The 124,824-nt window shown below is 53.9% G+C and overlaps 3 protein-coding genes and 1 long non-coding RNA gene across 9 annotated transcripts; 3 read left to right on the forward strand and 1 right to left on the reverse strand.

Annotated features, from left to right (window-relative positions):
• Nucleotides 1-5,095: 5,095 nt before the first annotated feature.
• SCUBE3 (signal peptide, CUB domain and EGF like domain containing 3) lies at nucleotides 5,096-41,678 on the forward strand. Of its 3 annotated transcripts, XM_075555510.1 has the most exons (23): nucleotides 5,096-5,646; nucleotides 20,211-20,333; nucleotides 21,085-21,210; nucleotides 23,305-23,439; nucleotides 24,247-24,372; nucleotides 24,465-24,581; nucleotides 25,918-25,965; nucleotides 27,958-28,074; nucleotides 29,555-29,677; nucleotides 29,978-30,094; nucleotides 30,342-30,467; nucleotides 30,945-31,061; nucleotides 31,169-31,273; nucleotides 31,548-31,664; nucleotides 31,899-32,060; nucleotides 32,191-32,412; nucleotides 32,746-32,907; nucleotides 33,110-33,277; nucleotides 35,081-35,242; nucleotides 35,623-35,820; nucleotides 36,198-36,350; nucleotides 36,472-36,551; nucleotides 37,825-41,678. In XM_075555510.1, the coding sequence occupies exons 1-23, from the start codon at nucleotides 5,562-5,564 to the stop codon at nucleotides 37,972-37,974; spliced, it is 3,039 nt and encodes a 1,012-aa protein (XP_075411625.1). In that variant the 5' UTR covers nucleotides 5,096-5,561; the 3' UTR covers nucleotides 37,975-41,678. The 3 variants fall into 3 exon arrangements, with proteins under 3 accessions (XP_075411625.1, XP_075411627.1, XP_075411626.1); XM_075555512.1 differs by lacking the exon at nucleotides 32,746-32,907; XM_075555511.1 differs by lacking the exon at nucleotides 25,918-25,965.
• LOC142453828 (uncharacterized) lies at nucleotides 33,407-48,850 on the reverse strand. The gene is made up of 2 exons (XR_012785418.1): nucleotides 48,517-48,850; nucleotides 33,407-34,488 (listed from the first exon to the last, which is right to left on the reverse strand). It is a non-coding gene; the product is annotated as an uncharacterized LOC142453828 (long non-coding RNA).
• An 81-nt stretch (nucleotides 48,851-48,931) lies between these two features.
• ZNF76 (zinc finger protein 76) lies at nucleotides 48,932-76,326 on the forward strand. 3 transcript variants are annotated; one of them, XM_075555513.1, is made up of 14 exons: nucleotides 48,932-49,081; nucleotides 63,658-63,824; nucleotides 68,257-68,337; nucleotides 68,425-68,502; nucleotides 69,195-69,391; nucleotides 71,236-71,352; nucleotides 71,620-71,695; nucleotides 71,993-72,118; nucleotides 72,201-72,380; nucleotides 73,043-73,276; nucleotides 73,374-73,537; nucleotides 74,171-74,335; nucleotides 74,706-74,819; nucleotides 75,487-76,326. In XM_075555513.1, exons 2-14 carry the CDS (start codon nucleotides 63,752-63,754, stop codon nucleotides 75,589-75,591), a joined length of 1,710 nt encoding a protein of 569 aa, XP_075411628.1. In that variant the 5' UTR covers nucleotides 48,932-49,081; nucleotides 63,658-63,751; the 3' UTR covers nucleotides 75,592-76,326. The 3 variants fall into 3 exon arrangements, with proteins under 3 accessions (XP_075411628.1, XP_075411629.1, XP_075411630.1); XM_075555514.1 differs by having other exon boundaries at nucleotides 73,043-73,240; XM_075555515.1 differs by lacking the exon at nucleotides 74,171-74,335.
• A 987-nt stretch (nucleotides 76,327-77,313) lies between these two features.
• Nucleotides 77,314-106,951, forward strand: DEF6 (DEF6 guanine nucleotide exchange factor). Of its 2 annotated transcripts, XM_075555516.1 has the most exons (12): nucleotides 77,314-78,106; nucleotides 89,944-90,039; nucleotides 95,781-95,921; nucleotides 96,779-96,964; nucleotides 98,530-98,766; nucleotides 98,856-99,002; nucleotides 101,160-101,268; nucleotides 101,390-101,688; nucleotides 103,646-103,812; nucleotides 103,916-104,114; nucleotides 106,428-106,518; nucleotides 106,721-106,951. In XM_075555516.1, the coding sequence occupies exons 1-12, from the start codon at nucleotides 78,011-78,013 to the stop codon at nucleotides 106,942-106,944; spliced, it is 1,992 nt and encodes a 663-aa protein (XP_075411631.1). In that variant the 5' UTR covers nucleotides 77,314-78,010; the 3' UTR covers nucleotides 106,945-106,951. The 2 variants fall into 2 exon arrangements, with proteins under 2 accessions (XP_075411631.1, XP_075411632.1); XM_075555517.1 differs by lacking the exon at nucleotides 89,944-90,039 and having other exon boundaries at nucleotides 77,317-78,106.
• Nucleotides 106,952-124,824: the final 17,873 nt, after the last annotated feature.

The following is a 124,824-nucleotide window of genomic DNA, read 5'->3' on the forward strand; positions in this document are numbered from 1 at the left end:
GCAGGTGGGCAGAAGGCAGGTGGCAAAGTGACTCAGGTGTGGGGTGGCAGGGAGGAGGGGTGGGAACACAAGGGGGCTAATAGGAGGTAGCCAAAGTGGTCAGAGGGGAGGCTGGAGCAGGTGTGGACAGCTCAGACCAGGCCACCGCTGCTCCTTGCCTAGGCAGTGGGTCTCTCTGTACAGGCCAGACTGCCGGCCTCCCAGCCTCCGAGGCTGGCGCAGACTTTGAGAGCACCTTCGCTCCCATCCCCTGCTGGGTGGGCAGGGTCAAGGCCCCAGCAGGGTCATCCTCTCCACCAGCCTTTATGATCGCCCTTGTCCTGAACTGACCTTCACCTCTGGTTCTATCTTATCCATCTCCTTGCTCTGTGGAAGAGTCACCCAGAGTCGGCTCGGATTCTCTTCATCCATGACCCCTTCTTGGTTTCTGCTGACTTTTGGAAGCTGTCTGTCTGGGTGCTTCCGTGTCACCTTCAGTTCATCTGTCTTGCAAACCTTGCCTGAAGCTACAACTCCTGAGTAGAAATTATGTTTCTGTTTCTCCTCTATGCCCTGGAAGGCCTAAAAAAATCAAGCTCACTGCCATCGAGGCACTGACACAACCCTCTAGGATAGAGTAGAATTGCCCCCGTGGGTCTCCAACATTTTGACTCTTTTTACGGGAGTGGAAAGCCTCATCTGTCTCCCGTGGAGCAGCTGGTGGTTTTGAGCTGCTGACCTTGCAGTGTTAGCCATCCAAGCACTCTCCCACCAGGTGAGTTGGAGAGGAAGAGTGAGCACAGAGAGGGCAGGGGCAGCTCTGGGCACGCAGTCAGGAGCACTGACCCAGGTCTCTGAAGTCAGAAAGAACATGGCTTCTGGTTCCAGCTCTGCCTCTTAAATGTGTCGCATGGCCTTGGGCAAGTCGCAGCTCCTCTCAGGGAGCAGACAAATGCGATGGCTCACGTCTTCTAAGGCACACTGGTATACTTCTCAGCCTGCACGTGGGTGACGCAGGTTCGATTCCCAGCCAGTGCAGCCACCAGCCGCCTGTCAGTGGAGGCCGGCTTGCTGCTCTGAGGCTGAACAGGTTTCAGCAGAGCTTCTAGCTGGAGACAGACCTGGTGATCTACTTCCCACAGGTAGCCCAGGAACGCCGGATGGATCACGCTGGTCCAAGCCGCAGCCAATCCCGGGATGCCTTAGGACCAGAAGGTGGCTCATTCCACTGTGCACGGTGTGGCCATGAGGCAGTGACCGGTGTGTTGGCATCGATTGCTATCAACAACAAAGTGTCGCCTGCAGTTTGGCTGCTGCGTGGGCTTCCTTGAGCTAGGGTGCTGTCCCACCACCTGTGTGAAGGGGCTGGTCTGCGACCTTCTGCCCGCTCCAAGGTTACCCTGCAGCAATCGCAAGGACTTGCTGGGTCACGGTGGGTCCCAAGGAGGCAGTAAAGAGGGAAGAGGATATATTAGCTTCAGGGTCAGGTCTGGGCCTGACTCATCTTTTCTCAATCTATCATCCTCGCTAAGTGACTTAATCTATTTTCCGTGTTCAGATTCATGAAATAGCCTGGAAGCTGCTGTGTCTTTGTACGGCCTCGTGGGAGGTGGGAGGCCATAGATATTCCAGAGCTACACTACCTGACAAGTAAGCTTCCCCCAGCTCTCTACTACCCGTGGGAATATGGCTGACAGGGCAGGGCAGTGGCAGGAATGTGCGGAATTTTCTTCTCAGGAGGAATTCCTGACAGACAGGGACCTGTTGGAGGGGTAAGATGGAGCCCAGTTGGCTGCACTGGCACCAGCAACATCAAAATCTGGCCCGGAGCAAGACTGCTTCTTGTAGGAAGACCTTGGCTACCCAGCACGGGGCTGAGGAGTCCTGGGAGGATTAAGGACAGTTCTCCCTCACTGCCCCCAAGTTGATGCCAGTTCCAATCACCCCTAGGGGACAGAGTAGAACTGCCCCTACGGGTTTCCGAGTCTCTATGGGAGTAGAAAGCCTCATCTTTTCCCCAAGATGGTTTTGAACTGCTGTCCTTGTGATTAGCAACTCAATTTGCTACCCACAATGCCACCGGGGAGCCTTCATAACAACAGCAGCCTCCACCTTTTAAATGCCTGCTGTGTACCATGTGCTTTCTATACCTCTTCTCATTTCATCAGCCCCAGAACTTCAGGGGGCAGGTGTCCCTTTGTCAGAGAAAACAGAGGTTGCCTGAGCTTGAGCAGCCTGCTGAAGTCACTTGCCTAGGAAGTAAGAGAGCTGGGATTCGAACTGGAGGCTTATTGGAGAGTCTGTCCCATTAGACTCTGATGTCGTTATGGGAAGGAAAGTGGGGCTCAGAGACATGAAATAGGCCCCTCCAGCCCCACCCCCCAAATAGGTACATGACTGGGCAATGGCAGGGTCTGGCACTGGCCTTGGACAGGGGACGCATGCATGCTTCCCACTAGCCTTTCCTACCTATAAGGGAAGGAGGTCCGGTAGATGGGGAGGCTGAGATGCAGGGAGTCATAGCAAAGGCTGGCAGAAGGTGTGCTTGTGGGGACGGCAGGGGAAGGTGTGATCCTGTGGGTGTGGGTGGGACCCCACCCGAGGGATCACTAAGGAGGATGGGAACGGAGGTACCTCCGCCCTGGGCCTCCAACCCAGGCACTTCCCGGTGAAGCCAGAATGAAATGGATGTCAGAAGCATCTCTCAAGGAAAGTGAAAGACAGGAGCTAACTGCAGCCCGAGAGGTGAAATCGGAGGCCTAGGGAACACTGGTCATTTTGCCCCTGCTGGTGCGGGTGTGATCACAATGGTGCCTGGCACTGCTTCTGCACTTGTGAGTCCTGCAGAAGCAGACAGGGCAGAGGGCAATGTGACCTATTCATAGTGCCCCAGCGATAGATGCCCTGCCTCTGCCCCTATGGGCAGCCTTCCAAAGGGCTGGGGTGGGCCGGAGCACAGATATGGAAGGAGGGCTCTCCGGGCCCCAGAGGAGCAGAGGAAACAGACATGGGAGAAGCTGACAGGATGAGGAAGGAGACACCCACCAAGCTCCCAAACATAGAGCAGCTCAGGTAGGGCACCTGCCCAAGTCCCTCTGCCCCTAACCCAGGGCTATGTACACACTTAGAGGAGCAGGAAATCACACGGAACTGGAGCGAAGGCCCCAGATAACCCCTGAACCTAGCCCCACAGAATCCTCCACGTCCACCTCTGCTCAGGGGTAAAGGGCAGGCTGGGGCCACCTTTAGGGACCCAGAAGAACCAATACTAGTACAAGCCCCCTTCACTGTCTTGTGGGGCTTCCTGGCACGTTCCCTCTGCCTCCATATGGATCAGGCCCAGTCTAGCAGCCTCTACATCTTTCTCTCACCCTCTTGTTTGGGATCTGAAGGGTGCAAGTTTGCACTTGTCCCCCAGCAAGACGCATAATTGGTGGCAGCAGGCAAGGCTGCTCCAAGGGGGAGGGGCATGCCAGTGGAATGAAGGGGGGAGGGAAGGAGTCCTCTAGGGACAAGCTGGAAGGGGCCTGGAGACTACCTGGCTCCCACACCATTGGCTCATCCCAGTGGCTACCTCTCCTGCCCTGCACGGGCAAGGGCTCTCAAGGCCACCTCTCCCAGACTTCCCAGGTTTCCACCATGGAGCAAAGCCAACCGGCCTGATTTTCAATTACGGAAACTGAGGCCCCTTGAGAAGGGACTGGTGTGCAAGGTGAATCTCTGTCCCAAGATAGAGTTGGGGCAAGAAGCCCAGATGCCTCAGTGCTTATCCTCCTCATGCCTAGAGAGGGGAGGGCTCCTCTGGGGGTGCCCGGCCTGTACCCCAGCTGACATTAACTGCAGCATCAACTACACTCTGCACTGAGCTCACCTCCGGGAAAGCCTGTGGGTCCCTGGGCGGGCGCTCCGGGAGCTCTCGCTGAGAGGGCAGGCTGGACTCCAGCAGCCTATTTCTGTAGACAACTGGCTCTGACAGCAAGAGAACTGCCTTGGGGTGGGCAGGGTCTCGGGCTGATGGCAGCACAAGCTCCCAGAGAGCTCCTCACCTCCTCCACCTTGCCAGGACCCCCCTCCCCCCAATAGTCTCTGTGGTGGGAGGAGAGAAGGTGCACAGTGGGTGAGTGGGTCAGGGCACTGACCAACCTTGATGGCTTGGGGACACTGCTCCTTCAACGCATGTTAACCCCATTCTAAACACGCCTTTTCTCTATGTGAAGTTGGAGGCATGGAGGGTCAGAACCACGTTTTTTGAACCTATGAGGGCCGGTTTGGAGAGGCAACCTGTGTGTGTGTGTGTGTGTGTGTGTGTCCACAGTCACAGTTCTGTGGGCTAGCTTTGGTCCTGTGCTGAGAGCAAGTGAGAGGATCATTGGCCACCTGGGTAGGGTGGCTCAGCGGGCAGCCTCTCAGGTCTCCACTGCAGGAAGGCTACTTTCTTTTGGGTCCTGAGCTAAGTGGCCTTGGCCTGAAGAATGGAGGGGGGGTGGGGTGGGAGGTTAAGGTTTGGGGGGGCCGCTGGAGCTGTGTCCCGCGTGTTGGCGGGCACGCCTGAGTGTCCTTGAGTCCACGTCGGCCTCGGACTCCTGAAAGATCACGTCCCCTTTGTCTCCTCGTAGGGGGAGCGTGTAGGGGGGGGGGCGTGTGCGTGCAAAGCAGCGCCGCCCGGCCCTCTTCGTCTGCGATTTCGGGGGCCGCACCCTCGCTCCCCCACTCTTTCGGCGGGGAGCGAAGGCGAGCCTCGGCCGGGTGCTGTTTGGTCTGGAGCCAAGCGGGTTTGCATTGATCCATTGATTGTGCGCGGTCTGCGCCTGACCTCCTTGCTCCCGGGGAAGCCGTCTCCATGGAGACCGGGCCCGCTCCCCCAGCTCCGGATTGTAAATTCCTGCAGGCAGCGGCCCGGCAGCCTGGGGAGGGGGCCGCTGCGCCCGGGCGCGCAGGGGGAGCGGCCGCCGCGCCGAGGCCCCATTTGAAAGAAAAAGGGTACGGAAAAGGAGGTGGAGGAGGAGGAGGGGGAGGAGGAAGAAAATCGAAAAGGAGCGAGAAGAGGAGGAGAAAGGAGGAGGAGGAGGAGGAGGAGGAGGAGAAAGGCGAAGAAAAAGAGCCGGAGCCCGAGCGCCCGAGCCAGAGCGCCGGGGGAAGAAAGAGAGGCAGAAAGGGCGTGTTCGTGGCGTCGCGATTCCCCTCCCCTTTCCCTGGTCCCTCGCGCGGGCGCTGCGCGCTCTCCGGGCTGCCGCTCTCTCCGGCGGAGCGCGGTCCCGGGTGGCATTCCACGAGCCGCGCCGCCGCCGTTCGCCGAGCCCGGCGTGGAGAGAGCGGGGTGCCCCTCCGGCCGCCGCGCCCAGCGCCCCTCGCCTCGGCGCGCTCCCCGCCTCGCTCGCGCCGGCGTCCGGCCGGAGGAGCCCGCAGCATCGGGAGCTCGCCGCCCAGGACGCCGCGGCCAGCACCTCGCGCCCGCAGCCCCCAGCCGGGCCCCGGCGGCGCACCCCTTGCCCTTCCCCTTCCCCCCGCCGGCGCGCGGCGTCCCGGCCGGCTTCCGCCCACCGCGGGCTGTGAGACCTGCCCCGAGGCGCAAAGCTCCGGCCATGGGCTCGGGGCGCGTGCCCGGGCTCTGCCTGCTGGTCCTGCTGGTCCACGCCCGAGCCGCCCAGCACAGCAAAGCCGCGCAAGGTAAGGAAGCAGGGGCGCGGGGCTGGGGAGCCCGAGGCCGGGGCGCCATTCCCAAGGGGCAGGGCAGGTGCTGGGATGAGTGCTGCTGTCAGGACTCGGCCCGGGGCGCCCGGACTCCCCAGCGGCGGACCTGGGCTCGGGTAGGGGTGGGGGTGAGGGGTGCGCCCAGAGATAACGGCCGGAGGAGCCAGAAGTTGGGGGCGCGATGTAACCGGTGCCCTCGCTGCCACCCTAAGCCTCCGCCCGAGTGTGAGGGCCGCCTCCCTACATACACACTGTCGGAAACTTAACGTGGTGGCCCGGAGGGACAGCGTGGACGCTTTTCAGCCACGCGCCAAGTATCCCTTGCTCGCACCGCAGCCTTTTATGCAAAGTTAGCCCGCAAAGTTTAAAGTTGCTGTCCTATCGGTGGGCGCATGCTAGGGAGAAGAGGATCCTGGGCGGAAAAACCCAACTGCTCGCCTCTCACTGCATGTTAGGGGGCTGCGGAGGGGAAGAGAATTTTCTGTGACTGGCTCACAGCAAGAATGTTGTGTTTCTGCCTCTTTGGGGGGAAATCGCTTTCGTCTTGCCCGGCTTTCATTTCTTATCATAATATTTATTTATCAAGACCTCGGGTTTCCAGTTCCATTTAAATCCAGGTCAAAATTGCATTAAAATAACAAAGTAAAATTCCAGGCTCCCGAGCTCTGACAGATCCCTCTAGGAATTAAGGAGAGAGAGAGAGAGCCCGGAGGCCCTCCCGCCCCCACCGCAGACCCACCCCGGGCTCCTTGACTCTGCAGCTCCCAAAGCCCAGCACTTTCCAACTCGCCGGCTGTGCTGGCCGAAATCGTTCCGGAGTGAAGACAGTCGTCTTGGGGCCAGCTTCCCCTCCCCCTTGACCTTTTTGCCTCCCCCTCCCCCATTGCACCCTTACCAATGAAGAGATTTATGTGGCCCCAAAAGAAAATTCCTCCTCAGGCGCCAAGGCTTGGCCCAGGAGCTACTGTTTCTGCCTCTTGCGCCAGGGGCACCCGAAGCCAAGCTGGGGTGAGGAAGTGGCCAGAAGGGAAAGTTGAACTTGGGAGTTAGGGAAGCCCGAGTGTCTGGCTGTGAGGTCACTGTGTCCTGGCTTCAGTTTGAGCAGTGGGCTCTTTGGCTGCTCTGGGCACAGATGGGCTCCTGCTCAGTTGAAAGGAAGACCCGCCCACCCCCCCTCATAGAGACCCTCCTCTCCCACAGCTCTGGGTTTTCCCGGAAACTCTCTCCCTCTGCACCCTGCCCACTACAGGACTGGAGCCCCAGAACCCCTCCCTCACCTGTCAGAGACTGTATCCTTCCCACTCCAACTGCCCCCCCCCCCGCTCCCCCCCCTCCCTGGTTTCAGCCAGCCCACCACCCTGTCCATCCGCAGCTGGGGGCAGCCCCTCTCCCTACCGTGGGGTTGCCCGTGTCCTTGTAAACAAAGCTGGCTTTTGTCCTGTGCTCTGACTTAATCAAAAGGTGGAATTGGCCAGGGAGTTTGGTCGGAAAGCAGGAGCAGATTCTGGACAGCCATCTAGACACAAGATAAGGGCCTCTTTCAAGTTGGAGCCAGTGTCCCTGGGGGCCTAGTGAGGTGGGGGGCTGGAGAGCAAGCAGTCTATATGAGGGGGTCCCAGGGACAGATGAAGACCCCCAGAAGGGACAGGTGCTAGGAAGCCATGGCCCTTAAGCCTGGGAGGTGGCCCCCACCTTCAGGGACAGAAGGACTGAGAATTCCTCCCAGATGCTCCAGGACTCCCTCATTCACTGGACACCTTGCTGGTGCTGTGGGGAGTGCAGGGAGGGTGGAGACCCCTGAGCATCTTTGCACACACTCTCCCACCAGCGCTTGCTCCCAGGAGCTTGGTGTAGAATGGTAGCCCCTCCTTTCAGCCACTTTTGACCCTGCTCTTCAGGAAATCTATAACCCGGACTGCTCTGTCCAGGGCAGTCTCTGGACCCAGATCTGTAGGCAGAGGCTGTAGGACAGACAAGGTCTGATCCCGCAGAGCAGCCTGACAACCTTACCCAGGGACTGAGAAGGCTACTCTTGCCCCCATGTAGACCCCGCAAACATCACCAGTGCTGGGAATTAGCCCTTTAGTGAGACAGGCTTGGAAATGAAGCTCTGGCAGGTCTTTAAAATGCAAGCACCCTTTTGCCAGCATCTTGCTTGGAGTTAGTGGGTCTTCTGGTATGTGGGTCCCTGTCCTTTTTCTGTGGTGGGTCCACAGTGGAGAAAAGCCAGGCCCGGAGCCCTATGTGTAAAAGGGCACGCGCTTGCACAAGAAAGAGAGAGAGAGAGAGAACTGCCTCCCCAGGGAACATTGTATGGCGCTCGTGTGTGTGTGTGTGTGTGTGTGTGTGTGTGTGTGTGTATGCAGGCATGCACAGCCTCCCCAGGGAATGTGGCTGGTGCTGGGTGTGAACTGGCTGTGTGAGTGCCCTCCAGGCTGATGGGTGGAGGAGTGGTGGGGAGCTCGTGTGACTGAGCGAGCAAGCAGGAGTGTACATGGTTTTGAGTTTTGTTCAGTGCCCGTCTGTGTATTTTAAAGTAGACAGACTGGATAACCAAGATGATTGTTAACTTAAAAGCATTAATTTGCTTTGCTTTTTTGGAGGAGGGGGGAGAGGGGGCAGCAGTGGTTTAAAAGACCTCATACTTGCAAGGGCTCAGGTTTCAGCAGAATGAAAAGGTCTGGGGTGGGGGTGGGGGGAGGGTGGGGTGAGGGGCCCCCCGTGGGCAGGGAAACCATCCCTGTCCCCTGAGCCAAGGCTCCTGGTGAGCTAGCCTGGTCATTCCTTTCACCTGGTTGTTTGCCTCCTCCTGCACAGAGTTTTGATAAAGTCGTGTATTTAGAGTTTCCAAGTAACGCCGCCATCCCGGGCACAGAGAGCTTTCATCTGGTGGGAACAGGGTCTCTCTGTCTCCACGTGTCTCTCTGGGTCTCTGTCTGAGGGTATGTGTGTCTCCCTCTTTCTCCCCAGCCCCCACCCCCACCCCTCTCGTCTCCTTTCATGTGGCTGTGTTCTCCTGGGCTCCTGTGGCTGGCCCTTACAGTGAGGGGACTGTTCCTCCCAGGCCCTCCCTCCACAATATGCGATGCAAACCGTAACCGTGAGGGTGGCCCCGCGGACAGCGACTCCTGCCTATACTCTGTCCAGGCTGCCCTGGAGAGACAGCCGGACAGAGAAACCGAGAGACTGACCCACTCTCCCTCCCTCTCTCCAGGCTGATCTTCAGTCTGTTCCCTCTCCCAGCCCCTCTGAAGGGGTGAGGAAGGAGGAGGGGTTGAGTTCTTAGAAATTCCTCCTGATTCCCTTTGACCTCTCTTCTCTCAATGACATCTTCTCCCTCCGGGCTTGGGGTGGGGGTGGGGGGGAAGCCTGCAAATGTGTGTGTGTGACATTTTTTTTGTCTGCCCTCTGCTTCCCACCCTTCATCTCCGGGGACTGTAGGCTGGAACGAGAGAGGGGCTGAGAGACCCTAAGCAGAGAAAGCTCCAGCAGCAGCCCCCAACCCCATGGGATTGAGATTGTTTTGTACTGCCTTTAGGAATCTGAGCACCCAGGAGAACCGGTGGGAGGTGTTGTAAAAGGAGCCTGGCCGGGTGTGAGTTTGGGAGTGGGAGTGTGTGCCGGAGGGGGGCGGGTGGGGGGGCTGCAGGAAGAGGAAGGAGGAAGTGAAGCAACTTGCAGTTTTGTTTCCCTTGGAAAAGGAAAGAAATGGAATGGCTTGGTCCAGTGCCTGGGTGGGAGCAGGGAGCAGAGGACCTAGACTCTGTGGAGAAGAAGTGGGTGGAAGGAAGAGCTGGCTGCCCCGAAGCCCCTCCACCCCCGCCTCCAGCTTAGGCCCTGCGTGTCAGGGTGTGGACCTCCTGTGACAGCCTGTGCCCCAGCACATGAAAGAGTCCCTGTCAGGCCTGGAAACTCCAACGCTGTGCTGAGGCTGGCAGTGCCCGCAGAGGCCCAGACCTGGGGGCTGCTGCTCTCAGCTGTGCAATGAGGAGGCAGAAGTGTGGAGACCCAGGGCCTGGGGGAACCACAACCAGGGGGTGTCTGGGGCAGAGGAGGGAGTTGCCTGGACAAAGGTGACAAAGACCTGTTTCCCTCCCTCAGTGACCCCTCCATTCCCAGGCTGGTCACTCTCCTCTTCCCAGACGCATACGGGGCCAACCTCAAAGGGCATGGTGGGGGTGGGGGTGGGGGGTTTGAGGCTCCCAAAAGGAAATCATGGGAATCCCCTTCCTCACTTGTACAATGGACAAGCGTGTCTGTAGGACCCATTTTCCACCTCTGAGAGCCTGCGCCTCTCATGGAAAGATGGGACACCTCCTTGCTGAGGGCCAGCCTCAGCCCTGGAGAGAGAGACACACACATACACTCCCCCTACATGGTTATTCCTTTCTTCAAGTTTCCAGGGCCTCCAATTCCTGTTAGTTCTTCCTGTGTCCTTAAGTGAGGCCTTTGCCTTGGGAAACAGCCCTGGAACCAGCAGCAGGAGGGCCCGTGTGCGGGCAGCCAGTGAAGTTGGGCAATGGGACTGAAATGTCGGGAACTAACTAGAGATCCCCATTTCCTTGGCCCCACACCATCTTCTCAGCCCCCAGATTAGTCCTCTGTATTCGGCCCATCTCCTGGATAGCACCCCTCTGCAGACTAAGGCCTTGTTTTGTTCTCTCTGAATTTAAAAGGTTAAATTGGTTCTGCTCCCTGGCGAAGGACCCTGCACCCGCAGGGTTTTCAGTGGCTGTTTTCTCTGAAGATCACCAGGCCTTTCTTCCAAGGCACCTCTGAGTAGACGAGACCTTTCAGCCGCTAGGCTGGCCTCTGAGTGCGCTGATTGAGTGCACAGCCCACTGTGAGGATGGGTGTTGCCATTTAACTGCACGGGGAGGTGAGGGGGGCGGACGGTGATGATCCCTACAGAGGATGCTGTGGCCCTCCCTCTTAGCTCTGGTTTCCCTGGGCTTCAGCCACAGCCATAGAGGGATGTGGGGTTTGGATCTCAGAGCTAGGCTAGAGGCTCCCCAGGTCTCGTCACTGATGGTGATGGGTATGGGAAGACATGCACAGGAGCCGCTGGGCCAGAGGGAAGGACCGGGATAAGGAAACAGGTCTGAGGAATCCTGGGGTGAGGGTGGAGTGTCAGGTGTGTGGGGGTGGGGCGCTGCTGGGCAAAGGTTGCCTAAAGACTGGACCCTGGGGAGCAGGTTTACAGAGAGGACGTTTTTACAAGTTTCTAATTATATTTATTTGGAGTTTTCCTCTGGCGGTTTGAAGCTGTTAGCGGCAGGAACCTGTATCCCTGGTGTTTGTTTTTGTTTCTAACCACCTGCTTGGCCCCAGCATAGTGGATCTGAGGCAGACGACACCTGCCCACTGCTGGGGGTCCTGCCCTTCCCTTCCCACTGCAACCCGTCTGCACCTACCGTGCCATACCGCCCTCCTGCCCTCCTCTCTTGCTGCCCCCATGTCTGAAGCTTCAGTCCTGCTATGGATTCTTCCTTCCTAGGAGCGTCCCAAATTTCAGTCCCCATTCTGTTCCTTGGGTTTTACTGGATGCCCATGAATGTGGACAGAAAGCAGTGTGCAGGGGACTGGGCGTCAGCAGCCCCGGGTGCTTGCTCTGCATGAGCTGGTGGCCCCTGCCTGGGATACCCACTCTGTATATCGACAAGCAGGTCTATTTGAAGTCCAAATGAAATAACTTTATACTCTTGTTCCCAACCCAACCCACTGTCACCGTTAATCCCAACTCATAGCGTCCCTCTACAGGGTTCCAAACTGTTCATCTTCATGGGAGCAGACAGCCTCACCATCGATTTGGGAAGAGAAGAATGCCCCCTCAGGCAGCCCCCCAATCTGGAAATCCAGACCTGTTTCTACCTCCGACCTGCCTCTGTGCCCCTCACTTTCCAGTGCCTACCTGGCCTCCCTCCCCGTGCTCAATCCCTGCCCCACACATCCTCTGAAGGCCTGAGGCAGGGATGTTGGCCTTGTCCACCGGGAAAGAAAGGCAGTGCCCGCCCGCCTATTTGGCATTCAGATGAGCAAAGAATACCAGTGGCTCTTCCTGGCTGCTCAGCTGGGTAGGCTAAGCATCTGTGAGAGGCAAAGGAATGTTCTCAAGAGAAGAATGGAGCTCTCCTTGGGGGTCAAAGAACAGCCATCTGACAGGTTCACGAGAGTTTCTCTCTAGGCCCCTCGCCCCTGCCCAGGTCTCTTCCAGGCTGAGTAGGGGCCCAGACCCCCGCCAAGGTGACGTCACAGTGCCCCACCAGTTCAAACGAGGAAGACACCTGAGAAGCTGGAGCTAGGGGTCAGACAACAAGCATCGATATGCTGCGAGTCTCAGTTGGCCACCAGTAGTCTGCCTACCAGGGGAGTTCTCGTTCAGGCTGGGAACCTCTCTCTGATGGATGGATGGACAGGGTGCTCTAGACGGAAAGCCTGTAGCTTTTCCAGATGACTGCTGAGGGCTCTGCTGCCCTGTGATGGACTGATCTCAAGTTTTTGTCTGGCCCGAGCATTCACCAAGTGGGTGCTTTTAGCGGGCATCTCGCCTTTTCTGAGTTTCCTGACCTTTGCTCTAGGACTCAGCCTCCTAGGACCTCCTTCCATCTGGAGAAGCTGTGAGGTCACAGGAGAGAGAAGAGGAGCCCTTTCTCTCTGGGGTAGCACGGAGGAGAGAGGATGCCCCCGACATGGCCCGCCCACCCACCCACCTGTCCATCCACCCTTGGTTCATCAGTATTCGCCGATGGCAGTGTCTTGTCAGGGCTGAGTACCCAGCACCTAGCACAGTGCTTGGCATGACACAGGTAACTCAGGTAACATCTTGGCTGGACGGTCGAATGCACGTGCTCAGCTCTTAGTCTAGGCACAGCATGGCAACTAGAGTGCTCATCCACCTTTAAAGATTCATAAGCCTTGGCCTCATGGAGAGTCCGTAGGGAGGTGATTCACATATACTAAACGCTAAATCATGGTGTTGGGAAGGAAAACTCTCGAATGTAGTGTGGATTTCCAGAAAAGAACGCTGCAAATCTGTCTTGGAAGAATGCAGCCAGTGTGCTCCTCAGCAGTGAGGATGGCCAGACTTCATCTCGTGTGCTCTGGGCATGTTATCCGGTCCCTGAAAGAGGATGGCTTACTTGGTAGAGGGGCAGGAAAAAAGACCCCCCCCCCCTCAGCAAGATGGGTCAACAAAGTGGCTGCCAGGCGGGCTCAAATGATGCCGAAGATGGCGCAGGACCGGGCACCGTTTCATTCTGTTATGCACAGTCACCTGAGTTGGAGCCAACACAACAGCACCTAACAAAGACGGAGGTGACATGATTGTGCAAGGCAGGAAGGGCAGGGGGCCGGGGGACCTGACAGACAAAGGCACGAGGACGAAAGAGTACATCGGAGAAGACAGAGCTGTCAGGCAGCTTCCCAGACGTGGCGCCTGAGCTGGGTCCTTAGCACTAGGGGAGATTTGGAGACATTTAAAGAGGGGGACATAGGGGAGTGAGAAACACCCCCCCAAAAAACATCCTGAGCAGACCTGGCGGGGACAGCAAGTATGGTACAGACGTGTGGGCAGGTGCTTTGGGTCTTCTCGTGGGCCACCCAATTTGCTCGCAGTCCCTCCCGCCCGTTTCTGCCGTGGATGGCAAGGGCCGGTTGGCGTGACCTATGGCTGTCAGCCTTCCCTGCGCCTGCCTTCCTGTTCACATCCACTTGGTATTCCCCGAGCCGGCCTGATGGCGAGGGAGAGGAGGGATCCGCCCTGCGGGTCCTCATGTTTCCCGTTTAGCATGCACGTTCCCGTCCCCCAGAAGGGACGATTCGGACCACCTCCCATCCTGGTTGGTGACTGTGACGTCTCAGGTGAGTGACAGAGAAGAAGACCCTGAAGATGGATTGGCACCGTGGTTACCGCAGGGTCACATGCAACGCAGCATGTTATCATAGGGGTTCCTGGGTGGTGCCAACAGTTAAGTGGCTACTGCCTGAAAGGTTGGCAGGGCCTCAGAAGAGGTCTGGTGAGTCACTTCTGACCCCCTTTATGGGGCCCCTGTTCATTCTCCCCCAAAACACACAACAGGGCGCTGTGGGTTAGAATCACTCAAACAGAAACCAGTTCCCTGTGATAGTAATTGACCCTTTCTGGTCTTCTGTCTGGTCCCCCTGCCGCCTCCCCATCTCCCCCACCCCGCCTGTCCCCTCCCCCCCAGCAAAGTGCATGGTGCTCTCTGCTGGACACCGGAGCAAATCCAGTGGGATTTCCCAATGGTGCTGGGAGGGCTGCCACAGGCTGGAACCTGTGCCTTCGTGCCAGGCCTGGGTGAGGCAGGGGACGCTCAGATCCCCTGGCATCTTGGCAGCCGCCATTCTCCCTGGCCTTGCCCTCCACTCAGGCTCAGTGGGTGCCCTGGGGTGTGAGCTCTCCACGGTCTTCCCAGCTGGCGCCGCCCCCTCCTTGGGCGGGTCCCAGCCCAGGAGCATCGACAGTGGTAGGGGCACCCCAAGGATGTGTCCTCTGGAAATTCTCAGCAGCCTTTCCTTACAACTGGGCTCCAAGGAGAGGGTGTGAAGGGGGAGGGGCTGAGGAAGGCTGCTGGGGAGGGGCTTAGGAGGGGCATAATAACAGTTTACCTTTACTGAGCTCTCACTGGTTGCCCCCCTTAGTACTAAGTGCTTGGTGGGGATTAGCTCACCGGATGCTCTGGAAGCGGGGGTGGGGGGGGTGGGGGTGGGGGGGGTGGGGGGGTGTATTATCATTCTCATTGTAGAGATGGGCAGGTGAGCTGAGAGGCTGGCCCAGGACCACCCGGCCACTGGGAACTCAATCTGAGCTGCCAGGGCCACTCAAGAACTCCTCATAGCCACTCGGGCCAACTGCTGGCCCTGGCCCTCGGTGCCGGTTTGGGACAGTGGTTCAGGCCCATCGTGGCCTGTGTTGGGGAAGGGAGGCAGGCAGTCACCCAGCCTCACCCAGAGACCCACATGGAGCTGGTTCAGTTCCCCAGGGAATTCCAGGGGGTGGCCAGGGTTGAGAACCAGTGGTCTACACTAGCCCGCGTCGTACCGAATCTGCCCGTCTGTATGTGAGGCTAGCTGGTAACCACCCGAGGATGGGCTGAGATGACACTGTGCCACATATGTTTAAAGAGCCTCTGCCAGCTCAGTGCTGGGTGGGGGTTTCGGGCGTGGTGGGAGTGGTGAGAGGAGGAGAGGATGCTGGGTATAACGGGAGTCCCTGGTGGTGTTATGGCTTCGAGTTGGGCCGCTGACCTCAAGATCAGTGGTTGGAAACCCCCAGCCGCTCCCTGGGAGAAAGATGAGGCTTTCTACTCCTGGGAACAGTGAACAGTCTCACTAACCCAGGGGCAGTTCCGCCTTGTCCGTTGGGGTTGCGTTAGAATCAACTCGATGCCAATGGACTTGGGTTTGGGTTTGACAGCTCAGCACAGCCTTAGGCCAGATCTACTTCAACCCTCCCCACCCCCGCCCCCACCCCCCACCCCCCACATGCACATGGGTGATGAGTCTCTCCGGGTCTCCATCGAGTGTGCAGCCCAGTCGCTTTGAAGTATCAACAATAGCTGCAAATGAGCAAGGCCAATGGCCCCAGGGCCAGGAAGAGCTCTGGGAAGACAATGTGGAGCCAGACTTATTAGTTGGCCACTGTGGCTGGAGGAGAGAGCCCATCTCCAGGGTGCGGAATGGGAGGTGGCTGAGGCTGGCAGAGGGAATCGGGAGAGAGAATGCGTCCCAAAGCAGAGACTTGGTGGGGGGGGGGGGGAACGCTAAGTGATCTGAGCAAGGAGACTGAGGGAGAGACGCAAGATGGCCGGGGAAGTGGACTGCTGGGGTGCGGGGTGGGAGCCGCGGCCATTGGGAGCTTGGGTGAAGCACAGGCTGGTTCCCACCGCCTCCTGAGCCTGGGACAGCCCCAGGGGAGGAGCTTCCCCACACACATCCAAGCTGCCCTGCAGGGGCAGAGATGGCCAGAGACAAGGATGAGAAGCAGGCTCAGAGGAAGATGAGCAGGGTGCATGTAAGACGTCAGCGTGTCTGAGGCCGGGAAGAGAAAGACGGACGGGTTCTGCCTGTGCCTCGAAGACTCGCAAGGTTATCCCAGGTGGTCAGCCCCATCGTGTCTCTACAGAAGAGGGGCGCCGATGGCAGGCGCTGGCATTGCACCCCGCCCAAACACCCGAAGCCCGTCTTTGGGAGAAGTTTACCATCATGGGGCTTGGACAACGCAAGTTGTGCTCGGTCATTTACAATTTACCTTACGACAAGGGACAATACAAGTGCGCCGCCTGCCTCCCTTGCACCCACGAAAGGTGGCTTGTGATGCACCCCAAGGGCTCCCCAACCCCAGAGACTTCTCTTCCCTGGAGCACGCAGTCTGCCTGGGCTCGTGGAGGCGCGGAGATAGGAAAGCGTCCGTTGTTAACTCACCGCTGGCTCTCTCACGGCTGGCGGCGGAAACGGCTGTGGTGAACATAAAGTGCTTGGTAGCGCCCAGGGCATGTGCCATCCTTCCACTGTGATCCACACCTCCAGATCAGCCTGCCCCTGCTTCTCCTCCGGGACCCGAACAGGAACAAACGCTGATGGCCTGGAGCTCTTTGAGGATTGCAGTTAGCCATGAAAAAAATAGATTTTCCCCTCCTGGCGTGTGTACGTGAGATGTGGGGATAGAGGGCAAGAGATTGAACTTCCAGGAACCTGTCTGTTCACACGTTTAGCTGCACTTGAACGTGACTTTGCTTCCGACTGTCAAAGTCTGATCCAACTTCCAAAATGCCGATCCTCAACCCCGTCCCACCCCCCAACCCAGACAGGGCTGTGCTGTTTTAATTAATGTTTTCTATTTTGCTTCTCTGGGTTCTAGTATCCATTACAATGGCTGCACAGAACTCACAGACAAAAGTCATGATTAAAGGATTTATTAAGGAAGTTCACAAGCCATCATGCCGGTGAGAAATGCCTGGGATGACTGCTCATCAGGACAAGTTACAAAGTTCTTGCAGGTCTGCTAATAAATGCCCAAAGGGGCCTACCACGCCACTAGAAGCCTCAACCCAAAGGGGATAGCAAACCCAGTTCCCTGAATTACTACGTGCCAGAGGTTCCCTGCGCCAGTTAAGCGCAGCCCCAAGGCTCTCAGCTCCACTTCTGTGGGTGGGCTTCCTGAATTAAGGGCCCCGAGCACCCCCTCTGGAAGCCAGCTTCCTGCATGCAAAGCACCCGGTTTCAGTTTCATGTGCTCTGGGGATGTCCATCACTCCATTCCACACTCTGGCTCCTGGTCCTGCTGCTGCCCCTCCGATGTCATAGCTGTCTTCTGGATCCAGGAGGTTCACGGTGCAGAGGACACGCTCCACGCTGGCTCTTGCTGGCCATGAGCTCCCTCTTCCCGCTGCTCTGGGGGCTCACTTTTATGCGCAGCAGCAGCAGGATGGCACCACTCCAAGGAATCCTGCCGGTGTCTCCCCACACTTTCCTACCAGACACATGCACGAGAAGGTTGTTTGGTGGGCGGGCATTAGAGACTGGGCTAAGAGGCACTGCTGTCTGCAAGGGGCCTCCCTTATTCAGAATGCCCCCAGACCAGAGCTGCCCCATGGAACTTTCTGGAATGATGGAAGTTCACGGCCACTCGCCACTCCAGGCTGCTAACCACTTGACATGCAGCTTGTGAAGCCAGTGATGTAATACTTCTCCGAAGCTTCTAGATAATTCTATCTACCATGCCTGCTGTGTGCCGGACACGGCATTAGGCTTTTCCCACAGTGATCTCGACAGCCACGGGCCCTCAGGAGCAGGCACTGGCCCCCCCGTTTCAAAGACTAGGACCCAGAGAATCAGAGAAGCCTCTCAAGAGGGGCAGAGCTTCCATTGTTCCTGGAATGTGTGGTCTTTTGACCCTAGCTCATTTCCTAAAACAGTGAAACCTGTGGGGGCCAGAACTTGATGGGACAGGCTTGTTTTCCAGGGTCTTGTGAGTTTTCTGCACCTGGGGTGGGGGTGGGGGGGCCAACGATGGGTGGGCTCACCACTTTTCTGTTGTTCACTTTAGTGGAAAACACTTGTGTTTTCTTTCCCTGGCTTGTTTCTGCCTTACTGAGGAACCTCCATAAGTCCTCTACAAATTTACTGGTAGCTCCCCATCGCATGAACTGCCTCCTCACTCTGCCCCTACCGATCCACAGGTGGTAAGGTGCCTCCTGTCTTCCCTAGAGGCAAGACCTTGCTCGCTCATTGCAATGGTTTCCCGGGCGATCCCAGGACTGCGGGGCCTGAGTGAGGTGGGAGGGCAGACGCTTAGATTCCGCTTAGATTCCGCTGCAGAATAGTAGGGGTGGGGGGCGTGGAGCTCGAGCTGAATAGAAGCAGCCCAGAGGACTTGAGGCCAGATGTTTGGGGACCCCTTCCCAAATGTCACTTTTCTTCTTAACTCCAGGAAGCGTCAGCCTGGCCCCTAGGCGTTCCTTGTAACACAGACGCAGGGGACTGGTAACAGTTTCAAACTGGGACTCACAGGTGTCTCAACATTAGGGAGCTGACTGGTCTACTCCATTCATTCATTCAGTTAAAAAATATAGATCTATGAAGCGCCTCAGGGATTTTCCATTCAGTTGGATGTGGTAAGACCCGACCACCACCTGCTTTTTCACAAAGCCCAGGTATGGTCCACAGACCGCGCTCGGAAGTCAGACTGTTGGTTTCTGAGCCCACCGCACGCATGCGCGCCACTTCTGTATTGTCTCGGATTTCCTGCTCACCGCTAGAAATAATCCCTTCCTCTCTGATCTTCCCTAAACGCCCACACTCTCCCTGCCTGCACATGAAGCCAGAAGACCAAAGCCACTGCCATCGAATCCATTCCACCTCGCAGTGCCCCGACCGGGCAGGGTGGAACTGCCCCTGTGGGCTTCCAAGCTGTCACTCTTTATGGAGACAGAAAACCTCACCGCTCTCCCACGGAGCGCTGCTGACCTTGAGGTTAACCACTCACCACGTAGCCAGAGCTCATTAGAATGGCCTGGAACACGCCACCCTGACTGTTATTCTGACGCAGGGCAGAACTGCCCCCACAGGACTGCCTCTCGGAAGCAGGCCGCCACATCCTTCTCCCTTGGAGCAGTTGGCTAGTGGGTTCAAACCACTGACCTTTCGGTTAACAGCTGTCAGCTTGGCCGCTGCACAACCAGGGGTCCTCAGAATCCCCGAAGGAGGTTTTTTAAAAATGCTGTGACCAGAATCGGGGAGGGGAGGGCAGAAGGGGTGAGTGGAGTCAACTGTGCAGCCCTGATGAGCTGCGTCCTCCTACCCACCCCCTTTCCTCCTCGGCTTCCGTGGTTCTAAAGCACATGTTGTTTCTTCTTTGTCTCTCCTTGTGGCTGGACAGGAGTTTACCTTTGTGCCTACACCACCTCCAACACAGCAGTTTTCACAAACGCCTTCAGCGAAGGGCTTTCAGCTGAACCCAAAACCCAGCTGCCCCCCTTCAGTGCAGCGCTGTGGGCACCAGGCATTATCTCAGGCATAAGCGTTTCGCCCCCAAAGACCCAGACAGTTCTCTCTGTCCTTCCTTGAACGACCTCTCTTCCATTGTCATTTGAGCGCTTGGCTCTTGGGTGGCCTTGGGACACTGTATCCAGTGCTCACAGTACAGCGAGGGCCAACGAGATGACCACCTGGGCTTACAGTGGGTGGTTAGTGGATGGGCTGGGCTTGTCGGGCATCAGGATACTGGTGCCAGCCCCTGCCGGCTGCGGGAGCACCTCTGTTGCCAGCGCGGGAGCCTACGGAAATCTCCCGGATGGAACATCTCTCCTAAAGCTTCCTGGCGCCGAGGTGGGCAAGTGGGAGCAGGCTTGGTCTCAAGTGAATCGTAAGGCAGCTCCTCAGGTTTCCAAATCTTCCTTTCTGCCTCTCGTCCTTACAGCGGCCCTGGGCCTCACTGTTGCCCCTCCTTGGCCTTCTCTCTTGCCCCTCCTCCCTAAGCCTGCTCCTCAGGAAGGGGAACACGTTCGCCCTGTTGAATATGTCCGATCAAGCGTGCGAGGCACCTTGGTGGCCAGGGGTTAGCGTGCTTGGCTGCGAGCCGCATGGTTGGTGGGTCTTCCCAGCAGCGGTTACAGGGGAGAAAGCTGTGGCCGCCTGCTGAGGTGCAGCCCGGGGAGCAGTTTCTGTCCGGTGGGCTCACTCGTTGGGTAGAGCCTCTTGGTGGCACTGGGTTGGGGTTCTGGCTAGTGAGAGTGTGCTTCACGGTGTAAGGGTAGCTTGTTTGGTGGCTTCGTGACCAAAGGGCAAACCCTTATGCAGAGGAGCGATTCACGATTCATGTTAAGGCGTCTCCGCTGTCTGTGTGGGCCAGGTACGTCCGAGGGCAGTAGGGCTCTTTCTCTGCAGTGACCAGCGTTGCTCCGCTTGCTCTGAAACCCCAGGAGGTGGCAGTAAGGAGCATCTGCTTAGAGAAGAGGGCATTCTACCCTTGGGGAATCTGTCCTCCAGAGAGGGTCTCATGCGCCCCCTCCCCCTGCCAGATGTGGACGAGTGTGTGGAGGGGACCGATCACTGCCACATTGACGCCATCTGCCAGAACACCCCGAGGTCCTACAAGTGCACCTGCAAGTCGGGCTACACGGGGGACGGGAAGCACTGCAAAGGTGAGGCTGGGCCTGCGGAGGGGGCACCTGCACAGCCCCGCTGGGGCACCCAGGGCTCAGCCTCGTGCCCCCCCGGGCATGCTCCCCCTCCAAAGAATGGGAACAAATGACCACCCCCCTGGAGGGAGTTCACTCTCTGCGGGTACACAAACACATCTCTCTGCCCCCCTCCCCATAATTAAAGCAGCCTCGAGCTGTTAGTTTAACTTTATGACCCTCGGAGTTGTGAAGCCTTCAGAAGAGGGGCTCACTCATTAATTCCTGGCAGGAAGAATCCAGAAAGGGATCCTGTAATACCTAGTAGGGATTCTTAAAAGTGATTTACACCCTTGACCCAGGAATCCACTCTTCGGGGTTTACTCAAAAGGAAAGGCAGAGAAATCAAACACCACGTGGCTGAAGCGGCCCTCGGGTGCATTGTCCACAGTCAACTAAGTGGGACACAGCTGCAGTGTCCTCACAGTGGGCAGAGGGCTGGTGAATGATGATGCAGCGGCCCCGTGGGATATGCTGTGACTTGTCCTGACGATGCTCATTGGAGAGGTGGGGTGGAGACATGAGAAGCGGTTTATGACGAGTCGGGTGGAAGAGCAAAGGGAAAATGTCTTATAGGCTATGAGTCACTGCACACGCACGCACACGCATGTCCAGGGTTCTGTATGTGAAAACCCGCACGGCCGCTTCCAGGAGTGGACGGGGGGCCAGGCAGGAGCATTCAGCGGGGCCCTGCCCCTGTGTGTGTGCCCCGCAGACGTGGATGAGTGTGAGCGGGAGGACAACGCGGGCTGCGTGCACGACTGCGTCAACATCCCCGGCAATTACCGGTGCACCTGCTACGACGGATTCCACTTGGCGCACGATGGGCACAACTGCCTGGGTGAGCACGTCTGGGTTCCCAGGCAGGAAGGGGAAGAAAGGGAGGAGAAAAGAGCCCCCTCAGTGGCCCTTTGAGAGCGGCCAGGCAGGGTGGACCCTGCCCAGCCTGTGGATGGGCGACATCAGAGGTCAGAGGAGATGCTGCTGGGGTGCCTCCCGGGGTGAGGGTCGGGGGCTGGGGATGAATGTGTCCGGCCACAGTGGGGTGTGGTAGGAGGGACGCTGCTCCCGGAACTTCAGCTCCGGATCAAAAGGTTGGAGCTTCCGATCCACCAGGGGCACTTTTGAAGAAAGGCCTGGAGACCTTGAGAAAAGTCTGTCAGTTTTCCTCTGATGTACGAGTGCTGGAGTCCACTCCACGGCGACTGGCTGCTGCTGTGTCCAGAAAGGGCTGCCGGATGGGTCACCTGAGAACTCGTGGGACAGGCCGGGGAGAGTCCTTAGCAGATGGTACATCCTTGGTCAGTGGAGGGAATGGCGATGTGGCTGGTGCTTTTCCAGGGGCTGATGGCTGGCCTGTGCAGGCTGACTCTCCCCATCCTGGGGCCTCAAGCAGTCTTGAACCCCTTCGTCGCAAGAGCAGGTACAGGCAAAAGAGACACTCCAGTGAACTGAACTAAACTGTGGTCTGTCAAACCCACGGCCATGGGGTTGATTCTGACTCATAGGGACCCTCTACAGGGTTTCTGAGACTGTAAGCCTTTACAGGAGCAGACGGCCTCACTGGTCTCCCTTGGAATAGCTGGTGGGTTTGAACTGCTGACCTTGCGGTTAGCAGCCCATTGCTTACTCCACAGCCTCTGCGGATGTGAAAGATGTCTGCCCCCAAAGGGTCAGAACTGCAGAATTGTCAGTAGGAAAGGGGTTACAGGGAGGAGATATCAGCGCCCTGGTGGTTACGCGTTGGGCTGCGATCCGCATGGTCGGCGGTTCAGAACCACCAACGCCTCCTCGGGAGAAAGACTGGCCTTTCTCCTCCCGTCAAGTTACAGCTTCAGAAACCCACAGGGGGTCGCTGTGAGTCAGCACTGACTCGATGGCAGTGTGTTTGGAGTCTGGGCTCTCCAGAGTTCAGGCTCAAAATCTCAACTCTGCCCTTGACTCTCTAGGACCCCTGAGAACGCAGTCCATGTTTGCCTTAGTTTCCTCCCGGAGAACTGATGGAAAGAGCTTGCCTAGGGTGGCCAGCCCATCAGGCTGGAGTAGCTCAGCCAGCAGCAGACAGAATGCAGGCTTGGCCATGAGCAGGAGATGGCAGTGCGGAGAGGGCAGGGGTGCGGTGAGCGATGTTGGGGGCTAGGAATAGTGTTTCCAACAGGTGCATCGGACCGGCAGGAGCCCGCCCGGGCTGAGCCCCGCTGCCCTTGGCCAGGATGGAGTTAGACCCTCAGGAGATGGGAAGCGGGGCAGATGAGGCCCTAAGGAACCCAGATTTTAAGCCTTCATTTGAAGCCCTGGGGGCGTCCTAGACCAGGGCCAGCTGAGGCGGGCTGTGGACTTGGGAGAGCCCCAGTGATGTCATGGAGCCCCAGGGTCAGCTTGGCTCTCGGGTCTGGGGTGGTGGTTTGGGGGTGAGCCCACTGCTCCCCATCACCCTTTAGGGTGTGGCCTGGCAGCTCACCCCCATCCCTTTCGGCCAAGCTGCCAGATTTTTGTTTTGTTAAACCAAAATAGGAGAAAAGCTAAGGGAGATGGCTGTGAGCCCAGGCCTGGGGGGAGGGGGAGAGGACCGGGCTATGGCCTGTCCTCAAAATGGTCCCTGCCCTACGAGAAGGCCAGGCTCTCCTGCCCCTTCCCCCTGCCCTCCAATCTCAGCACCATGGCACGGCCGTCTCTCAGGGCCTCTGGGTCTCTGACTGCACTACCACCAATTGGCAGCCTGTTGCCACTCCCAGGCCCTGTCTCCATCTTTGTCTTCATTGCGCCCCAAGGCCCAATTTCAGCCGGTGAGGGCAGGGAGGCAAGTCCCCATCTAGAGGAGCCAGGCTCAGGTGCCCTCCCCAGGCCCAGTGGGACTCAGCTGGTGCGGGCTGGGCACTGCCTGGCTTGGTCTGATGCTGGCTGTGGGGACCCCCCACCCCCATCTCCTGCACAGACGTGGACGAGTGCTCCGAGGGCAACGGGGGCTGTCAGCAGAGCTGCGTCAACATGATGGGCAGCTATGAGTGCCATTGCCGCGAAGGCTTCTTCCTCAGCGACAACCAGCACACCTGCATCCAGCGCCCAGAAGGTCAGCCCCGCCGACTGCCCCCTTCCTGCCCCCAGGTTCACCCTCACTTGGCCCTTAACCCGGTCGCGCCCGAAGGCCTCTGTGAACACTGCGTATAGGAACAAATTCACTTGGGGTTGGAATCGGGGTGGGGGGTGGCCTGTCCAGCCCCGGGCATCTGACAGCCCAAACGGGATGCCTGAGCAGAAACTACAATACCTTATCCCTGGGGTTAGGTTGGGGGGTCAGGCAGGACAGTGGGGTACATCTCTTTCTCTGTCTGCCTGCCCCGCTAGGCTGTGACCACCCTGAGGCCAGGGGCGGTGTGTATTCACGTTGTGTCCCCAGCATTCAGTGCCTGCCTGAAGTGGGAGTGTAGTAATGCTACTAAATCAAACCCCATGGGGCACAGCACTTGGAGAGAATGCCCTCGCCTTCAGTCCCTGCCCGCAGTACAGAGCCAGTCACTCATCTTCCTCCTGACTCGACTGGAAGCTCTTTGCGGGAAGGGACCTTGTCTTATTCCTCGATGCCCTCCTAAACGCAGCCGGTACACCTGACTGGCAGCTGCGCAGACGTTTGGGGGTTGTTGGAAGGATGGGGTGGTCGTGAGGGTTTCCCTAGCAACAGCTGCTGATTTATGCTTCTCCCGACCCAGCTCTGAAAGCAGAACCGGCCGCCAGTGAGGCGGGGAGAGCCGGGCCCCTCCCGTGAAGTAACGGGAATTCTGGGCACTCTCCCCGTTTTCCAGGCTCCCAGTAGCCCCTGCAGCTCCTTGCTCCTGCAGGAGCTCCGGACGCTGAACTTTCACCCCTTCTCCCCCTTTAGAAGGAATGAACTGCATGAACAAGAACCACGGCTGTGCCCACATTTGCCGGGAGACCCCCAAGGGGGGCATTGCTTGTGAATGCCGCCCCGGCTTCGAGCTCACCAAGAACCAGCGGGACTGTAAATGTGAGTGTGGTGGGCTGAGGCAGGTGGGGCCGGGAGGGGACCGTGGTGCCCAGGGCACGGAGGCTGACAGGCTCTGCCCCCTCTGTGCACAGTGACCTGCAACTATGGCAACGGCGGCTGCCAGCACACGTGCGATGACACTGAGCAGGGCCCCCGGTGTGGCTGCCACGTCAAGTTTGTGCTCCACACCGACGGGAAGACATGCATCGGTGGGTGAGGCCAGGGGAGAGTCCATTCCACCCGGGAAGGGGGGGCAGTACCGTGGACACCAGGGTCGGGGTGCGGAGCAGTGGTGAGGGGGTCGAACACCCACATAATGCTAGGCCTACCAAAGGCAGCTCAACGAGGGTCTGAAGGGCGAGCCAGGCTCCCTCCATGCCCCAGGCCCCTGTCACCCCTGGACCTATGGCCAGTCTGCTGCCCCAGGCTGTGGTGGGGACTGGGGACCTGTGGCAGCTTGGTCTGACTGGGTTCTTGCTGGCCAGCCTGGTCCGCCAGCTGCTGCCACAGCCCACTCACACCAGTCTGGGACTGGGGTGGGCGGATGCTCTTTTCCTGGGGCCACCAGCCCTGCCCTGACAGGTGAGGTTTCTTGGCTCCAAGTATTTTCCTCTGTACCCTTCTTCTCCCTCACCTTTATCTCCCCTCTCCAGCCCCCCACTGCCATCTCTCCAGTCCCCATTCCAGTGGTACTCCTTGGCGTCCACCTGTTCACCAGCCCCAGCTGCCACCCCTCACCCCAGGCTGGAGCCCTCTTAACGCCTCTTCCTGAATCGCTAGGCTCTCCCTTACCCACTTCAGGTGGCACGCACAAGTGTAAACCGCACCATTCCTGAAGCTTCATGCCTTGTGTCTTCAGAGCAGGCCTCTGACTTTGGGCTTGCAGAGTGTGGAGGAAGGTGGCAGGGCAAGGTGGTGTCCCTGTGGAGGAGGGAGATTGGCAGGGAAGGGTTTGGAGGCATGCTTGCTCTCTGGACATGGTGGGGGTGGGGGGCACGCAGAGTATGGTTAGCCCTTCCTCTGGTGGCCTACGCCGTGCTGGGGACGGGAAGGTGTAGAAACCATCATTGTGTAAAACCATGCACATCAGGCGCAGGGTACCCCTGGCACCCATCTATGCTGCCTGCTTCCGACTTTCCCCAGACACAAGACAGGGCAGTGGGGGTGGGGGTGGGGGGGAGGCGCACAGGGACCTGCCCCAGGAGCATGCACCACACCCCGTTCGGAAGTTCTCCTTGACCTTCGTGCCCAACCCTGGTGGGAGGAAATGATGCTGTCTGGGGCCATCGGCACATTCCAATTGGGGAGTTTGTGAGACTGCGTCCCCCTTTGCTGACAGCAGCGTGCTGGGCGAGGGAGGGTCTCCCAGGTCAAGGTCTGACCTCTTGGCAGGAGTCATGCTTCTTCGAGGACCCGGGCAGGATAAGGCTTGGGCTCGGGCTGCTCTTGGGGGCCCCCAGGGCTCCTGGTCCTACAGGGTGGAGACGGGTGTGGGGAGGGGGCTCCTGCCCGGTGTCTAAACAGCTCTTTTACGATGTCAAACAGGGGAAAGGAAGCTAGAGCAGCTCGGCCCCCCTCAGGCCATTTCTAATGGTAAATATGTCCTCCCACCGCTTGCGCTCACCAGCTTGCTAGGGGAAGGGCTAACTCGCTGGGGGCTCCCACTAACCGCATGCCCACGGGCCCCAGCCTGCCAGCAGGGCTCCCTCCCGGGCAGGCAGCCCAGGTGCTGGAAGCCTGCACCCTCCAGCAATGGCCTTGTCTTTGTCCTTCATGTTCTTCTGGCCTTCCTCTCTGCTCCCCCTTCCCACCCTCTTAACACCGCAGGCATCCAACCCTCTCTGCCTTTCCACACAGCCTCAGTCCCAGCCAGCTGCACTGTGCCCACCATGCCACCTGGGGGAGGAGCAGGAGAGCGTTAGAAACCACCCCACAGTGGCCCACAGCCCTGGCTAACTCACCTGCTAATCACTGAGAGCATGGCCTTAGGTTCAGGCCCCGAGATTGAATCCTGGCTCTGCCCCTTCTAACCGGCTGACCCCAGGCAAGCTGCTCTCCTCCCCGGCCCTCCGTTGACGATGCTGTGAGGCATGGAGCACAGTCCCCTGGGGAAGAGATAGTGCGTAGAGCCTCCTGTGAACCCCTGGTTGAGAACACCGGAGCCAGGAGGGAAAAGGGCATGGGCCTACTGCTGACCCCACGCTGCCTGGGAGAGGGCTGTCCTTAGGAGTGGGTGGTCCTACCCAACTTCTGGGCCCAGCCCGGGGAGCCACGGTGTGCCAGCTCTGCTGCTGTCCATCCTGGACAGCTCAGAAGCCACCCAGACTCAGGCCAGGCTCCTCCCCAGGACTTGGGGGTTGTCTTTGTGTGCTCAGGCACTCAGAGTATTGACCGAGCCAGGAGCACAAAATCGAGGTTCCTTCCACAGTTTGGGGGAACCTCCGGGTAAGCTACGGCAGGAATGGAACAGGAGATCCCACCATGACGGCTCCCCGCCAGGCCCTGGCCCACAGGCAGAATTGGGGTGTCTGAGGGGCGATGGGCTCCAGGAGACACTAGCACTGATTCTGAGAACCACTTCCTCTCTCCCTCGCTGAGGTCTCTGGCTTATGTCTCTCTGTGGTGGGAGGATTCTGGGCTTTCCCAGAGAGTGATCAGTCTGTGGGTGCCTCACCCACCCCCACCCCCATCCACCCGTGAGGGCCATGCATACTGTGAGCTTAGGGTCTTCCTTGGGACTCAGCCCTCCCTCTCTCTCTGTCTCAGCCTGTTTTTCTCCCTGCTTGGAATTCAGAAAGTAGGGGGAGTGAGTGGCCCACCACACACACCCACACCAACCCCTCCATCTTGAGGGGCAGCGGGAGGAGGGCATTGAAGGAAGGTGTTTGGTTTATGGTGCTCCCTGTGCCGTAACCCTTCCAGCACATTCCTCAGAGCCTCCTCTCCCCTTGGACTCTGTCCCCTGGGCCCCTCTCCTCCTGCCCCAGATAATACCTGCCACCCCAGGAGAAAGGAACCCAGCCACAAAGCTACCAGCCACCTCCACTGGGAATAACAAAAGGGCTTGAGGGCATGGGAGGCAGAGGGGAAGGGGCCCGGCTGCGGCTGTCCGCTGCCCCTGGGGAGCCACCCAGCTTTGGCCTGGGCTCCTTTGCAGGCCAGCTGGGCAGCGGCTCTGCAGGAGCAGATGGACTGACAGCCCAGAGTGGTTCGACCCGACCCACCTAGAGTGAGATGACCCCACCACAGAGGTGGTGGGTGGAAGGAGAAGGGAGACTCTCGTTCTCTGGCCGCCAGGAGCACCCTTGCTTAGCCCCCCCCCCTCTCTGCCTCCTGGCCCCCAGCACATTCCTGCCTGACAGCTCTGGCTTGTACCTGCCTCACTGCGGCCCACCTTGTTTCAATCAAGGAGGGGGCAGGGAAGCCGACTGCTTGCTGCACTGTGAGGGGCTGGGGATTGGGAGCCTCTGCTCAAGCTCCCTCGAAAGGGCCTGAGGCCTGCCCTCTGGGTCTCGGGTCTCCTGGGCCCTGTAGGTTTAGGGGCTCCCCTGGTGGATAACCTCGTTCCCTGCCCCTGCCTCTCAGAGACCTGTGCCGTCAACAACGGGGGCTGCGACAGTAAGTGCCACGACGCAGCCACCGGTGTGCAGTGCAGCTGCCCCGTGGGCTTCATGCTACAGCCCGACAGGAAGACTTGCAAAGGTAAGGGCTGGGCGTAGAGACCAAAGGCGGTGGGGTTGAGCTTGGACCTGAAACGGAGGGCTTCCGAAGTGACTCTCCCCCTTGGGCCCTGACCACCTGACCCCCGGAGGCCATCCTAACTCTCCTCAAGGGTCAAAAAGGGTAGCTAGTTTCCAGGGCCTCCTGCCCCGACCCAGCCTGGTCCCCCCAGTTTTCATTCTATAGGCTAACGATCCTGCCTTTCACAGCTGCCCCCGGGTTTGGGGGATATTTGAGTCCTGATTCCGGCGGAGTGAGGTCACAGGTGTGGGAGTAACCTTAGCCCCCATTCCTCAGCCTTTCCCCTGTGCTCTGGGCCAATCTCAGCAACCCCCAGGGAGAGCGGGGAGCCTGGCTGCCGGTGTTCAAATCTGACCCTACCTCTCACTCGCTGAGAGACCACAGGCGCCTGACTCGGTTGCTCGGTGTCCCCACAGTCACCGTGCGGCCTGGGGTTTGTGGCGAGGGTGGAGTGAACTCCCATCATTGAGGGGCTTCAGAAACCACGTGGGACACCATTGCTCGCTTCGTCACCAACTCCCTGAAGGCCCCTCAACTAAAGGGCTTAGAGCCCTTCCTTTTTCCGGCTATTACCATGGCGTAGGGGCTGTGCCCACCGTGTGCATGGCATCATGTCCCACGCTGTCCACTCCACTGTCTTTCTTCGAGCATAGCCCGTCAGGCCTGGGCGTAAGAACTGAGGGGGGGCTGGGCTCCTTTGTGTCTCCTGGCTCTCCAGCTGCTGATGGGGGAGTGAGGGGGCAGCAGGTCAGCCCTCCCTGCCCCAGAGTAGGGAGGTTTCCTGCTGGGAAAGGCTGTTGACAGGTATGTTCAGAGCCTAGTGGAAGGCTGACCTCCGGCCCCCTGCCCTGAGTAGGGGTGAGTAGCCTGAGTCCTGTCTGCCACCAGCTTGGGGAACTTGACCTCAGGAAGGAAGCCCCTTATGGCCCCCCTTCCTTTGTGAGTGCTGAAAGCTGTCGCGCTGGACTGAGTCTCTCCAGGCCTCTCCGCTCAGCCCTCTGCCCTCCCCTGCCGGCCCCTCCTGGCAGCCCTCCTGCCCAGCCCCTCTCCAGGATCCTCCTCTTTGAGGAGCCAGGCTGCCCACCTTTCCTCCTCGGGGCTCTGGCAGGGTTGGGGAGGCAGACAAGGCCCTTCCTTTCAGGAATGGCTCGGGGAACAGCAGCCACTGGGCTGGGCACCAACAAGCCCTGTCAGTCAGATTCCCCACTGTACCCTTCTCAGAGGTCCTGGTGTGGCTAATGGCCACAGATCCCTGAGGAAGGGAGACAGGAGGGGAAAGAGGGACAGAAAGAAGGGACAGGCCCAGGCCTCTCTCTGTGGTCTGGCCGGGGCTGGGCGGGGGTGGGGGGGGGGTGGGGAAAGTGGGCTCCTGCCGCCTGGTTCCTTCCCAGCCTTACTCCCTTTCATCCTCTTCCTCCCCTGGTCCCACCTTGCTTCCCAGACATAGATGAGTGTCGCCTCAACAATGGGGGCTGCGACCACATTTGCCGCAACACGGTGGGCAGCTTCGAGTGCAGCTGCAAGAAGGGGTACAAGCTCCTCATCAATGAGCGCAACTGCCAGGGTGAGACACACAGAGAGCGTGCACGTGGGCATACCAGGGGCCTGTGTGCCTGTGGCTCCCAGGACACGGGAGTCTCCACACCGGGCATGCAGCCTGGCAATGAGGGCGGCAGGGAGGGTGTGGCCCAGGCCTGCACAGGTACACAGGGGCCCTGGCACACAGGCACCAGTTCCCGCTGCTCCTGGCACGTGAGGGGGTGGGCTCTGCTGAATGCTGGTCCTGGGTGGGGAGGAGCGCCAAGACCCCTCCCCTGGGCGGGGCCCCAGCATCAAGTGGCTGGAGCCCTGTGTCTTCTTCCAGACATAGATGAGTGTTCTTTTGACCGCACCTGTGACCACATATGTGTCAACACGCCTGGGAGCTTCCAGTGCCTCTGCCGCCGCGGCTACCTGCTGTACGGGGTCACCCACTGCGGGGGTGAGCGCCCGTCTTGGGGAAGTGGAAGGGAGGGAGTTCCTGAGGCCAGCTTGGTGTCGGGCACCCCCCTCGCCTCATTTCTGCTCTCAGACGAAGCCCCACAGTACCAGTGGAAGGCTTTGGAAGGCGGGTCAGCCAGGCCCTTTCTCAGAGATGATGGAGGAGGTCCTAGGTTTGAGCTTTTCTCAGGTTGGCTGCCCTCCCGGGGTGCCTACTCCTGGCTGCCCACGCCTTTCTGTGTCCCCAGATGTGGACGAGTGCAGCATCAACCGGGGAGGCTGCCGAGTTGGCTGCGTTAATACGCCCGGCAGCTACCAGTGTACCTGCCCCGGAGGCCAGGGCCGGCTCCACTGGAACGGGAAGGATTGCACAGGTGGGCAGCACCCTCTGCCGGTCACTGCTGGCACTGCAGTCTCAGGAGGACGGTGCGTTAGCCTGCTGGGGAAGGTTGATTTGAGGTGGACCAGGGTGGAGGGAGTAGCCATTGGAGTTGGAGACAATGTTCTTAGTAAATCATACCACCCGCCACTGCAGGTAGACTGGCAGTTCTCAACGGACCCAGTGGAGGGAGCGGGCGGGTGAGGAATGAAACACCCTGGTTTCCTTGGGTCTCTTCCCTCCCAAACCAAAAACCAAACCCACCAACACAGAGGCGTGTAACGCATAGCGACTCTATATCAGACACAGTAGAACTGCCCAGAGCGGCGCCAAGATGGAGGTAATCTTTATGGAAGCAGACAGCCTCAGTTTTCACTCCGGGAGCAGCCGGAGGGCTGAAACCACCACCCACTCTGGTTAGCAACAGAGCGCTAACCCCTGCACCACCAGGACAACTTTCTCCCCTCCCCAGAGCCTGTGAAGTGCCAGGGAAGTCCGGGGGCCTCCAAAGCCATGCTCAGTTGCAGCCGGTCTGGCAAGAAGGACGCCTGTGCCCTGAGCTGCCCGTCGCGGGCCCGGTTTTTACCAGGTACGGGAGGGGCATGGGAGGAGGGAGAAGGTGGGCTGTTGTGGCGCTGCCTCTGTCCCCACCTCCACCCCCCTGGGAGCAGAGCAGTGATGGGCCCCTTCTCTCAGAGTCTGAGAACGGCTTCACCGTGAGCTGTGGCACCCCCGGTCCCAAGGCCGCGTCAGCCCGTGCCAGCCACTCCGGGAACAGCTCCAGTGCCAGCCACTGCCATGGTGAGCACCAGCCCAGAGCTGCCTGCCAGCCTACGCCCCGCATGCTGCACCTGCATGTCTCCTCTCCCCTCACCCCTCTGGCCGGTGTCCCGGACCCCCTTCTCTGGTTCTATAATTCCCTGATCCTGCGGATCCCTCCCGGATTCTCTAATCCCCCTGCTCAGGCAGCCAAGTGCCCACCCCCCTGCTTCCTGCCCAATTTCTCAGCAGCCCCCACAGAAGCCCCCAGCCCTGGGGGCTCCTGGGCTGTGCTGAGCTGCTCCCATCCCTCCAGAGGCTGCAGCGCTATTGGTGAAACAACGGGCCTCTTTCAAGATCAAGGACGCCAAGTGCCGCCTGCACCTACGAAACAAGGGCAAAGTGGAGGAGGCCGGCAGGACGCCGGGGCCAGGTCTGCTCGGGGACTCCACCCCAGAGGGCCTTCCACTCACCAAAACCTTCCCGTCCTCGAGTCCTCCTCTTAATGAGAGTGCCCCCTCTCCCCTCAACACCCACTGCACCCTGACTCTGGACAGAGCACGGCGAGCTAGAGCCCCAGACCAGCTCGTTAGGATGTAGGGTCGAGAGAGGACTGAGTGTGGTCACCCTCTGGGGAGCCCTGACATTGACAAGGCTTCTCCCCCAGGTGGTGCCCCGTGCTCTGACTGCCAGGTCACCTTCATCCACCTCAAGTGCGATTCCTCCTCTCGGAAGGGCAAGGGCCGCCGGGCCCGGACCCCTGCAGCCAAAGAGGTCACCCGGCTTACCCTGGAGCTAGAGGCAGAAGTCAAGGCTGAAGACACCACAGGTAGGGCTGAGGACACTGAGGGAGGAGGGCCGGTGGGGGTGGGTGGCCCGGGTCTCCGTGCAGACCCTCAGCCTCGCCTGCTCCCTCTCGGTCTGTGCTCCCAGCCATCCTTCCTTCTCTTCTGCCCCAGCGGGCTGTGCGCTGCCCTGCCTCCGGCAGCGGATGGAACGGCGCCTGAAAGGCTCCCTCAAGATGCTCCGAAAGTCCATCAACCAGGACCGCTTCCTGCTGCGCCTGGCGGGCCTTGATTACCAGCTGGCCCACAAGCCTGGCCCGGGCGTGGTCGCCGGGGAAGGAGCAGAGCTGGTGGAGCCCTGTAGGCCTGGGCAGCACCGCCCTGGGGCCAAGTGTGGTAAGGAAGCTTGCCAGGGAGCTGGGGGGCAGGTCCAGCTCAGAGCAGGCCCCTTCTTGGCAGCCTCGGTTGCATCTCAGATCATCAGGCAGTCGGGACCCTGTCCCTGCTTGCCACCCTCCCCTCCCCGGGCTGCAGGCTGAGATCCAGGACATCAGGCTGGGCCAACCACCCTCCTGCACACAGCTGTGACCCGCAGGCCCCCTGGGCAGGACCCTGTGTGTCCCCGAGGAAGAGATCCTCCCTGAGTGGGGGAGTGGGCAGGGGAGGCCCAGACCTGGGGTGGGGTGGGGTGTGGGGGGCGGGTGGCTAGCACGGCCGACTCTCCCTCAGTCAGCTGCCCGCAGGGAACGTATTACCACGGCCAGACGGAGCAGTGTGTGCCATGCCCAGCGGGCACCTTCCAGGAGAGAGAAGGGCAGCTCTCCTGCGACCTTTGCCCTGGGAGTGATGCCCAGGGGCCTCTCGGAGCCACCAACATCACCACGTGTGCAGGTGCCAGGGGAACAAACAAAACCGGCTGGGAGGGTGGGCACTGGGATGCCCGCGGGCATGAGAATTCCCCAGAGCAGGCCCAGGCTCCCAGCCCCTCTCCTAGTCGACACCCTGTTTGTGTGCCTCTGCTCCCTGACACTGGGCGAGCCCTCGGGGTGACTCAACCATCCCCGTCAAGAGTCGGACCCTTGGTTCGTTGCAGGTCAGTGCCCCCCTGGACAGCACTCTGTGGATGGGTTCAAGCCCTGCCAGCCATGCCCACGTGGTTCCTACCAGCCTGAAGCGGGACGGACACTCTGTTTCCCCTGTGGTGGGGGCCTCACCACCAAGCACGAGGGGGCCATCTCCTTCCAGGACTGTGATACCAAAGGTGAGGGGCCACTTACCCGACCTAGGGCTCCCCAGCCCATCAATCCCCCCAAACTCTCCACGGTGCTGGAACAGACCTGAGTACAGGGGAACTTTGAAATACTCAGGGGGAAAAAAATGAGATTCAAAGAACAAGAAATTGTAAATTTTATTAACAGATGTTCCATCAAGTTCAAGATACTTCTGTAAGCAATGACACCTACTATGTAGTCTAAAGAACTAGGGGTCCTGGGAACCTAACCATGCCAGTGCAGTCGTGTCTTACATTAACTAAAGGAAGAGGGGTGCTTTCTAAGTGGTTTTTAAGATTGGGAAACAAGCATGCAGAGGAGTCCTGATGACTGTAGGGGAGCGGTGCCTGGTGATTTCCCAGTGGAAGGCTCGTCAGGTTGCCTGTGTGCGATGAGAGGACTGCGCAGGAGCAGCGTTGCTGTGGAGAAGGACACTCTGGGGATGTTTTCCTGGCTGTTGTTCTGGTAAAGCTTTGGCAGGCTTTCCAAATAAGGTGATGTCGTCGTTCTCTGGCTCTCCAGAAAGTCAACAAGCAAAAACACCCAGAGCACCCCAAAAAAGATGACCACGAGCTTCAGTTTTGCTTTGACTAGACTACCACCACCTCTTGGTAGCCGTTCCTTTGTGCTCTGTCTTTGGGTTTTACGGGGAAAGCCATGTTTCCTCTCCCGTTCTTCAGAGCACTGCTTCAGGGTCTTGCTCCCACTTGTTTAAGATTTCCACGGAAAGCCCTGCTTGTGACTGCAGCTGCTCTGGGTGCAACACTTTAGGCACCCATCCAATGGAAAGCTTGCTCAACTTTAATTTTTCAGTCAGAATTGTGTAAGCCGAACCAACGGAGATGCCTATGGTGTTGGCTATTGTCTCGGCTGTTAACCTTCGGTCCTCTTCGATGAGGGCGCGGACAAGATTAATTTTCTCCTCACAGATTGAAGTGGGTGGTCTGCCACTGTGGGCTTGATCTTCGACATCATCTCGTCCCTTCTTAAAGCGAGTTATCCATTTGTAGACTGCCGATTTCTTTGGGGCAGTGTCCCCATAAACTTTGCGTAAGGCTTCGATGATTTCACCATTCTTCCACCCAAGCTTCACCATAAATTTGATGTTTGTTCTTGCTTCAATTCGGTTCGGGTTCATGTTGTTCTGATAGGGGCTCTTTCCAAACTGCTGTTTTATTCTTCTTAGTGCCGCTACCTAGATCTGTCCAGACATTTTACAACAAGTTAGTACAACTTCATATTGGTGCAGAAAAGTTTTTAGCATAGAATTTTCAAAATGTGTATTTCCATGAACTTTGATTAAAAGGCCCCTTGGATGTTACCAGGAGGCCTTGTGGTGTGGCGGTTACACGTTGGGCTGCTATCTGCATGGCGGGCAGGAGGAAACCCACAGGGGGTCGCTGAGTCAGCGCAGATGTGAGAGGAGCAGCGGGTTTGGGTTTTGGTGGGTGTTACCAGACCCCACACCAGGGAGAGCCCAGATGCCAGCTACCGCCCTGTGGACAGAACCCATCCTGGCTTGCCACCAGTGCCAAGCCCGGGAACAGAGAATCACAAACAGCCCCAGCTAGCCCTCTGTAAAGAAAACGGGTACCCATCCCCTGTACTAACTGAAGCTGATTGCTCCCTGGGCTTGACAAACTGATGTGGCTTGTGAAAGGGTGTGACTTTGGAAAGAACTTTGGTATTTTTGATCTGACTGGCCACGGTAGGTGTGCCCTGCCCAGTCTACATACACTCTGGGACTCCCACCTGGCCACCACCCTAGACCCTGGCTTTCCCCTTCCCTGCAGTCCAATGTTCTCCTGGGCATTACTACAACACCAGCATCCACCGCTGCATCCGCTGTGCCATGGGCTCCTACCAGCCTGACTTCCGCCAGAACTTCTGCACCCGCTGCCCAGGCAACACAAGCACCGACTTTGATGGCTCCACCAGTGTGGCCCAGTGCAAGAGTATGTGGCAGGCAGGCTGTGGAAAGGGGGTGGAGAGGCGTGGGAGCAGAGGGCAGGGGAAGGAAGGGCTGGGGGTGGATGGGCGGGAGAAGGTCCCACCTCTCCCCTGAGCCCCCCATTCTGAAGGACAAGTTAGTGTAAGCGCTAGACTGGGCCCTGCAGCAGTAATCCGTCTGGAGCTAGGTACTGGGGGAGGAAGAGAAGGTGAGCTGAGAAGGGGCAGAGCAGGCAGGAGGAAAGGCAGTCAGCTAAATAGGACGATGGCTGCCCTCACCCCACCCCACCAGCTAACTTCCCCTGCACAACTCTTCAATCTCCCCACTGACTTCCGCTCTGACTTCCTGTCTGTCTCTCCCTCTCCCCATCGGGTTTGGCTGCAGATCGTCAGTGTGGTGGGGAGCTGGGTGAGTTCACTGGCTATATTGAATCCCCCAACTATCCTGGCAACTACCCAGCCAGTGTGGAGTGCGTCTGGAACATCAACCCCCCTCCCAAGCGCAAGATCCTGATTGTGGTGCCCGAGATCTTCCTGCCATCTGAGGATGAGTGCGGGGACGTCCTCGTCATGAGAAAGAACTGTGGGTGGCCGCAGGGCTGGGGGAGTGGGGACGGTGGTGCTGGAGGGCGGGAGTGAGGCAGATGGGCACTGATCCCCGAGAGCATTGGAAGGAGACACAGCGGCCAAGGGAAAGGGCTTGTGGCGGGACAGCAGAGAAGGAACCCAGCAGTGGGGCTAGCACGCTGATGGTGTCATTTAACACCTGCCTGTGCTAGTATTTTTGCCAGCTCATGAGTTGAATATCAAATCTTACACTGTGTGAGAGCGAGCCCGGGTGTCAGAAGGGAGCCGTAGACCCAAGCCAAGAAGCGAGAGAAAGGGAATGTGTGTGTGCGGTGTGCCATGGGCCGGAGTGGCCTCCCTGCTGCTCTCCTGACCTGCTGATTGTCTCCCCAGCCTCCCCCTCCTCCATTACCACCTACGAGACATGCCAGACCTACGAGCGCCCCATCGCCTTCACGGCCCGCTCCAGGAAGCTCTGGATCAACTTCAAGACGAGCGAGGCCAACAGTGCCCGGGGCTTCCAGATCCCCTATGTTACCTATGACGGTGAGCTGGGGGTGGGGCGAGGAGTAAGAAAGCAGGGGCTCCTGGGTCTTGGGAGAAGCTGGAGTGGGGGTGGATAGGGAGCACCCCACCCTTAAGTCCCTCTTCTTGGTTGGCTTTACAGAGGACTATGAACAGCTGGTAGAAGACATCGTTCGGGATGGCCGGCTCTATGCCTCCGAAAACCACCAAGAGATTTTAAAGGCAAGTGACTAGGAGCGGCAATAATGATTGTGATGTGACACGCGTATTCTCACTGGACAGGCACAGTACCTGGGGAGGAAGGTCCTGTTATCATCCCCACCTCACAGATGAGAACACTGAGGCTCAGAGCCAGAGAACTTGCCCAGTGGGGAAGCTATGATTAGGGCCCAGGCCCCCTTGACTGTAGGCCATCCCTGCCCGCAGAGGCACTTACACTGCCTTACACCCCGAAGGACTTGCAGGAGAAATGGCCCTTTCTCTTCCCAAATCAGACACAGAAAATGCGGCCCAGACACTGCTTTTGCCTAAATCCCTCCCCCCTTCCCTACCTTACCCTGCTCCCCCCACGAAGGAGCCAGCAGACCTCAGGTGGCATTTCTTACAATATATGACTATCTTAGCCTCTTTTCCCGACTGGTGAATGAACTAGACACCCTGAATCTGCTTGATAAAACTGTTCCTAAGAAACTATGACCCTAAGAAACACAGACTCCCCCCTCATGAATTATCACTACATCAAAAAAAAATCTCTTGTAGTCAGATAAAATGAAAACCTTTAATGACAAACACCTCACAATACTTGGAAACTTTTAAGGAATAGAATCTGATGATCGCTGGTTTCAAATAGAAGGGAGGGGGTCCTTCAGCACCTAGCCAGCCCCAGGGAAGAGCTCTCGTCTAGGAGCCAGATCGGCGTTCTTCTGCAGGCCTCTCTGAGGAGAAGAGGCCTGGGTCAGATGTGTCAGAACAGGAAGCGAGCCAGTGTCGCTCAGCAGAAGGAAGCAGGGCTGAGGCGCATGGCAGAGAGGCAGCAGGGGGCAGAGCAAATGCACCGTGAGCGTGAGCTGAGGGAGGGACTGCTGGTCCTCTCTGTGGTGTAAGAAACCCGCCTGGCATGTGAACAGAAGGGCATGATCTGCGGTGAGAATAGAAACGTGACCAGGCAGGGAGCCATCGGTGGCAGGCATTCATGTGAGAGGGCATGGTGGCTGGACCAGGGCTGCAGGTATGGTAACGATGAGGGGGCTCGGCCCCTGGTTGGACCTGGAAGGTGGAGTGGACAGGGCTTCCTGAGCGCTGTGAGCGAGCTTGGGTCAAGGGCTGGGGTTCTGAGCAATGGACGAGGAGGGGTTCTAAAGCAGGCTAGCGTTCGACTCTGGGTGCGCCCCGTTTTGCTCAGTGGCAGGTGCCTGTCAGACACAAGCGGGGATGTTGCACTGGGGCTTGTGCTTCCCCGCCGCCAACTGAGGCTGCTCTGCTGCCCTCTCCACAGGACAAGAAGCTCATCAAGGCTTTCTTTGAGGTGCTGGCCCATCCCCAGAACTACTTCAAGTACACAGAAAAGCACAAGGAGATGCTGCCCAAGTCCTTCATCAAGCTGCTCCGCTCCAAAGTCTCCAGCTTTCTGAGGCCCTACAAATAGTGTCCCCAGATGCACAGACCCCGGTTTTGAAGCTCCCCGACTCCTTGGCCCTCAGAGCCGGCAGCTCCCACCCACAGACAAGGACCTCCTCCCCCTTCTCAGTCTAGGGAGAGAGCGAAATCACTCTGCAGACTGGGTGCTCCCTGTCTCCGGGTTCCTCTCTCACTCTCGGGTTTGCCTCCTTCACCTTGCTCCCTGGAAAAGCCAATCAACAGCTGCTGTTCTTTCCTGAGGAACAGGACCCCACCCCACACAAATTGCCTGTTTCCCCGGCCCACTCGCGCAGGCCTACCCCAGCACCTTGGGGGGTGCTGGAGAACCATACAAGAAATGGGTCGAGTGGGGAGGGGGCAGGCTTCTGCCATTGTAGAGTTGCTACCTTGCTAGTCAGGAGCCCAAACTTCCCGCAGCTGGGGTGATTCTGACAGGCTTCATACCAGCACCCTGGGGCATATGGCCTGGGGGGGGGGGGGGCAGACCACCCACACAGTAGCTCTTCTTGTCTGTACAGCAGTAACAATTCCTCCTCCCCACATGCCCACCTGGCCGCCTGGGGCCTGCCCCTAAGGGCTTCCAGCTGGCCACCCCACTGGGGCAATGGGCAGCAGCTGAGTGAGGGAGAGCAGCAGGCATTACTGTGGGGTCGGTGCCTGAAACCAGGTTTAAAAGCATCGCCAAAAACGAGAGAATGCATCTAAAGGGCTAGACTACAGAAGGATCAACTTGTCTTCCCTGGCCGAGCCACTTCCCACACTCCACCCAAGTGCTCCTGGGGAGCCCTCCTCCCCTTGCTAAGTGCTGTCCCTCGAGAAACGGCTGCTGACCAGAAGCCAGCCTGGGCCTCGCCCCACGGTTGTCGTCCTCTTGTCATCCCAGGTGGCTGATGGGCACCACCAAAGAGGGCCACTCAACAGCCAGCCCAGGGCCGCCTAGCTCCGGCCCCGAGCAGCAGGAGGAAAGTGTGCACACGCGAGCCTTCTGCCCCCTGATAAGTGCAATCATGAGTCTGTATGTGGTCTAGATGCAGGGGGTTTGTCTTCTGGGTTTTTTTTTACCTCCTTCTATTAGAATAACCCTATTTATAGCTGCCCAAGAAAGAAGAGGGTGTTTGGATTGGAAGACCAAAGGTTTTGAATCACGTGAAGCTGGAGTGCTGACGCAGCTAAGGTCTCATTCCTCCACCAGTGACCACCTGACTCCTAGAGCCCTCGGCTGAGGTAAACCAGGGCTGCAGCTCAACGTGTAGGGCAGGAATCCTGGGGATCAAGTGATGGAGCAGGAACACGAGGCCTGGGTTGGCTAAGCCAGTGCTGCCATCCCTGTGCCTCCCATGGACCCGGCGGCGTGAACCTAGCTGATGTGGAGGCCAATGGAACTGGTCAGGGATTCTCTCCCCCAAGTGGAGAACACCTCCACCTTTACCCCGCTGCCTCCTGTCTTCCCCTGACACATGCGCCTCTCCAGCCTACTATGGTGGAATAGGCTCTGGGGAAAGCACCGAGGGATGGGTGTCTCGGGCTGAGTTCAGAATCAAGGCTGTGGGAGCCAAGAATAGGACAGGTACCCAGGTAATGAGACAGGTGGAGGCACTGGGTGTTGGCCAGATTTCGAGCAGTGCCACCACCCACCTGGCTGTCCTTCCCTCTCAGAACTGACTTCGCGCTTAGCTTCCTCCAGTTACTGCCTTTCAGGAAGCTGTGCCCAACCTGATGTGGCACGCTCCACCTTCAGCCCAACTGCCGCCTATAAAATCACTTTCTATCTCCTCTTTCCAGGCCCCCCCAAAAAAAGCAGTAGTGCTAGGCAGTTCAGTCAATGGTACCTCTTACTTCTTAGAGTTCACTCCTAGTGACTGTCTCAGGCTACTGTCCCAAGGGGCTTTAACACTAAGTAAAGGAGCGTGGCCCCACCCACTTCTCATGAGCAGCAGTCACGAGCCCAGCGTCTACCCACTGCCATGGAGTGGATGCCGAAGCACAGTGACCCTGAGAAAGGGTCTGGAATCCTCTGCAGAAACAAGAGACGTTTCATCCCCTCCCAAGCAGTGGCTGGTGGCTTTGAACCTCCAACCTTGTGGTTAGCAGCCCAACATCTTAACTCCTTCAAACAGCCTCAGCAACCTCACTCACACTGTCTGTGTCTGAGTCAGGGCTGTGCTTTAGATATGCAGAATGGCTGCTTACAAGCAGAGGGCAGGGAAATGCCTTTCTTCATCTCTCCACCAGGCACCGGGGATTCCACTCTCCCTGCCATTTCACACCGCTCTGGGAAGGCCCCAAACAAGGTGCTTCCCCATTTATGCCTTCAGGGTCTGGCTTCTGTTGTCTTTTCCTCTTCCATCCCCATGGTTTCACCATGGGATTCACAGAGTTCATGTTAAATGGAGTGAAAGGAGAGTGGAATCTTCCCATGAACTTGAAGCCCCCTGTACACATGCACACTTCTCCAGTTAGCTCGTTTCTGCACGAGTGCTGCAGTGTGGAACGCCCAGGCCACTCAGCTCTCCAGGAGGCTCGTGGAGAGCAGGACAGGACCTGACTGATGTCCACCACATTGAAATGCCATCATCCAAGTTGGGGGTTAAGAAAAAGGGCAGTTCCTGTGGAACCCAAGGGGGACGTTCATCTTGGAGCATCGAGTTAGGGGCTAAGTGGAGTGGAAATGAGGAATCAACACTCAGGGAGTCTCTAGGCCGTCACAGGCCAGACAGAGTAAGAGGTGTTTGGCCAGTGTAGGGAAGCTGTGGTAAATGGGAACCCCTTGAAGACCAGCCCAAGGCCACGCTGTGGACGTGGTCACAGGTCAGGGTGCTGTCCATGACCCTGAGTGCGGGCTCCAAGTGCAGATGACACACTAGAGAGGTGGTTCTTCTCAGCAAGCCGCCAGTCCCTCTTCTCTGCCTCTGCCTGTTAGCAGACCAGGCCTACTCAAACAGAGAACGACGTCGGGACTTGAGCTGCCCTGCCCACCCCACCCCACCCACGACATCCCAGATGCAACACTGGGCTGGGCCTGCTGTGCCGTCCCCAGGGCTTGGTTCTTTTGAGGGGGTGGCTCAGCCTTCTGCTGAGAGTTCAGTGATCCAGTGCTGGCCTTTAGCTTTCACAAACTCAGTCTCTCTGAGAAGAGCTTTGTCTATGTGAGAATTTCCGTACTTGCTGCTTCAGCTCCATCCAGCAGTCTCCCTCAGGGGAGGAGGGAGACACGGAGTGAATGAGGACGGGCAGAAACGAGTGTTGCCCTGTCTGCTTTCCTTCTGGAGCACAATCAGCACAGCGAAGGCCAAACACCGCAGCCGTGCCCTTTGCTGTGGGCTGTCTTACAGGTAGCACACCTTGCCCTTGGGTGTTAGGTGGACTAGGAATACTCTCAAACGCTGTCATTAGAGGGACTAGAACCCCCACTTCCGCTTAGCCGCTTACCTAGACAACACAGAGGGCAGCAGTCCGGACAGCCGGAAGTCCTTACCCTGTGTGGAACTGGCGTTTCGGAGACACGGCATCACCATGTGTGAGGCTTTTAGATTTTGGAATGCAAAAGAAATCTCAAAATACTGTGCATCTGTCCTCTACCGCTGCCAATAGCGTAAACAGCTACACGAGCCACAATAAACAGCAAGTGATGCAGTTTGTAGACGATTTTGCACTTGGGGGAAAAATATGTATCTGAACTTGTAAAAAGAAATGTTTGGATTTTGTATCGTCTTTTTTTTATTATTATTATTAAAACACTAAATGAAACTACGCCGTATTCCTCCATCTGGTAGCCAGGTAAAGCCTTCAGCTGGCGCAGGGCGCCTGCAGGACAGAAGTGCTTTCAGAATCTGAAAAGATGGGCCCCTTTGGTTATGAGAATTCGCCTCGGGGGCCCTGGTGGGTAAGCGGTGCAAACCCACCGCTGCTCCATGCGACATGAGCTCATCTACTCCCATAGAGCGACAGCCTCGGAAATCTGCACAGGGTCACTGTGACTCAGCCTCTACTTGATGGCAACGGTGGGTTCCTCACCCTGCATCCCCCCAGAGCTGGCCGGGACACAGGGTCTCAGACACCTCCCTGATTAAGATGTCCCACGCTAGTGAAACACACATCCTGAGTCACAAAGCCTGTTTTGGTTATTGTTCTTTTTTCTTCTTCCGGTCACCAGTATAGCTTATTCTGGTTATTGTTCTTTAAATGCAGTACACTACTGGCCACCAAATGGTCGAAAACTATTATGCAGATCACTCATTACCACGATCACTACTATGATAGGACCCAGGAGAGGAGTCTCCAAGTCCATCAGTGAATGGTCTCAATATGTCTGCTTAGAGATGATACATGAAACCTTAATTGAGTTTACTATTTACATGATATGGTCACTTAAGAATACGACTTGAGGCCTGATTAAAACATGTTGACTTGCCCTTTGGGCTATACTATAAGGAAGACTAGTGTATTCATTCTACAAACATTTCCTGCGCTCTTGATGCCTGTGAGGCTATCAATCACAGCTGGAAACTAACAGCCATGTTCAAGATCCATACTCACGTAAAATCCTGAAGGCCATCCTACAGAGATTTCCCAACAAGGGCAATCCAGTTCAGTTGGTGTGTAAATAATGTAAATGTATAAACTAATCTAATGCTATTCTGTTTTATATATGAACTTCCCAGGGGTGCGATACTTTTGCATGTACTGACAGAGTCACGCTTGTAGACCTGCGAAGCGGACGGCCATACCCAGGGCCGTCACAACCACAGCCTCCAGGGTCATCTCATTTAATTTCTCTCTTAACTCTCTTTATTCTGCAAACACCATGCTTGTTCCTTACTCCCGACTCAGGTACCGCACTCACTGCCGTCGTCTATTCTGAGCCGCAATGACCCTAAAAAGTCTGTAAATCTTTATAGGAGCAGACACCCTCCCTCTTTCTCACCAGGAAGAGCCCTGGTGATGTAGTGGTTACACATTGGGCTTTGAGCCACATGGTTGGCCGTTCGAAACCACCTCTGGAGGAAAGGCTCAGAAACCCACAGGGGGTTGCTGAGTCAGCATTGACTCGATGGCAATGAGTTTGGTTTGACTTGGCCTCCCAAGGAGCAGGTGGTGGGTTTGAACCACTGACCTTAAGGTTAGCAATCCAACTTACTCAACAGGACCACCAGGGCTCCTTCCTTCCTAGTACACCTCCACTGGAGCCCCCAAACCATGTACTGTCAGGACTGCTCCAAAAGTCTCTAAGGTACATGAAGACGGTCCAAAAGGGCTTTCCAAGGGGTACATAGGGAAGGCAATCCATCTAAGCCAGAGGTTCTCAACCTGTGGGTCATGACCCCTTGAGGGGGTCAAACAACTCTTTCACAGGGGTCACCCAATTCAGAACAGTAACAAAATGACAGTTATGAAGTAGCGAACATGATTTTATGGTTGGGGGGAACCACAACATGAGCAACTGTATTAAAGGGGCGCGGCATTAGGAAGGCTGAGAACCACTGCCCTAAGCTGTGTTTAGGGAATATGTTTGGGGATCCTCAACCTCCACATGAAATCTTTTCTAAAACTAACCTTTTTGAGAACCACTCCGCATTTTCATGCATGGTCTCTACTCCACGGCCCCTTTCACCAAAGTCCCTTCCCCATCCAGGCAGCTTCCCTTCTTTGCTGAGTCTTGATGCTCGGTCCAGGGGGCAAAAACCTGGGGAGTAGTTAGAAAGCGTTCCCCCCCACCCCCTCCCACAAATAATCCTGTTACAGTTGGGCTGAGCAGCATGGTACTCGGGCCACGTTGGGACGACTGGAGATAAGAAAGCATAAAACAGTTTCGTCCATCCTACAATTACTGTCCAAGAACGCATGACTTTTGAGGTAGCGTTCCCAGAAAATAAAGCAAATGCTGGAAAAGGCTTTTTTCACCTGAAGGCAAGCAATCACTTTCAGTTCTCAACACTCACCCCTGAGGCCTGCCATTAGTGGGAAGGAAAAACGCATCTTCTGAAAATCAAAGCAGGAAGTGAATGAACCACTTCCTTCAAATCTCTGGCTACTTCTGGGCTCTGAAACGCTCCAAGACACACTGATGGAGCTGTGAATGGAAATCCACGCGGCTTCTTTCAGAGCAAGCAAGCGGACTTAATACAGTCTGTGATTTCACCTCCGTAAGTGTCTACTTTCTACCTTCTCTTCAAAAAAACAAAAAAACCCAACCGCAGAATCGATGATGCCGCGCATCACTTTCGACCATTAGGGCAGTCATCCAAGAATCACTGGAGGAACTGGTTGGAAACACCGTCCTTCTCAATAAAAAGCCTGTGGTCCAGCTTCTATAGTAAGAATGACAATATGCTCTTGTTGTTTAGTAAACTGCACGCGGTTACTGTAAGGGCCACTCAGTTTAGACGTTTCTGAAGAGGCAATACACTCCAGTCTCTCCAACACGGGTTTCCGAGATTGCGCACCGTAGCAGCCTGCCGTGTGAGGGCAAGTCAGAAAGCACTGCCACAGATCGCGGTAAAATGCTTTGCTATTGCTTCTCAACTCAGCCTCCACGACACACTTCTGAGAGCAATGTTTCCATCGCTTTCAGCCCCCTCCCACCCAGGCCCCATCAGAGACTCCTAGGCTCTTTGACTTACCCCAAGGCAAATGGCAGTTTGGGGATTCCTGAGGGGTTCAAGTCATGTTCTGTGGTTAATGGAAAAGTTATTCCCCAGGTTGCCCCCATATTTCATGCCAAACCTAAGGTGCTGCTTGCTGACACCTGGTCAGTGACTATATACACACTTGGAGGTCAACTGCTTAAAGGTTATCTGCCTGAAGGGCATCAGCCATCTCGAGCAGGCATCCTCAAACTGCGACCCGCCGAGGACATTTACCCGGCCCGCCAGGTGTTTTTGCCCCGTTTGTATTTTCACTTCAAAGTAAGATATGTGCCGTGTGCATAGGAATTTGTTCATAGTTATTTTTTTAAACTACAGTCTGGCCCTCCAACGGGTCTGAGGGACAGTGAACTGGCCCCATTTAAAACGTTTGAGGACCCTGATCTAGAGCAACCAGCCCCTAGTCTGTCCCATCTTTGCAGAGCCCACTCCCGTCTGAGAAGGATAATGGAGCATTCCCCTGGAAGAGAACCCAAAGACACTAAGGTCAAGCCAACTCGGGGATGACCAAGGTTAGGCTGCCATCTTGACTCTAGAATCTGCCCATCTTGTTCGTGTATACCTTCCCGTCAAATGGATGCCCCTAGGGCCTCCCCTCCCTGTTGCTCATATGCCTATTGTACAACCCCTTCCTGTTATGCACGTGGTTAACTGTGATTAGGGGGGCTTGCATGCCTCCTGAGAGTGTATAAGCCTTGGTTGGAGATAGATTCTCTCTCTCTCTGCTCCGGAGGTGAGCATTAGCATGCTTTATCTTGTCTGATGTTGCTTAATTTTACCCCTCAATTACACAACCACCCTTTGGACCCGTTCAATTGTGGGGGCTGGTACCCCCCAATGTTCCTTTCAAAGCTTTGCGGAAGGAACAAGCGCAGGGTGGACATGGTAAGGCTTCTCTGGGAGAAACCCTTGCTACCCTCAATGAGTGGGTGCATTGTCTACCTGGAAACTTCCTCAACAGAACCTTCCTGGTCTCTTCCTCACTGGAGCACTTTTTAATCTGTTTAGTAATCCTTCATGAACATCCCAGGTCTTTATGGAAATAGATAAAAATGACCCCTGTATGATCCAAAAAAACAAACCCCAAAAAATCAATCACCAGAACTTTCTGAACTGATTTTTTTTTTAGTAAGTCATTTTATTGGGGGATCTGACAGCTCTTACAACAATCCATCCATACATCCATTGTATCAAGCAGTGATGATCTCTTGACCTAGAATTAACTGGTCCTGAAGATCCCTCAGAAGCCACGGTTTGATGGGCCTGTTTTGATTGACAGCCACGACTACAGAAACATGTTTTGTGTGGAATAAAGCCATGCCTGTGATACTTTGTGACTTACCTTCATATTAAAATTTTGCATTACATATAATAGTTTGTAATAGAAAATGGGTACTATTTTGCAATGTGCATCAAAAAATTACTGTTGATACTGCATTATGTTAAAAATGTTCTAGTGTACCTGAAAGTATTTCTTTGACTTCTTTATGCACAGAAAAGTACACTATATATTACGACACTTTTGATGTTAGATCTGAACCATATCTAAAGACACAACTTAAAAGAGTCTTAGGAACAGAACTTGTTTGTAATCAATAAAAGACTTTAAAGCACACAAATATACTAATTAGAATAAAATGTGATATCAGAAAAATTAGAAGTTCGGGGGGAGCAGATAGGGAGGGGAAAATAGAGGAGCTGATGCCAGGGGCTTAAGTGGAGAGCAAATGTTTTGAGAATGATGAGGGCAATGAATGTACAGATGTGCTTTATACAACTGATATATGTATGGATTGTGATAAGAGTTGTATGAGCCCAATAAAATGACTGGATGAAGGGAGACGTCAGTCAGGGCAAGATATGACAAAATAATGATTTGTAAATTATCAAGGGCTGATGAGGGAAGGGGTACCGGGTTGGGAGGGGACAAAAAGAGGACCTGTGCCAAGGACTTAAGTGGAGAGCAAATGTTTTGAGAATGATGAGGGCAATGAATGTACAGATGTGCTTTACTCAATTGATGTATGTATGGATTGTGATAAGAGTTGTATGAGTCCCTAATAAAATGATTTAAAAATAAAATAAAATGACGGGGAAAAATAGTTCTCAAAATTATACAAGGTTTCGAATTCCTAAAGAGCCTGCCTGTATATTTAAAAACAGATAATCCCCCGCCACTGAATTGATTCTGATCACAACAATCCTATGCAGGGTTTCCAGGGCTATCAATCTACCACAGAGCGAGCTGTGGTTTCGAACCAACCTGGAAGTTAGCACCCCCACTTTTATCCTACAGCACCACTAGGGCTCCTAAATGGATGATGGCAGAGAGCAAATATTTACAGTATTTGGAGTCTACTGGATACATTTTAGTATGTACTCACTTTATTTTAAATATTTTCAGTAAGCCAGAAGTTCTAACTTCGAAAGCTATTCTAATTTATGAGGGAGAAGTTAGGTACGAGGTAAAAGTTAGGTATTACCTGAAAGATGAACAATAAACCCAAACCAACTCTGTTGCTATCCAGTCAGTTCTGACTCATGGCAACCCTTGGAGAACACAGTTCAATCGCTGTTTCTAGGCTGTAATCCTGACAGTTGGCAACCACGTGTGTCTCCCACAGAGCATCTGGGAGGGTCTGGGGCACCAGCTAAACTGTTAGCAGCCAAGTGCTTAACTTGCACTTTAAAGGAGTATTCGTCCTCCGAAGCATGGGTCAATAATTGTCATTCATCACCGATTTGAACGGAATCGTTAAAACCTCTTACTCCAGAGTGCCACCTCTGGAAAGAATGTGATGTGTTTTTAAACGGAGAGAGGCAGTCTTGAGGTTGAAAAGGTCGCTTTTCAACCTCAAGACTGAAATCAGGTTGTCTGATTTCAGCATATTTAGCTCCCATAGACCCCAGACCCAGTATTTGTCGGTGTCCCTCATCTATGGAAATACTAAATTTCTTTACACTATATTATTTTATTTTGTTGGGGGATAGGGGGTAAATACCAAAAAAAACAGGTGAAAAATTTAAAGTCTAGGGGGGCTAGGTGGGGGGGCGGAGAAAGGGGATCAACTTACAACATCCACAACCACCCCCACCCCCCGGGAGACAGTGGGCAGTGTAAAATATGAAAATAATTTATAAAGTATCAAGGGTTCACGAGGGCGGGAGGATGGGGGAGGGAGAGGGAAAAATGAGGAGCTGATACCAAGGGCTCAAGAAGAAAGAAAATGTTTTGGAAATGTGCTCGATGCAATTGACGTATGGATTGTTATAAGAGCTGTAAGAATCCCTATTAAAATGGTTTAATAACATTAAAAAAATATTTCATAGCGGAAAAAAAATAAAAGGGTAAGGAGGAAATTTCCCCTCACTCCTCCAGGCACGCAGGCCTCCTTCCCTATTGTGTCTGTGTTGTGTTGTTTTAAACCAAAACCTCCCTCGCATTTTCCTTCCGATTAAGAGTAAAACAAAACATTTCACGGGCAAGGGAAGCAGTAAAATGGGTAGGGGCTAGTTTGCTTGTTCACTGCCATGCTCGCTGGCTGGCGCCTGGATTGGGGCTGGTGGAGGGAACCGAGGGCAATCAGGGGGCCCTTCCTCAGGACGCTGGGCGCCCGCTCCTCAATCCCGTCACTTCCATAAGCTACACAGACTTGCAAGGGCTTCCTTCAAAGGCTTGGCTTGCCCACCCCGGGGCGGAGAACGTCCGCGGCCCGCCATCCGCCACCGCCGGCGGCCGGCCAGGAGGAAGCTCGAGGCTCGGAGCTGAGGGGCGATCGGATTGGCAGTCCCCGGGCACGCAGTCAGGACCCCCACCCCCCAGCCCCGGCCCCAGCCGCCAGCCAACAGCTCCCCTCCCAGCCTGCGCCTCCCGCCGGGGCCCGGGTCTGGAAACAAACGCGCACCTCGCCTGCAGGCCGCCGCCGACGTCACGCGGCGTCGATCCCAGCGCCTCGGGCGCCTCCCTGGCTCCCTTCTCCGGTCTCCGGTGCCCGGGAGTCCCTCCCGGGACAGGTAGCGGCCTCCGATTGCTATGACAACGATCCGCCTAGGGCACCCAGACCTAGCGCGGGCCGGGACGTCGTGACGTCACCGCGACGCTCCCCCGGCGCCGGGCCACGCGAGTCGTGCGTCACCCGGCCGGGGAACGAGGCCGAGCTCCGACAGTTCCGTTTCAGGGTCCCGGGGGCGGGGCTGAGAGGCCCCGGAACCGGGATAAGGAGCTCACTCAAAGCGGCGGAGGCGGGGCCGGGGCGGAGCATGCCCTGCATTTTCTATACGGCTTCCGGGGCCGCGCAGCGGCGCGGCGAGAGGCGGGGGACGTGCGGCCGCCCGGGAACTTGGATATCTCGCGAGGCAAGCCGTGCGCGGGCGGGCGGGCTATGGCGTAGGCGGGTTGCGGGGCCGGCGCTGGTGGCGGGGCCCGGTGCATGGCGGTCTGTCGGCGGAGTCGGCCTCGGGGGCTGTCAGGTTGGTGGCTGCGGGAGGAGTGGGTCCACCGTGCCTAGGGCGGGGAGCTGGGCGGGGGCAGGGCCCCGGGAAGGTCCGAGCCCGGAGTGCCCGCCTTCCTCCAGCCCCGGCCGAGCGAGCCAAAGAGCGGCCTGGCGCTTACCCCACTCGGGGTCCAGCCAGAGTCCCTGCCCTCCTCTCTCAGGATTCCCCAAACCCCTCTTCCTGACCGCACCCCACCCACGGACCTACGAGCCCACCAGGTAACCCCGTTCTTGTTTCTGGACTCTGCTCAGCCGGCAGTCCCCCCGCCATTGCCCAGGAACGCACCATCCTACTGGCTCCCCGACTTAACAGCGTGGTGACTCAGGACCCCGAGATTCCCGCACTCCTTTGTGATCCCCAAGCATTCCTCGTGACCCCACTCCACCCCGTGCTCCTCACAAACTCTGAGCCCTCAGACGCTTTCTGGGAACTACTAAGCCCAACTCCGATAGTTGCTCACCCAGCCATTCCCAGTACCCTCGGGTCTCACTGATCATTCTTTGCCCCTGGATCCCCATCCCATGCCCTCCCCACCGTCGTCTTGAAGTCGTCCCCCGACCCCCGTGCTCGCAATGTTCATCAACACACAGCTACCCCACCACCGTGCAGTGCTGTCGAGATGAATATGAAGTCATGGTCTTTTGAAGGGTTCTAGGCTGGGGATTCGAGTTCCAGCTCTTAATTGTGCTTGGGGAATCTTGGAGAAGACACCCCCCCCTACTCCCAGGCCTCAGTTTCTCGTTTGAATAATAAAGAGCTTGGGTGAGGCTAAGTCAGAATTTTCCTCCCAGCTGTGAAAATCAGCCATTCCCAGTCAAGTTAGTGTTGGTTGTAACCCCACCCCAGGGTCCCCTTGCCTCCTGCACCTTGTTCCCTGGTCCCCATTCCCCTGACATTCCTTTAAGAGTCCACACCCATTTCCCTTGATGGGGCCCCTCAGTGTACACATCTGCAATGCCAGGTAGCTTGTCCAAACTCTCAGCTCCACATGTGCTAAGAGTGTCTGAGAGAATACATGTTAAGCATGTGGCACCATAGCTGGTACATGGGGTGTAAGCTCTCAGGTGTAAGCTGCTGTTAGTACTGAGCAGCTTCCTCTGGCCTTACTCTGTCCTAAGGATGCGGCAGTGACTTCATAGCCCATTCCTTGTGTTGTCTTTCTGCCTCTCTTCTTGGACTCCACCCTCTGTTCATTTCTGACTTCTGGGGTGGGGGGGTTATGCCGAGAACGCTTTAATAATAATTGGCACTTGCTGGTTCCCTAGGGTGTCCCACGCTGTGTATAATACCAGAGAGCCGCTGAACTTCTGTGGGAAACTGGACTTGAAAGATGATGGGATAAATGGAGGTTACCGGGTCAAAATCCCAAGATCTTATTCTGTCTATCAGCCTGCATGCCCCTGCCTCACTCTTTTTGTTCCTTTTTAAATTGAGGAAACCATGAAACTCAGAGCTCCTAAGTAGCAGAGCTGGGATTTGAACCTACAATCTTCAGGTGCTATGCTCTTCACTACCTTGCTGCATGGCCTCTCTTGCCTCCCAAACTGCCTGGTTTTCAATGTCATCCTCAGCCCCTTGTCCCCTATTTTCTAGTACTTCCTAAGCCTGACTTCAATTCATCCCCTGAGCCCCAAGGTTGTTATTGCCCTTGGCCCGGCAGCTTGGTGACTTCCTCATCCCCTTGTTCATGACTTTCAGCTCCACATTCCCTGACCCTCCTGTCCCATCACAGGGCTCTTTGTCCTTTGTTGTGGGATCCTCTCTTCCCACAAGTCCTTGAAGCTCCCCTCATCTCAAGCGCTCTAGGGTACCTCCCACCTCACTGGCACTATTATCCCGTGTGCATACATCCTGTTACGTCTTCACCTCCAGGAACCCATCGACTCCCAAACCTCCCCACACCATCAGGTGCTTTCTGACTTAGTGACCTTGTGTAAGTTTTCTGAGACCAAATCTTATGGAGGCCGACAGCCTCATCTTTCTCCCATGGAGTGGCTGGGCGGGTTTGACTCATGTACCTTATAGTTAGTAGCCTATTGCCGAACCCATGGTACTCTGGACTACCTTCCAAAACCCTCTCTAGTCCAATAGGATGTCACTTTATGATTCCTATACCCCCCCCCCTCAGTGCTCTAGTTTATCCCCACCCACATCCTGTTACCTGAAACTTTCCTGTAAATTATCCTTCATCTAACAACCTGCTGGGCCCGGCCTAGGTGAAGTGAACCCTTTCTGTCCCGGCATGAACTCTCCTTTGGAGCCTACACTCCCTCCCATTCTAGGATCCTTCCTCTTCCAAGCTCTTTCCCAGTTTCTAGGGAGACCGGACCTCTGATTCACGGCTCCACGGCCTCCCCTCATCTTCAAACCAGAATGGTCTTTGAGCCTCTCCCTCTGCCCTTCTCCATAGTGCCTTCTGGTTGTCAAAACCCTTCTTGTTTATTTCCCACGCCCCACCAACCTCGGGAACAAAGTGGTGCCCGGGTAGACCTCCCTTCCACTCCAGCTCGGCCCGTGTTTCCTCCACTCCCCTGTGCCTCTACCTCCAGGGCCCTCCTGCCTTTACACACAACCCTGTGTAGCCAAACCTCACCAGCCTCCTTGGCTTTCCATAGAGATGCACTGTGCTTAGGGAACTTGTGGTGGCCTCAGCCCTTCAGGTTCTGCTGAAGAACTCTCTCCATTAGGCACTCCCACGGGAGCCTCTGCTCTTTATCTCCTGCTTGCTGTGCCTGCCCCTGGGTAGAAGGCCTGAGTGTCAGCCTCTGCACTCAGAGAATCAGCCTATTGTTTTCCCAGTCCTGGGAGGACCTTCCTGACTCCTCCCACCCGAAGACTGGCTGGAGAACAGCAAAATGTCACCAGGGCCCCTGTAATACTGGACTTCATTGGCTGGACAGCAATAAGGACCGCAACCTTCAAAGCCAAAGCCGCCCTCATCACATCCTCTCCGACTCACAGCAATCCTGCAGACAGAGTAGGCCTGCTGGGAGGGTTTCCAAGACTGTCAGTCTGCACGGAAGCAGACTGCCTCATCTTTCTCTCTGGGATTGACCTGTGGATCTTGGGGTTGGTAGCCGAGTGCTTAACCGCTGCACCACCAGGGCTGCTTCTACAGACTTCTGGAAGGGGGGAAATCTCATGGATTTTACCAAGGAGCCTTTGCCTCAGGCATGTTTAATCTCTCTTCCAGCACAGAACACGGTCTTACTTGTGTGTTGGTTATCTGTGACTTCCTGATGCACAAAGGCTGCAGTTTTATATATCTTCTGTCATCTTAATCCTGTCCCTTATATTTCCCAAGTAGTCAGTAAATACATAACAGGGTTGCGTCAACTCCCTCGCTCAGCATCAGGTACTACGGAGTAAAAACGGTCCGTGTACCTCCCTTCACTTTGAAGCCCAACACCCTCTCCTTCCCAGTACCTTTCCCAACAGGATCATGGGTAAAAGCCCAGATTTCAGCAGGCTGGCCAATTGGCGTCTAGCCCTTTGCTTTCTCAGTGCTCTTCTCATAGGGCAGTGGGTGTCAGGTGGCGTTGCTTACTGTGTTTCTGGTCCCGCTGGAGAGTGGCGGACCGCGCGCTGCTGGAGGCCTGTGGTAACGAGGGTGGGGTCTAACCAACCAATTCACCAAGCAGCAGGTGGGATCGCTATCTGATGGGTGTTTCACGGAGAATCGGAATAGAGGAAACCAACTGGGCAAAAGTTGGCAATTGTTGACGTTGAGTCATGAGATCACAGGGTTCACGTTGCTGCTCTTTCTCCTGTTGTGTAGATTTGAAGATACCCTTGATGAAGAGATTAAATAAAAACAAAGCAGCTAGATGAACCAGTGCAAGTGTAGCCCTGCCGGGTGGGAACCCCTGAAAGCACGTGGGCTGCCATGGCTGACTGGTGCTGGGAGAGGACGCACTCTGAGTAATGTTCACCTGACTAGCTCTGCCCCGGGGTCATCCGGACGCACCAGGATTGGCCCCCTGAAGGATTCTCCAGCTGGGGGCCTGGGAGTGGTAAGCTCCTGCCACAAGCAAGGACCACTTGCCCTGCCTGTTTCTACTTCACAGCCAGGTGGTTCTCTAATGGTAGAGGGCTGTCGTGGACCTGAGCAGAAAGTAAGGCAATGAATTTAGGGGCCTGGTCTGGCGGGAGACCCAGACTCCACTAGGGCCCTCCTCATCTGCCCTACGGCCTCCAGATTACAGGGAGAGCCTCAGCTAGAGATCGTCATCCATCCATTCCACAAATAGCAGGTGTCTGCCGCCCGCCAGCCCTCTACTACTGTGGACTCGAACAGAGCGGTGAACAAAGTTCCAGGACGTCAGGGGCTCACCTGTTGGGAGTTAGGTGAGGGAGAAGCAGACGAGCAGTGAAAATGTGGTGTTGCCGTAGAGTCAGTCCCTATACAGCATGACCCGAGGGACACAGACTAAGACCCGGCCCAATCCTGCAGCCACTGGGTCAGCTCATCGCGTTGAGGGTCTTGCCCTTGGCTGATCATTTCTAGAGAGCGGCAGCTGTCCTCTTCTCCTTTAGAGTCAGGCCCGTCAGCGAGTACAGATCCTGAACGCTCTACTCCAGCCACATCACTGTGGCCAACTCTGCTTCGAGGACGTCCTCAGTCAGCTTTTGAGTGCCTGTCAACCTGGGGGGCTCCTCTTCAGAACTCCATCTGACCGGTTCCGCTGCAAGCCCAAGGGTGTTCCGATGCTCGGCTGAAACCTAGTCACCTTGAATGACCGTGTGAGCACGTGAAATACCATGGCATAGCTGCCAGCCTCCCAGCAACACACAAGCCTTGATGTTAACTTGACAGGCAAATGACGGAATTAAAATGTGAAGGAGTTTCATCATGTTTGTAGAAAAATTCTATGATCTCTTAATCCCATTTTTCCACATACTTTACGAACCCTCTCCCCTTCTATATATTGAGAAAGATAAGGCAGCCGTGGAAAGTATTGAGAATACCAGAAGTCAGGGTGCTAGACTTTTAAATAGGGTGGTTAATGAAGGTCTCACTGAAAAGATAACCTTTGAAGGCTGAGCCCATTTATTCCATACAGGCAGCGGCCAAGGCGAAGACCCTGAGGCCGGAGCGTGCCTGGTGTAGTTGAGAGACATGGAGGTAGCCAGCGAGTGTGGTTCCTATCAGGTGAGAGTTGGGGAGACAGGAGCAGGGACAGATCATGTTGAGCCAAACTCGGAACAAGTGAGGATGGAGATGCAGACGAGGTCTTCAACAACTTTGTGGAAATGTTCTGTTATCTTCTCATTTTTTTGTGAAAGCACCGGCTTTTTGAAGCCCCTTCACATTTTGTCGTGGAGTCAGAGCTTCACTACGAAGTGTGGAAGGAGCGAGGGGCCTGGAGCAGACGGTTTGGGCAGAGCCGAGAGGCACGAGCGTTTGGGATGGAAGAGGCGTCATTTCTCCCCTGCTTCGTTTTTCATTCAACTTTTCCCTCTTATTTACTGCTGAGGAACTTCTCTTAAAGAGACTCAGCTCTAGACAACGAAGGACTTAAAACCTCTCTTAGGCCTTCCAGTTAAACCTAATTCTCAATAAGGACCTGAGTCGGGATTCTGATTCAGGCTAAAGAACTTAGGGATGAGGGAAATGACCTTATTTACTTACTCTGTGGGCACAGTGGGAACCTGATGACATAGTGGGTTACAAGGTGGGTAACTCACCTGCTCACTGCAAGGTCGTTGACAAACCCACCTGTCGCTTCGCAGGTGGAAAGTGAGAGTCTGCTTCCATAAAGATTGGCACCCATTCTCCTCTGCCCTCTGGGCTTGTTATGAATCGGAATCGACTCCAGAGCAGTGGGTTTTGTTTGTGTGTTGTTTTGTGAATCATTTTGTTGGGAGCTCTTAAAGGTATCATAACAGTGTTATACAATTGCTACCACACCACTTTCAAAACATTTTCTTTCTTCTTGAACTTTATTCCATACCCCCCAGGAACCCTTATTTATCCCCGCCCCATCTCTCACACACCCACTGTATCCATTCACATCCAATTCTGTTGTTGTTTTTGTTTTTTTTTTTATGTGGGCGCCTTAGGTGCTGCTTAAGCTGAAACACACCCTCTCTAGAATCTTAAGTTACAGTCAGCATAACAGAAAGCAGGGGTGTGTTATTTTCCCCCAAAAGACTCGGCTGTTAGAGAAAGCACAGTCCCTTAGCAGCATCAGGAGGCTGAGTCCCACACTGTGTTTGTACTGTTGTCCCTGGAGTGTTGGGGTGTGTGGCAGAAAGAATCTGTGTGATTGGCTAAGCGGTACAAAATACAATCTCATCATCATCATCGGCAGGTCCTCGACAAAGTGGTTCAGAATGCACGGGTCGTAAGCATCCTCACAGAAGGGGAATCGTGCCCTGGGGAGTGGAGGCAACAGACAAGCTGAGATCCCAGGTGTAACTGGAGCCATCACCTGTATTATTTTATGTTTTGTGCTTGAGGAGGTGAGAGTTTACAGCCGGTTGGTTTTCCTTTCAAAAATTCAGATACATTTGTTTCCGGTCCTTGCAGTCACCACATTGTAGCATCACGTACCTCACTTGCTATGTTTCCCATTTCCATTCCTTCTTCCCTAATCCTTCTGAACTGGTCACCCAACCCTCAGGTAAACTCTGCCTTTTTTATTTCAAATAGTTGATTATTCTAAAGTGTGTAGACCTCCCTAGGGTCACTGTTGCCATTATAGACCTATCATTTGGCTGAAAATTGAGTCGTCTAACCAGTGAACCTGGCCTTGTTGATGGTGTTGCGTTCTGTTCCACCTTTTCCCCCCACTCTGTCCGGGACCTTCTAATGGGATTCCTTTCAGAGCAGTTGGGATTGGTAGCCAGGCGCCATCGAGTTCTGGTCACAGGGTCATGGAAGCAGATGTTTCTAAGTGGTCCAGGAGCCCAATGGACTGATTGTTTCCTAGCATCTTCAGTTTTCTTCACTGCTCCTTCCTCTGGATGGAGAGATCAATAGTTGCACCTTACGGCTGCTCGTGAGTTTGTTTTAACTTTATTTTTTGTTGTTGTTTTAACTTAAATTGTGAACTAGCTGAAGGTTTACAGAGCAAAACATCAGTTTTACATTCACCAAGTACGTTTTGCTTCAACTCATCCATTGCAGTCCCCGCCTCGTACCATTTCTTATCCCACTTCCTCCCCTTATTTCCTGTTTCCATTCTTCCTTTTGCTCCCTAGCCCTCTGAACTTTTGGTCTTAAATGGTTGCTTATTGTAATGTGGGGTGAGTTTAGCTCTAGGCCTGCAGGGTGACCAAGGGCCTCACCAGGTTCTGTCCCACAAGTAAGCCTGGTCTCTCAGGACTTTGAGTTCTATTTCACACACACTACCACCACACCCACGCACCCACCCCTCCTCCGTACAGGACTTTCTAGTGGGATCCATCTAGTTCTTATGGTCTCCCGTTGGTGGAGGCTGATAAGTCTGTGCGGGTCGTTAGTCCATTGGGCTAATTGTTTCATATGTCTTTATCACTCTTCTTTCCTCTAGACCAGTGGTTTTCAACCTTCCTAATGCCTCGACCCTTTAATACATTTCCTCATGTTGTGGTGCACCCCCCCTCCAACCATAAAATTATTTTCATTGATATTTAATAACTAATTTTGCTACAGTTTCAAATCATGCAACCCCTGTGAAAGGGTCATTTAAAACACCCCCCCCCAAGAGGTCACGACCCCCAGGTTGAAAACCACTGGTCTAGACAATACTTGTGGGTGGTTTTTAAGACCCCAGTCACTACTTAGCAAATAAGGACGTGTAGAACATTGTCTTTGAAGACTGTTAAGAAGTCATGGCCTCCTACGACGGCCTTACCCTGCTTCAGAGGCTGTTTCCTGAAGTGCTGGCAGACCCTCGGCGACCTCTTGCCCTGGTGGCTGTCAGTCAGGTACAGAAGCGTTGGTGTTCGTGTCCATGTGATTTGGGTGACAAACCCTATGCAGCCATCTTTGGTTTGCTGGTAGGACTGACTTAGACCCCTCACTGACAGTTCAGAATTGGGAAAATCCATGATTATCTGCAAGTCAGAGACTTCTGGTAGCTCGGGGTATACACTTACCAGAGCTTGCCCTTCAGGAAGTGGTATATCTCTGATCAACCCATGTATAGCTTACTAGCGAAGACCTCCTTCCCGCACAGCCATTGAAGGGACACGGTTATGCATCTGTTCAGGCGTCAGCCTGCATGGTATTATACAGTTAAGATAAGAGTGTATCTGTGTTGCATGAAGTACCACACTCGATTGAACAAGTCCCAGATTCACAGATAGTTGTGTTGTGTTGTGTTGTGTTGTGTTGCTGCATGCCGGGACACCTTGAATAGCCATGGTGGATGCCGTTTCACACACAGACCAGAGGAGACTTTGCTGGGTTAAACACAGGGTGTCCAGCTGTCATTTTAATAAGCCTTGCCAAATTGCCCGTCATCCCAGGTTACACTCGCAGCAGTCAGGTCAGGCTGGTTCTCAAGGCTATTGCTGAGTTCATGATACAAGATGTCCTTGATGCCAGCGTGGCGCACTGACAGTCTGTTCCAGAAGACACACACAGGAATGTCCTGCTCTAAAATACCACCACAACAGAAAACGTAACCTACGGAGTACAAAGGTGGTTAGAGAAACCCTCACGGGGGTAAGTTCCCAGCCTGGGCGCTCGTGAGAGGGTCATGAAGGAAGTGCCACAGAGGGCAGGGCTGGCCGCTGGCCGCCGCGCACACAGGTTGTACCTACGAACAGCCTGCCTCTTGGCGGAATGCGACTTTGTAGTTAAAGCAGTTTTGTGTTTTAAGTTCGGCTCCTTCCGTGTAGCGCAGCTCTTCGTTTCTTCCTGGCTTCATCTGACCTTGTCTCACAGATAGGCCTGTGGGTTGGAATGGAATGAGAGCCTGCCTGGCTCTCGCTGAAACCGTGGAGCTTCGCCCTCGACTGAGCAGTACTTGCTGGCCTCTGGGCATCCTTTTGGTGGGATGAGACTGGTAGCTCCGGCCCTCCGCCTTTCCCGTGGGGCTGGGCAGAGGACGTGGGGTAGCATCCAGCGCCAGCATCATCACAAGAAGGCCCGGCCTCCCTTCCACCTTGCCAACATCAGCTTCTCCTTCTGTAATTCCACTGTGCAGGACTAACACGTCTGGATTATTCTCTCTTCTTTAATTACTGATGAGAGGGAAGTGAGCCTTTTGCATTGCTTATCTACTAGTAGAGTTCTGCTGTTGTGAGTTCATAGAACCTTTACTCATTTAATCAGTGGGAATATGATCATTTTCTTAAAGGTCTGTATGTGTCCTTATGTTTTCAGTATCATTTTGTGTTCACATATTTAATATTTTTTCCTCCTGTCAATTTTTTAGCCACTTTTTTCCTCCCACTTGGTTTTCTTGTACTTCAAAAGTTCAACTAGCTTCTCTTTTCTTTTTTTAATCATTTCATTGGGGGCTCATACAGCTCTTACCACAATCCATCCATACATCCACTGTGTCAAGCACATTTGTACATTTGTTACCCTCATCATTCTCAAAACATTTGTTCTTCACTTAAAAGCCCCTGGCATCAGCTCCTCATTTCCCCCCTCCCTCTCCACTGCCCCCTCCCTCATGAATCCTTGATAATTTATAAATTATTATTTTGTCATCTCTTGCTCTGTCTGATGTCTCCCTTCCCCCACTTCTCTGCTGTCCGTCCCCCAGGGAGGAAGTCACATGTAGATATCCCTGTCATCGGTTCTCCTAGCTCCTCTTCCTCGTTGGAATCTTGATGGTGTTTTATTTTGAAGTGTTGTTAAGATATAAATTGAAGTGTTTTGGCCGTGGGTGGTGTTTTAAGTACCAGGTGGCACGGACAACCCTGCAGCCCTAGGGACACAGGGAGTGATGTGTTGTGCTGCTGACCACAAGGTTACCAGCTTGACGACACCCCACCCCACCCGCCTCCCAGGGTGTCTTTGGGGGAAAATGAGCCTTTCTGCTCTCATAAATATTTACAGCCTCAGACACCCACAGGGGCTGTTCTGCTGTATCCTACAGGGCCGCTGAATTAACATAGACTGGATGACAGCGAGTTGGGGTTTTGGGGGGATGATAGCAAAATGTTTAATTTTCCAGTAGCCGTTCTTAAACCAGGAGTGACCCCAAACTGAGTTCCAGAATTTCCGATGTAATCTCATTTCAGTGTTGATTTTCCTATTGTTATAAAAGCTTATCATTGTGGGGCTCAAGTGGGGAGAGAATGCTTTGAAAAGGATGATGGCGGCCTATGTGCAAATGTGCTGGACACACTGGATGAATGTATGGATTATGATAAGAGGTGTAAGAGCCCCCAATACAAGTAAGAAAAAAAGGCTTATCATTGGGCTGGGGCACAGTGTGGGGTGCACAAACCTGCTGTCAAGTCCGGGCAGACTCCCAGTGGCCCACTGAACAGAGTGGAACTGCCTGGCCCACAGGGTGCCCAGGCTGTCGCTCTTTGCAGGAGCCACTGGGCCCTCTGTGGAACCGCTGGTGGCTTGGAACCACTGGCCTGTGGGTTAGCGGGCGAGTGCTTACCCACGGTGCCTCCCGGGCCCCTTCTCCTTGGGATAAGCTGCACTTTCTGCTCGTGGGCTGATGGCATATTTGAAGCTAAACCATGCTTGCCTTCCGCGGACGCTTCCCAACTAAAGTGTCCAAATCCACTCACCATGTATGGCTGAAAAGTCCATTTTTAAATTATTTTCCATTTAAATGGATTTTAGCCTGCATTTTCAGTGCCCTTAGAATTGGAAAAAAATCTACTGTGCCCAAGCACTCTTTTTTTTTTTTTTTTAATTTAAGCAGTCCTTTTTTTTGTATGAGAAAACAACTCTGAAAAATTGCAGTAGTCAAATGCAAACCACACTAAAGAACACCAGGGGCTTTTCATGTCCACGTGCCTCAGAGAGATGCTCACCTGACGGTTTCGATTTGTGTCTGTTGACGCAGGTCCTGCTCTGAATGTCCTGTCTCCAATTCAGTGTTTAGAAACCTTCTAACCATGCCTGCTTGACCAGGGACAAGCGCTGGTCATCCGACGGCAGCTCTTCCGCACCCGGTGCTCATTTGTGTCCACTTGTCTCCCCAGCCAATGTCCTCTCGGCCTAATGTCCCCTTGTCTCGTGTGAGATCGTTTCTGATTTCTAAATGAGGCATTTTCTGAGTGAAAATTTGGTCTTTGTATTATTTATATATTTTCTTGATACTCAAAGCTGAGCATGCTTCGCTTTCCAAGCCACGGTTTTTTTCTTCTGGCTTCTCCGGACATCTGCCCCGAGCCCCAGGCTGACTGAGGCAGAGTCCAGAAAGCCGAGCTCCAGATGCCCAGGGCGCCCTGGCTGGCGGAAGACGGCGGACTGGCAAGCAGGTGTCTGTGGCAGGGCACAGTATGGCTTGGCGTGGGTGCAGCTGAGCTCCGGCCCATGACAAAGGGGAGAAGCCCACGTGCCGTGGCTGCTCTGTATAGTTTCCTGTCGCCACAGCCTCAGTTCTCTGCTCTAAGGAAGCAGTTTGAGTCCAGCTTATTTCACGGAGAGACCTAAAGATCACAGATACCCAAAATGTGTTTCCGTGTTCTCCCCACCCTCCAGTGAGCACAGTGATGTATTGTGAAGCACTGCCAACTGCTACATATGTGGCCTCACTACTCATTGCATCTCTAAACCCACCTGTGAAGCAGGTACCAGTTTACACCCACTTTTAGAAAGAGCATGTGCAGCTCAGGGCAGATCGGTCAACTTGCCAAAGGCTACGTGGTTTCCGCACTGCAGGAGGAAGCCTGCAAGGCAGCCCAGGCGCTCTGACTCCAGAACCCGTGTTTGGAAGCGCACCGCTGGTGTTCTTGGAGAGTCCCCGCCGCGTGCGGATGAGCGGAGTTAGACTAAAGGTGGCTGCCAAAGCCACGGGACCCAGCTGTGCGGGTGTGGGACATCTTTCTTTTAACTTCTAAGGGTTTGTTTTTTCCTCCTTTGTCCCCAGGTAAGAACATCACTGTATTTTCTTAAAGGCAATTCTGTTGATTCAACTCTTTTTCAAATTAAAAGCTAAAGCAAGGCTTAGAAGGGCATCACGTGACCCTTTTCTTCTTTCTTATCCCTGCTCACTGAGCTTGCATTTCTTACTGGCCAGTTAGGCTCAGCATATTCAGGCCCCAGCACCAGCTCTGTGGTTTTGGCTGCTTCCGGAAAATTGGCTTTGTCTGCCCACCATACCCGCTCTGCTTCCGATGGCGGTGCCTCTTTCCTCACCGTCCAGGGACTCTGTCTCTTGCACTGGGTCGCTGTGAGGCTGAGGCTGGCCACACTCCATGCAGAGCCCTGCAGGTGTTAGGTGCGTTGGCCAATGTCTCTGCACCACTCCGGTCTGCACAGCGCAGACAGCAACTTGGGCGTCTACAACCCTCGCCTCACGCCATCCGTGCCTCCCAGCAGTTCACATTTCACGCCATTCAGTAGTTCACCACATCACGAAGAGTCGCCCAGTCACCACCCCAATCCGTTGTAGAACATTCTCCAATCACCCGCCTATGTCTACTCAGTTTTTAGACCTGGGTCTCTCACGTGCCGCCCTTATTTTGGACACATGTTGTTACACTTAAACAGACCACCAAAATAATGCCTCTACCGGGGTAAGAGTTAAAGGGCACAAGGTAGATTAGGAGCATCCAGAAGGAATATTGGTGGGAGGGAAAGGCCGTCGGGGTTGTCAGGGCTCTGGGCAAATTCGAGAAGCCTGGTCAGATGTCGGAATCCCCACCTAGACCAGGATTCTCGGGCACTAAGGCCTGCTAGACTCATGGTAACCGCTCAGGCAGCTTGTGCATGGAGCAGCCCAGCACAGAACTGCTGTGGGAGGCGGCACTAGGCAGCCTGGATTCAGCTCCTGCTTCCCCACGGACTAGCGGAGGACAATCTTAGTAACTGTAGCATCATTGTGAGGATGAGTGAGTTAAAATGTGCAAGATGCCAAGAAAGATGGCTAGCTCCACAGTTGTGTTCATGGTCACTGCCACACCTGTTAACAGTGGCTTATGCCTTGGGCTGTTAACCGTCTACTCCAGTAAAGGATTGCAGTCTTGGAAAGCAACGGGCAGTTACACCCTGCCATCCAGGGTCTCTGGGAATCAGAATCGACTTGAAGGCAGTGAGTGTGGGTACCCTTAGAGCTTATCCATGCTGTAAATGTTTATGGGTAAAAGGTTGAGGCACTGATCCTAAGTGGGAGCACCCCAACCAGTGTGGGGCTCTGTTAAACGAGCCCCGGTATTGATCAGCTCAGCCCTCACACCTGCTTCAAGCAGCAGCATGTGCAGTGTGACATACTAGTACCTTCCCTCTGGGCCCTACCATGAAAGCCGTGTGGGCAGTACCGATGGAGACATCAGTGGGTGGATGGTAAGCATGCAAGTAGGCAGCCAGGATCCCAAGTCCAGGAGAATAATGGGGCTGGATAGCCAGAAGACCCTGAACCACGGAACCTGGAGCAGGGATTGTGGGCCTCCTGCAGACTTCACAACAAAGTGTGTGTGTGTGTGTGTGTGTGTGTGTGTGTGTAAGAAGGGGGGTGCGGCGAGAGACAGACCTGCCGTGGCCAAGGAAAGAGAAGCCCTGCTGAGCAGAAGCTCCGTGTCCACCTGCTGCATGGCAGCCAAGAGCACCCTCGACGAGGCTGTGTGGAGACCCCAGTGTAGGAGGCTGTGGAGCAACCACAGAGCCAGGAGCCCGCCCGAGGCTCACTGATCCGAGAACCTAAGTGCGTAGCCCAGCAGTGTGAGCACTAGGAAGAGCTGGCGCCCAGGACTCCGAAAGCTTCCGCCAGGAACCCAGCCCCGCGTGGGCGTAGGATTCTAGGGTGGAGGGAAGCCCACAGGGCTTTCCTCAGGGAAGGGGTGTCTTTAGGCTATAGCATTCTGGCAGCCTACTAGCAGATCGGTTGGCCGTCAGCACGAGTTTGTCTGAGGGCTTGTTAGGAAGTTCCTGCACAGGTAGTTAAGAACTATCGGTTGGCGTCGTCTGAAATGGGTTCCTGGATCTTAAGAGGGAGGAATCAAAGGGTGGGCAGGGGTGCCATCCCTTGGGTAGGAAACACTGGAAATGGAACGGGTATGGGGAGAGGAGTGGTGAATTCTTTGGGACTCAGCCCTGTGACACCAGTGGGGTGTGCAGTGAGCGTGGCTAACAGGGCCACTGGGTGGATGGCTCTAGGGAGGAGAGATGTCAGAGTGGGGAGGAAGAATGGGTGGCATGCCTGCCTTCCACGGCCCTCCGAAGGGGGTACGTTTAAGAGCGGGTTTGGGTTACTGACCTGCTGTACGACCATTCAGGCTGACATGCCTCTGTTCTGTGCTCAACTTGTAGAATCCTTAAAGCTGAATTTTTAAATCCTCTCCATAGGTACCTGCTGGAAGAATTCTCCCCGCCCTGCTCCCTTGTTTTTCTGTGGCTGGCCTCACCTCCACCTCCCCCGTGGGTTGCTGCAGCTGGAGGAAACGGGGCGTTTCATAACGTGCCCTCTCTGTTTTCCCAGATCTGTGACTTGGAGGAAAGCCTCAGGCCTCGGGGTGCTCCCGGTGCTGGCCAGAAGCCCACTTCATGTCTGCGTGCACGGGCGCCAGCGTGCCATGGAGAGCTTGGGGTTGCCGACGGTGACCCTCAGTGATGGGACGACAGCCTACATTCAGCAAGCTGTCAAAGGTGGGTGTTGCAGGGACCTAGGAACCCTGCCTTGTCCCCCAGCCTCTGGAGAGGACTGCCCCTGCGGAGCGGCTCCCTACTCCCTTGCCCACAGACACCCCTCGCCATAGGAGCCCAGGCTTCTCCAAGGCGCAGCCCCCCACCTCCCGTAGTGTGCCGCTGGAACGGACACGTTGCCAGTTGTAGTGCCTGCCCACTTTCTCTCGGTCCTGCAGAAGTAGTTCGTCATCTGAGGTCAACGCTAGGCATCAGACAGCATCCACCGAGCCTCTGCTGGGCACGAGGGAGGATCCCAGGGTCTGGTGCAGACACCCGTGCACAGCTCCCAGCCCTTGGTCCCCCCAAAGTGCTCAGATTGGCCGAGTCGAAACACAGGGCACACAGCTACATCTGAATCCAAATAACCCATGAGGGAATGTGCAATGTAAGTGTGTCCCCCACAGCCCGCAGACACTGGTCGTCTGCAGGGAGTGGAGCGGCAGCCGTGGCCCAGCCTGCAAAGGCTCGGGCTGTTGGCGCGCTGGAGCTGCGGCAGGCAGTGGGTCAGTCAGTTCATGCAGGCTTCACAAGCAGAAGACAAGAAAGACTGAGAAATACTCAGGTGATCCGCATTCTCTGTCTGAAATGCGGATGGACCTGGTGCTCTTGCACGAGGGGCCCTCTAAAAGTTCATGGGCAAGTTCCATTTTCTCTTACATCCATTTCTCCACGACCTTTCTAAAGCCCCCTTGTGTCTTCGCTGGTCACCCTACCCTTACACTAAGGAACTTTGGTTCAAGACGGGTGTCAGAGGAAGAGTTATTGCAAGGCAGAGCTCTTCTCTCTCTCCGACATTCTCCCTGTGACGGTGGAGCCCCAGGCTGTGAGTGATGGGGAGCAGAGCAGATGGCCAGGTCTTCCCGGTGGAGGAGCAGGGGGTGGGCTGCCACCTTGGATTAGTAGCCCAGCACTTAGCCCTCGCATCACCCAAGCTCCCTGACCGTGTCGTAGTGCCGCTCCAGCCCGCCCTCCCGTGACATGTGTCCCTGCAGCACTGTCTCCTTCCATGCCGCACCCTTCCCGTGCGTCTGCTTCATTTTACGTTGTCTGCATCCTGGCAGCGACTAAGGAGGCCCCTGTAGCTGGTCGGTGCGTGCTTTCCTTAGGCCGTGGATGGTTCCTCTCGGAAAGCTGCTCACCAAGGGCTGCGTGTGTGTGCGCGTGTGCGCGCACGCACGCCAGTTGGCTTCATTCTCTGAAAATGGAATTTCTCCAGAAGGCTTTTTTTTTGGGGGGGGCGCATATTTGTATACAACAAAACATTTGTCCGATAACAGTTTTTGCATGTACAATTCACTGGCTGATTACATTCAGCTGCTTGTGGAAAATCTTCACGCTCCTTTTCCAGATTTTCCCACCGCTCTTAAAGGAACGTCCTCTTCTTCCTTCCGCTCTGCCCTGTAGCCACCAAGGCACTTGGTGGCTGTACATTCGCCAACTTGTGGTAAGAGGGGTCACTTGTCAGGACTGACTGCTCCCACTGGTGTAAGGTCTTCAAGCAACGCTGCATCCCCCCGGGTGGAGTCGTGGCCCCGCATTGAAGGTCCACCTTCTGTTCCCCTGAGCTGCTGATGGACCTTGAGGTTTCCACGGGGGACTGTCGTTGGTCATGGATGTTAGTTCAGTTTTCGTTGGTTTCTCACATGTGGGTCCTGTTGTCTGTGGCTGGGCTTGGGCTCACCGGGTCTGTGGGCTTCTTCCATTTCACTGTTGGCGGATGTGGAATACGCTCAGACCCCCCCACAGGCTTGGTCTGGCTGCGGCAGCCTGGGCGACAGGAAGACCTAGGAGGCAGAGAGAGGGCTGTGTGTCCTCTGGGGCCCCGTTGGTTCCCAGGCTCAGCCTGGTGCTGTGAAGTAGCCGTTAAAGGGATGAATAAAAAGCAAGTAGCCACCCTTGGCCTCAGCTAGCCACTCTTTCCTTGCTTCCAGCCGAGTCGCTCTGCCTTCCCACTTGCCCATTTCTAGCTTGTCCCGACTCTTCCGTGCCTCCTCCGCAGTGGTGCAGTGTACGTGCGCACACGCTCAGAATCGATCGGCCTTCAGGAGCCTGGGCTACGTTGTCCTGAGTCGTCCCTGACTCAGTCAGCGGGCAGCTCCGTTGTTCAAGTCTTCTCTACAGTTAGGAAGAGCACGCAGTGTGTGCCCCGAGCGCACTGGGTCCAGTGAGGGCGCCTGGTCCCCTCCTGGTGAGGACACGTGAGGAATGTTCATTCGGTATTGCTGCCCCAGTGAAGCCTCTGGTCGTTGAAGGAACGTCTAGATGGACATTTTTTTCCTTTTGGGTCTGGAAGCCATGCCCACTCTGTCAGCAGCAGCTCTGCTGAGGCCTCGGCCAGACAGAGCTCGCATGCAGAGGCGGGGGGAGAGGGAGCCCCCATCTAGGCTGCTTTTCTCCCCTCTGACCTTATCTCCACCCCCCCTGCCTTCAACTAGACTTTAGGACTGCCCTGTCCCCAACAAGACTCTGTTGGGAGACCAGATTCTTCTGAAGGGCAGCTTCAACAGACAACTGGGCCAGAGCAGCTGCCTGGCCCTTTCCCACGTCAGGAGAGTTGACATTCTTGAATCTGACTTTCGTTTTTCAAAAAGGACAAGCCATTATTTCCTCAGCTCTGCTGCAGCTCTCTTCCCCTCCTCCCTCCCTCCCTCGCAGACTCACTGGACACAGGGAAGGAAGCCTGTCTGATTCTTTGCTTAGCGCCCTCCTCTGTCCTTCCTCTTTGAAGGGCCTGCCAATAAAGGTCTGAGATAGAGAGCATTAGCTTTGGAAATCTGGAATTATTATATTGCCTGTTGTGTTCCTGCCAGTCCTCCTTTCTTAGGAAAGGGAAGTTTCAGCGATCAATGAAGGAAACAGAGGCCACGGACTAGCCCCCTCACCCCGGCCTCCTGCATTACTCTCCGTGTCCTATATTCACTAACTCATTCAACCCGCACAGCAACCCTGGGACTCTCAGTCCCCATCTTAGATGGAGAAACTGAGGCACGGAGAGGTTAAACAAGCTGCCCAGGCACACAGAGCTAGTAGTAAGAGATGGAGGTAGGATTCAAACCCAGGAGGTCGGGCCTGGCTCCAGAGTCCATGATTGCTTTAGCCCTGTGCTGTCTTACCTCGTTGGCAGGGCTGGCTGGGTCTCTGGACTCACTCTTATGGGGTATATCAGGGAAGTCATTGTATTATTTTTGATGACCCCACGTTGGTCAGGAAAAACAAAAGACTGCCTTCGAGGCTCTGACAACTCTCAGCGACCCTGTAGGGCTGAGTAGAACTGCCCCTGCGCGTGTGGGAGTAGGAAGCCCCCCCTTCCCCCCCCCCCACACACACATACACTGCTCTCTGGGGCGGCTGGTGGATTTGAACTGCTGCTCTTGTGGAACAGTCCAGGGCGGAACCCCGGTGCTCCCAGGGCTCCTGGGTTTGTTGAAGGCGCTACTGGCTCAGCCACACTCACTGCCCTCACATCCATTCCACTCTGGGTGACGCTAAAGGACGGTAGAACTGCTCCCGTGTGTTTCGGAGACGCTATCTCTTTGCGGGAGTGGAAAGCCTCCTCTTTCTCCGAGGAGCTGGTGCTGTGGAACCGCTGACCTGGGAGAGTGAAGCCCAGGGCCATTACCCAGCAGGCTTCCAGGTGAAAGGACGGCACAGCCTAAACATTCAAAGGCCTCTACCGCTGTGTGGGTTTTGATGCAATTCCTTGTGGTCATGCCTGCATTTTGACCTCTTGGAGCCTTGATTATTTAGTGCCTGTGTAACAGAAATGCCTCAAAGTGGTGCCTTGAACAAACAAGTTCATCTGCACCCAGTTTAGGCCGGGTGGGACTCCTGGGGGAGGTTCTGGCCTTGAGAAAGGGTCTCTGCTGACCCTGGGGGAAGTCCTGGTTAGCTGCACTGGTTGTTTGTCATCATTTGCCTGAGCATCCCCCCACTCCCTCTCCGCCCCCCATGCTTGCTGCCTGGCTTCGTTACTCTCTCCTATCATTCAAGAGATTGACCCAAAACACATCCTTCACTCATCTCCTCTCATTACCCTAACAGGCCACCCATCTAGTCATAGAGGTGAGAGTTTACAGCTCATATTTTAGGGGCACACAAGGCAATCCATAACAAAAAGGGCAGCCCCCTCCGCTCCCCCCCCCACTTAGTTGCCCACTTAATTGCCTGTGAATGACAGGAGGGGAGATTATTGGGCTGTCTGGCTCCTTCAGGACAGAGTTCTCACTCCCAGACCTCCCAGGCCCAGGCAGGAGGGAGCCAGATGACTGCCTCCCAGAGTGAGCACCCCTTTGGTTTAGGTGAGCACTCTGGGCCCCAGAGACTGGCTGAAAACACGACCTTGCTGAGCTCTCTGGGCCTGTCCTGCCTCTCTCTATCCCCGCCCCCATTGTAGGAGAGAAGCTGCTTGAAGGGCAGATGATCCAGCTGGAGGACGGGACCACTGCATACATTCACCAAGTGACCGTGCAGAAAGGTGGGTGTGTGGAGGGTAGATGCAGGCAGGGCCCCTGAGGCCCCCCTTGTCTGAGGCCCGCAAAAGGCAAGCCTATTCTCCTTCCAGAGTCCCTGTCCTTCGAGGAGGGCCAGCCTGTGCAACTGGAAGACGGCAGCACGGCCTACATCCACCGCACCCCCAAAGGTGGGTGGGGAAAGCGGGGAGCATAGAGCCAGGGATTCAGGACACTAGAGCTATGGTAGCAGCCACGCCCGACCTTCCCTGCTGCAAACCACAGCTGCACCTGTGGCTGCCCCAGAGCTCAAGCCCTGGGCTCAGGAGCATGGATCCTCAAGGTCTGAAAGTGTAGTAGGGAGCCAAGTGAAGATGCTGTCATGCTCAGTGAGGCTTCTCCTGAGGGGAAGGATGAGGGGAGGGGGCGGTGCTCCAGGTGAGAGGAGCGGGGGAAGGAGGAGGTCAGGCTCAGAAAGCCCTCTGGCCTGAGACCTGGGAGCAGAGGGCAGAATGAGTAAGCAGGAGAGACAGAGAAAGAGAGCGCTTGGGGGTGCACAAGCTTGGGGGCTCCTGCTGGGGGTGAGGATTGGGGTTTTGCCCTGAGACCAGAGGTCTGCAACTGGACTGTTGAGGTGACAAGAAAGGCCCTTTTAGTTGCTTAGGCCCAAGATGACCATGTCCCTCTGTCAGGTCTTCAAGGAGCGTGGGAGTTCCTTGGAAGAGCACCTGGGAGAGGCAGCCCCAGGAGGGCTAGCCCAATTCAGTCACCAAGGGCCAGGGAAAAGACCATGCAGGAGAAACCGTGTGCTGACAACCTGCCGGGGTGCAGGTGCTGCGTTTAACTTGGTGCCGGGCTGTGGCTGACCGTGACTTCCCTGCAGAGGGCTATGACCCCAACGCCCTGGAAGCCGTTCTGCTGGAGGACGGTTCCACCGCCTATATCCACCACCCCGCGGTGCCCGCGGATGGCACCATCCTGGCTGTACAGGCAGAGGTGGGCCTGGGGGACCTGGCTGCAGAGGATGGCGAGGGCTTCAGTGCAGACACCGTGGTGGCCCTGGAGCAGTATGCCAGCAAGGTGAGCGCCCAGTCTGTTGCCCTTCACCCCTCGATGCCCACTGCTGCCTCTTTCCCTGCCCCTTTCTCCGGAGTCCCTGCCCGCCCACCCCGCGCCCCTATGCCCGGCGTGTGCCACAGCTGCTTGCACTCACCCAGGTTGACGCCGCCCCTGCAGCAGCAAAACACGGGCTTCTGGGTGGTGGGGTGGAGGCTAAGCCCCCGCTGTCTGCCACAGCCGGGGCCCCCGCGAGGGCCGTGCTCTCGCTTCCTCTCTGGCTCGGCCTGCCGGTCGTGCGGGGAAGGATGCTCTGTGGGCGATGGGGGTCAGTGCATCGGGAGGGCGGCATGGCAGCCCGGCTGGAAAGGAGAAGGCTCTGGCTCTCCAAGCGGCCGGCGCTCTGCGCACGCTGCCTCCCTGCCCATGGTGGAGACAGGCACGGATTGATGAGCTTTTCCAAACCGGGGTGCTCCCCCCACCCCAGCTCCCCAGAGCACTGTTTTTGCCTAAAGCAGAGAGCTGGGTGTTTTTAAAAACTAGTGAACACAGGACACCGACGTAACGTGTACTTTCAAAGTGCAGCACAAAACTTTACCACGGGCCTCTTGGGGCGCTGCTCACTCCGCTCCCCTCCCCTTACCCCTCCCCCGGAGGGTGTCTGGGAGCTTGGGCGGTGTGTCACCATGGGACTGTACTGGCTCTGCTACTTGGCGACACCCCGCCCCACCTCACCCTCTTCCTCGCCACTGCCATGAGATTGGCCAGACACCTCGGCACTCACTTCCGGCCCTGATGTGATTCAGTTCCCTCCACTACCCCCAGAGCTCCCCAGACACGGGACTGTCTGGCCACCTGCAGCCCTTCCCCTCTGCCCCTACTCGCACTGAAGAGTCCAGGAAGTGTCGTCAGCTCTTGACCTCCTGACCTGGAGCCTGGCTGGACAGTCCCTGTCTTTGGCCTCACCCTTATGCTCCCTGCTCAGCAAACTTTCCCAAGTTCTACTTCAGGAGTGCCTGGAGAGGCCAACCCCAAAACAGACTGAGGGAAGGGGGGCTACCACGTCCCTGCCAGGGAAGAAGACAAGCAGGGGCTCCCTGCGGCCAGAGACGGGGTGGGAGGGGTGGCTCTAGTGAGGGAAGGGAATGTTAGCCTGGAGCTGTGGGTAGTGGTGGGGACCTGCAGCGCCTGCCCGGGCCAGTGTGGTGCTGCAGTTGGCTGATGGGGCTGCCGCCTCCTTAGGGCTGTTCCCTGCTGAGGGATCCTAGCCGAGCTAAGCCCCACAGCAAGCCCCCTGTCAACACATGTTTCTGGGGAGAGGCAGGGAGCCCTTCCCGGGTGAGGAGGGAAGTGTCCAGAGCTGCAGCCTCCTCCGGGTGTGGTCAGCTGGGGAGGTGGCAGCGCATGCCCAGACACCCTCTCCCTGACCTGGTTGGCTGAGGAAGTAGTCAGCAGCCGTCACAGCCCCATGACACGTAGTCATCCTCCCTGCCTTTGTCATGATGCAGGCCTGCAAAGACCCCTCCCCAAGCTCCCCACACCAGCCATCTAGCTGTATGTAGTGTGTCTGTGTCTGTCTCTGATCTGCAGGCATTGCCCTGCTCCCAGAGATCCCTGGCAGACTTAGGAGTCCCTGCTGGTGGCGGAACAGATCCCATGTCGGGGCCAGCCAGGGCTCCTACTCCCATAGGAGCCCCACTCTCAGAACCCCCAGGGCGTCCTACCCTGCCCTGTAGGGCACTGGGAGCAGGAGTAGGCTGGTGGGCAGTGAGCTCTTGGTTTGGGAGTATGTCCGCTGAGCCATGTGGCCCCCCCCCACCCCCTTCACTGAGAGGAATACTTGGGAAATGCCAAGGTGTTTTCCTCAGGTTCTGCACGACAGCCAGGCCCCCCACAATGGCAAAGGGCAGCAGGTGGGGGACCGAGCTTTCCGTTGCGGCTACAAGGGCTGTGGACGCCTCTACACCACTGCTCACCACTTAAAGGTAAGGTTGCCAGAAACAGCTGCCCCTCTGCCACCCCCGCCCCACACACTGACATGCACACGCGCACATTCACACGCGCTTCTCATGCTTTGCACCAAAACGTGGGCAGGGAGACAGACGCGCGCGTACAGAGCCGTCAGCCCCAGCCCTGTGAGCCACCGAAGGGGAAGGCCTCTCAGGAGAAGGTGGCCAGTCCCTGCAGGCCGGCACTCGGTGCTGAAGACCACCAGCGAGCCCCTCTGAACCCTGGCCTGCTTGTCCTCACAGGTGCATGAGCGTGCTCATACTGGGGACCGTCCCTACAGGTGTGACTTCCCCAGCTGTGGGAAGGCCTTTGCCACAGGTAACCTGGCCAGGTGGAGGCAGAAGGCGGAGACACTGGGCAGCAAGGGCTGGGGGTGCTAAGGCACCTCTCTGGGCTTCTGTGAAGACAGGGACCTTCAGCTCCCACCTCTCTGGGTTCCCTATCAGGCGTCTGCCCAGCAGCGACGCCAGCTGCCCCTGCAGAGGGAGGCGGGCACAGCGGGTTTTCCCAGGCTTGGGGAGGGGGAGCTGGACCCAGTGGAAGTCTCATAAAGGAGCCCCGGGACCTGATGGAACATCTCTGGGTGCCCGGCTCACCCTCCCCTCCCGACCACAGGGTACGGGCTGAAGAGCCACGTGCGCACCCACACTGGTGAGAAGCCATACAAGTGCCCCGAGGAGCTGTGCAGCAAGGCCTTCAAGACCTCGGGCGACCTGCAGAAGCACGTGCGCACCCACACCGGTGGGCCTCTCAGACTGCCTGCCCCACGCCTCCTCCCATCAGGCCTCCCTCCTGGCCACCTCTCACACCGCCTTGCCCACAGGTGAACGCCCTTTCCGGTGCCCCTTTGAGGGCTGCGGTCGCTCCTTCACCACCTCGAACATCCGCAAGGTGCACGTGCGCACGCACACAGGCGAGCGGCCCTACACCTGCCCCGAGCCCCACTGTGGCCGAGGCTTCACCAGTGCCACCAACTACAAGAACCACGTGCGCATTCACACAGGTGGGCCAGTCGGCATGCAAGGACCACCTCTGAGGCCAGGCCCCTCTGCCAGGCTCTGATCCGCGTCCCATTGCCAGGCCCTAGCCTCAGGACGCCTCTGGCCCGAGGCCGCGGGTCACTGCTTCGGGCAGTTGCCCCAGAACCGTGTGTGCTTTGCAGTGGGAAGCTCCTCCCTGCAGTTAGCTCCAGCCTGACAGATGTCGCCAGCCCTCTCTGGAGCCCCTCCGCTCCCTGCCCCTCTCTCCACACTCCCAGTTCTCCTGCTGAACAGCCAGGGTGAAACACCCCCTTCTCATGGCCGGCCCCCGCTATCCCAGGAGTCCTCCCACTGTCCCGACCCTCCTCCTGCCCTCTGCTCTCCTCACTCCCCTCTCACAGGCACTCGGAGCCTCCCTCCCTGCCCCTGCCTTGTCTCACCACTTCCTTCCCCACCCGCTACTGGCCTGCCTCCAGCCTTGCCCTGGGCCCACACGGTCTCCTTGTCTGTGGACTCAGGGGTTCCACGCCCAAATCCTGTTCCACCAGCCATCTTCCCCCTACTCTGCCCACAACCCTCTCCCTCTCTCGATGACTCTCCCTCCACCTCCACCCCCACCCCTGTCCCCTTAGTCTCCCCCTTGCCAGCCCCAGTTCCCGCCCCCCTCACAGCCCAGTGTCCCCAGGGGAGAAGCCATATGTTTGCACGGTGCCAGGCTGTGGGAAGCGCTTCACGGAGTACTCAAGCCTGTACAAGCACCACGTGGTGCACACACACTGCAAGCCCTACACCTGCAGCACCTGCGGCAAGACCTACCGGCAGACATCCACCCTGGCCATGCACAAGCGCAGCGCCCATGGCGAGCTGGAGGCCACGGAGGAGAGTGAGCAGGCGCTTTACGAGCAGCAGCAGCTCGGCGGTGAGGGGAGCGGGCCAGGGCCAGGGCCAGGGTGGGCACAGCCAGGCCTCCCTCTGGCCATTCAGTGCCAGGTGTCAGCCCGGCCTTCCTCTCTCAGCCGCCTCTGCAGCTGAGGAGAGCCCGCTGCCCAAGCAGCCCCCGGTCGCGTACCTCTCCGAGGTAAAGGAAGAAGGCGACGACATCTCGGCCCAGGTGGCCATGGTGACGGAGGAGGATGGGGCCCCCCAGGTGGCCCTGATCACTCAGGATGGTGCCCAGCAGGTATAGGCCTTGGGAGCCATGCATCAGGGTGGGCCCCTCTGGTTGACCCCTCTCTGGGACCCTGGAGAGCCCTGCTGTCTGACAGAGCCACCTCTGCCCCACTTCCCTGTCGAGCCACATGAGCCTCAGAGAGCTGACGCTTGTCCCTTGGCTCCTCGTCTTCCTCGTGCTTCCAACTCCATCTGCGCGTTAGTTGATTGCCCCGTGACCGGTGGCTGGAATCTGCCTGATCGTGTCAGTGAGGTGCTCGATGTCCTTCACCAGAGAGGATTGCTGTGTAGGCGCTGAGCATAGGTCTGGAAGTCTTGAGGCCCAGTCCCGCCAGGGTTCCCCCCTGATCTGGGTCAGCGCCTGCCCTGGCGAACGACCCCATCCATGCCTGTTAAAGCTGTTATGGGGGTGCAATTAGAGACCCAGAAGTGCATAGAATGGAACCCGGCAGCCAAGGGAGGACGGGAGAAGCCGTGGACGGTGTTCTTCCTATGTGCCCGGGGACTTGATGCTGACCTCAGAGTCACCAACACTCGTCTGGCCTGGGAGAGCAGATAGGCCCTCACTAGGGGCTGACACCAGCCCAGCTCCGGGGCCTCTGGCTTACCTCCTCCCCTCCTCTCCCCTCCCCTCTGCCACCAGGTCAGCCTTTCCCCTGAAGACCTGCAGGCCTTGGGGAGTGCCATCAGTATGGTGACCCAGCACGGAGGCACCACCCTCACCATCCCCAGTCATGACAACGAACTTGTCACACCTGGCACACATACGGTCACCATGGTCAGCGCCGATGGCACCCAGACACAGCCCGTATGGCCAGGCGGTTTGCTTGTGGTTTTGTTCACTGGGTGGGCGTTACAGACCAGGCCAAGCTGGCCACTCCTTACAAGTGTCCAACCCACGGGGCTCCGGGCCACCACACTCATTCTTAAAGACAGCTTACTCTCACTTTCCTCCGACTGACTGCAGCCGGGTTGTAACTAAGAGATTAAGTCCTTCCGGGCGCCCTGTACAACTCTGCCCTTCTAGGATTCCAAGTCCTTGAACTAAGTGAAGAGCCACCCGGGTAGATTCATCTGACCCATAATGGTTTTCCCAGCCACCCTGCTTGAGGGCGTTTCTGTTTGGGGGGGGGGGGGGGCGCAGTGAATGGTGCCGCTGGACACGGTCTGTCTCCCAGGTCACAATTATTACCTCTGGAGCAGTGGTGGCTGAAGACCCCAGTGTGGCGTCCCTTCATCACCAGCAGGTGGCGCTGTTGGCTACGGCCAATGGGACGCACATTGCTGTGCAGGTGTGTACAGGTCTGGGAGTCTAGGGGCTGCTGTGCTGGGGAAAAGGCAGGGAACTTAGAAGAGAGCCTTGAAGAGAAAGGGTATGTGGCCACGTCAGAGGACAAACCCCTTTCTGCTCAAAGCCACCCCTGGTTGCAGCGCTTTGTAGTCCCTTCATGAGAGCTTGGAGGGCCGTCCATCTGATGGCACAGCACCGCCGTCTCTGATGCTTCCATTTCTAGTGGAAGGAGATGGCTCGCCTCTAGCCAGCCACTCTCACGGAGCTGCTCTCTCCCGGTCCAGACAGGTCGGGTAGATGCACTCAAACACTCACTGCTCTCCCGTCAGTTTGACTCAACACCAACCCCATAGGGCAGGGTAGAAATGCCCCCGTGTGGTTCCGGGACTGGTAACTCTTTACGGGATTAGAAAGCTCCATCTTTCTCTGGAGCAACACCTGGTGGTTTTGAACTGATGACCTTGCAGGGTGCGGCCCAACTGGTAGCCACCTGGGCTCCTAGACTAGTAGGGCTAACGTGCCTAACTTACTTTCAGTGGGCCAGGGCCCTGTCGAGTGGCCAGCGTGTGCCACAGGGTAGGTGGAGGAGATCGGAAAAAGTGAACTTCACACACTGCCCAAGGGGAAGCTAGGAGGAAGGGTCTCACCGTCTCCCCCTTTCTTCGCAGCTGGAGGAGCAGCAGACCTTAGAGGAGGCCATCAGCGTGGCCACCGCTGCCATGCAGCAAGGGGCCATGACCCTGGAGATGGCAGCATCGGAGAGCGGCTGCTGAGCCCACAGAGCTGGCTCTGACACCATGCTGGAGGAGCTGCTGTGCCACACAGGCGTCCTGGCCTCCAAGGGCCAAGGCTGTGGTAGACACGTGGAAAGCCGCCACACAAGTCTCTGGCCAGACGGCAGCAGGAAGGTGGCCTGACTGACGGGGCAGGGCCCTGCCCAAGAGGAGAGCCAAGCAGTGGGGATCAAGGGAGCACGTCCTCCTGGGAAACAGGAGGCCAGGCTGCACCCGGCGTCCTCCCCTGAGAATCAGCGGGTGCCTCTCCTGCCTCTCGAGAACACCCTGCCTGCCCTCAGCCCTCTCTCCTCCCATAGGGGGTGACGGGGCTGCCATGAGGACTGGCCACTGCCCACCATGGGGGTGGGCAGTCAGCCTTTGGTTCAGTCCAGGGACAGAGCAGGGCTGGCTCTGCCACACAGGTGTTTCTGGACCCCTCCCCCACCTAGCAATAACCACCTCCCTGGCCACTTGGCAGCAGGGACTTTCCAGAATTCCTCAGGGGCCTGTGGCTGGAGAAGGGGTTGCTTAGCCCCCACCACTCCCCAGCCGACCCCCAACCTCTCTCTGGCAGAGGCAAGGGGCCTTGTACATAGACTGCTGGGGAGTGGATTTAGTTTGTTGTTGTTTGGGTTTTTGGTTTGTTTTTATCCCATTTTGATAAGTTTCTTTCCCTTCCGTGGATGGTGGTGGCGAATGAATGAATGAATATTTAATAAACGACCAAGTTTCCACTGAGTCTCTCCCTCCTTTGAGCTCTGTGCTCTGGTGGGAGGTCTGGTCAAGGGTCCCCGACACAAAGCCTACACCAGGCCCAGGGCCAAGAGAGCGAGCCGGGGGTACAAGGAACCCCCAGCCAGGAGGCGCCAAGCTTGGCAGTGTGGGGGCCAGGCAGAACCAGAGTGACCCTGCTGTGTGGCGGGCTGAATCCCAGGCCTGGGGTGGGGACTGGCTTGTAGGCACATCCCTCCAACCTCACCCCTGCACAGTCAGCTCCAAGTCTGCCAAGCCTCAGAAGAAGCGGGTGGGAGCAGCTTTACCAATGTCATGGAGGTTCAGGGAGTTGGGGCTGGTAGCCCTGACTCTTGCCCAGCTCTGCCCACCGGGATGTCGAGGGCTGTCTGGGTCCCACAACCACCATCAAGCTTCACAGCACAGTAAGTGGCTGGCCCAGCCCGGCCCAGCAGGAAGGGGCTGCCGGGGAAGGGACTTGATGGCAGTCCCTTGGGTGGGGCCCCACAGGGGCTGGAGATGGCCCTTTTCCTCTCCCCACTGTTGTGTGCCTCAAGTCCATGCTCAAGTCCACCAGGGATGGGACCCCTATCACTAACCCAGGTACTCCTGAGCCCCACCTAGGAAGCCCTGCCCTGCACAGGGGGGTGGGGGGCCTCAAGAGCACTGAGCCTGCAGAAATGGAAGCAGCTGTCTGGAGTCCCACCGCTGTGACCCTGAGGGGTCCATCTCAGCTCACGCTCGTGCACTTAAGAAACAGTCTCCAGGGCCCTTCTGGTCCAGAGTGGGCAGGGCTCCCAGTGCCTCTTGGGAGCCTGTGCCCAGACAATGAGGAGCCGGCAAGTCAAGTGCCAAGTAGGGCTGATCTGGAAAGGTGCCCTGGGCAGCTTCCTCCTCCGGCTCTGTGTTGTCTGTTTTCTTCCTCTTGGGTGGAGCTCTGCCCCTCTGGTCATGCTACACATGCTGTGCCAAGTTCCCCATAGCTCAGAGAGACTTGGGAGGGAGCAGACTGCCCCTGAGACTTCAAGGCCGCCCTCACAGAAGCAGATTGCACCATCTTTCTCCCGCAGACGGCAGAGCGGCGGGTGGGTTCAAACTGCCTACCTTTCGGTTAACCGCGGAGCTCCAACCATTGTACCACAAGGGCTCCTTTCCTGCTATTTGGTGGCACTAAAAGCAGTGCTTTGCTGAGCATCTACCACGTGCTTCTCATCCATCTCTACACATTTTACAAGCCTGGGAGGGTGGCATTTTTTGGCCTCGCCAATGAGGAGACTTCTCAAAGTAACGGTCATCCAACTTAGCAAGAGTGGAATCGGGATTGAACCGGGTCCGTGTGGCTCCCAACCCTGGACGGGGTTGATTTGTCACCCAGAACCCAGGGAGAAAAACGAGACGTAAGAGGTTCTTACGAGACTCCGCAGACCCTGAGAGCCAGGCCAGTGCGGAATGGGGGTGCGCTGGGTCTCCAGCGGGCCTCGGTCCCCAGAGCCCCTGGGTCCCCAGTGTCCCTGAGCGCGATGGCCGCGAGGGAGCTCCCGCCAGCACAGGGAGCCTGTGAGCAGGCAGGCGGAGCTCTCGAGCCGCGCCGCGGCCCCTCTGCGGTCTGCAGCCGTTTGCATTTCCTGAAACCGGATCTTGGTGTCAGAGCCGCCCCCGGACTAGGCGGGCGGGCGCCTCAGCCATGGCCCTGCGCAAGGAGCTGCTCAAGTCCATCTGGTACGCCTTCACCGCGCTGGACGTGGAGAAGAGCGGCAAGGTCTCCAAGTCTCAACTCAAGGTGAGAGCCACCCCCGGGGCGGGGGGCCAAGCCTCCGGACGCCCTCCCAGCCGCTGCCACCCGGCTGCTCAGACTCCGGGCACATCCAACCCTCCGAGGCCCCCGCCCGGCCCGGGAGGCATGGGGGACAGTGCCGGGTAACAGCCAGCATGGCCTGGGGATGCTGTTGCCCCCCATTCAGAGATGCACATAGAGACGCCACCCTGACCCTGAGCCTGGCTGGCGACAGTCTGGAGAGGATTGTGGGATCCGAGGGCCACGGGCCAGGCCACAGGCCAGGCTCCGCTCCGTGGGATGAGCACACACAGACTCATGCTGGGGCATGCACCCTGTGTTCCTTCCTGCTGCTGCTTTCTCTGCGGCGCCTTGGGGAGAGCCTGCGCTGTCAGGCACTTCCTCCCCAGGCCCAGAGAGGCAGGAAGGGTCTGCTGCCAGCCCAAACCAGGCTGGCCCACCAACAGCTGTGGGCAAGAGAGTGTGGCTGAATCCTGAATGGGCCCCTCCCAACCTTGCCCCTCTCTACAACCCCCTCAGTCCCCACCTGGTGGGACAGAGCTGGAAAGAGGGGTGCGGACTTAGGCCCTCATTGTGTTGGTACCCAACACACACACCCCATCCCCTGAAAGTGACCTTAGGCCAGAGACCTGAGGGAGGGAGGGAGGGAGGGAGGGAGGGGACAGGATTTTCATCAAGTGCATCAAATGGCCAGAAAGTTTCTCTTCCTCTTCCCTCCCCCAGTTCTGGGTCAGTCCTGCCACCCCCACCCACCTAGTTAGTGGCACAAAAGACCCTACTTCCTGGGGTGGAAGCAGGGCCCTAGGGGACTGCAACCAAGGTCCACTGGAGGAAAGGAGCAGAGGAGGCTCCAGCCTTCTGGACTCAGTCACTCGCTCCACCAAGTATTATTGCTGTCACCCCAGCGTCCCCTCAAAGGAGCGGTGCAGCCCCTGGAAACCTCCATTCTCAGCACCAGCAGGGGAGGTGCCTGTCCACCTGAGAGGTGAACAGGATGGTCAGGGGCAGCCCAGCCTACTCCAACCTACCCACACACACACCCGGCTTCCCTTGGACCCAACTGGTCCTATCTCATAATCTATCCCTTAGGGGGACTTGTGAGCACCTGGGGGTACTGAGAGAGCTTCCTACAGACAGGCTTTTCCTTCCAGCCTACTGAAAAACCTTTCATCACCGATCAGGTCATCTAGGTAGGTCCCAGTATAGATGGAAATAAACCAGATCGTTCAAAGTGCAGCCATGCCGAAAATGAGGCCCTCGCCCACCCTTAATAACTCGCCACAATGCTCCCAACCCCTCTGGCATATTGTCTCGCAGGTACCATCCATCCTCACCCCGCTCGCCGCCTCCATTACCTGTGGCCCGTGCATCCATCACATATAGAGTGGTCGACTCCCCTTTCCCTGGTGTCTGTAAGAACCCCATAGCTTGAACCCCTGTCTTGATCTTTAACTGAACTAATGCCCACCCCCCTCACCTCCACAGCAAATAAAAGGGTTGAACATCTTCCGAGAGAATTCCCTGTGGAATTCTTACACCTCCCAGCTCAGTCTTGAGCGCACTGTCGTTGGCACTTCTGGTTCACACAGGACTAGGGGTGGATGTCTTCCCCAGATATGTTCCCCTCTGGGACTCTGAGCTGCCTGTGGGAGACTCAGGGGCCAGGGGAGGCTTGCAGCAGAAATAGCAGGGCCTCTGTCGTAGGAGAAACTGATGGGGAGGCGGTTCTCCCCCAAATCCATGGGGTTGGGAGACTTGTGATGGTGTTCGGAGTGGGGATCCCTGAAAGATTCAAGGAGCAATAGAGAAGGGGTGAGAAGACAGAGCAAGAGAGGCTAACAGGGCTCACCCTCCTCCCCAGAAAAGAGGAGAGGGGAAAAGGTCTCGGGGTTAGCCTGGCCTAGGGGCCCCTCAGTTGTGAGGGGCAGGAGATCAGCATCTGCTCCCCTGATGTGCCGGTGGGGGGCTGCCGCTGGAGAGCCCATCCTGTGAGAGAAAGCCCAGGGAGCCAGCCTGGTTTTCCTAGAAACGTGAAGGCTTCGGGGAGAGGTCAGAAGAGTTCAGCTCTCTTGGAATTATTTTTAAAATCCAGTGACCTTGGCTCAGTGGGTTGAGAACATTCAAAGTGGATCGGTGGGAATGGCACAGCTGCTGAGATTGGACTGCACTGGGCCACGAAGAACTTCTCTGAAAGTGAGGGCTATCCCCAGAATCTATGAAGAATTTAGGAACACAACTTTGGTTTCTGACCTGGCGGGGCTCTGCCAACACTTTGACACCCCCCCCCCCTTCCTTCTCTCCCACTGGTCTTGACTGAGAGCTGAGGTCACGGAGTTGGGTCCCTGGGAACCTTTGAGAGGACTGTCTGCAGCGTGCGGGGGTGGGGGTGTGGGGTGTGGGGGGGGGTAACCTTCTAAAGCAACAGCCCCAGCACTTCCTCTTGAGGGCCAGGGCAGGCTGGAGGCACCGTGCAGGGGACTTCCCTCCGTAGTTCCACCAAGTTTCCCAAGCTCCTGAACCCCGAGTTGGCATTCAGGGCAATCAGTCCTGGTGCCCCAGGAAGGTCTTTTGCCCACCGATGGCCTCCCTGAGCCTCAGGTGCCGCCTCTTCCGGGGAGGGAGCCAGTCTTCCCCTTGGTTGGAGGAAGTTGAGAACAATGTCAGTCCAAGGACCTGCTGCTTAGGCGCTCCTGTATGCCCTGACCCCCACATGCTGTGCGTCTCCCTAGGCTAGTATTGAAGGGAGTGTGGAGGCAGCAGCGAAGGAGTTGGGTTTAATGATGTGCAGCACCCTGGTCTTGGACCTATACTGCTCCCCAGCTGGGTGACCTTGGGCAAGTCACTGTCCATCTCTGGGCCCTGGCTCCTCATCTGCAAAACAAGGGGGTTGGATTGGGTGGTTGCCAAGCCATCCACCCTCCTAAAAACATCAAATAAAAATACCCACAAGTAATTGCAAGGGGCCCTTGATGCCACCTGCCTCTGTCTGTCTGTCCTTTAGGAGCCCTGGTGGCCGAATAGCTATGCATTGGTCTGGTGACCACAAGGTCAACAGTTCGAAACCACCAGCTGCTCCTTGGAAGAAAGAGGAGGTTCTTGACTCCTATAAAGAGTTACAGTCCCTGAAACTCATGGGGGCAGTTCTACCCTGTCCTATAGGGTTACTATGAGTTGTCATCGACACGATGGCCTTGCGTGGGTTTTGTTTTGAGTCTTTCCTTTGATGGCCATGCCCAGCCTCTCTGGAACCTTCTTGCTTCCAGAAGACACGCGCAGTTAATCAAGCCAGAGATTCCCAACCTAGTTAAATCCCCAGCATTCTTCCCTCATGATAAGGTGACATTCTTTAGTACCTACTGGTTGAGAACGTCCAGTCAGTAATCCTTTTAAAAGCACTTGTGTTTTTGAAAAGGACCTCATGGCCCCTAGCGACATTTGAGGGCTGCAGTCCACTTAGGGGAGTCATTGTTCCTGTTCTCTGCAGTCAGGGCTGGGCCTGTTCTGGGTTCTCAGATCCTCTCTCCCATCTGGAAGTTCCACAGCGGTCCATACCAGCGAGGCTCAGTAAGGGCCTGACACCAGTCCCTACCCCAGGACTTGAGTTTTAGGGAACTCCGAGCCTAGAGGACTACCTCCCCATGAATACATGAAGCCTTTGAAATGTGGACGCTGCCAAACCAGAGACAGGGGCTGCCTGTCGGTGGGGAGGATTGTGGGGATTCTCTCTGAGGGGGCCCGAGCCTGTCAATTCAGATAACCTCCGTGGGGTGGTGGTTCCTAGCTGAACATCAAAATCCCCCAGGCAACCTGTGGAAAGTACAGACCCCACACCTGGAAACTCTGAGTCAGGAGGGCGGGGCGGGGCCGGGTATTTCAGTGTCATCAGCTCCCCAGGTGACTGCGCTGCCCAGCCAGCAGCAAGCTGGGCTTCAGAGGAGTCCACCTTGGGCAAAAGCCTGGACCTCTCTGAGCCTCGATTTCCTCATCTGTGGGCTGAGGCTAAGGGAGGCCCGGTCTCCTGGGCTGAGGACTGATTGCAATCAGCAGGTGAGCTCCTCCTGGCCTCCGCCCAGGCCATTTCCTTCCAGCATGACCCCTCCCCTGCTCACACCCTCTCCTTCCACCCCCCCCACCCCCCCACCCCCCCCCTCCCCCGCCACCAGCAGTCCACCACAGGAAGCCTGGCAGGCTGAGGTCGGGGGAGAATGCCTGAGCCCTGCTTGTCTGGGGCCAGTAATTCCTCCCTGGTCCTGACAGCTCACGGGGGACAGAGCCTTTTCAGAGTCCATGTCCAGAGATTCCGGTCGGGTTGGGTCGGGAAACAGGCTAAGTGGGTCTTTGAAGACAGTGTGGGCCATGAGCCAATGTGAGGAGCCTCCGACATACCTGCAACACTCCCTGTGTGGCAAGTTCTCTTCTTAGATGCAGGTGAGACCCTTCAGCACCCTTGTTAGAGATATGAAAACAGCCCCCATGGAGTTCATTTGCTTAAAGACAGTCAGTCCCTGTCTGTCTGACTTTATGGGATTTTTAAATCCCCCTACTCCTTCCAAAAAAGTCTTCTCACCGGGTTCAACCCATGGAGAATCCAGAGTGCCAGCTCCCGTGATAGAGCAGGAAATCAACAAGGCAAGTGTCCTGCCCCTTATGGTGCCGACATCCGGGTCAGACGTGGTAGACAAAGCGGATAAGTGAACCGGGCAGTGTGCTGAAGAAATAACGCAGAGACAGTTACTGGGGAGGGTGCGTGTGGTGTGGGCGCTGAGGGAGTTCTGTTGTGGAGAAGAAGGGGAGAGGCCTTCCTGAGAAAGCGCCCTTGACTCAGGACCAGGGGAGCAAGTGAGCCACGCGGTGACCTGGGTGAAGCTGTGCTGCAGACCCAGGGCACAGCTCATGCACAGGCCCTGCTGGGAGACCAGCAGGTCGGGCCCAGAAGATCAAAGGAGGTGCCTGGCTGGCCAGGTCACGTGGCCCAAAAGTCCTCTTTAAGGTCTCCAGCCTTTACTTGGAGGATAGCGGGAAGCCACCAGAGGAGCGGTTTAAGTAGATTTCAGAGACCTGTCCAAACACGCAGCGTGGGATAGCGGGTGCAGTGGCTGTAGGGAGCTCTGGAATCAGGGTTGGGGTCCAGGTCTTTCTCCCTCCCCTTGAGGAATGTAGACCCCCAGACATGGGAAGACAGACTGTGAAAGGTACTGGGGCAGGCTGCCACCCTTGCACCTGTGTTGCCTTAAAATTTTGTCATAAAAGCACTTTGTGCTCCTGGTTAGGGGGACAAAATCATACAGAAGAATAGAATTTTCAAGAGGGTGACATTTATTTTCAAAATAACACTTGCTCCTGACTAAAACAAACCCAGAGAGCAAGAAGAAATTAATGTTAAAGAAGATTAAATTCTCTCTGAGACTCTCCAGCCCTCTCCCGGCAATGACCCCCTTTTCTGTACAAATAAGCACACTAGGTTGAACCACCAGAAATTGGTGACCTCCTATCATTTCATATGGTTACACTTAATCTTTACAGCATATTGGTTTTATAGATGCTTAAATTATCATATACATAGGAACTTCCAAAAGTTTAAGGAAAATGAAAATTTTTTAAATAATGGGATTTTCTTTCTTTTTTAATCATTTTATTGGGGCTTGTACAACTCTTATCACAATCTGTACATCCACCCATTGTGTCAAGCACATTTGTACATTTGTTGCCATCATCATTCTCAAAACATTTGCTTTCTATTTGAGCCCTTGATATCAGCTCCTCATTTCCCCCTCCCTCCCTGAATAATGGGATTTTTCTATGAACTTTCTGAAATCCCCGTGTATAGTTCCATGTTTGCTCATGCAAATTTTTTTTCAATGCAGGCAGAGTTTTATTCTTGAAAAAATCGCATTTGAAGCAACATGTAAAAATTGATTTATAATGAATAATCACAAATTAGAGGCTCATACAAATTTTTGAATGAAACAAAGAGACCCAACTTCCATTCAGCAATAGGTCATGTACCAGAGACTGTGTCAGACAGTGAACTGAGCGATTAGCTAATGCTACTGTAACAGGAATGCCATGGTTGGGAGGATTAAGCAAACAAATTTATTCTCTCATAGTTCAGCAGACTACAGGTCTGAAATTCAGACCACCTGCTAGGGGAAGACTTCCTCTAGTTAGTTCTGTGGGAGTTCCTTTCCTCATCTGTGAGTCTAGATCCTTGCAAAGCTCATGCTTCTTGGCATCCGTTTCCTCCCCAGTCAAGGAGGTTCTCAGCACAAGGACCCCTGATCCACAAGACATGCTCTACTGCCAGCTCTTCTTTCTTGGTGGTGCAGGTCATCTGTGCTCTGCTCACTCTGTCTCCTTTGATCACTTCTAAGAAAAAAGAGGATGCAGCCCCACCCTGGGGAAAAACCCCTGACATCAGATCAAGAGTGTAACCCGGAAGAGAATCTTGTATCCCAAGCTAATCCCCTTACAACTGATTGGCTGGTCACATCATCGGGGATAGTGACATCATTCCATAACTACCAGGTAGCGAGCGATTCATGGCCCAGCTAAACTAAAGTCCTTGAGACATACAAGAGTTTCACTTCATCAGATCATCCTAAAACTCTTTCATCACATCCAAGTTCCATCCTGGGACAAAATCCCTGTTCATCGGCCAGTTTGAAGTGCACGTTGTCTGCTTCCAGCGTACAGTGGTAGAAGAAGCACACCGTAGTCATTTCCATTGCAAGCGGGGCAGACGGAAGGGAATGCAGTGATAGCGGGCACTATGCAAATCAAAAGTCCAACAGAACAATGTCCACTAACCATCAAGACTTGAAGTGAACGCTCTGTGTGTGCTCTGAGACCACCTGAGCCATGAGCCTACCCTCCAACTCTTCGTGTTGCCTTGCTCTCTGGCTGCAACTCAACCTTCCAAGCCCATGGGACGGCAACTCAGTTCCCTCGGTTTGGAGTGGCCCATTCTCCTAGCCCAAGTAAAGGGTGACCCCTCCCCTTAGCCCCAGCAGACCCCATTTTTCTATCCCTTCAGCATGGCGGCCCCACTCCCTCAGCTTCGGGCAGTCGCTCCAATCTCAGACGCCTGGCATTCACGATCGCAAGCCCCATGCTCCAGAACCAAGCTGATGAAAATCTGACTGACACGTTGAAGGCCATGGCTCCACCCTTTGAGGCCCAAGCCTAACTCACTGCCATCTAGTCATTGCTGACGTATAGTGACCCTGATAGGAGGGGCAGAACTGTCCCACTGAGTTTCCCAGACTGTAATTGTTTACAGGAGTAGAAAGCCCTGTCTTCCACGGAGCCGCTGGTGGTTTTGAACCGCTGGCCTTGCTGATCACAGCCGAACATATAACAACCTCCTTTGAGACCCAGCAGGGCATAATTCCATCCTTTTGGATCCCAGAGGTCATGGCCCTTTGAGACTCAGGTAGTTCTGCTTCCTGTGCGTCTTGTCTCTTAAGTTTCTGCTTCCTAGAGCCTTGACCTCTTGGCCTAGCCGACCACTGTCCTGCTCAGGAAAGCTACAACCCTTCTTCGCTCTGTTGGTTAGTGCCCAGAGACACCCCACCCTGCCAGGAAGCCCCCCACCTAAAGGCAGTCAACCCTCGCCCCCTGTAGGTCGGCTCCTACACTGTCTCAGGTCAGTCTCCTGGTTCTGCTACTGCTGTTTCTCTACCATTGCTTCTTTCCATCTAAACCACCTCCGGTTCTACGGGTCTTCTCCCCTCCTGGTGCCCTCACCAGCATTACCTTTGACATCCATAATCCCGCCAACAGTTTCAGCAAGGCAGTCCCGGCTTGTGCCACGAGGTGCCTTACAACTATCCAAGTCTCCACGCATCACCCAATACAAAACTGCTTCCATATTTCAGGTATCCGGTAGGGCACCACCCTACTCCTGGTACTGACTTCTGTCTTAGCTATTTGACTGGTCCTGCTCTGATAGCCCCTCCCACAGATGACTGGAACAAATACATTTATTCTCTCACAGGGTAGCCGTTTGAATTCAGGCCACTGGCTCTCGGGGAGCACGTTCTTTCTCCATCAGCTCCAGGGAAAGGTGGGCTTTATCTCTCTCCACCATCTGCAGCCCTGCTATCCCTTGGAGACCTCCCTATGTCTTGGCTTCAACCTTCCCCTGAGTCCAGGAGGCTCTTAGCACAGGGACCCCGGGCCGAAGAACACACTGTGCCCACCTCCGGCTCTTCCTTCTCTGCCCTACTGAAGCTCCCCTTTCTCTGCTTGCTTCTATCCACTTTGATCTCTTGTAATCTGAAAGGTGATGCAGGCCACACCTCAAGGAAACTCAAGGTGACCTGGTTAAGGGTGGTGCAGCCCACCCGAATCCCCTTACAGGTGATGGGTTGTTCACATGAGAGCTTGCCATGGGGGACGGTTACATTATTACGCAATGCCAGATGATCTCACGGCAGAAATGTCAAACCACTGAGAATCAGGGCTCGGTCAAAGTGACACATAGTTGGGGGTGCAGTGGGAGGGAGGGGGACACAGATCAACCCATAACAAGCATGCATTATTCTCCTCCTAGAGATCTGGGAAAAGTCAAGTCACTGGTCCCTTACCACACAAGTGTCAGGACTCCTAGCTTCCCGTCATGCATAATGGCTCAGGATGTGGTGTATCTTCCCTGTGGAACTGTTCCTTATTGAAGGAGACTCGGAGTGCCTCCATTTCTTCACATTCGAAACAGTGCTGGGTGGGGGGAGGGAGGGGGAATCGATCACAAGGATCAACCTAGGACCCCCTCCCAGGAGGATGAACAACGGAAATGTGGGTGAGGGGCGACGGAGGACGATGTAAGATATGAAAAGAATAATCCATAACTTATTAAGGGTTCGTGAGGGAGGCGGAAGAAATGGGGAGCTGATATCAGGGGCTCAAATAGGAAGAGAAACCTTTGAAAATGATGCAGCACCCCAAAAAAAGCAAAGAAAATTATGATGGCGGCAAATGTGCTTGACACAATGGATGAATGCATGGATTGTGATCAGAAATGTAAGAGCCCCCAGTAAAAGTATTTAACTTAAAAAAGGAAAGGGAAGAAACCGGGCCACCCCGCGCATCCTTGTACACGTGAGGCTGACCAGCTCTGGCTGGCTAGGAGGGCTGCGGCAAAGGTCGTGCCCCTAGAGTTTGGCAGTCTTGCCCTCCTGAAAGACTTACCTGTTGACACCTCGCCGCCAGGACAGCAAAGTCTGCATTTCTCCACTATCTCTTCACCCGTCATTTGCACCTTTGTCGGTTCCTTAGACTAAAAAAACTAGCGTTTTCCATGCGGGGAGGGAATGAGCTCTATGTAGACTCGATCCGGGCGCTCCGTATACAGTGATACATACGGTTGTTGGACAGCTCCACGCTCAAACTTTCCATGACTCAAAACAGCAAGCGTTGCGTATGTTCATAATTTTGCTCGATAGTCGAACCGAAAATCTGGCTTGGAAACCCCCCCCAGCCCGAGAGTGAGCCACGCGGCACCTCTCTCCTTGGACACAAAGGGGTGGCGGTGCCATGTGTTCAGGCCACGTGGAGTGCTTGAGTCCATGCATTAAAACAGTTGACACTGTGCTTTCTCTTGCTCCATCTCTGCGTAAAATGTTGTACTTTTTAGAAAAATCATTTTACTGGGGGCTCGTGTAACTCTTAGCCCGTTGGGTCAAGTACATGTGTTGCCATCATCATTCTCAAAACATTAGCTTTGTACTTGAGCCCTTGGTATCAGCTCCTCATTTTTCCCCTCCCTCTCCGCCACTCCCCTCGTGAACCCTGGATAATTTTTAAATTATTATTAGTTCATGTCTTACATAGTACGACGTCTCCCTTCACCCACGTCTCTGGTCTAACCAGATTTGTAAGGTAGAATTGGGATCATGATAGTGGGGCGGGGAGGAAGCATTAAAGAAATAGAGGATGGTTGTATGTTTCTTTTTTTAAAATCATTTTATTGGGAACTCATACAACTCTTATCACAATCCATACATACATCAATTGTATAAAGCACATTTGTATATCCGTTACCCTCATCATTCTCAAAACATTTGCTCTCCATGCAAGCCCCTGGCATCAGCTCCTCATTTTCTCCCTCCCTCCCCGTTCCCTCCTCCCCCATGAACCCTTGATAATTTATAAATTATTATTTTGTCATATCTTACACTGTCCGACGTCTCCCTTCACCCACTTTTCTGTTGTTCGTCCCCCAGGGAGGAGGTTATATGTAGATCCCTATAATTGGTTCCCCTATTCTCCCCCCACCTTCCCCTTACCATCACGGTATCGCTACTCTCATTATTGGTCCTGAGGGATTTATCTGTCCTGGATTCACTCAGTTTCCAGTTCTTAGCTGTACCAGTGTACATCCTCTGGTCTAGTCAGATTTGTAAGGTAGAATTGGGATCATGATAGTCGGGGGTGAGATGGTGGAGGAAGCATTTAAGAACTATAGGAAAGTTGTATGTTTCATCATTGCTACACTGCACCCTGACTGGCTTGTCTCCTCCCTGCGACCCTTCTGTAAGGGGGTGTCCAGTTGCCTACAGATGGGCTTTGGGTCTCCACTCTGCACTCCCCCTCATTCACAATGTTATGATTTTTTGTTCTTTGATGCCTGATACCTGATCCCTTCAACACCTCGTGGTCACACAGGCTGGTGTGCTTCTTCCATGTGGGCTTTGTTGCTTCTGAGCTAGATGGCCGCTTGTTTACCTTCAAGCCTTTAAGACCCCAGATGCTATATCTTTTGATAACCGGGCACCATCAGCTTTCTTCACCACATTTGCTTATGCCCCTGCTCTGTCTTCATTGATTGTGTCAGGAAGGTGAGCATCATGGAATGCAAGGTTAACAAAACTAAGTGTTCTTGCATTGAGGGAGTACTTGAGTGGAGGCCCAATGTCCATCTGCTACCTTAATACTAAACATATACATATATATAGATAGATAGATCTATTTCCCCATCGTCATATATAAATATATTTACATATGTACATACCTGTATTTATACCTCTATAAATACCCTTTGCCTCCTAGTTCTTTTCTCTATTTCTTTTTACTTTCCTCTTGTCCCACTATCAAGCTCAGCCTTCATTTGCGTTTCAGTAATTCCTTTTTGGTTAAATTGCCCTTGATCAAGCCCTACCAGGCCTCCTACATCCTCCTCGCCATCGATTTTAGATCACTAGTTCTTTTGTCCCTGAGTTTGTTAATACCCGCTTCCTTTCCCCTGCCCCTCCCCTCTCCCATGTCCACCCCCACCCCACCGCCAGAACCTTCTGTCCTGTTGTTTTCTCCTCCAGATTGTTTGTTCCGCCTATCTTATCTAGATAGACCTGCAGAGATAATAATGTGCACAAAAAACAAGACAGAGCAAAAAAAGGTTGTAATTTTATTTGCGGTGTTTTTATATTAAATGTGCTGTACTTGTGTTTAGATGATTTAGAGCAGTGGTTCTCCACCTTCCTACTGCCGCGACCCTTCATACAGTTCCTCGAGTGGTGGCGACCCCGACCATAGCCATAACATTATGCTTGTTGCTACTTTATGACTGTCATTTTGCTACTGTGATGAATTGGGTGTCCCCTGTGAAAGGGTCGTTCCATCCCCAAAGGGGTCTCGACCCAAAGGTTGAGAACCGCTGTGTTGGAGGGTATTTTCACAACGTAAGGCTGTCAACTTTGTGTTAAAGTCCTGGAAAAATGAATCTGTAAGTGCAATTTGGGGGCCTCGGGACCCGTAATTTGGCTTTCGATTACTTCTTATGTGAAAAATACGTTGAGTTCTGGAACATTTCGGTGTTCGAACAGGACTTTGGGACAAACGGAATTCCATCCACACCGCGCCCGCCGGCCTGGCAGACATTCTCCCTCATCTTGTTGACAATGAGGCAGAGACGCAGAGAGGTGAGCAGGGGCACTCAAGGCCCCACAACCAGAAAGGGCGGTTGCCTGGCCTTCCATACCTGTTCCCCTGCGCTGGCCGGGGCACAGCCGTTGGACTGGGGGCTGCACGGGGAGGTTTCTCTGAAGTGCTCGCAGAAGGTTGGAGAAGATAAGGAGATGGGCAGTTTGAAAAGAGGCCAAGAGGCAGCAGGTGGAAATATCCCAGACACTTCAGTCAAATCACTTGAGCTAACCCCACTTTCAACTTGGGCAATGAGTGAGCTTGCCAGGGCCGTTCTCTGAGGAGGCTCCCCTGGCTTGCAGCGAGGCATTGAATGGGTGGCACCTCTCAGAATGGGGGCGTGAGTTGCCCTCCGTGTTAGGCAAGGCCTTTCTGCAAGTAAGGGATGAAAAGCAAACTCACAATATGGGATATTGGCTTTGGAATGGATTGTGGTGGTGATTTCACAGCTCTTTCTAAGAAGATAAGCTTGAGCTCTTGAATGACTTGTCAATAAAGCTGTTTAAAAACATACTGGATATTGGCTCCTAAATCCCCAACGCCAGACACAGCAGTGGCTTCAGGCATATCTGGACCCAGGTCTTCACGTGATGGCTTTATCTCTTGGCCCCCCACCCCCACCGCTTTTCCCAGAGTTGTCTTTATTCTCATGCAGTCACTTCCCAGGGCCCAACATGCCGCCTGTGCTAGATTGACATGCGACAATAGCCTCCGGGGAAAGTAGATCTCTTTTTCACTCAAGAAAACCAAATATCCCAGGACAGAGTCTCCTTGGCTCAGATTTGGTCATGCGCCCAGCTGTACACCAATCGCCATGACTCTGATGTACCCACCTTACTGCTGGATAGCATGAGAGTGGAAATGATTGGTTCTACTTGTTGCTTGAACTGTCTGCATTGCAAGTGGGAGAGAGGTATTTCCCCCAAGCAAAATCAAGTCAAAACAAAGGAGAGAAAGTTCACCAAGAAGAAACCTCAGCTGTTCTCTGGAAATAGGGAGGGCAAAATCACAGGCTTCCATGGGCTAATTGGAGGAGTGTGGGGACTAGTGTTAACGAGAGGGACGGGGCCAGTCAGAGGGAAGCGAAGGAAAAGAGAAACACTGACCCCTTAGCTGAACACCCCCCAGCTTCCCTCTTTGCTGAGGAGAACCTGAGGTTCAGGATAACCCTGAGAAGCCCCCCCCCCCCAGTATTTCTCCCTCCCCTCTCAAAAGAGAATTAAGCAGCAAAGGCTGGGTGTATGCTACCTTCCAGACATTGCCGGACCAGCTCAGAGAAAGGATCCCCAGGTTAACTGCTGATACTGGCAGCAGGTCCTAGGTGACAGCATTGAAAAAAACAAACCGTATATACTCGAGTATAAGCTGACCCCAATATCAGCCGAGGCACCTAATTTTACCACAAAAACTACATTAGAGTGTGCTGAAACATTCGGCTTATACACGAGTATGTACGGTCATAACTTTTTAACTCAAGTGACATAATTTCATATAATCAAACAATGTAATTTTTTCCTGATGTTTCTTGATTTTTTTGTTAAAGAATGTGCCCTTTTAATTTTACTAAATACTTGCAGTTACGAATCATGATGCAAATTGTGAAATTTTTATCATACCCGTATTTTTACAAAGTAAACAGTGTTTTTAAAAAGCATTTTATTTGCTTTCATTGGGATCATCTCTCCATTGATTAATAGTTATTGTTTATTTTATCCTTCCACTTGATATTATTTAAAAAAATTTTTAAAACCTTACTGCAAACTGCAGATTTGTTACATGAAATTCCCACGGTTGGTCAAAAATTGTGCCTTCACAGAAAATAGGATCTTTTAAAGGACCGTGTTCAGGCGCTTGATGAACTCCGCCTGATGTAGTTAAGCACTCTGTCTGGTGAGAGCTGTTCTTTGGGAATATCAAGAACTAGTACTTAGCTCAGAGCTGCTGTCGTGTTCAATGTCAACTTCGTCAGGAGGCGGCAAAGTAGTTGAAATGGAAGTTGAAGTTGTTGGCATGAGGTACCGCATTCGCCTTGATAACTTTGTGAAGCGTGACATGATCCTCTCTTCTTTACTGATTCTTTTCTCCTCTCTTCAACGGCCTGACTGTGGGCTGCTAATGACAGTGGTTGGGGACTGCCTTTGCATGCAGGAGCCCCATAGGAGAGTGGTTACGAGCCGCGTCGTGATCCACAAAGTTAGCTGTTCAAAACCACTCTGCAGGAGGAAGCGCTTTCTATTCCTGTGGAGAGTTCGTCTTAGAATGGCCCAGGGTTGATGACTGTGAGTTTGGTGGTGGGGGAGGGTGTGTGCAGAGGAAGATCTAGGTCCTGGGGAGCAGGAAGTCGAGTGAGACCTTATCTCCAGAGTTCACAATCTAGCAGTGGGGAGAGGCTGGGGCAGCAGAATTCTAATCAGGAGGCCCTACCTCGTTCCAACCTCAGCTCTGCCACTTACTCTTAAAGGTCTCCAAATCTCCTAGTATCTTTAGCTGAAGATCAGGGGTAATAATAGTATCTGCGATGCGGCCGGGTCATTTCAGGGACTCAAAATCGGGGCTTAGAAAGCACTGCACGCAGTGGCTGGCACCGAGTAAGAGTGCGCAACAAGACCCAGGTAAGTCGGACTCACAGCCACCCTACAGGAAGGCACAGAACGTCTCCGGGGGTTTCTAAGGCTGTGAATGGTATGGAAACGCACCTGCAGAGCAGCTGATGGGTTTGAACCGCCTACCTGTGGATCAGCAGCTGCTCCCCAAACATGCATTCACAGTGACTCTTTCATGGCTTACACTGTGACAAGTGGGACAACAGAAAGATGCCAAGGCGGTTTCATTTTGACTCGCTCTCCTTGTCCAAAGATCCCCCTCTTTCTTCCAATATCCTGGGTTGGTGGGAGGGACCCGTCCCTGCTCCCACCCCTGTCAGGGACCCGCCCCTGTCACCGGCCACATCGTGCCCCGTGGCCCCTCTGGGACCCTCTCCAGCGGTCTCTCTTGAGGGGCAAGGCTGCCCAGTCTGTGCCCTCCTGGAGCAGTGGCACCTGCGTGCTAGTCTGCTGCAGCCTCTGCCCTGCGTCTTTGATGGACTCAATGATAGACATGGGGCTTCTGCCCCCTCCCCGGGCAGAGGCCCTGGGGGCTGGAAGCGTAGACTGGGGCAGCTGCTGAAGAAAAGGCTGCAGATCTGTCCATGTAGAGGCGCCTGGAAAGCCAGGCCTGATGATCTGCTTGGAAACCCTTCAGGGTACAGTTAATTCAACTTTAACACACGTGGGGTCTGTCATGGGTCCATGTCAACTCAACCAGCCGGCGGCAGCTGTGCATCTTGGGGCAGCAGGCTGCCCTCTTTGTGGGAAGCGCTGGGCTTTGGAACGAGATCTAGGTGAATCAGAGTCACACCGGACCTAGGGCAAGGGGCTGCACCCCTTGAGCCTCAGTGCCCTGGTCTGTAGAAAGAGGACGCCGGTGGCTAAAGTGGGTTCAGAGTGTGGCTCCGTGGGTTTGAGTCCCAATTCTGTCAGCTCTGTGACGTTGGGGGGGGGGGGTCACTACACATCAGAGGGTCCCAAAGGGTTTTTCCCCATCTGTGGCCTGGGGATTGTAACAATGGTTCCGGGAATGATATCCAAAATGCTTGGTATCGTGCTGGGCACGATTGCTAATGTTAGGTGCCTTCCAGTCCAGTTCTGACTCAGCCACCCTCGATGTTGGAGGGCAGCAGAACACAGCATTGCCTGGTCCTGTGCCCCCCTCACCACCTCTGCTACGTTTGAGCCCAGTGTGGCAGCTACCATGTCAGTCTGTCTTGCTGAGGGGCGAGGGGGCTTCCCTGTCCTGCTCCAGGGACTGATTTCTCCTGACAAGATGTCCCAAGTCTCACCGTCCTTGCTTCTAAAGCGCATGCTGTCTGTACGTCTTCCAAGACGGCTTTGGTTGTTCTTCTGGACGTTCATGGCATGTTCCAGATTCTTCTCCGGCCCCCTCCTTCAAAGGCCCCGCTTCCCTTCCGCCTGTCCGTCTGCCTTGCACAGCTCCCACAGACACGGTGAGGCCACTACAAAGGACCAGCGCTTGAGGCAGGCGCACCTGGCTGTCACTCTGACATCGTTGCTCTTTAACACTTTAAAGAGGTCTGTTTCCTTTTTAAGATCATTTCATTGGGGGCTCTTAGAGCTCTCACAACATTCCATACAGCAGTTGTGTCGAGCACATCTGCACATAGGAGGCATCATCGTTTTCCCAACATTTACTTTCTATTTGAGCCCTTGGGACTGGACCTATTTGTTTAAATCATTTTTTTCGGGGGCTCTTACAACTCTTATCACAATCCAGACATCCATCCATTGTGTCAAGCACGTTTGTTGACATCATCCTTCTCAAAACATTTGCTTTCTACTTGAGCCCTTGATATCAGCTCCTCATCTTCCCCCTCCCTGTCTACCCCACCTTCCATCACAAACCCTTCATAATTTATAAATTATTATTTTGTCATATCTTACACTGTCCGATGTCTCCCTTCACCCACTTTTCTGTTGACCATCCCCCAGGGAGGGGGTTACATGTAGATCCTTGTGATCGGTTTCCCCTTTCTACCGCACCTTCCCTCCACCCTCCCTGTATCACCACTCTCACCACTGGACCTGAGGGCTTTATCTGTCCTGGATTCCCTGTGTTTCCAGTTCCCATCTGTGCCAGTCTACCTCCTAAAGACTAATGCACTGCATGTGATTCTCGCTGCTGCTTCCGAGGACAGTGATTGTGGACCTGAGTAAAACTCGAGCCTTGACTGCCTTAATAATTCCTTCCTTTATTGTGCTGCTCTTGATTGTCCTTGTTGCGGGGATTTGGGTTTTCTTTAAGATGGAAATTCAGACCGAAGACCATCGTCTGTGGTTTCCATCCCTGTTTTGGGCGCTCTTGGCTTCCAGCAAGCAAGGCTGTGCCAGCTGTGTGACACGGGTGGCTAATGAGCCTTCCTCCCTCTGGTCCCGAGGCCACATTCTTCTTCCTGTCATGCAGCGTCTCCGATGGCTTGCTCAGTCTACAGATTGACTGAGTTCGGTGAGAGGAAGACACACGCCTTTCTTGATCTGAAACCTGCAGTCCCCCTTGTGCCTTGTGAGTGGCCATCTGCTGGTCTGTGCATAGTTCCCCGTAAGCACAATGGGGTGGTGTGGAATTTCCAGTTCTTCACAGTGGTTTCCAGCTGGTTCTGATCCATCAGATGCCTTTGCAAAGTCAAGGAACACACACGGGGACACCTTCCTGGTATGATCTACTTTCAGCCCAGCGCTGTCTGACAGCAGCAGTGATAGCCCGCATCCCACGTCCTCTGCTGACCAGCTTAAGTTTCTGGCAGGTCCTGGTGGACTGCTGCACTTGCTTTGGAATTGCCTTCAGCAGAATTTCACTTGCAGGTGACTTTAAGGAGATCGTGAAGTCATTGTCACATTCTGTCGGGTCACCTTACCTGCGCCTCTTGCAGTTGGTTGGCCAGTCGCTGTCTTCCAGAATTCCAGAGGAGTAAGAACCTCCCGCGCCACATGGGTGTGTGGAAGCGTTTCATTTCTGGAGTCTTGCTTTGCACTAATGTTTTAGTCAAGGTCGCCTAGGTGCTGTTGAAGACTGTGTGTGGAGAACTGAGCCAGGACAGGGCGTGGGACAGGGGTGAGCAGGGAGGTGAGGAGTCGTCCTTTGGCCCAGTTTTGGTGGAGACACCGGACAAGCTGTCACTTTGCCTCAGGTGCTGTCCCACAACCTGTACACGGTCCTGCACATCCCCCATGACCCGGTGGCCCTGGAGGAGCACTTCCGAGACGATGACGACGGTCCTGTGTCCAGCCAGGGCTACATGCCCTACCTCAACAAGTACATCCTGGACAAGGTGAGGCCCCTGCTGCGAGCGGCGGCCGTGGGCTCTTCTAAAAGCACCCAAATCCATTCAATCTCTCCCTGCTAATAAATTCTCCCTTTACCCGCTCAGAGGAGCCCAGAGGGATAGTGGTTACACGCTGGGCTTCTAGGCTTTAGGTCAGTTATTTGAAACCACCAGTCATTCCATCCGCAGGAGAAAGATGAGGCTTTCTACTCACGTAAAGAAAGAGCTTCCGTCTCAGAAACCCATGGGGACAGTTCTCCCCCTGCCCTTGATGCTCTGTCCTACTCCCCTATCTCCACCTTTTACATCCTCCTCACCTGCCCCTCCTTGCCCCCCTTAACTCTCTCTTAAACCCCCACATCTCTATCCTCATTTCTACCCTTCCCATAACCTTCCACCTCTCCCCTTCCTAGGCCCACCTCCAGCTTCCAGCTGTAACCTTGAGCAAGCACTCCCCAGCTTCCCACAGTCCTCTGCCCCATATTGTCCTGGCTCGGCCCCACTGTCACGGATTTCCCAGGTTCCCCTTGGATGTCTACTTTCACTTGGACTCCCTGCTCCTTGTCTCCCTAGACTGAGGAACTCAAGTTTCTCTGTTGGCAAGGAACTTGTGTGTGTTTGTGTTTATGTGGTGGGGTGGGGGTGGGAATTGGGAAAGGGGTGCTTCTTAGACCCAACTAGCTGCCTATTAGTCAGTTCAGGAATTCTTGAACTTAGAACCCTGACTTTCAGTGTGTGTGTTGTGGGGGGCACAGTAGAAGCCCAGATGGAGCTAAGAAACCCAGTAGCAGCCTCATGTGGTGGTAGAACAGGGAGGAGGTGGCCATCTTGGCTGTCAGGCTGATGTGCAGGCCTGGTGGCAGGTGGAGGAGGGAGCTTTCATTAAGGAGCACTTTGATGAGCTCTGCTGGACTCTGACGGCCAAGAAGAACTACCGGGTGGATAGCAACGGGAACAGCCTACTCTCCAATCAGGATGCCTTCCGCCTCTGGTGCCTCTTCAACTTCTTATCTGAGGACAAGTACCCCCTGATCATGGTTCCTGACGAGGTGAGGGAACGGCAGCCCTAGAGAAGGGGTCACCCGGGGCCCCGGCCTCCGCAAAACCACGAAGGCCTCTTCCGTGCCTTCCCACATCTCCTTCCTCTACTGTCTCCCCCCCTTCCTGGAAGTTACCCAGGCCTACTGCTGCCCAGAGCAGAGCAAAGGTGCCTTCCCCCAGGGGAGCCCGCATCCCTCCATCATGACTTGCAAATCATACTTGATGCATGCTAGCTGATTGGAGCATTAGTGAGCCTTTTACAGTGAAAACATGTGGGATCAAACAGTGGGCTGGGACTGGGGGCAGGGGAGTGACCCGGGAGGGAAGCTACATGAGGGGAAAGGAGACCTTCTGGTGACTCCAGGTGGGCAGTGCTGTCTGACTCAAGTTCCAGGTCTTTCCCTTCCTCTCTTCTACAAGATAGAGGGAGCCGGCAGACTCAGCTCTGGGCCCCGGGAGGAAGGAGCTCCTTTCGGCTAGAGCAGCAGAGACGCGGCCTGGGATCTGGCCCCAACACAAGGGAGGATGGGGCCAGATTCGTCTCCCAGTCCTCCTCTGTTCCCGTCTTCTCGCCACTGCCCATTCTGCCTTCTCCCTGAACATCTGGCTCTCGGTGTGGGCTGTGTAGAACTGGGGTCTTCAGAGTAGGGAACAGTGCGTACAAGATGGAATGGTTGCAAGGAAGCTGGGGAGGTGCCCATTCTAACTGCTTCAGATTGGTGTCCCTGTGTCTATTGGTGGGCAGAGTGAGGGGAGGCGCTGACACCTAGTAGAACCCAGAGTGGAAGCCCTGGAGAGTTTCCAGAAGCGGCTGGGTGGGAAAGGGGCAGGTGCCATTCACAGACACCTAGCTGGCTGCCCTGGACAGGCCTCTGGCAGTCAGGACAAGGCGGCCTCCCAGAGGCCCGGAGGCCGCTGACTTAGAGTGATCAACACGCAATGTGAACTAACTGCAGCAGGATGTACCCCAACCACGACTTCCTGTTCCTCTGTAACAGGTTTCCTGTCTCTGCCCTGCTTACCACCACCTTTCGTCCCCTCGCCCCCCAACAAGGGGAGGGTCCTCAGGACTGGGGGCTGGGACTTGGAATAAGAACCCAGCTGAATGGGGATCAGGGGGAGCTGATGCCAAGTTCTGATGGCCACCAACTGACTGTGAAACTTAGAACGAGTCACTTCCCCCTTGGACCTCGGTTTTGTCACCTACAAAGTGAGGCTCTTAGACCAGAGAGCCCTTCCACCCCTCTGGCATTTTTGATGATTCTCTGTCTCTGCCTTGCTCCCCCTGCCCTTAGCTCCCCCCTTCACTGTGCCCTTCACTTAAGGCTCGAACGAGTAGACTGGAGGTTGAAGGTGAGGAAGAAGAGCTGGAGTTGGGGTTGGAGCTCCAGAAGGCCCTCCTGCATGTCTATTCTGGTCTCCACCAGCAGTTTATGATCCTCGGACCCCCACCCCCACCTTTCCTGCCCTGATCCCCTTGGTCCAAGCCCTGGGAAGCTGTGGGAGCACACCCTGGTGTTGGTGCCAACACCAGGCCCGCTGCAGCCACCAGGTGGGCCTTGTCCCCCTCCAGGTGGAATACCTGCTGAAGAAGGTGCTCAGCAGCATGAGCTTGGAGATGGGCTTGGGGGAGCTGGAGGAGCTGCTGGCGCAGGAGGCCCAGGAAGCCCAGAGCACCGGGGGGCTCAGTGTCTGGCAGTTCTTGGAACTCTTCAACTCGGGCCGCTGCCTGCGGGGCGTGGGGCGGGACACCCTCAGCATGGCCATCCATGAGGTCTACCAGGAGCTCATCCAGGATGTCCTGAAGCAGGTCAGGCCCCACAGGCAGGGAGGGAGGCTCAGAGGGGGGTTGGGTTCGTGGGTAAGCAGGAAGCCCCTGACTTGGTTCTGGCTTGCCAGGGGTACCTGTGGAAGCGAGGGCACCTGAGGAGGAACTGGGCCGAACGCTGGTTCCAGCTGCAGCCCAGCTGCCTCTGCTACTTTGGGAGTGAAGAGTGTAAGGAGCAGCGAGGCACTATCCAGCTGGACCCGCACTGCTGCGTGGAGGTGAGTTTGGCGGGTAGCAGGCAGGCGGAGACCCAGAGGGGATCTAGAAGGGCGTGAAGACAAGAAGACCAGAGGCGGGGTGGGGGGACACTGATGGAGAAAAGCCACCATGACACGTTTCTGCTTGGACGGGTGTCAACCACAAACACACAGGCACCTGGGCACCCCAAGGGCATTCTCACCCATGTCAGGACTCTTTGAAAAACAAAAACCACAAATCACATAAGAAAGCAGCGGTGCACGGTGTGGATTTTGCTAAAGACTTCAGAGAAGATGGCTCAGCCAGCACATACCCAAACATTCTAGAAATTCTCTCCCCTTGAACAAAGCCACACACCCCTTCCCCCACTTCCCATCCCTTTCCCTCCCTTGGGTCTGTCCATGAGTCACAGAAGGAAGCAGACATCATTGTGGGTAGAAGACGGATGTAGGCAGAGAGCCCAGCTCCACCGCCAAGTGTGACCCAGGCAAGGGCCTGGACTCAAGTGCCTCAGTTTCTTTCTCTGCCAAGTGGAGCTAACAATGCCAGCCTGGTAACGTTATTGGGCAGAGTAAATGAAATCATGACTTTAAAAAAATGCTAGTATGGATTCAAGAACCTATGCTCAATCAAAGTTTTTTTACAAGCTAAACTCCCTCCCATCAAGCTAATTCTGATGCCTGGCTCCCCTATAGGAGAGTAGAATTGCTCTCGTCTGAGACAGAAATGGTTTATGGGAGTAGAAGGCCGGAGTGAGTAGCTAGCGGTTTCAAACTGCTGACTGACCAGCAGCCCAATCGGTAAGCCCTCCGCCACCAGGGCTCCCTCCGACCTCAATAGGTGATAGCTGTTATTCTCCACGAGGGCCTGGCAGTGCAGACGGTGAAGGACTCAGGTGCTAACGGAAAGCTTTGAGCCACTCAGGAGCTCTGTAAGAGAAACACCTGGCTGGCCACCTGCCTCTACTGATGACCGCCCAGACCACCCTCTGTGTCCCTTGGGCACCCGGGAGTTAAAATGGACTTCGCAGAAGGTAGAGGGTTCATCTGCCAGCGAGGCCTTGGTGCCCCAAACAAACAGCTCAGATCTGTACATGCTCCCAACATCTGAGGAGGCTCCAAAAAGTTCATGGGAGAATCCCACTGTCTTTCCATTGCATGAACTTGAAAGCGCCCTGGGATCTGTGAGATGATTAGGGAATTTCTCAACCGTCAGGGCTATGTGAAAATTCATGTTGATAAGGAGGGAGGACCCCGTCTTGGAGTCTTTAGATATGATCAGCGTTAAACCCTAATCAGGGGTGGATTGCCCCCCCAAAAAAACAAACAAACAGGTAAGCAGGGCTTATTTGTGTTTACTTACCAAACCAGGGTGAACAGCTTCATGTACAGATGGTTGCTCACGAGTTGCTGCTTACTAGTGGGCACTGAGCAATTCCCCACGAGTTTGAAACTCAAGTGGGGATTGTTCACAAGTAAGCCTGTGCTTACCTTTCTTACTGGGGATTCTACTGTCAGGGATTGCGCATTGAAGCAAGGCTTTGATTCTGTAGGAAGGTGCTGTGGGGTTGGGGGAGAGACAGACACCAGCCAAGGCTACAAGAATCTTCCATGTGATAGAGGAAAAGGTGAACTTGTTCAGGACAGACTGACTGGTCAAAGGAAGCGCAAGGTAGCCCATGTTGACCTTGCTTATGGAGACACTGACACTCATTGCCACCACACTCACTGTGGTCCCTTACATTCTGACTCAGAGCGACCCTATAGGACCGGGCAGAGCGGCCCCCCAGCGTTTTCTAGTCTGCAACTCTAGTTTCTAGTCAGCGACTCTTGTCGCTGATGAGTTCCAAGCACCAACCTTTCATTTAGCAGCTGAATGCTTAACCGTGGCCTCACAGGGGCAGCTTCGCAGCTCGGCTAGGTAGGGTGGCTGAGTGGGAAATGACAGTGAGTTTCAGTAGGCTCTGTAGAGAGATGCCAAAAAACAAACCGAAAACGGCCCCAGGACATGAATACGTGCCCCTGCGTCTCACCCACCCCCAACTATCCGAGAAAGGCCACCCAGGCTGAGTGGGAGAGGTCAACCAGAAAGGAGGGGCGGGGTGGGGCGCGCTGGAGATGGAGTCCCCAGAGCGGAGTTGTGGCCCCAGTGAGGCCAGCCCAGCTGCATCCTCGCAGGTGCTGCCGGACCGCGACGGGAAGCGCTGCATGTTCTGTGTGAAGACCGCCTCCCGCACCTACGAGATGAGCGCCTCCGACACGCGCCAGCGCCAGGAGTGGACCGCAGGTGAGCGTCCCGCAGTCGCTGGCCCTCCCTGGCCTGGGAAGAGCCCTGTGCGTGCGAAGCTGGACCCGAGCAACGCCGAAGGCCCCTTCCCGGACGATGACCGCTTCCCACCCCCCTGCAGCCATCCAGACGGCGATCCGGCTGCAGGCCGAGGGGAAGACGTCGCTGCACAAGGACCTGAAGCAGAAGCGGCGCGAGCAGCGCGAGCAGCGGGAGAAGCGCCGGGCGGCCAAGGAGGAGGAGCTGCTGCGGCTGCAGCAGCTGCAGGAGGAGAAGGAGCGGAAGCTGCAGGAACTGGAGCTGCTGCAGGAGGCCCAGCGGCAGGCCGAGCGCCTGCTGCAGGAGGAGGAGGACCGGCGCCGCTGCCAGCACCAGGAGCTGCAGCAGGCGCTCGAGTGCCAACTGCGCGAAGCCGAGCAGGTGGGCTCACAGCCGGGAGGAGGGGGGGAGAGCCCCGGGGGGGGGGGAGCCCCGACCTAGTGGGGGCGTGGCCGGGCGGCCGAGGCCCACTGAGCTCAGGGACTGGGCCAGGGGGCGGAGCCCTAGTGTGGAGGCGGGACCTGTGGATTTGAAAGATAAGTGGATGGGGCGGTGCCTAATGAGGAGCCGGTGGGGAGTAGGGAACCTGAGGGATGCTGGAGATGAGGGATGCTAAGGTTTGAACGCTGTAGATTTGGGGCGGAGGGGCGGTGCTCGGGGGTGCCCGGGAAGAGCTGGGCCTGCGGAGACCTTCAGGAGCCCTGGTGGCCCTGCCCTGTGGGGCCTACTAACGAGAAGATGGGAGATGCTCCTCTGGGAGAAAGCAGAGGCTGTGGGCCTCCTAAAGACCTACAGCCTCGGAATGAGTCCACATCGACTAGGCTTGAGCGCAGTTTACAGTTAAATCAATTTGGGGGTCTGGGGAATGCAGGATCTGGAGGCGGTCTATGTGAGCTGAGAAAATTACGTTTAAGGTTTAAGAGATCTGGATCTGGAGTCGGAGATGCATAGATTCAACCCCAACTTTGCCTTTTAGGAGCCCTACTGTGGTTTAATGGTTACCCTTGGGGGGGCTAACTACAAGGTCAGCAGTTCAAACCCACCAGCTGCTCCGTGGGAGAAAGATGAGGCTTTCTACCCCCAGTAAAGAGTTACAGTCTCGGAAACCCACAGGAGCAGTTCTTCCCTGTCCTTTAGGGTCACTATGAGTTGGCATCGACTGGATGGCAGTGGGTTTGGTTGTGGGGTTGGGTGGTCTCAGGAGGTTACTTTAGCCGCTCTGTGCCTCAATTCCGTGTCTGCAAAATGTTGGTGCTAAGAGTACCGTAAGGAGTCCTGGTGGCATCGTAGGCTGCTAACTGCAAGATCAGTTGTATGAGCCCACCCGTCTCAGAAGAGAGGATGAGGTGCTCCTGGAAAGATTTACAGGCTCAGAAACCCACAGGAGCAGTTCTATTGGGTCACTATGAGTTAGAAGGGATTCCGTGCAGTGAGGTGTTTTTTGGTTTTGTTTTTAAGAGAGCTTTGCTCATATAAGTGTATTTAAAAACCCACTGCCACTGACTCTGGATGACCCAACAAGACAAAGCAGAGTGCTCCTTAAGGCATCCGAGGCGGTAAATCTTCATGAAAGCAGACTGCCCCCGTTTCCTCCTGCAGAGACTAGTGGGTTCCAGCCACCGGCCTTTCCTGGTCAGCCTGATGCTGAACCCACCATGACACAGGGTCCCTCCTTTGAGGTACAATGACAACACCGATCCAAGCCCACGCCATCTAGTTTATTTCTACTTATAGTGTCCTATATAGAGGTTTTTATGGGAGAAGATAGCCTCATCTTGCTCCCGAAGAGCAGCTATTAGGTTTGAACCACTGACCTTGAAATTAGCAATCCAACACTTATCCCACTCCACCCCAGGGCTCCTTCCCTTAGAAGAATACCAAAAACCAAACTCACTGCCATCAAATCAGTGTCGACTCACAGCAACCCTACGGGACAGGGCAGAACTGCCCCTGCGGGCTTCAGGGACCGCAACACCTTACGGGAGTAGAAAGCCTTGTCTTTCTCTGGGGGAGCAGAGCGGCTTGTGGCTTCCAACTGCTGACCTTGTGGTTAGCAGCCCCAGCCCGAGGCATAACCACTAGGATATATCTGTGAAGTGATCAATACCTTTTAGTTGCTATAATCATAACAGGGTCATGGCAATCGTTATTATTAAGGCGAATTCTAGGAAGGGGGTGGCCTCAGTCCCTTTTTCCCACGTGACATCTGTACCGTGACCATTGTTAATTAATCTGACCCAGCCTAGCTGTGCCAACCTGGCTTGGCGCCCCCAGAAGGTTTCCGGCCCCCTCCCACTCCGTGTGTGCCCCCTGTGACCCAGCTCTGCGTCCTGCGCAGGCCCGTGCCTCCATGCAGGCTGAGATGGAGCTGAAGGAGGAGGAGGCTGCCCGGCAGCGGCAGCGCATCGAGGAGCTGGAGGAGATGCAGCAGCGGCTGCAGGAGGCACTGCATCTGGAGGTGAAAGCTCGGCGGGACGAGGAGTCTGTGCGTCTAGCCCAGACCAGGTAGGCCTGAGGGACCCCTCCTGGCTCCTCCCTCCCCTTTCTACCCTCCTCTTGCCAAGCACCTGAGAGGGCTGCAGAGGACTGAGTGCACTCCGCCCTGCAGGCTACTAGAGGAGGAGGAGGAGAAGCTGAAGCAGTTGATGCAGCTGAAGGAGGAACAGGAGCGCTACATCGAGCAGGCGCAGCAAGAGAAAGAAGAACTGCAGCAGGAGATGGCGCAACAGAGTCGCTCCCTGCAGCAAGCCCAGCTGCAGCTGGAAGAGGTGCGGCAGAACCGGCAGAGGGCTGACGAGGACGTGGAGGTGAGGCCTGGCAAGGGGAAAGGGGAGAGACTGGTGGGGGGAAGGCTTGAATCTGAACATGAGCCAGGCTGCCTTCCTTCAAGCCCTGGCAGCCACCAACCTACTTACTGTGTGGCCTCCGGCAAATTGCCTGACCTCTCTGGATTTCTCAGTGGCTAAATGCAGATGCTACTCTGCACCCACGATGGTGTTCCCATACATTGGATTTGGGGAGGACATAAGCCAGCGTTATGAAGATCACGAACATTGTTCTGGATTGCAAATGAGATCACACTTGATGTTTTGGAGGTCGTTAGTGCTGAAGACACATTGGCTGTTATTTTTGCTATTATTATTAACCCAGGCAAAAATTTTTCTTCCAACCCCGCCACGCCTTAGCTTTGTCATCTCTGTGCAGCCGTCCTTGGTATAGAGGGGGATTGGGTCCAGGACCTCCAGAGGTGACCAAAATCAGTTGATCCACAAGTCCCTTATACAATAGCATAGGATTTGCATATAGCCTGTGTACATCCTCCCTTATACTTTAAATCAGATTGGGATTACTTAACACACTTAATAACACTATGCAAATGTTATGCAAATAGAACTTCCTCTTGGTCTTGGAGGGATTGCTTCACTCCCAATGTTTTCAACACAAGGCCCTGGTTGAATCCAGGGATGCAGGGCCCAAGGATACTGAGAGCTGGCTGGGCCGGAGCTCCACTCCGGAGCCTGAATCTCCAAGAAGAGGGGCCACTTAAGCAAAAATTATTTAAATTTTTGACCTTGGGTTTTTACTGAGACTGGTTTTTGTTTTTAATTTTGCTCTCTTGGATTACTTGATCATTGTAAACCTTTCTAAGAGCACCGAAAAAAGGTAATCCTGACCGGGAACGTACCCCTCTACCACCACCACCCACTGCTAGTGGCCTGTGTCTTAGTTGGCGAGCGCTGCTCTAACAGGAATCCTGTAACTGGACGGCTGGAACCCAAAGTGATGCATTCTCTCTCACTTTCAGAAGGTAGAAGTCTGAAGTCAGGGCATCAGCTCCAGGGAGAGCTTTTCTCTATCGGCTCTGGGGGAAAGTCCTAGTCTCCTTTCAACATCTGTGGGTCTGGCCTTCCTTGGACAACTCCATGTGTCTTGGCCTCTTTCTTCCCCTGGGTCTAGGAGGGCCTCAGCTCGGGGGCCCTGAATCCACAGGACTTCCAGCTCTGCTTTCTTGGTGGTAGTCAGTTCCCTCCTTTTCGACTGTCTTTATTTTTTTAATCCCTTGAAAGATTAAAGGTGATACAGGGCACCTCAGAGGAAAGCTGGGGCTGTGACCGGAGTGAGGGTGTTGCATCTCACTCTAGTGCCCTTACAACTGACTAGCTGGGGCCAGCACATCACATGACCTCGTGAGGGGTGATCCCATTACAGAACTGCCAAGCTCCGTCACTGCATTAACTGTCAAATCAGTAAGAATCATGGCTCAATCAGGCTGACCCATGTTGTAGGGGGACACAATTCAATTTATGACGCAGAGCATTGGAACAGCAATTCTCGCACGAGGTCCTAGAAAAGCTGTGGGGTACAGTGGTTGAGAGCTAGGCAGGTCGTTTAGCCTCTTGTGAGATTTTTATTTGTTGTTGACTTCTACTATGGAAGTTAAGTAAGGGAATAAATATGCTTAGCATATTTTAGTAGCTGACACTTTAGGAGCCCTGGTATTGTAGTGGGTTATTTGTTGGGATGCTAATCCCAGGGTCAGAAGTTCAGAACTACCAGCTGCTCCGAGGGGAAAAGGTGAAATGTTCTACTCTTGTAAAGCAACAACAGTCTTGGAAGCCCACAGGGACAGTTCTGCTCCAGTCTACAGACTGGAGTCAGAACTGACTCCATGGCATTGACTTGAGGACTCCTTGAAGGGAGGGGTGGTAATGAGCCCCCACACATAGGGTTGCTATGAGTCAGAATCAGCTCAGTAGCAGTGAACTTGGTTTGAAAATTGGATGCATACTGTTCAGAACTCTTTATGAACTTGCAGTTTCTCTGGGGAGAAAATCAGTAGGCTTTGCCACGTTCTCTGAGGCTTGTGAGCCTAAAAGGGTCAGAAACCCCTGCCCCCACACATAGGGTTGCTATGAGTAAGAATCAGCTCAGTAGCAGTGACCTTGGTTTGAAAATTAGATGCACACTCTGTTCAGAACTCTTTATGAACTTGCAGTTTCTCTGGGGAGAAAATCAGTAGGCTTTGCCACGTTCTCTGAGGCTTGTGAGCCTAAAAGGGTCAAGAACCCCTGCCATAGATTGTGGTCCTGACCCATGCCCCACTGGTCCTGCCATCACAGGCTGCCCAGCGGAAGTTGCGCCAGGCCAGCACCAACGTGAAACACTGGAACATTCAGATGAATCGACTCATGCATCCCATTGAGCCTGGAGGTGAGAAGGGAAAAAGCCTGGAGTTGTCCCAAGGTGGGGGGAGGAGTGAAGGGAGCAGGATTCCTCCAGATTTCCCAGGGCCAACAGAGGTAGAACTGAGGGTCAAGAGGTTCCCTGCTCCCCCCAGGATTAAGGCAAGGCCCCCTCAAACCCTCCCCTCTCCCCACACTTGGCTCTTACCCCTGCCTTCTCTCTCTGCCAGACAAGCGACCCACCACCAGCAGCTCCTTCACGGGCTTCCAGGCCCCTCTGCTCGCCCGCCGTGACTCCTCCCTGAAGCGCCTGACCCGGTGGGGATCCCAGGGCAGTAGGACCTCTTTAGCCAACAGCAGCGAACTGCAGAAGCCCCTCAATGGCGAAAATGACACTCCTGCCCCAGCTTCCACCCCTCAAGAAGATAAGTTGGACCCAGCACCAGAAAATTAGTCCCTGTTAGTCCTTTGTGCACCCCTCAATCTCCAGCCCATTGGGACCCAGCCACAGCTGGCTTATGGGTTACACTGGCCCCTGCTGGTGCCAGGGGCCCAGGCCCGGATGACACCTGCTTCATCTTTCACACCAGCGCCATGCCCCAGGTGACTGAGGCCGTTTGGCATGTTCATGCTTGAGAGCCAGGTCCTGTGCCTTATAGTCCCAAGCAACCTGGTCTGGGAAAGAGAGTGGAAAAAAAAAAAAAGTACTGGAAGAGTCCTCAGCCTCCAGGATGCCACCAAGATATGGAGGCAGATGTCTAAATTTTAAAACAAACAAAATATTTTTAATTGCTCTTGAAAGTGGCTCAGGTATGCAGTCCATCTTTCACGGCCGCTCTCTCGCTCCTTCAAATTCAAGTGCAGATCCAAGTGAAACAAGCCGGCATCCTGCTAGCAAGTAATGTTCAACGACGAACCCATGAACTGCTGGGCGGTGAGTCCATCTGTTCATCAGGAGATAAACTCCCACTGTATTTTTAAATATTTGTGTTCCATATTTATAAAAAAGACCCACCATACTAATATTCATGTTGCTTTGATCAACTGGGTATTATTAATATTTTTAATGGCCACGCAAGTCAAAAGAACATTTTTCACACAGTTTTATAATTACATGGAACTTTTGACATTTTTACCCTCAACATATATATATATGTTTTGGATACAGATATGTATATTATGGTGATGAATAAAAGACTTTGAAACAAAAATATGTTGTATTAGAATTAAATTTTGGAGGGGAGTGGACAGGAGAAATAGGGTGTCTTAGTAATTTAATGTTGCTACAACAGAAACACAAGTACGTGGCTGTGAAAATAGACATTTGTTTTCTCGGAGACAGGAAGGCCAAATTCAGGGTGACAGCTCTAGGGGAAGACTTTATCTGTCAGCTCTGGTGAAGATCGCTGTCTTTTTTCAGCTAGACGTCCTGTGGGATCTTCATGTGGTATTTTCGCTTCCTCCAACTCTGCTGTCATACGTATTGACTTTAAACAATGCCATTGGGTCAATTCTGACTCACAGCGATCCTATTGGACAAGGTAGAACTGCACTGTGGTAGTCATCTCTCTTAGGAGAATTAATACCTGACTAGTCCCAAGGAGTTGGGGATTGATGATACCCCGAATATCCAACTCCCCCATGATGCTGTTCAGATCCATTTCCCCCTTGAGTATACTCCCTCACCTGTCTGGGTTCTGTGAATCACTGCCATGTCCCACAGAAACTTTGGGAAGTTTCAGGAACTGTCTCATGTGGTAGTGGGTGCTGTTCAGCCCAAAATCTGAAGGTCAGGCAGGGCGAGCCAGATGCTGGGACCGGGAGATGCGCTCCACTCTTGGTTCTTGCTGGTGATGAAGTCCTACCCCCAACTTCTCAGAGGGCTCATTTTATATGCCGCAGGGTGACACCACAAAATCACTTGCATGTGAATCCTATCAGTATCTTCCTCCACCTTCCTACCATACCCATGCAGGTGAAGGCCATTTGGTGGGAGTCACATTGATGATCAATGTTGCAATCAAATTCAAATTTAACCCTTCACCCTTTTTATACAACCCAAGCATAATTCTTCACCCCTGAGCCGTACCTTATTTGTGCACATATGACCGAGGGTCTATAGCAGGATGGTTCCAGTAGGCACTGGCCAGCTACCAATCTTTATGAGCCAGACTTTAACCCAGGCCACTCTGGAAGGAGCTCTTCTGCTTTTGGCTGTCCCACATCAGTCTTTGCATCCATTACACGTAACAGTACCCAAGATAATCATTCAACAAAGGATGTGGCACCAGCCACACCTTCTACTAAGCTGAGGTCTTAGTCCCATCCTATTTCTGTCCATTAGCAGACAATGCCTTCCAACATGGGACTCTAGCCACAAGCTTACAGAGTCCAGAATTAGATCACCTGGGGGTTATGGCTAGGATGGCCATGTTACTTGGTCATAACTCACACACCTGTGAGTTTCTGAGACTAACTCTTTTTTTTGTTGTTGTTGAGACTGTAACTCTTTTATGGGAGTAGAAAGCTTCACCTTTCTCAGAGATTTAAATCGCATTCTATCCTAATATCTGAATACTGTCTAATTAACACAACAAAGAAAACCCCTTCTCAGATAGGATTATAACCCCAGATACTGATTGTGATTACACAACTCATTTTAAAAGCGATTGAACCATGAAAAAAAGAAGAAGATATTCTAAAACATTTGGGGGTAATGATTGTATAATTCTTCTTGATATGATTGAACTATTGAATTGTATGGTATGTGGATTCATAAATAAATAAAATTCCATCTCCTGTTAAAAAAACACAATGGAAAAGAAAGCAGAAAATATTGAAAACTAGAACAAATTTCAATGGATCATAAGGAAGATCACATGGTAGGGTGCTACATTTTAACCCAACCACATCTGCAACAATCCACTTTCCATGGCAAATAGTGTTCCTTTTACTTAAAAGATTGACAATGGAAAGATCAGCTTTGTGAGCTGTTTGTTCCTCTCGAGATTCGGGTACTCACAGAGGCGCACGTTTGCTGAGCTGTTCACTTAGAGTGGGAAATGCCACGCTGGGTGCGATCCTGACGTCCTGGTGGGGATTCTACAGTCTCCCTCCAGTTTCTGGCCTCCAGCCAGTGTTTGCATTCGTTGAAGGTGGCAGTTGTCCTCCTCTTGCTCGTCCCTGAGGTCCTCCCTGTTCTCCTGAAAATGCTTGACCATCTCGAAGCTGCTGTCTTATGGGGACAGCTCGCCTGTAAACTTGTTGCAAAGCTACAATAATGGCCGTTGGAGATTAGCCCTGACTTCAAATTAGTGTTCGTTTTTCCTCTCCATGATCTTCAAGTATCTTTTTATAAAGAGCCCCCTCGGGAGATGAATAGAGTGCCTGCCGAGAGAACTTGTCCGCAGTCATCCATTGCTTGCCGGGATGTGTGCTCACACACCTGCAACGGACTTGCCGGGACGTGCGCCCGCACATCTGGACCGGACTTGCCGGGACGTGCGCCCGCACATCTGGACCGGACTTGCCGGGACGTGCGCACACACATCTGGAACGGACCTGTCTGGGTGTGCACGGGAACCCAAGCGTCTAACTCCTGTCCTCTCTCAGGAGGACGCGGGCAAGACCGCGGGAAAGATCGCTCCTATGGAGGACTCAGGACCGGAAAGGTCCCGGGAGGTTCGAGCATAGAGATTTTTAAAGTTAAGCAGAGTTGAAATGGTGGCCTCTGTTTGCTCGCTGGTGAATGGGTTGGGTCTATTCCGGGTTTTGTTTAAGTGTATATTCTTTTATTTTTTTACATTTTATTGGGAGCGCTTACAGATATTATAACAATCCATAGTTCCATTAGATCAAGTACACTTGTACAATTGCTGCCATCATCTTTTGAAAACATTTTCTTTCTTTGAACTCCTTGATATCAGCTCCCCTTTACCCTCGCCCCCCCCACTCCCCCCAGGAACCCTTTCTTTTTGTTTTTAACTGGTCTTTGGTGAGACACGGGGAGACAGTGACAATTAAAGTAGGACATATGGGGAGGGAACAAAGACACTGATGGCTGAGTGTCCACCACACTGTTGTCGCTAGGTGCCATCCAGCCGCTTTTGACGCATAGTGGGCCTGTGTGCGACAGAAGGAAACCCTACCCGACCCTGTGTCATCCTCGTAACCACTACGTCAATCCATCTCGCTGAGTTTCTTCCTCCTCTTGATAACCCTCCGCTTTACCAAGCATGATGTCCTTCTCCAGGGACTGGTCTCTCCTGACAACAAGCCCAAAGCACGGGAGATGAAGTCTCACCAAACTTGCATCTCAGGAGCCCTCTGGCTCTATTCTTCCAGGAGGATTGGTTCATTCTTTCGGCAGTGCATGGCACTTTCCATACTCTTTGTCCAGCACCTGAATTCAAACTCATCGATTCTGCTCTGATCTTCTTTATTCAGTGGCCAGCATCCATTTGCACGTGAACTGACTGAGATTATTGTTTGGGTCAGAAGGATGTTAATCCTCAACACTTTACAGAGGTTTTGTGCCACAAATTTGCCTAATGCAGTGCATCCTTGGATTTCTTCACCACTGCTTCCATGAGCATTGATTGTGGGGTCAAGCACCTTCAATCGTTTGTTTGTTTCTTTCTTTTTTTTAATCATTTGTTTCTCTGCTTATCTTGATGTCACCCCTTGGTCCAGTTGTGAGGAATTTTGTTTTCTTTACACTGAGTTGTCATCCTTACTGAAGGCTGCAATCCTTGATCTTCACCAGCAAGTGCTTCAAGTCCTCCTCACCTGCAGCAAGCACGGTCATGTTACCTGCATCTAGCAGTTCACATTAGGGTGGGTCTGAGCAGCGCTGGGGGTCATTGCTGGTATGGGAGATGTTTGCCACTCTTATAATTCCTAGTTTAAAAATGACCTCTGGGTCATTGCCAGCATTTGGGACCACAAAGATGAGCGTGTCTTGTCTCCGTGGCCTTCACATAAGCTCATAAGCACTGGGGGCCACATCCACATGGGAAGTTCACACACTGTGGCCCCAGGAGGTGAGCTCTTTCTCTGCCTTTCCTTGTGAGGAGGAAGGGAGGGCAACTGGCTGGAGTGCGAGAGGAGAAACTTGTCATGGGGCATGAGCCTTGCAGGATAAGCCGGTTGCCTCCCCTTCAAGCTCACCGTTTGCCCAGGCAGAAAGATGGATGTGCCTGCGGAGCGGCCGCTCTAGGACTACTGAAAAGGGACCACAGAGAACAGATCAGAATCCCCTATAGGGTTTCCAGGAGCCCTGGTGGTGTAGTGGTTATGTGTTGGTCTGCCATCCACAGAGTCAGCAGTCAGAAACCACCAGCAGCTCCTCCTCAGGAGGAAGACGGGGCTGTCTACTCCCGTCAACAGTTAGGGTCTTGGAAACCCGCAGGGGTCACTATGAGTCAGCTTTGCCTTGATGGCAACGAGTTTGCTCATAGTTTCCAAGGTTGCAGTCTCCAGAAGGCAACTGCCGCATCTGTCTCTTCTGGGACAGCTGGTGGGTTCAAATGGCCAGCGTTCCGGTGAGCTGCTGCTTAACTACTTAAACACTGGACCAGCGCGGCTTCTTGACGAGACGCCAGGAGATACAAAGGTTTTCTTTCTTTCTTTCTTTCTTTTTTTACAAAGGTTTTCTTTTTGGAGCTTCAGAACCAAACAAATCATGTTTTCAATGTGATGAAAAATGCTAAAAATTGGAAGACTCTCGAAATGAAATCTTTTAGAGCCACAACATAAAGGCAATGCTGTTAACATTTCAGCTGTTTCCTCCCGTTGTTTCTCTCTTCTCTTTTAGTTATCCAAACTGTGATTTCTCTTTATGTGTATACTCACATTCTGCCACTCTCCACTTCATAGCAGAACATAAGCTTCTCCACTTTATTACCCGTCCTTTGCAGGCATTATTTTTAATGGATGCATAATACACTATCATAAGGAGACCACATATTTACTTAACTATTTCTCTGTTGAACAATTAGGTTGTTTCTAGGTCTTTATTCTGCTAGAAATATATTGCAATGGACAGTGTTGTGCATAAAGCCTTTTTCTGGTCAGGGAACCAAGTGTGCCTGTGACCACCCAAACTGCCAACCACACGCATATAAATGAAAACACACGGAGTCACATAGTAGCTGATATATCGTACCTGAACAAAGGAAAGATATGCAATGATCTCATACAAAGAAAATACATGGACAATTACAAACCTTGCTTTTGCACTTGATCACGTGGTCGTAATTGATAGGTAGAACTACCTTCTACTACTACCCATTCTGTATGACCTTAGGCGATGGTCTAAAGCTCACACATACACTTGTTACTGTTACTGAGTTGGTGCTGATTCATAGTGACCGTATGGACTACAGAAGAAATCACTGCCTGGTCCTATGTCATCCCAACAACGGTTGTTATGTTTGAGCCTGTTGTTGTCGCGACTGTGTCACTTCATCTGGCTGAAGGTCTTCTCCTTTTTCATCAACCCTTGTCAGTCTCTGACCACTGCAGGGTTATAATATATAATATATACGGTTATAATCTATTAAGATCACAGTAAAGTCCTAGAGGATAGGAGAGAGAGTACAATAAAGGAGTCAGACACATTTCATGGTAGCATGCTCACCCCGGATGGCCATGATCTCAGCAGCCAGGTCTGAGCAGAGAGGGAGGGTCTTTATTGTTGGGGGCATTTACAGGTAGCCATAAGACATACATACTCTGGAGTTACATATGTCACAAGATGGGTGGTCATCACAGTCAAGTCCCTGGGCTCACAGGTGAGGAAACCCAATACCTGCACTGGGGGAAGGCGCGAAGGGGCTGGTTGCCACGGGCAGAGATGTCAAGAATGTCTGCTTCTACAGGGACATGGAATCAAACAGGTGCTCACTGTAAGGCAGCCTAACCTGTGGGAGTGAAAGTTAAAGCAGGATAATGTACTTAGACTTTTTCTCTAACTGACCACACTGGTGTCTTTCCTACCGTGGACTATTAGTTTTCCAGATTGCCTCTGTTATTAGTTAGGGAATATAGTCCTGGTCCTATCTCCCTCTGTGTTAATTCCCCACAAACCCTCTACTTTCCAAGCCTGGTATCCTTTTCCAGCGACTGATCGCTCCTGCTCACGTGTTCAAAGACGCAGAGGAAGGCTCGCCAGCCTCGTGTTTGAGGCCTTTCCTGGCTGTCCTTCCAGTCTTTCTGGTGGTCCGGGACACTTTCAATATTCTCCGCCAGCACCATGACTCAAGCGTCTGCAACCTTCTTCAGTCTTCTTTAGCCACTGCCCAGCGTTCACAAGCCGACAATCACAAGGCGATTGAAGATCCCATGGCTTCGGTCAGGCACACCCTTTAATACCTTAAAGAGATACTCCTCACTTCTCCTTTATCTTGCTGTCCAAACTTGCACATCTGTGAGAGTAGTAAAGAGAAAATCGATGACTATTTTCCACATGAACTCTTTATAGTCAGGAGGGGAGGGGCGGGGAGAGCCACTCTGGCTGCGATGGTTAAAGTTATGCATCTCCCTGGCTGGGTTATGATTCTCGGTGGCTTGATAGTTACCTAAGGCTGTGATTCGGCAGACAGGTAACGTTGTAGTCATCCTCCGTTTTCCCATAACACTACTGTCCACATAATGACGGGTTTGCGACTGGTTTGTTCTGTTAGGAGTAAAAGGAGCTCCGCTGAGTAATAGAGACGCCTCTGACTGGGCAGCACTGGGGAAAACACCCGTGTTCCTCTACAGCTCCTTGAGCATGGAGATGGCTCCGTGTTCACAAAGAACAAAGGGCGCCGAGGGGCTAGTGATGAATTTGTAAATCAGATCAGCTTCCTCTGAAGTCTTTTGAAACAGAAAGGTCTACTCTCCCACTTGGTTAGGGAGGAGCAAGTTTCAACTTAGGTGTGAGGTGTCTGTGGGACTGCAGTTGGCTAAACATGCTTGTGTTTGATTGGGGATGGGGGTGGGGTGAGGGGGATGGGCAGGAGGCTTGTTTACACAAGGAAGAGTCAGTTACACTTGGACATACTCTTCCTGAAAGGTTTATTCCACAGGTTCCCAGCCTTATTGGGTCTACCACTCTCTTTTCGGAAAACAAAGCAAAGCAAAAACTCTGTGTTGCCCATACCTCTTCTTGCCCGTTAGCCAGAATAAAGAATAGGTATCTGCTTTTCCAGAAACTCTCGGGATTTTTCCAGCCCTGCCCCCAGGGGGCAGTATTGCCTACTTTGGGAAACACTTTTTGTTTGTTTTCATTTTAAATTATTTTATAATGATTTTATTGGGGGACTCTTACAAATCTTATAACAATCCATCATCCCCATGGTGGGGGTTATATATCCAGCCTTAGGATAGGGTCCCCCTTTCACTCCCTTCTCCCCTCCCCACCCTCCCACTACTGTTCCTGAGGGCCCTAGCTGTCCTGAATTCCATGCTCCGAGAGCTCCCACCTGCAGCAAAGCTTGTTCTCTGGTCTAGCCCGATTTGCAAGGCTGAATGGGTCATGGGAGTGGGGGTGCAGGAAGCATTCAGGAACTAGAGGAATGATGTGTGTTTCGCCAGTACTGTACTGAACCTAGGCTGAATTGTCCCTTCCTTGTAACCCTTCTGTGGGGGGATGTCCAATTGTCTACAGGTGGGCTTTGGGTCTCCATTCCAACCCTACTCTTTCGCATCCATATGATTGTTTGTTTTGGATCTTTTCATCTCATGATCACACAGGCCGGTGTACTTCTTCCATGTGGACTTATTTGCTTCCCTGCTAGATGGCTGCTTGTTTAACTTTAAGCCTTTAAGACCCCAGACACTGTATCTTTTGATAGCCAGGCACCATCAGCTTTCTTCACCACATTTGCTCATGCACCCATTTTGTCTTTAGTGATTGTATTGGGAAGGTAACAAAGAGTGCCAGGTTATTAGAATAAAGTGTTCTTGTGTTTAGGAAGGCCTTGAGTAGAGGCCCGAAGTCTGTTTGCTAACTTAATATTTAACGTAAATATATGTACATTGGCCTCTATACTTCTCATTACAAATATATTTACATATATACATGTCTATAGCTATACTTCTATAAATAGCTTTTGCGTCCTAGTTCTTTCCTCTATTTCCTTTTACCTTCCTCCTGTCCCACTATCATGCTCACCTTCCATTGGCTCTCAGTAATTCCTCTTGGATACACTGTACTTGTTCAAACGCCAACAGGCATTATACACCCTCTTGTTGTTCCCTTATTCCTGAGTTTGTAGGCTCCCCGCTCCCCCTCCCCACTTCCCCTCCCTATCCCTTCCTTTTGCATGTCCCCCAGGACTGCTGGTCCAGTTGTTTTCTCCTCAGGATTGTTTGTCCTGCCTATCTTATGTAGATGGATATAGAGCAAAAGGAAACAAACAAACAAACAATGATAGATAGCTGAGGTCTGTCTGCTGACCCTTATGAATGCTTTCCAGTCGGGTCTGAGGAGGTGCCAGCCCTGTACCCCGAGTCAGAGTCTAGTTTCAGGATTCCTCAGGGACTTTGTTACTCTGCTCCCCTTGCTGTCCTGTTACTCTCCCTCCACTGTGTGTGGGGCAGGCTGGTCACACTTCCTGCACGGTGTCTCCAGTGCTGTCCCGCATAGTGCTATGGGCCAGCAGAGAACGTTGAGTCTCCTGGTGGGGCAGGCCCTATGGTCCTCTCTGTGCATCGACTGCTCCGAGCAGGGATGTCCTCCCTGGGGCTTGTGGGGTAGTGGATCATGATGAGCTTCTCTCTCTCCCTCTTGGTTTGCACCTGTTTGGTTTTTTTTTTTAAGATCATTTTATTGGGGGCTCTTACAGTTCTTATAACAATCCATATGTCAATTGTATCAAGCATATTTGTACATATGCTGCCATCATTATTTTCTAAACATTTACTTTCTATTTGAGCTCTTGTCATTAGCTCCTCTTTCCCCCCCTCCCTCTCTCCTTCCCCCGTGATCCCTTGATAAATGATAAATTATTATTATTTTCGTATCCTACATGGACCACTGTCTCCCTTACCCCATGGTTTCTGTTGTTTGTCCCCCTTGGGAGGTGGTGTGTGTGTGTGTGTGTGTGTGTGTGTGTGGTTATGTGTCTATCATTGTGATTGGTTCCTCCTTCCTCTTTCCTCCCCCTCCCTACTTTCCCCCTTCCTTCCTGGTATCTCTACTTCCATTTCTGTCTCTGAGAGGTGTATCTGACCTGGATTCCTTATGTTATCAGCTCTTATCTGTACCTGTGCACATGCTCCAGTGGAACCTGAAGTGAAAGGCAGGACTAGGGGCATGATGGTGGGGCGTGAGGAAACCTCAAGGAATATTATGTTTCATTGGTGCTTTATTACACCCTGGTTGACTCATCCCTTCCTTGTGACCCTTATGTGAGGGGATGTCCCATTGTCTACAGATGGGTTTTAGGTCTTTGCTCCGACCCCCCTCGTTCTCAACAATGTTTTTTGTTTGTTTGTTTTGGATTTTCTGATGCCTGTTATCTGATCCCACGGACACTTCATGATTGCACAGGCTGATGTGCTTCTTCCATGTGGGCTTATTTGTGGGGTACCAGTCCCCACAATCAAACGAGTCCAAGGGATGGTTGTGTAATTGAGGGGTAAAATGAAAGAGACAGCAGACAAGATAAAGCAAGCAAACGCTTACCGCCAGGACAGCCATGATCTCAGCAGCCAGGTCTGTACAGAGAGAGCGAATATATTTCCAATCTCGGCATGTTTACATTTCAGGGATGTGCAAGCCCCCCTAATTACATCATAACATGAAGGGGTTGTACCATAGACATACATGCAATAGGAGGGGGACGAGCTAGGGGTGTGCACGCAATAGGAAAGGGAGGCCCGAGGGGTACACGTGTGACAAGATCAGTGGACTCTAAAGTCAAGATGGCAGTCTAACCTTGACCCTCCTTGAGTTGGCTTGATCTTGTCTTTGGTATCTCCTTCAGGGGAATAATCCACTATCCTTATCAGCATGGAGTGGGCCTCACCTAGGGTGGGACAGACAATAGGGTCTTATTGCTCTAGATCAGTGGCTCTCAACCTTTCTAATGCCAAGACCCTTTAATATAATTGCTCAAGTTGTGGTGATCTCCCAATCATAAAATTATTTTCATTGAAAAAGAAAAGAAAAAATGTTGTGCAAAAAACGCCACTGCTACATCATAACTATAATTTTGCTATTGTTATGAATCATAATGTAAATATGCAGGATGTATTTTCATTGTTACAACTTGAACATAATTAAACATAATTAAAGCATAGTGATTGATCACAAAACAATATGTAATTACATATTGTGAAATATTTATGTGTTTCTAGATGGTCTTAGGGGACCCCTATGAAAGTGTTGTTCAACCCCCAAAGGGGTCAAGACCCACAGATTGAGAACCTCTGATCTAGCTGGCTCATAACCCTCAGGGAGATAACCTCTAAGAGCAGTTGACCTACAAGTGTATAGTCATTGACCATGTGTTAGCAAACAGTATCAGGTTTGGCATATAACATGGGGGAAAGCCTAGGGAACAATCTGTCTGTATCCACACTGTTGCCTCTGAGCTAGATGGCCACTTGTTTACCTTCAAGCCTTTAAGACCCCAGATGCTATATCTTTTCATAGCTGGGCACCATCAGCTTTCTTCATCACACTTGCTTGTCCACCCATTTTTTTTCCAGCAATTATGTTGGGAGGATGAACATTACAGAATGCCAGGTTGGAAGAACAAAGTGTTTTTGCATTGGGAGAGGGGTTGAGCAGGGACCCAAAGTCTGCCCACTACCTCAGTATATGGCCATAAAAATACATGTACATAGCCCCATACCTTTATTTTTATGGATTAATATATTTACATAAGCGCACACCATGTTCATACAGGATCTCTACATCCTCATAATTGTTTATTTAATTCCCTGGTTGTTCCCTTGTCTATGGCATAGTTTGGTCGCTGCTCCCTTCCCTGCCTCCTTCCCCCCCACCCCCTAGTCCCTGTGGAATCCTTGGTCCCATTGCTTTCTCCTGGGGTTTGCTTTCCATGCCTCTTAAATTTCTGGTCTAACAACAGGAGTGCTGGGCAGGTGATTCTACCTGGACACCATCTTGAGTCTGAATCGGAGACACTGGTTTTTATCTTGACTTTGTGTTTCCTAAAAATGGGTGTTGGCCTCATCATTCTTAGCATCTCTGGTTGAAAACATTTCCCTTTACAACTTATATAGCTTTACATATACGTATGTATTCATTTATGTATGTTTACATAGATTTCTAATGTGAAAATGAAATGAAGTGGAAAATGTAATAACTTAACAGTGTTCCAGAATTTCTTTTGGGGAGTGTCTTAGTTATCTAATGCTGTTATATCGGAGATACCACAAATTGATGCCTTTAACAGATTTTTGTTTTTAAAGTTCAGGGCACCTGCTCTAGGGAGCCCTGGTGATATAGTGGGCTATGCATTGGGTGTTTAAGAGAAAGACGGCTTTCTACTCTGGGAAGCTCACAAGGACAGTGCTACTCTGTTCGTAGGCTTGCTATAAGTTGTCAAGACTTGATGATGGTAAAAAATTTTTCTGGGGTGGTGGTGGTGGTGGTGGTAGGCTGTTAACTGCAAGGTCATCAGTTCAACCCCACCAGCCGCTCCTTGGGAGAAAGATGAGGCTTTCTGCTCCAGAAAATGTACAGCCTCAGAAACCTCCCAGAGTTGTTGGACTCTGTCCTATCGCATTGCTATGTGGCTCTGGAGGGAATGTCCTTATCTTCTCTTTGAGTATTTGTTCCAGGAGGTTTTCAGGTAGCTTGGCACCTCTCCTCCCTCATCTCTCCTTGTCTAATCTGCTGTGTTAATATATTGTGAGAGATTGACCCAGAACCCATATAGGGCACTAATCAGGTTAATTAACATAACAGATAACCATTGCTCAATAGGATTATAACAACATAATTCAAACTCACTGCCATCAAATTGATGCTGACTCATGGTGACTCTCTTGGGCAGAGCAGAACTGCCCCTGTGAGTTTCCGAGACTGTAACCCTTTGTGGGAGAAGAAAGCCTCATCTTTCTTCAGAGGAGCATCTGGTTGGCTTCGAACTGCTGACCTTTAGATTAGCAGCCCAATGCATAGCCCCTTATGCCACCAGGATACCTTAACCATAAACACAGAGGTGTAGAATTTACAACATATTTTGGGGGGACACAACTGCATAATCCAAAGCAGAGAAGGAACGGTCTCTGTTGAAACAAGGGTAAAAGGGGGCATGTGGGGAGCATGAGTGGTGGCTGGAACTCAAGCAATGAAGAGATAAGGTGGAGGTCTCTGGGCCTGGAGACCCAGAGAGGGGGGCAGAAAAGAGAATGGTGGGGTAAGGAGGAGAGCAGAGCAGAGATTTGGGAAAAGGCCAAGCGCTAAGGGGTAATCCCAATCCCATGTCATGGATTCAATTATGTTTCCCAGGGACCCTATCTCCTAGTGTAGAACTGCTCTTTAATGTTTCTGAGACAAAATAGTTACAGGAACAGATAGGCTCATTTTTCTCCCCTGGAGTGGCTGGTAGATTTGAACTGCTACAGACCTGGTGGTTAATAATCCCACCCTCAACCCCAAAGGCCAGGTAGAACACACAGTAGAGAACACGGAAAGGACTTTAAAGAATGCTGGGGCGAGTTAAAATGTATGTCACGCATCATATGACTCTGCCCAAGGCCCCAGAGCATCATAATGTCTTCTAAATTCAGGAATGCTTTGTGTGGGAAGAAGTGTGGGCAGTCCTTAGGAAAGGCTGGGTTTTATCCCTGGATTTCTGAGCTGCGGAGCAGCAACAGTCCCGCGAGAGTAGGAGTCGGGAGGCAGAAGTATTTGGGAGAATAGAAACTGTGAGAAATTTTCAGAAATCTTTGGGAGGGCTTTAGCCTCCCACCAGGCTTGCCCTTGGGGACTTGAGCCACTCATATCAATCTCAGTACTGAGTCTAACAGAAAGTTGACTGACGCGTTTGAACTTGCCAGCTGCTTGAAGAAAGTCAAGACTCGAAGTCTTGGAAACCCAAAGGGACAGTTCTATTCTGTGCTGGAAGATTGCTATGTGTCCGAATCCATTCACTGAGAGTGGGTTTGTTTGCTTGTTTGTCACTTCATATCTAGCTTGCAAAAGCCACCCACCCACTTCCATGGAGTCGGTTCTGACTCACGACAACCCCATAGGACAGGGTACAAATGCCCCGTGGCATTCTGAGATTATGACTCTTCACGGGAGCAGAGAGCCTCATTGTGCACCTGTGCAGTGGATGGTGGTTTTAAACTGCTGACCTCACAGTTGGCAGCCCGATGTGCAACCTACTGTGTTCGTCTGGGTACTTCAGAGAAACAAATCCACAAAAATTCATGTATAAGAAAGGGTTTTATATAAAGGGTAAGTGTGCATCACGAAAACATCTCAACCCAGTGCTGCCCAAGCCCACAAGTCCAACATGAACCCATTAACCCACATGTCCAACACCAATCCACAAAGTCCTCCTCCATCTCACAAAACAAAGGCAATGATGCCGACTGCAGGAGGAAAGCCAAGTCAGTGAACGTGTAAGCATCTCAGTGCTGGCAGGGGTCTCCACATGGCTGCTCCAGCACCCAGGGCTGCATCCGGGTAGGTCCATGTGGCTTCTCCTTGAGGATGTCTTGCAGGAAGTCAGCCTTGCCAGCTGAAGCAGGGAACTGCTAAGGCAGCTGCCCCCAGGTGCAACCATCACAAAGCAAGAGACCTGAGAACTCGAAAGGCGAGTCTCACTGAGCCATTTATCCCTCTGCCCTTCAATTAACCCCACATGTGTTTATTGGCCAGGTTGGCACCATAAGCTACCTCACCTACTAAGCCACCAGAACACACTCAGATTAAAAAGTAGGAAAAACAAAAGAGAAGCAAAAAGAAGAAAAAGAAAATGTATTTTTCCTCATGTAGAGCCCTGAGGGGTATGGCTGGAGGAGTGTGTGTGAGGGGTGTGAGCTGGGGAATGTGTGTGTGTTTGTGCTTGTGTGTGTGTGTGTGTGTGTGTGTGTGTGCGTGCAAGAGAGGAGAGGTATCCTATACTTTAATGACCAGAGGAAGCTACTCATTGATACAGATAGATAGATAAAGATTTTTCCCCTTCTCTTTTTGTTTTGTTTTAATCACCGGTGGTTGACAAAGCCAATGTCTCTCACCAGATTGCCTCCTGGATGCAAGGAACTTTTGAATGGTGCATTGTAATGGGCAGGCTGTGCTGGACAGGATCCTTCCAGGTTCTGGAGACCAGGCCAAGAAGTGGGGACACAAGCTGGATGGGGACACAATGGTTTCATTGGTCCCCTTTGTTGATATACTCCATTGAATAGTTGAGATAGGCTTCCCCCCATCCCCCAAGGGCCACTGGCAGCAAGTCCATTCTCAAGATTTCCAAGCCTGTCCATCTTTATGGGAGCACACAGTCTCATCTTTCCCCCACAGAGTGGCGGATTTGAACCACCCACCTTGGGGTTAGCCTAACGCACAGTGCCACTCATGCTCCATAACGTTGGGCGAACTAACCTTTAATGAGTAAAGTGATGGGTATGTGATAAGTGAAAATAAGTAACAACCCCCCCTCCCAGAAGAACGCACTTCAGAGGACAGCAATGAAGTTGCAGCTCAGGGAGAGGGACATGTCTGATCAGAGCACACGGGAGCAAATGCAGGGGGAGGAAGAGACTCACATCCTGGCCACCAAGCCCTGAGGATGATATTCTTGCTCGGAGCAGCCAACGCACAGAGAGGACCATAGGGCCAGCCCCACCATGAGACACGACGTCCCTCACTGACGCATAGTGCTATGGGGGACAGCACTAGGGACACAATGTCAAAATTGTGCCTGATCTGACCCCACCACACCGAGGCGAAACACTAAGGGTGTACAACAGAACAGTAAGGGGAGCAGAGTAACGAAGTCCCCAGAGAATACCAAAAGTAGACTGTGGAGCCAAAGTGTGGCACCCCATCAAACTTGACCAGAAAACACTCTTAAAAGTCAAGAAACAGACCTTGAACTATTTATAGGAGTGGTTCTCAACCTTCCTAATGCCTCGACCCCTTTATCCAGTTCTTTATGTTGTGGTGACCCTGAACCATAAAATTATTTTCACTGCTACTTCATAGCTATAATTTTGCTACTGCTATGAATCATAATGTAAATATCTGATATGCAGGATATATTTTCATTGTTATAAATTGAACATAATGAATGCATAGTGATGAATCACAAAAACAATATGTAATTATATATTGTGAAATATTTATCTCTAATGACAAATCAATGAAATCTTGTCTTGAAGCATGGTGTAGCATGGGTAACAATCTTCACACCAGGTACTTGTATATGGGCGTATCTGCATGTGGGCGGACCCGTCTGGAGTTGGATCGAGGAGCGGTGTCTCAGTTCCTAAGACCATTGGAATTATGTGTTTTCCAATGGTCTTAGGCGAACCCTGTGAAAGGGTCGTTTGACCCCAAAGAGGTCACGACCCACAGGTTGAGAACTGCTGATTTATAGGCTTTTCTTTTTGTTGTTGTTGTTTTCTTTTGTTGCTTTGTTTTGCTCTATCTTGTTTTTGTGCATATTATTATCTCTGCAGGTCTATCTGGATAATATAGGCGGGATAAACAATCTGGAGGAGAAAACAACAAGCCGATGGTTCCAGGGGGACATGAGGGAGGTGGTGTTGACCAACCCAGGCACAAAGGAACTAGTGATCCAAAATTAGTGGCAAGGAGGATGTGAGAGGCCTGGTAGGGATTCAGCAAGGGCAATGTAACCAAGAGAAATTACTGCATCCCAAATGAAGACTGAGCATGATAGTGGGACAAAAGGAAAGTAAAAGGAAATAGAGGAAAAACTAGGAGGCAAAGGGCATTTATAGAGGTCTAAATACAGGCATGTACATATCTAAATATATTTATATAGGATGGTGGGGAAATAGATCTATGTGATTATATTTATAGGTTTAGTATTAAGGTAGCAGATGGACATTGGGCCTCCACTCAGGTACTCCCTCAATGTAAGAACACTTTGTTCTATTAAACTGGCATTCCATGGTGCTCACCTTCCTAACACAATTGGCGAAGACAAACGGGTGCTTAAGCAAATGTGGTGAAGAAAGCTGATGGTTCCCGGCTATCTAAAGATGTAGCGTCTGTGGTCTTAAAGGCTTGAAGATAAACAAGCAGCCATCTAGCTCAGAATCAACAAAGCTCACATGGAAGAAGCAGACCAGCCTGTGTGACCATGTGGTGTCGAAGGGATCAGTTATGTTATCAGGCATCAAAGAACAAAAAAATCTTATCATTGTAAATGAGAGTGAGTGCAGAGTGGAGACCCAAAGTCCATTTGTAGGCAACTGGGTACCCCCTTAATGAAGGGTTGCGGGGAACAGACGAGCCAGTCAGGGTGCAGTGTAGCAATGATGATACGTACAACTTTCCTCTAGTTCTTAAATGCTTCCTCCCCCGACTATCATGATCCCAATTCTACCCTATAAATCTGGCTAAACCAGAGGATCTACACTGGTCCAGATAGGAACTGGAAACACAGGGAATCCAGGACAGATGATCCATTCAGGACCAATGGTGAGAGTGGTGATACTGGGAGGGTGGAGGGAAGGTGGGGCAGAGAGGGGAACTTGATTACAAGGATCTACATATAACCCCCTCCCTGGGGGATGGACAACAGAAAAGTGGGTGAAGGGAGTCATCGGACAGTGTAAGATATGACAAAATACTAATTTATGAATTATGGAGGGTTCATGAGGGAGGGGGGAACAGGAAGGGAGGGGGAAAATGAAGAGCTGATATTAGGACCACATGTGGAAAGCAAATGTTTTGAGGATGATGATGGCAACAAATGTACAGATGTTTAAATGGGTGGGCCTAACAGATAAGCACATAGGAGAAAAGCTAAGAATTCCTAGGTCGGAAGCTCCCAGTTGCAAAAGCTTCTCAAAAAAGAGAAATCCTGGTCAGAAATATAGGCAGCACTAAACAAACAACTCACCTTACTGCCGTTGAGTGGATGCGGACTCCTAGTGACCCTATAGGGCAGGGAAAGGATTGCCCCCTGGGTTTCTGAGACTGTACATCTTTAAGGGAACGAAAAGCCTCTCTCCCACGGAATGGCTGGTCGGTTTGAACTACTGACCTTGAGGTTAGCAGTCCCATGCATAATTACTACACTACCAAGGTGCCTTAAATTAGCCTTCTTCAACGGACAAGGCAATGGATTAAGAGCCGGGGGACCACTCTTCTAGTCTCAGC

This window comes from Tenrec ecaudatus, chromosome 7, assembly GCF_050624435.1.
Source record: "Tenrec ecaudatus isolate mTenEca1 chromosome 7, mTenEca1.hap1, whole genome shotgun sequence".
Taxonomy (NCBI): domain Eukaryota; kingdom Metazoa; phylum Chordata; class Mammalia; order Afrosoricida; family Tenrecidae; genus Tenrec; species Tenrec ecaudatus.

Bases quoted from the DNA above. Each gene is read 5' to 3' on its own strand.
- SCUBE3 (XM_075555510.1), top strand. From the start codon at position 5,562: ATGGGCTCGGGGCGCGTGCCCGGGCTCTGCCTGCTGGTCCTGCTGGTC. The intron at 24,582-25,917 runs GTGGGTGAGGCC...GATGTCAAACAG, and splicing joins CGACGGGAAGACATGCATCG to GGGAAAGGAAGCTAGAGCAG. The intron at 30,095-30,341 runs GTGAGCGCCCGT...CTGTGTCCCCAG, and splicing joins CGGGGTCACCCACTGCGGGG to ATGTGGACGAGTGCAGCATC.
- ZNF76 (XM_075555513.1), top strand. From the start codon at position 63,752: ATGGAGAGCTTGGGGTTGCCGACGGTGACCCTCAGTGATGGGACGACA. The intron at 63,825-68,256 runs GTGGGTGTTGCA...CCCCCATTGTAG, and splicing joins CATTCAGCAAGCTGTCAAAG to GAGAGAAGCTGCTTGAAGGG. The intron at 71,353-71,619 runs GTAAGGTTGCCA...TTGTCCTCACAG, and splicing joins CCACTGCTCACCACTTAAAG to GTGCATGAGCGTGCTCATAC.
- DEF6 (XM_075555516.1), top strand. From the start codon at position 78,011: ATGGCCCTGCGCAAGGAGCTGCTCAAGTCCATCTGGTACGCCTTCACC. The intron at 90,040-95,780 runs GTGAGCAGGGGC...ACTTTGCCTCAG, and splicing joins TGAGGCAGAGACGCAGAGAG to GTGCTGTCCCACAACCTGTA. The intron at 104,115-106,427 runs GTGAGGCCTGGC...CTGCCATCACAG, and splicing joins GGGCTGACGAGGACGTGGAG to GCTGCCCAGCGGAAGTTGCG.